This window comes from Dinoponera quadriceps, unplaced genomic scaffold (genome assembly GCF_001313825.1).
Source record: "Dinoponera quadriceps isolate SergipeBrazil2010 unplaced genomic scaffold, ASM131382v1 scaffold856, whole genome shotgun sequence".
NCBI classification, from domain to species: Eukaryota; Metazoa; Arthropoda; class Insecta; order Hymenoptera; family Formicidae; genus Dinoponera; species Dinoponera quadriceps.
Window position 1 is genome coordinate 135,497 of NW_014554964.1, and position 124,149 is coordinate 259,645.

The 124,149-nt window shown below is 44.8% G+C and overlaps 1 protein-coding gene across 1 annotated transcript; it reads right to left on the bottom strand.

Moving 5' to 3' along the window:
• Positions 1-2,052: 2,052 nt before the first annotated feature.
• Positions 2,053-56,740, bottom strand: LOC106742691 (transcription factor Sp9). Its single transcript, XM_014615886.1, has 3 exons — positions 56,353-56,740; positions 3,222-4,221; positions 2,053-3,153 (listed from the first exon to the last, which is right to left on the bottom strand). The coding sequence occupies exons 1-3, from the start codon at positions 56,437-56,439 to the stop codon at positions 2,327-2,329; spliced, it is 1,914 nt and encodes a 637-aa protein (XP_014471372.1). The 5' UTR covers positions 56,440-56,740; the 3' UTR covers positions 2,053-2,326.
• Between the last annotated feature and the right edge of the window lie 67,409 nt (positions 56,741-124,149).

Consider the following 124,149-nt stretch of genomic DNA (forward strand, 5'->3'; position numbering starts at 1 on the left):
GGGGGGGGGGGGTAAAAAAGCGACGCCGGCTAATAATCGTCATTAAAAATCGCCGCAGGCGGATGCGGAAGATCGATTGACACGGAACCGTTACACAGTAATGTATTAACGCTGCGCGTCTGAGAACACGCGCTCTCCTCCTGACGCAATCGGGACGATTGCCATTGCTGTCATTGTTTGAAGAATATCGCGCGTGTGTTATAATCAATTATGAGCGGCAGCGGCGGCGGCGGAATGCACGGGGGAATCAACTTTATAGAAGCCCGTAATGATCGCATGACGCGGCTACTCCGCTGTTTAGAGCCGAGAAGAGAGAGCGAGCCGAGTCATTCTCGCTAATAAGATCGAGAGCCGAGGCTACGTATCGGACGCATTTCCGTTGCGCTCGCGAGACGACGACGACGTCGTCGTTGTCGGGGGAGCGATGTTGGACGTCTGCTCGCCGTAATCGCGTAATCGGCGATCTCCGAACGGAGACGAAAGGTCGGGACGAAATCCTGGGGCGGGAAAATAAAGTGGCACGACGGAGAGCGAGAGAGAGAGAGAGAAAGAGAGGGAAAGCGGGGGAGGTCTGATGTTATGACGGGACATTTCACGGTTGGCAGGCTCTGGGATTTAACGGCCCGTGCGATAATATCGTCCCGGGAGCTCGTGTCCCGGCGCGCTCCGTCGCGCTCTTTTCCTCACCGCTACGAGACCTTTTTATATCGGCGCATTACGAGCGCGCTCTCCCCTCGAGTATCGCGCGCCGAGCGTCGGGGAGCGGCTCTCCGGAGCGGATTCTTATGAATACACTCCTCTCCTGCGTGCGACGGAATTAATCATTATCGAGAGAGGCTCGCGGGTGAGCCCGCACTCGGCTTGTGCGAGTCAGTGCGCGAGGAACAGTGACGTCAGTCCCTTCAAGATGATTCACTTTTTGAAGAATCGGCAACAAGTGAAGAAAAGTCGAGTTGGGTAGGGACGGTTCTACAAGTAAAGGAGTTTTTTAGGGGGAAAGTTGAGGTCGGAAAAATGAGGAGCATCGTGGGTCAAGTGAGAGAAGAATTCGATCAAGTAGAATTTCCGTTATTCACAAAAGCATTGTTTATTTTCTCTTTCTCACTTTAAAATGAATTTCTATAATTTTCATATAATAATACAGTAATAAGAAGAGTTAATAATAATAATAATTAATATATATAATTAATAATAATTGTATCTGTATGATATTATATAATATTATAGGACATATATAATATTATATAATTAATATAATTATATAGTATTATATAATATCATCATTATATAATATTATACAATTATGATGATAATAATTAATTAATTAATTAATTAATAATAATAATTCATTGATAATAGTGCGTTACTACATCCAAAGGGGGGAGGGGTGGGCTGATATGGGTTATCGTTCGTGGGTCCAAGTTCCAAACGCAATCAACAAATTGCCCGGAAAGAATTCTAAATTCGCTGAAGGGAAATCAGTAATTACTTTCTCGTTAGACAACGCTCAAGGCCCTGTGTGGTATATGAAGTCGTTTGGAACCTGTCCGTGGATGAACCGAACGCGTGTATGTGTGTGTGTACTCCACGGTAGTTTCTCCTCCGAATTCGTACCCGTCTCCCGTCTCCCGCGCTCGCACGGAAGAGAAGAGGCGGTCGAGGCGCGAAGTTTCCTCCGTTCTTGGTGTATGATACATCGCGACGAGTGCATTATGTGTATATATATATACATATATATATATATATATATTTCTATATATACGTATATAAATATATACACACATGCGCACACGCGTATATATATATATATTTATGCACATATTTCTTTATATATATAATATATATATATATATATATAAGTATATTTATATTTATATATTTATATATTTATACGGGTTACCTTTTTACAACATTACACCGCTTAATTAATATAATATCGTTTCACCTCTCTGTCTTTCACTCTTTGTTACTCTTTCTCTCACTTTCTCTCTGCCTCTCTCTCTCTCTCTCTCTCTCTCTCGCACACTATATATATTTATATATTTATATATATATATATATATATATGTATATTATGTACAAACGAGAAATCCTGAAATATCCGCATACATGCGTATTACGAGGAGCGTATTCCGTATTCGGGACGGGGAGCCAGATTCGTCATGTATATTCTCCGTGTGTCTATACGTGTGTTATGTATAATCGTGCCTGCGCGTCATACGTGAACGCCGCGGACGGACAAGTGCTGTGAATAGATTAGTGGTGGTGGTCGGTAGTAAGTCGGACACGAGAGAGTGTGCGCGCGCGCGCTCGTTCGTAAAACCGCTTAGAGACTATGTACAGGCGCGGGGGACGAGGGTGAGGGAGTCTGCGCGGTCCCCGGCGTGCCAGGATTCTGTTGCACGGAATAGGAGTTGCTCTGTCGGGAGTGTTGTTGTTGCTGCTGGTGGTGGTGATGGTGATGGTGATGATGATGGTGGTTTTGGTGTTGGTGGTGGGAGGCAGACGGATTGATGCTCGCGTGATTCTGCATGAGGTTCAGGTTGAGGGGGTAGGATAGGGGGGAGCCCAGGGCCGTTGCGGCAGCGGCATTACCGCAGGCACCGGCTCCGGGCCCCACCGGGCTCAGTGCATGCTCATCCCCGCGTGCGGGTGGTGGGCCGCCGCCGGCACGGAGGTTGCGTGATGATGAGGATGGTGCATTAGAGGCGGGAGATGCGGGTGGTGGGGATGGTGTGGGGTCAGAGGCGGTGGGGTCATCTGTATTGGAGTCATGGGTGTTGTCGGCTGATGGCCGAGTGTGGTGGTGGTGGTCTGGGGGGAGGTGGTGTTGCTGGTGTCCTGGCCCACCGCTGCTGCCGCCGCCGCCGCCGCCGCCAGCTGCTGCTGCTGCTGAGCCTGTGGTGGTTGCTGCGGCGGCTGCGGCTGCGGCACCGAGCTGGAAGTGGGACTCTGCTGACTCCCGTTGTCCTCGCTGTCTGAGCAGGACTCTGCCGACGAGCTCCCCGCTCCCCCCTTGCCCTTGCTGCCGCTGCTGCTGCTGCTGCTGCTGTGGGTCTTGACGTGCTTCGCGAGATGGTCGCTGCGCATGAACCGCTTGTTGCAGACCGGGCAGGCGAATCTCTTTTCGCCGGTGTGGGTTCGAAGGTGCCGCTGCAACTCATCCGAACGTGTGAACCGCTTGCCACAGAAAAGCCAGTTGCAAACAAACGGTCGCTCACCAGTGTGCCACCGTAAGTGGGCCTTCAGATGCGAGGTTTTCCCGTAGACCTTGCCGCAACCCGGTATGTGGCAGCTGTGGATGTTCTTCTTCCTGAGGTGCACGCCGGCGGGACCGAGTCTCTCGGCTTCTTGACAATTCGGGCAATCGCAGGTGGCGCGACCGGTGTAGCGTCTCTGTGAGCGCGGCGACGGCGCCTGGCTCACACCGGCCCCGCCGACACCGACGCCGCCGCCGCTGCCTTGGGGACTACCGGCGCCGGCGCCGGCGCCGGCCGCGCTCGCGGCCGCGTGGTGGTGCAGCCCGAAACCGGGCGGCCCACCCGGTAGCATAGACTTGTACGTGTCTTGCAGTAGATTGTGACCGGCGGTAGTCGCCGTGGTCAGCAGGTGATTGCCGGCCAGTGCGAGGCTCGTCGAATAGTCGGCCGAGTAATTGGCCATTTGCGCGGCGTGCACGCCGACGCCGACGGTGCTGCTCACGTCCAGCCAACCGCCGGCGGTCGCCGCGCCGTGCACGTCCCACCAGCCGTCGCTCGCTTTGATACCGCCGTGCGTCGCGCCCGGCATCGCGTTGAACGGCCACGACTCGTACGGGTGCCTGCCGTACACCGAGCCCAGGGTCGCGCCTTCGACCTTGCCGAGCAGGCTGCTCTGGTGGTGGTGCGGGTCGCCGGCCGGTTGGGCGCTCGCGGTCCCGGGAAAGTACAGCTCGCTACCGTATTGCGGTGCTGTCGAGGCGCAGGATGTCACCGGCGCTCGCGCGTACCCTCCGCTCGTGCTGCCGGCGCTGCTCGTCGCCGCCGGTCTCTGGCTCACTCCCGTCGTTGTGCACCCGCCGGTGTGCTGCGGCGAGCTGCCGCTGCTTTGCGGACTCTTCTTCCACGGGTGGAAACCCTTGCCCACGGCCGCGTCCGCCAGGGGCGGCGGGCTCTTGCTGCTCAGCTTGTTGCATTGCGCCGCCAACATGGCCAGCGGTGTGCCTCGTAATCCCGGATGATCCTGAAACAGCCCGAGAACAGGCCCGTGCTTAGTGCTTTCGTTGGGGAGACTTTCTTACCGAACGAAATACCCAAATTTATACCGATTGCTTATCCTATCATTGTGATATTTTCTCAATTTCCCGAAATTTCTTTCACTTAAATCAATATATAAGGCGGCGACGCTGGAATTCAAGTGACTTTTTCGCTCATACGGAGTGAATCGTCGAATCAATATTTTTACTCGAATTCGCACGGATCAAAATCACTTGCTGGAAAATTTTATGCTGTCACAGCAAAATCTGTCAGTTACTGTGTGGAAGACAAAGCGATTTGTTAAGAGTACCAATTGCCATTCGCTGAATATATTTTGTTAAATTTACGACTTATTTTGTTGTAAGAACAAATTAGTAGATATGGAAAAACACTATTTAGTTCCAGCAGCAAATTAACATGTCCTACACGGTGAACAATTTTTTTGCTAAAAACCGTTCGCTGAAATGTTATGTTACTTTAACAATAACGTGAATGTGTTAATTTAATATTATATTTGTGTACTTTTCAACATATTCCTTATGTTAAAATAACACAAAATTTCAGTGGATCGTTTTTAACATTTTCCCTACTGTAAAGACAAATTCACTCAGTAAATTTTTCTATTCTATCTCTACTCTAATTACGAATAATTCGCTAATGTGGCAATGTCAACTAAATTTTATCGCTATTGCAACGATTATGCAATAGCAACGATGATTTTGCTACAAGAGCAAAATTATTTTAATCCGTATGAAGTCTAAGGGAGATATTCATAGTCAAATCTTATATATAAGATCGACTCATCTTCAGATGCGGATCGTTTCATTGGCTATAATGCATTTGATGATGAACTCAAGATGGTCTTAAATATAAGGTATGATTATGAATACTGGCCTAAATCTAACGTACGCTAACTTCATTCATAATAGAATCTCAACATTTAGTAATTACCAAATATGGATGTAACATCGAAATATATACGACATATATTTGGATTCACGTGTTTAGAACACTTCTAACTCCGAATATGCGTAGATTTCCCAATCAAAGTTTCCCAGGATTTGACCCCAATTAGATCCCAGTGAATTTTCTACAGGAGATGCACGCGAGTTAATAAATTCTCGATGAAGCACGATCGACAAAGTCGTCAGCCGCATGATCTCTATCGTCGGTTTACAATGTGTTAACAACACGCTCGCGCGCATTACCGGTCTCCACGAAATTTTTCACGTCGGAAGCGCTCGTTACGGAGCAATCTCGTCGGCGCGATTACGCAAATCGGTAATAACGGCTCCGGAGGGGAGGGCGGCGGGGGACGAATTACATATCGTGCGTATCGACTCGCAGGACCGACCATCGGGATACTTTTTCGTGCTGGCGCGCGGTTCGTAATATCGAAATCTGGCGCGGTCGGTGGGGACGTCCATAATCGCCGCGTCTAAATCGATTTAAAAAGAAGTCCCAGCCCAACCCGGGCCCAAGCTAGCCGCGAGAGAGAAAGAGACAGAGAAGAAAGCTCTTCCCCTAAGGGCGTATAATGACACTAAATTGCCGCTCCTATCCTAGAAGAGATCGGAGATTAGTCGCTGAAAGTAATGAGAGCCGAATGGAGGTGCTCGTGGGGCCCGGGCTCTCTACCCTAGACCGGTTTCATGCAAATTGATCTCGAATCAAGCACAAGGTCGACGTACGTTTTCCACGACGCTGTATTTCAGAACGGGTCTATCAAGATGTAGGCGTCTTCGTTGTTTCGTGGGAAGACGCAACGGACGTACCGGAGATGAGAATCGGCCCGTTCGTCGTGGCGTGCGAGTGTGTCGGTCCAGTCTCGGAATGAGATGTGCGAGCGGGATGTTCCTTCCGCGAAAGCTGACTGTATTAATCGGGAGCGTGTAAGAAAAACGCGAGAAGCACGAGGAAGAGTACTATGATCGCGAATACTCAGATAACGAGATGGAAAACTTCTCAAGGAGACGCGGCGAATTATCCATGATTAATCCAAATTCATCCTGAGAGCAACATTTGCGATTTTGACGCTGAAGCCATATTATAGGTTACGAGAAAAATGGTAAAAACTGTGGTTTCTTGCATTTTTTGGCCTTTTATGAATTATCAAGTTTATTATCGATTTGAATTTATTGCCTCTGTACACTGAAAACCCCACTTAGTCGAATCAATCAAATTCTTGTGAATATGGTTAAACAAATATTTTGGTTATAAGAACTAAGATTTGGTTCTCTGAAAGCAACCTTTAATTCAGAGAATCAAATCTTCATTTTTATAACTAAAATATTTGTGTTTGTCCATATTCGGACAAGAATTTTGTCTATTCAATTAAATGGGTTTCTCAGTTTAGACTGGGGGATTGCCGCCATGAAATCAATCATTTCATTGGATCAAGCTGATAACAGCAGTGGTCATTTGAGACGATATCCATAGACGGATTTTATATTTAAAAATCGTCCTAAGTTCATCTTCAAATGCTGTATGAATCGTTTCATTGGCTACGGAACGCCCGAACTTAAGACGATAAATATAAGATCCGATTATAAGCACACGAAAAAAAATTTTGTTTAATTAACCAGGAAGGAACAGTCGGATGTATTTTGATTGAAGGAAATAGAATTTCTTATTATAAGAACCGCATTTGAATCATAAGAATCGGAAATTCTGTTTCTTTCAACCAGAACGCATCTGGGTTGTTCCTTTTCTGGTTAATGCAAATAGATTTTTCTCCGTCCATTAATCAACTCCTTTTTTCTTAATAATAGAAAATTCGGAGTGGGATACAGCGTCTTGTACAAAACGCGAAGATGGAGTGAGCGAGAGAAAACGCGAATAGTCCTCGTAGGCCTAACATTATTGTTATTGTCGGGTATGATGAAAGGAAGCAAGTTTGATGAAAGGAAACGAGTCTTACAACTGATTCCTCCACATCGCTGTCGGTCCTTAAAGCTATAAAGACAGAGGGGGAGAAAGAGAGAGAGAGAGAGAGAGAGAGAGGACACGCGAGCGCGCGATTGAGCGGTGAGAAGAATTAGAGGGAGCCCAATTTGAGTGGCTGAAAAATTAGAGCGGACGACAGAGGCCGGGCCGAAACTTCGGATAACGAACTTCATCAAAAGAGAGCAGTTCCATGCAAATCACCCTCGCGGGGGCGGCGAGAGCACAGACGGGAGGGCAAGGAGAGAGCGCGCGTTGCTCGGCGGCTACCGAAGGGCTCGGGAGAGGCTGGCGGATCTCGGGCGGATTTGGACGCGGAGAGGTAAAAGCGAGAGGGTCCGCGGAAGCGGCAGGAAATTAAGGTCTGGAGGGCCGCGCGGCCATTAGCAGCCGGCGCCATCGAGGCGACACGCCCCCACGTGGATTCAACCTTGCGCCAACAACACCGGCGAAAGACAACGAATGTGCGCGCGCGCGCTCACCCTTCCAGGATAGCAACGACGAGAGAGAAAGAGAGAGAGGAGGGAGAAAGGGCGGCTAGGAGGGAAGGGTGAGAGACGAGGAGAAAGAGCAAAGGGGAGAAAAAGGAAGAGTGGAGAACGAAGTCGCGACCGACCACGGAGAGTGTTCGCTCGATCTCTATCCTCGCTCCTTCGCAGAAGAAGATGAAGAGGAGGAGGAGGAAGAGGAAGGAGGACTCGGAGTGGTCCTGCTCGGTTGCGCCCCGATCATTCATCAGCACAGCACAACAAATATCCCGCTCATATTTCTCCGCGGTAACATGACGTATTGCTGTATACGGTCGTTATTTAGGGCGCGCGAGTGTGCGAAGCGCCATTACAGGATCTCCTGGCACTCTCTCTCTCTCTCTCTCTCAGTCTTTCGCTTAAACGCGAGTAATAAGTCAAATAATTCAAACTGTATCGCGAGCGCGATTTGTACTTTCCGAGGGGGAGCTCGCACGTGCGAAATTACTACACTCGTCCTTAAATTATAAATGACAAAATACGAGAGGGTGAGAGAGAAAGAGAGAGAGGAAGGGTAGAAGAGGGCGGAAAGAGCGAAAGTTATTATTCCGAGAAATCTGCGAGCGCAGCTACGTGATTGCTCCCCTGTTACGACGTTCTCGACGAATGAGAGCGCTCGTTGACGACGCGCCGGAGGTCGCCGGGCGAACCGCGGAGGGTGAAAGGACGACGACGACGACGAAATCGTCTCTCACTCCCGGCTCTCTCGGCGACAGCCGCGGGGATGGAGGGACGTGCGCACGGCGGAAGATCGCAACGGGGTTGAGTGTCTCTCTGCCGGTGTACGAGCCACGCCCTCTTCAAGCTCGATGAGTGCAGGTTGTAGGCAGGAGGCCACGTATCGATCCGCCGGGGACAATATGACAGTGGCCTGCGGAGACAACGACGTCCCTCCGATCTGCTCCCTCCGACCGGACGGTCTCCATCGCGGAAACCCGGCGCGCACGGATAACACGCCTTCCATGGTGCGCGTACTTGGTTACGTTGCGTTATGTTCCTCAATCGCTTCGTTATGTACGGTCTTCTCTTTCTCTCTTTCTCTGAAATTACGCTGGTTCATTCTCCGTGCAGGGAAATATCGACGGTTTCCGCGAATCGTGAACGTTGAATTTCTTCGAGCGAAGTTCCACTTAGAAAGTGGAGCAACTGCCGAGTCACCGAAGCCGAGCGAATATTTTCACTCGGAATTGAATGAATTGAATGATGTGCATATTGTGTCATTGTGCACATTGTGTATATTTAATATGTATGTATCGCTATTTCCTAGATCGAAAATTATATACGGAGAAAATATTGTAGTAAAAATTACCACCAAATTTTGCAATATTGAACCATGTCGGAATTATGATTGAAATTATGATGTGCGTTGTAATGTTAGTTTGGTGGCGTATTTCACATCACTAAAGATTACAATATACACATCATAATTTCGATATGGCCCGGCATTATGCAATTTTGTGGTAATTTTTACTACAATACTTTTTCCGTGTGCGATTTTTAGCCGTACACACATGAGATTAAAACTATTATCATTATAATCCTATCATTATAATTAGGGTTATTTATGTGATTCTCGGTTTTATGCATATATGTATAAGTTTAAAATCGTGCAATTTTCGATTTAGGAAATAGCAAGACATATATGATGCAGTGTGTACATTAAAAACTTTAATAAAGGCTTGACATTTAATTGTTTATTTAGTAAGTAAATGGAAATATAATAACATAATATAATGATATGCCAAAACAGCAAATCAGCTAATATTCGACATGTAAATATAATAATCTGCCGTCGCAAAAACACAAATTCACTTTAATCAATGTAAATATTCACTCGTACGGATTAAGAGAGAATGGTAAAAAAATTAGAGTGTAATATATCAATTTTGATTCCAAATGACGGAATTTTCATTATCATTGCAGCAAATTTCCACTCGTTTCCAGTGAGATTTCATTCCACGAAATTCAGAGAATCATCTCCAAGCTGTGTAGGCGATCTCGCGGGGGATTGTTTAGGCGGGACGTCGTCGTCGCTCCGGTCGTCGCCGTTGTCTCGCCGGAAACGGCACGTGAACGATCGCTTAGGTGAAAAATGTATAGCGTGAAGTAGACCGAGCGTAAAGACTAGTGCCGAACTATCCGGCATCGGCAGCGGCCCTCGAGTCCCTCGCGCTCTCCTGTCGGCGCGGTTAAAAGGGAGCCGACGTGAAATGGGCACCGGTAGGATCCTTTGTTTTAGCCGCGTGACGTCACGCCCCCTCGTACCCAGCTAGGACTAATAATGCCTCGAGCTACGCCGCGCATAAATTAAAACGAAGAATCCTCGCTGTCTCGTCGCGTCCCGTCTCCGCGTCGGCTCGGATATTTTTCCGAGAACTCATCCGCGCGCGCGATTGCCATCCTATTCTCTCTTTCTCTCTCCAGCTCACAGAATCTCTCTCCGCCGTACGTGCCAGGAAGTATCGAGCGCCGGCACGAGATCGTTAACTAGATCGAGCACTCGACACCCCGATCCGAGTCGAGGCCGACGCGATGCCGCCGTCGGACGGAAACGCGCCGGCCGATCGTTGCTGCACGAGCCGCGTGACAGCTGAACGCGAGGGTGGTAAGAGATCCGACAGGCGAGGGTGCGAAGCAACAAACCGTAGGGTGTCCACCGGTCGAGCTTCGTGGCGAACCGCATCCGACGGCCGTGTCAAACTTTCGTTCCCCTTTCTGCTCCCTCGTTCGCACGTTAGCCGAGTCGTCGCCGCCGCCGCTCCTCGACGATCGGCGCTTCGCGTGCGCGCTAACGAAGACATCGACGAGACCGCGCGGTGAACTCCCGATTAATCCCCTCGCCCTTTTCTCTTTTTCCCTCCGTCTCTCTTTCCTTCCCTTTAAGCGAAGTTGATATTTTCAGAAAATTCATATGTTCGAAAAGAAAATTTCTTTAACCAACGAAGAAGATCCTTTATTTGAGCCTGTAAGAGTCTAAACATCCTAGTGTGATTTTAATATTAATATAGTTAATATTAATATTATCTTGTGAGAAGATATCTGTTAGTCGTGTATTAAACGTACGTATGAATCTTTCGTTCGGTAATCACGCGCGGAAAATTTGTCTTAACAAACTGATCTTATTAACTCAGCGTAACAATTATTTCAGATGTTTCCAGTTAACCCAATTAACCCGCCCCCGTAAAGAGAGTTGTATTTGATTTCCAATTAGTACGCCCCAATAGTAAATGTTATGAAAAATCATTAATTACAATTATTTTCAATTACAATTAATTACAATTACTTCCAATAACAAATATTGCGAAATATACTTTCTCCATCAGGCCTCGAACTCGGACATCCTCATTTTCCAGGCGGACGTCTTACCAATTTAGAAAAATTTTTTAATTTCCTCCGAGAAATGGAATTGGAACTTATGTTTATTTATATATTGAAGTTTATATTTTTAATAATTGGAATATAATATTTCGAGGAAATAATAATTTATAATAATTAGCGCGACTTCTTCGGAATGGTAAATGCCTTACGTAGTACCCTGGCAACGAAGAGAGCTCGTCCGTTAACGACGTTCGAAGAAATTTTTTTCCCCACAACCGAGTCGTCGAAACTGCCGGGGCAGGGACAATTAAAAGAACGACGGAGCCGCGGAAGAAGGGTTGCGCTCCGCCGTAATGGAGCGCCGCGCGAAATTAGTCTTTTCTGCTTTCCGTGTAAAAACTGTCGGTCGTTCTCGAGAGCCATTGACCGCGCGATCTCCGCGAGCACCTGCCGAGCGGTCAGAGTTTCTGATTGGATCCACCTGCATCGTGCAGCCCCCCAACTTGCGGTGGTGGTATCGACCACCACTTCACCCGAGCGCCGTATTCGTACTTTTACGCGTTTTAATCCCCATTTTTACGCGTCCACTTTTAATCGCATGTATCTTCCCTCTTCGCGCGACCTCGTTTGTTTTTATTATACGTATGTATTTGATGTTTTTATATCGCGGCCGGGCGCTCTGTGCTCAGCGTGAAACGCTTCAATCGCGATACACGACGACGCCGTGTTGTTTTTTACTTCCTCGATGACAATACCGATCTGATATGAAACGTCGAGGACGTGGATGTTATAATATGACTGCGATGAATCGGTTATCGGATATTATCACACTTAATTATCGTGAGTCGATTATTAGATATCACGATACGAATAATTATTATATTTTTTATTTCCATTTATTAACGGGTAAACCTTTGGAACACAGTATGAAGGACATAAAAGATTATACAGAATGACGCAAACATTGAATTTAGAATACGTAATTGAGTGCAGTTAAGTTGAGAGAGCTCGAATTAAATTAATCTTAGAAGAGCACAAAGATTTATGAAACAGGTCAACAGACTTTGAGTATTGGTTGGACAACATACAAATCTGTGATTAATATTGTTGCATTTACTATAATACTAATGAAACTCTACATAAAGACGCTGGAGGAGTTCATCATTCTTGTTAAAATATGAAAGCTGAAAAATTTGAGAATTTCCGGACATACAATATAATGGTTGAGTATGTTAAAAGAAATCGTCAGCAAACATTCGTCTTTTTTCTAATGCTAAAATTTTGTGTTGCTGTAATTTCGATCGATAATCATGACATGAATTAGGTATTAGGTATTAGACCATTTATGCGGTATCTAACAAGACATATTATGGATTCATTCCAAGTAAGGGTGAACCAATGTTACATAAAACATTCTATCATCACGTATCAAGTCTACACTTAGCAACTAGCAATCACTATGTCGATAGGGTGACTAACGTGAGACTGTAATTAATACACCGTCTATGGGCAAACAAATATTTCAGTTGTGAGAACCAACATTTTTCTTTGAACCAAATCTTTTTCATTTTCGTTTCAGAAAACTAAATCTTTGGTTCAGAGAACCAAATTTTAGTTCTCACAACCAAAACATTTATTTGCCCATATCCAAACAAGAATTTTGTTTGAGTCCATTAAATAAATTTCTCAATGAAGTCATGATAAAATATACGTGTGCGTGTGTCAGTGTGTGTGTGTGATCAAATTATATGTAAGTCGATTTGGTAGTTGTATAGTCGTATAGTCATAAAGTCGATTTCTATTTTCGCTTCTACGAACCAAATAATACGACAACAATACGGTGTAAGAAAATTCTGGACGAGTTGGCTTGCATTTAACGATGCGTCCTAAGACATTAGAGGGAAACTCGAAGTAATTCTATGATGTAATCCGTTTCGCACTTATCACGCGAGACACGTTCATTCACGTGCCGCGAGAAGGAGAGCGCGAGCGAGAAAAAACCCCGAGAGAGTGAAATTCCTCGCAAAGCACGTAATACCGTAAGATAAGCAGCGCAACCATTATTACCATGCAAATTGCAACACGTTACAGATGCGGCGTAGCATTGAATTATAATTTAAAATGGCATTGATTTTGCCTGAAACAGTCCTCGTTACTGCTCCGCGTTCGCCGATCTCGATACGCCTCTGCGAACATCCCCATATACACACCGTGAAGAAACACACATTCCGGGGGGAAAACGAGGGAACTCGAGCCCGGCCGAGATCGAATTGTTCAAACGCGATTTCCATGCCGCGTTAATTACTCTCGGCTACGTGCGAGCCGGGTAAAATGTTTAGCGGGACCTCAGCACGGAATGCCGCAGCACGGTAAACCGGCGATTTCGTCCTCGGGGTCGGGTAAGCCGGTTACACGGGCGTACACGTCAACCACCGACGACGGCGATGATGACGGGCCCCACCGAAGGAACACCGTTCCCTTCGTCCGTTCGTCTGCTCGTTCGCTCGCTTGCGCGAGGAGGAGCGATGCCGGGCGATAATGCGAATGCAGGTTACTTCGAATGCTAATTATTTGTTTATCAGCCTCCGCATGCAACCGACCTGCGGTGGCGGCGGCACGCAGCGGTGTCCCGATAAGAAGCAACGCGGCGCCCCCTTGAAGCTGTTGCGCGACCCTAAGGCTCTGCATGCACGTGTTACGCGGTATCCGACTTCGACCTCGCAGATAATTGCGGCGATTATAAAAACGTTCGCTTTGCCTCGCTCGCTCGTCTTTCGCGTTATCGGCCGCCGCCGGCCCCCCGTCTCGCTCTCGATATAGTCGTTTCCTACCGCGCGTCATGCTTCCCTCCTCCTCCCTCGTCCCCCCTTTTCCTCTCACTCTGTCTCCTTCTTCCTTTATCGATATATATCGCGTTTCCTACATTTTTCTGCCAATGATCAATCTAAGGCTCTTTAGATATCCGATCATGAGAGATTAAAGACTGATGAGAGCCACTGCGGCTTGACTTTTTTCCTTCATTTACCAGCATTTTCAAGCGGCCGTTATTAGAGGTACGCGTGATCGACTTAAGTACACGTGCAGTGTATTTTCTTATTTTTTTTTTATGCAGTGGATGGCAGCGCTGAAGTAATGAGAGAAGCGCAAGGTCCAACGGCTGGGACTCGCAGGTTGCGGAAATTACAACATGCGAATGCGCGCGCGCGCTATCTGACCGACCTCGTTGCATTAATAAAGCTAATCGTACGATAGCACTATCCACTCGCAGGAGAGTTCGCCGCAGGTCACGGAATAAGTCGTATGAACTTTGGGCGCGCGAGGGACGAGTTCGGAAAGCTCTTGCGACAAGGAGTCCGACGTGTAGTCGGGAGCTCGAGACGTCTCGAAGGAATGAACTTTGACCATTGTATTTAACGAAACTGTATTAAGGTTCTCAGATACTCGATCACGAAGAATTATCTTCGGCCAATAAGAGCCGTGCGAAGATGTTGGTGTACAGAGAAAAAAATTTCTCTATAAGATTTCTTTAAATGGAATAAATTTGTCTTTTGGAACGCAGTAAACAAACGAATGTTTTCATTCAACAAACAGGATTGCCTGGTTTCTCAAAGAATAAATCAACAAACTTTACGTGAAATAACATATTCCTTTGTATTTTCACCTAAATATTACAATGATTGTGATAAGCAATAAATTATTTGAAAGAAGTAACATTATGATAGAAAAATATTAAAGAACTTCTTTGTTTTAGTGGAACAATATTTAGTATATAATGAAATAAATTTTTTTATTGAAAACTAAATATTATTTTCTCTACATAATAATTTTCTATCAAACAACATGGTTTATTCTGATGAAACGTTTTCATTCAAAATGATATAAAGAATTATGTTGTTTATATTAAACAAACCCAAGTCAAGTAAACACATATACTAATTCCTGCCACATTTACTTTTTTCCGTAAAGAAGGTAAGAAACCAAAAAATACCCGTAGAAAATTGAAAAAAATAGGTTCTTCTGAAATTTTAAAACTACTAATAGTTTGATCAGATCTGCTTGACAACGGACAACCAAATGCATTTTGGAAAGAAACAGAATTTCTGGTTAGAAGAACCAAATTTGATTCATGAGAATGAGAACTAGAAATTGTTTTTCCTCCAACCAAAATGCGTTTAGATGTCCATTGTCAAATAAGTCCAACCAAACTCAGTTTTCAGTGTAACTTGAAATGTGTTCGATGTTATGCTTAAGGAATGGCACTGCATTAATGGGGTCTACCATATGACCTCACGGAACGTGGACGTTATTCTCCTTCTACACGCCCAATTGCGAAAATCTTTACGCGCGCGCGTAGCCCGCTTTCCTTCCGCCCCGGTCGTTTCTCCGGCTTCGCGAACGAAGGAGGATGGGGTGGCCACACGATCGACCGGTAGCGATGGAACGAAATTGTACATTCGCACGCAACGCGACTGCCATTATTATTACACGCGCGGGAGAGAAGCCTAAGCCGCGAGCGAGCGAGGTCGTCGGTTCTTTCTTCCTCTCTTTCTCTTTCTCTTTCTCTCTCTCTCTCTCTTTGCTTTCGACAAAATGACGCTGTTTTTCTTGCCCGTCGGTATCTCTCTTTTAATCTCGCGCGCGACACTACGACTGCGTTTCGTCCCCGACAAATGGATTTTTAACTCGGCCCATCTAAAGCGAACTCCCCGGTCCACCCGGTGTACGTCAGTGGCGATCAACTTCGCGGCGGGCCCACGCCGAGAGCGTGGACGCGGCGTATCGCGCCTTGCATCGCCGGCTGCGATCATTAACGAAGAACGACCGTCGGCCGGCCGGCCTTCGTAAGTTTGAGGGAACCAGCGAACGAATCCTCCTTTTTTATCGCGTGCAAAAGAAAAATCTGGATCGACGGTGGCCGGCGGAATCGATTCGACGTCTGTCACCGGCGAATACCAATGTCTCTCGCGCTGTCCTCGCGTTGTCCGCGAGGTGGAAGTGTCCGTCGGAATTTTCGAAACCTAGCCGAGGATTGGATTAAAATCCCCCCTCCCATCTCTCTCTCTCTCTCTCTCTCTCTCTTTATCTTTTACTTTAATTTAATTTAATTTGTACTTTTATGTTTTACTTTGGTTTTTTTTATTTTCACATACTGAAAAACGAATTTTGTAATAAGTACTAAAGTCTGATGAATATTTGCCGACCAAATATTTGATTACTGTAATCAAATAATTTAGTTCCGTATATCGTATATGGAATTTTAGTATATGGAACTAAATTCTTACATTACTTACGTTACATTAATCAAATATTTGGTCGGCAAATATTCGCCAAATCTTAGGTCGGTATTCATAGTTGGATCTTATAAGATCCGACCAATATATATATATATGTATAATCCGAGATATATATATATATTTGAGATCGTCTTAAGTTCATCTTCAGATGTTTCGCAGTCAATAAAATGAGCCGTACAGTATCTAAAAATAAAGACGGTCTTAAACATAAGATCCGAATATGAATACCGGCCCTAATACTTATTACCAAATACTTTTCTCAGTGCACTTGTATTCATTTTTATTTCATCAATATCCTCTATTATGTAATTATCGTTTAATGGCGCTTAAGGGGAATCTTCCCGAAGCGTATAATAAATAACTCTCTCTCTCTCTCTCTCTCTCTCTCTCTCTCTCTTCGTTGAGACTCGGGCCGTTGTTAATAAATTAGCTCGTGCCAGTGTGCGCGACGAACTTTCCTGAGTATTAGGAAACCGCGCGGGGAGAGCGATCGCGCGATGCCGATGAAGGAAAAGGAACGAAAAGAAGGAGATTTTCTGTAAAGGACGGGATTAATAATCTTATTCATGAGTGACCGCAGGCCGGCGCCGAAGAGCGCCGCGCGCTGTGACGGAACCTCCGTTAGTTCCCACCGGAGCCGAGCTACCTGTTATCCTGCCTGCTAAATTATGTTTTTTAATTAAATCCATCGTAAAAGAGCGGCTCGCCTGTATACCTCTCTCTCGCCGCCCTCTCTTCCAGCCCTTTTCTCCCTCCCTTTCTCTCTCTCTTCTTCTCTCTTCTCTTCTCGCGCGTCGCGTTACGAAAGAGCCCGATCGTACGTCCGAGAGTGTCTACGTCGGGTAACTGTGGCTCCGGGCCAAAACAGGGAGCTATCCAAATTTATTCGGCTATCCCATAGCCCGAGAGGCATCTCCTACTTCGCCTCCTTTTTGCTTCTCCTCCTCCTCCTCCTTCACGACGGCGTCCGCTTTTTTCGCCACGGACCCTCGACAAATTTCAAATCGCCCGTGGACCCTAACGATTTCCGGGTAAAGTATTAGGGACGTGAGCAAGTCGGCCGCGCGAGTAGCGCTCTCAAAGCATCGCACGATGTTCCTATATTTAGCATACCTTCGGGACAAATTTGCTTTTAATCGATCGTCGATCCGCTCGCGTGACGCCGTTGCCGGTGAAGAGAACGGATTTCGGTAATGCAAGAGAGCCGAATAGTCTCCTCCGTCTGCTGCGATCGAGAGGAACGCTGAAGTATCGGCGAGAAGCAGGCAGAGGAGGAGAGACGAAAAGAGAAAGAGAGAACGGCTTCCAATTCATTAGCCCTCGTAAATCCGTCGCCCCCGCCGGCGTTGAATATTAAGCGGGCATTACGCGGACTGGTTATAAGTCGCCAGCCAGTTAACACTGCTATCATCCTCCTGACCTTCCGCACTCCGATGTATATATATGTATGGTTATTCTGATTATATATTACGCACATGCATACGCGGTTACTCTCCCTCGAGATGATCTCTTTCGAGTGTCGCGCCGCCGACGACGGGGAGCTCGGTAACGAGGACGCCGGGGTGATCGGTTTCCGGCAAAAATCGCGACTCGTTTTTCAAGCGTTACGTCTTCATTAGGATAATGAGGGCGGCGTAAATCTCGAGGAGAGCGGCGGCTGCGCGCGCGCGCGAACAGGCGAAGCGAGCGAGAGAGAGGACGAGCGAACGGTGCACTCCCAGAATGCCCTCGTCGAGGGACGGAAGCGGCCCCGCATTTGCATAGAGTAATTTAGTGCTACATAAAATTCCGCAGCCAATTAGCGCCGGAGTGTCCGATCTATCGCCCGGCTAGTCGTTTACCGCGTTCGCTCGCCGCGGAACGATCCTAATTTGGAAAGACAGCGGAGCGACCCCCTTATGAGCCCGGGACGGGGACACTCGTCTCGTTGTCGTCCCCCTACTTTAAAAAGCAGCGTCGTCGCAAGGCTCTTATCATCCTATATGAGTTTTTACTGTCAGACGATCGTACTAACGACGTTTCTCTTTTATACCTCGGATTCGTTGCGGTGATTCGCGAGTAATCTCGAATTGCGTCTAATTAAGATACCGGTGACGCGCGGCAGACGATGCGGGTAGAAAAATGCACGCGGATTATCTCGGTTACAATATCCGCCTTGCGGCGGCGGCTCCTCTCACCGGTGTCGTCCGTGATGCGCCGCGCGCGATACGCCAGTTTCTCCGTTGAAATTCGCTCCAATTAGCGAGTTTGTTGAAATTAGCAACTTTGTTGAAATTAGTAAATCCGTTGAAGCTAGTAAATTCGTTGGAATTCAAGAGAAGAGAATATATATATATATATATGTATGCGAGGGGTGCATCTCGAAATGCACAATTCTTGAATAATTGAAAGAGGTTAGTAAGAGCTGACGTTGGTGATTACTTAGTAGTTAGTAGTCTGTAGGTTTCGTTGAGAAGAATCGGAACCTACGACTGAAATGTTTAGGCATTAAATTCATCGAATTTTTCAGACAAATAATGTTTTAATTTCGCAACTGATTATTAGCGTCTGCTCTTATCCAGATGACATTAATACGTCTTTTTAGACAATAAGACGACGTCTTTTTGAGACGTCTCTTATACATACGTATTGTTTTGGTATTGGCCTCTCTTTTCCATTCTAATTAACCAGGGATGATTGAAATTAGTAAAGTTATTGAAATCGGCGAACTCGGTGAAATTAATAAATTCGTTAAAAATAGTAAAGTTGAAATTAATAAGTTTGTTGCAGTCAAAAAGAAGAAGCTCTCAAGATGCACAATCCTTGAGTAACTAAAAAAGAAACCAACAAAGATGCTAATAATTAGTTAATAATTAATAGTAGTCGGTAGTTTCCATTGAGAAGAGTCAGAACATACGACCGAAACGTCCGAACATTATATTCATCGACTTTTTAGCTTAAATAATATTTTAATCTCGCCAACCAAACTCCAGCGCGGCTGCTCTCGTCGGCCATTTCCAATTATTCAAGATCGTCAGAAATGAGTAAAGTTGTCGAAACCGGTAAATTTGTCGGAGTCATTAAACGTGTTGAAATTAGTTCTTACTGACGCGCGAAACATGCCGACGCGATTCCCATCGCGACAGCCGAAGAATTATGCAGAACTCTCCATCGACATCAGCAAACGAACTTGCAATTCCCAATCTTCCTCACCTCGCTCAATTTCGCTCTGCGCGTCGCTGGCTGCTCGTCTAATTTGTTACACGCGGTTAGTTACGCCTTACACGTAAATTAATGAGACACGTCGGCGGCGGCGTTAGTCGCGCCGGCGACCACCGCGGCGACGTCGAACGTGTTAATTACGAGCTCCCATAAATAAGTTTCTAATTCAGCGCGAGTGAATGAACGGCTGATAACGCCGCGTCCGTCCGTTCGCCGGTCGCCGTTCATTGATTTAGTTTCTAGTAACGAGACCGGAATTGACGACGACCGCTGCCACCGTGCGGCCACGGCGCCGCGGTCTTCGCTGTACGGAAGCGGATCGAGAGCGCGGAAAGTGCAAAACGTTGTGCGTCGGAAGCCGTGTGCATTAGCATATAGACGGAGTTGCCTCGTGGCGATGGCGGCGGCGGAGGCGGCGTAGGTAGCCGCCACGAGGGGCTCTTATTTATTAACGATGTATTCTTCACCGCTACGCTATATTTGCTCACTTTGTTCTCGTTAACCCTCTTTCTTCCTCTCTCTCTCCCTTTCTTTCTTTTTCCTTCCCTACGTCTCACCTTCCGCCGTCCGGCGGCGGCGGCGCGGAACTACTACTCGGTTAAATAAAAGCAATTCGACAACGACGGGGCGGAAAGGGGAGGGGGCGCGGCGTATATGCGGTAGCAGTCAAAGGATGACTAAGCCGGACAGGTTGATTAACTCCCTGACGCTCTATTCAATTTTTCGGATCCGATCGATCCGAAAGTTCTCTCTCTTTCTCTCTCCCTCCCTCCCACCCTCCCTNACTACTTTTTCTCCCGCACTGTTATTACCGCATGCAAAAAATACGTATAAAAATTCAAAACTTATATCCTTATATATAAGCAATGAATACGCTGAGAAAAATGTCCGATCATATCTGATCGAGTAATCCAATTAAAAAATAACAAACGGATATATCCGATCAAGTGCGATGTCTGATCTGAAAATTACAACAGATATACGAAAGGCGACTAATTTTCCGATTAAGTTTCATCAATAATTTCATTGGATACTTTATCGAACAAAGATATCCATTATTTGATCGGATTTTAAAAATAATAATCGGATATATCATTTAATCAGTTTTTCCGATGGAAATTTTTCCCAATGTATATAATCTTATGTGAAGATAAAATTAGCTTACATGCAAAAGTTCTATCCAGTTTCACTGAAACTACCATATTCTTATTATTCAAGAATAATTTTCATGAATTGTAAGAAAAAATGTTAAATAGAAAAAACGATATTTTTAAGCTAAGAATTCTATCAGTTTTTAAATATTGTTCTTTCTACAATGAGAAAAAAGCACTTAAAAATTTATTTGTGAGAGGTAAGATTTATTTTACAGAAATAAAGTCTAAAAAGGATTTAATAATAAGTATTAAAATTTGGGGAATATTTGTCGGCCAAATATTTTATTACTATAATCAAATAGTTCCATACACTAAATATAGAATATACGGAACTATAATATATATATATATAAAGTAAACAGAGCTAAATTATAAAATAAAATAAAGTAAAATATTCATCAAATTGTTGTATTTATTACCAAATCTTTCTTTCAGTGTATGAAATAAACTTTATATTCCACAAATAAATCTCTAAGTATTTTTTCTCAGTGCATCCAATACTTCTTTCAATTCAAAATGAAAATTATTCTGAGTAACAAGAATATGATATTTTTAGTGGAACTAGTGGAATAGAATTTCTTCACGTAAGCAAGTTTATCTTCACATACTTATATATTCTCGCTTACGTATGAGAATATGAATCTCGAATTTGGATACTAATTTATTTCCCGTACGTATTTATCTTACATGAAGATTGCTTGGGATATCGCGCCGAAGCTGTTCACTTTCTCCGATTCACGCCCTGCCGCTCATGCTAATTCAATTACTTTTCACGGGTGTCGCGCGTTCAATTGCGTCAGTCGCGTCCGTTGAAGCGAGCGAGCGGGTAGTCGTAAAGAACGCGTTTTAATTTCCAGAATTCTACGCTCTCCGGTTTCGGCGAGCGTTTTCATAAATATCCGTCTATGTTCATACGGGCCTCGTCGTCGACGTGCCGTAACTCGTGAAAGAGAGAGAGGGAAAACTCATGGCGACATTAATTTCTGAATAGCGCGACCAGCCCGGGCCACAGGTCATTATGACGCGTGAAAGGTCCATCGCGAGCGACGGCGGCAGCAGGAGCAGCGCGCCTTTATCAGCTTCTCTCCTCAGGTAGTGGGCCACTCTCTATCGAACGTGCGCCGTCGTTCTCGCCCTCCTAGACTAGCGACTCTGCCGAAAAGTCGCCCCGTCCTCGTATATTCCGAGTTTTATAGCCGGCCTGCTACACCGGTGGTCCCGGGCGGCGGCTTTCTTTCAATTACGAAAGTTCCACGTAGAATCGACGTGTAAATAGCATCGACGCGGGGTTGCTTGGCAGAATCATAGGCCGATAAATTAGGACTGTATTAGCATTTAAACGATGCAGAGCGGTCCACCGACGATCTCGATGATTCTCGATTACTGCGAGGACGCGAAACGAGACGCAGAGATAGAGAGAAGGTGGGATGGGGAGAAGGGAAAAAGAAAGAAACGGGACAACGGCCATCCCTCCAGCGTCCCGTCGCTGTCATCGATTAAACGTCGAGTCGTCCTTTCGTCGTGTAGTCTCGAGATTGAGAGAGAGAGAGAGAGAGAGAGAGACGATCATTCTCCGTCGTCGCCGTCGCTTTCTCCGCGAGAAGCGTCGGCGGTGCGCGAGTTCGGAAACGATTTTCCCACGAAGCGGGAGGACTCCCCCTCCGTGACAGATTTCCAATTATCGCGCGTTCGCAACGACGGTGGAAAATACCTCGCGATACATCGCGCGTATCCGATCGAGCGTTCGTGCGATTCCAATAACTTCTTCCGTCGCGAGATAAGCGAGGGCGCGTCGTCGTCGTTGTCTTAATATTTGACGGCATCGCGCGTCGATGAGCGCGACGAGGTAATTACGCGCACACCCACTCTCCCACGTTCACGGTTCGTGATCTGAATTTCGAAGACGAACTGCCTGCCTGGCTGCCTGCTCGGCACGACGTACACGCGCGCGGTTTTAAATAATTCATGGCGGCGTGTACGAGGCTGTCGAGATCGTTTTTCGCTCGCTGCTCCGCGTCGCGCCGTGAACACGTGTGTACGTAGGTGTGTGTGGGTGTGGATGAGACGTGTGTTCTAACTGTGGAGGTCACGTTGCCGTCGAATTCGTCGCGCGAAAATCTCCGCGATCCGCGATGAAAATTAGAGAGACAGAGAAAGGGGAACGATCGGATGAAGCAGGAAGAGAGGGCCCCGCATGGAAAAAAAGTAGTATCGATTTCAAACTCATGTTCTCATGTGTAAATATGAATATATCATTTTATGTGAAGATGAAACTTGTTTACATGAAGAAATTTTATATATAATTCCGCTAAAAATATTATATTCTTGTTATTCAAGAGTAATTTTTCATGAATTGAGGGGAAAAAATATTGGGCAGAAAGAACGATATCTTCAAATTACAATTCTTAGTTTGAAGATATCATTCATTAAATCTAATATTTTTCTCTCAATTCGTGAAAATTATTCTGGAAAAATTTTAATATGATATTTTTATTGGAACTACAAAGAATTTCTTCATGTATGGGAACTAATTTTATATAACATTTCATATAACATTATCTTCTCTTATATATTTTTCTTAAGCCAGCGATACACGATGCTTGTTTTTGTGCTGGATTGATTGCTGGATGGAAATACTGCGTTTTGATTGGTGTATTGTTATCCATCTTTGGAAAAGTAGCTAAAGTAAGCCGCTACGTCCAATCAATCAGCATCGTGGAAGAACAACAGCAATAATTTCGAGTGTCAACTTTTATGTCTTTTTGAAAGAGGGAAAATTGCAATCCCAATTGATATTATAATAATATAATATATTCTAGGACAATTTTGGGCACTTTCTGATCAGAATCTATATTATATTTGCACGGAAAGAAAAATTTGGTAACAATTATCAAGATTTGATTATATAGTTTCAACAAAATTTATTTGGATATTGCAATCGTTTGGTACTATATACTGTATTGTACTGCCATATACATAGTATTAAATGATTTATTTGCAGTAACCAAACAATTTACCTGAAACCATTTAACCAAATCTTGATAATCGTTACCGAATTCTTCTTTCAGTGCGGGGAAATCTGAGAAAATTTCTATACGGTATCCTCCCTCACGATCACACATACACGCACACACGCGCGCGCCGTCGTTCTGCCCTATAAGCCGCTATGGCAGGCATCTCACCTGCCGTCGGATATTGCGATATTACTTATTCGTCGCATCTCCGAGACGTGCCGTAATTTAGACGCGGGGACATTTTACGAGACGCTAAGTAGCGCATCGCGACTGACGATATTCCAGCCAATGCCGCGGCGCGAAATTCGCGCAGGACAGAGCGAAATGCATGCGAGCGGGCGAGCTCGCGAGCCGATAAATTTATGTTCGGGCGGCTCGCCTGTGATGATCGCCGTAAGTGGCTCTTTTATGACGAAAGGTTACATTGAAGCTGGCCGACGTCCGATACGCAGCCGCGTTTCGCGCGATTACGAGCGTGATATCTCTCGGTCGGAGAGCCGACAAGAGCAACGTCTCCCTCCTTCTTTCTCTCTCGCGGCCGGCTTGCACCTGCAAATATTTACGTTCACTTAAAAAGTCATAAAAGGACCCGCGGCGGAGTAAATCTGCGGGGCGCGCTCTCCGGAGTGATAACGAGCGGCCGAACGACACCGCCGCTCGCCGGCCTTGGAGGAAACGGTGATTCGCTGTCGCCGTGCCACGATCACGTCCACCACGCTCTCTCTTCTCTCGATCGACCAGTCGTTCGTCGCGGAGACGACGATTCTCCCGCGAACGCACGACCCCACACGTCCTGCGTCCACATCCTCACGCACACACGCGTTTATGGCGAACGGGCTTTCGCGGCTTCCTCGCAAAGCGGGTTCCGCCGCATTCTGCGCGCGCAATCTAAACGACGACCGGCGTTTTCGCATTTTCGGCGACGGAGAGATGACCCTGCGCGATAATAGCCGTGTGACGAGTTTATTGATAGTGCACGTATGTGTGTGTGTGTATTTTGGAATATGACTTTATTACTTGCAAGTCACGAGAGGGACCGGATCGGGGAGAAGAGATATGTGCGCGAAAGTTTCAGGAAGGTTCACCGGAGCCTTACACGACGGAGAGCAGCCGCCCCTCTCTCTCTCTCTCTCTCTCTTTCTCTTTCTCTCTTTCGCGAGTCCGATGATAGATACGATCGCCGGTGTTGGCACACCTGCTCGCTGCGTCGTGTTCGTCGTCATCGTCGTCGCTGATGCCGACGAGATTGGCGTCTAATCGCGGCCACCGACGTGGCGGCTCGTCGTCGCATTTAGAGACCGCGGTAGATACGTATCTAACGCGCGACTGATCCGCAGTGCGTCGCGATTTTCTGCGTTTCCCTCTTCTCTCTCTCTCTCTCTCTCTCTCTCTCATTCACTCACTCTCGGACGTTTGCGTTTTAATCACTGGCTTATCGGGGTCGTTCGGCAGGCAGAATAAACAAAAGCGGTGCCGCGCAGCACCGGATCGGTACGCGGGGTCGAGCTATGAGAGCGGGAGGGAGAAAGGGAGAAACAAAGAGAGAGAGAGAGAGAGAGAGAGCCGACGAGGTAATTTAGCGGCGGACGACCGCTCGACGGAATCCTCTCTCGCGTCTACGCCGTGTAATATAGCGAGCGGCCGCCTCTTCACCTTCGAACGGGGCGACGTGTTACGGCAACAAACCGGACACTAAATCACCTTTGGCAGACGACCACGTGAACCCGTTCATCTCGCTCGGACGCAGCTGCCGCTAAAGTAAAGCGGTTAAAGATCCAATCTCGAGGAGAAGCCGCGCTTTCCTACTCTTTCTCTCTCTCCCTCTCTCTCTTTCTCTTTTGCTCGCTCTTTCTCTACCTTCGCCGGCGCTATAATATTCCGAGCAAAAAGACACGCAGCTTGTGAGATTGTGAGCCCGCAAATAGCTCGAGAACTCGCGAAGCTTCGCGACGACAATTCGCGGAGAGTCATCCGGCTCTGCACCTGCGAGCTCGCGAATTTCACAATTTCCCCTTAATCTTTATTTCTCTTTCATCTTCTCCCACTTTCTTGATTTTTTCATCACAACGACTTTATACAGCACGATTACGCGCGACGAAAAGTAGAAATAACAACGCGACGCGGCGGCGATTTCCTGCTGCGGTCGATTTTACCTCCCTCTGCGCGCGGTGAAGTCTCGCGGCGCGAGATTTCCATAGAGCCGTCACGTTTAAGCAGGTGACTATAGCGGTGCTTAGCGCACCTGAACGCCGTGGTTGTAAATTCAACTCGTAGCAGCGCAATGGACGACTCTAGACGTTCTCTCGTCGAAATGGCGCCTTTATACACCCGGTAGCGAACTCCCGGACGGACTCCGTTCGCCGTTCGGACGGGCGAGCCGTTATTTCTGATCGGGGATCGTTGTTCCACGTAATAACATATTTTTAGCGTTTGCAGTATTGATTCATAATTCCTCAAACGAGCGTTATATCGTTATTAGCGCGGGCGTAGCACACGAAGCACCACGCAGACCGCGGCCGGCCAGCGGTATAATAGGATCTACAAGCAATGTTTAGACGTTAATGTCAAGAGGTTAACGCAAAGATCATCGGAATAGATCGCGAGACGCGCTGCGGCCGGCTTGCGTGCAATGCAGAAACGAAGGAGAACAGCGTGCGCGGGCGTTCGTTGGCTATAGCCATCATCGATCGTCTTCCCGTTCAAAGTTACGCTCTTTTCCTCTCTCTTTCTCTCTCACATTCTTCAAGCTTTCTTTGTGTAAATAATTCCATTATGTGTAAGGTTATCACATTTGGCATTGCTTTTTTACGCTTGAAGAAGCGTCTAGGGATGTTATGATATTACTGATAATATTGGTATCGATCTTTTTCTTTCAATATCGGATATTTTTTTGTATCAATATTTTCTTTTAACATTCGTACCTATATCAGTATTACTTTGTTTCGATATCTTTTTGATATTATTTTTTGTTCACTTAGTCGATCTTCAAGATATCGTGTATTTTTGCTCCATGAAAATTAGTATAACGTGTAACTTACGTTTTAATCTTCTATCTTTTCTCATGATTTCTGTTATGTTAACCATACGATTAATTGTACGGTTATTTATTGATTGCTAAAATAACAGGAAAGCATCCGGACATTTTTAGAAGTGTGCGGAGCACGAGTGTCATTTTGTGCGTATATTGTCTTATTTCCGCGTATACCGCTATAATTTTAGATAAGCGATTTCTCGCTTTTGATATCGTCGATATTATCGATCCAACAACGACAGTCATAGTGAGGACAAAGAAACCTTTAAATATCCTTTTTAAGGTTTTTAGATCATACATCGTAGAAAGTATAATGCAGAAAGTACATAGAAAGATAAAATATGGTAATAACAATTATCCCAAAATTTTGTAATGTTGGACCGTATCGAAATTATAACTGCAATTATGATGTATGTTGCAATCTTTATTGATATATTTTATTGTATGCATCACTAAAGATTACAACATATATAATGATTTCAGTCATAATTCCGGTATGGTCAAAAATTACAAAATTGTGTGATGATTTTTACTACATTTTCTCCGTGTAGAAGCATCTTTATATCATAGTAAAATTATGATGCATAAACTTATGAAATCCTTATATGAAAGTAAATTGCAAGAAACAATCGCTTCCCCGATTTTTAAATTCCCTCTAATTTTAAATTTTCTTAAGTTTCGATACCAGTATTTTTGTTTGAATACTGGTATCACTAATGATATCAGTACTCTTGATTAAATATCCGTTATCGATATGTCATGATATCACCAATATCTCTCTAGCATCTAGTAAGTACAGTTTCTCTCTCTCTCTCTCTCTCTCTCTGCTTAAAATATTCGATACCCGGTGCGACAGCAAAGAGTTCGAAATTCTTTCTCTTCTTCTCTTGGGATGAACGTCTTGTTGTATTATCGCGATGCGCAGCGCTCCAGCGAGAAACGGCCGAAGACGGCGGGATTTTGCGCGCGGCGCGCGGCGCGATCGCGAGGCAGGTTAAAGCGAGGGCAGAATTAAACGGTCCTCTCCTCTTCCTCTCCTTTGGCGGCCGGCAACGAGACGCTTTACGATCGGTACATGCGCGTAATACCTATAATCGTCGCGCGTGTAATTCGTGCTCGGGGAGAACCGGCGCTTTCTATCTCGTTAGCGCTCGCCGGCGTTTCGTCCGCGTTCTTTTTTTCACTCTTTCCTTTCGTTGCGTTAGGCACAGTTTCAATTTGTACGTTCGGAGGTGCGTCATTAAAAGGGAAGAGAGGAGAGAGAAGGCGTTACGCGGAGAATTTGCGTAATTTAATTAAAGCGCAGCGACGCGATTTTCCGAATCGTTGGGCACGATCGACCGCCGGGAGGAAAAATGCACGAAAATATATATAAGAGAATTAAAAAGGTAAAAAAATATATAGGTGCACGGGGAATGTGCACACATACTTAGGGAAAGTTTGCTGATCATGCGTGTGTATGTGTGTGTAAGTGACGTGATGTGAAAAATACTTTTAATGGCGTCGGTACTGGTCGACGAAGCGATAAAATTTACCCGACACGCACGTCACTGTGTTATTAAACCTGACTCAGTGCCGTTAAAAATATTTCTCACGTTGTCTATTAGGAAAGAGAGAGAGAAAGAGAGATCGTAATTTCAGATATCTTTCGTATTTTCTACATTGCTGTTACACACCGCAGCAACGTAGCGTCGCAATTAGCGTTCTACGCTTAATAGAGCGATATGCGCCGATGACGTTTATCTTTTAAAAGGATGAATCAACCCAGATGAATAATCATCGTTGGCTATTCATAATTCTCGCGACACATAGCGCGGGTAATCGCCGGTTCGCGAGTTAGCTGTGCGTTAAAGAACAACGAGCGATATCCGGAGCACGAATGAGATGTCGACGATATATTTTGATTTCATATTAATATCTAAATATTTATGCAACTTTGAATTTTGCGCGATACCTGCTCAAGATCATACGAAGAGTCAGGCGCAAACAGCTAAAAGAGAAATAATTGTCAGAAAAAGGAACACTATATTAAATATGAAATTAAATTAAATTCCTTCAATTATTTCCATTCCAACGTTGAATTTCCAACGAGAAAGTGGTGAAAAATTTCTCAGCCGACAGTTGCAAACTGTTGCGTTCGATGAAAAAACGCGCGAATCATAATTGGAAAGTCGTTAGAAACGCGCATCCGCCAGTCTCGAATCGGAGGTATCGAATTATCGCTGCTTCGATCGCACGCTCGTCGTTAGTATCCGCGGCCACGCAGCCAATATCGCGAAAGCGAGCGTTTACGTGCAGCAGCGGAGGGGTAAGCTGTACACGAGCCGACCGGTCGTCCGGATCTCGAACAAAATGGTTCGCGTGTCTTCCGTGCCAACTTCGTGAAATTTATTGCTTCATCATGGGCCCGCGCACGGCACAGATCCGCGATACCCCACGCTAGCCCGTCGCCGTATCTCGCGGCGGATCGCGCGTTCCGAAATTATGCAAGCGATTTTTCTCGACGACTCCATAAGTGAAACGTCCGATTCGAACGTATCTTGTCACCTCGTTACCCTGCGCCCCCTCCTCGTCCGTTCAATCACGGGAGAATTTATTCCGCCGAGATGACGAGATACTCGTCGTCGTGAAAACTCACCCTCGCGAGATCGAGGATCGCGCTTAATTCGATTCGGCCGGGGAACGCTCTCCTCGGGATCGGTTTATCAGATCGTCGCTATTGAATCGCTCCATTAGGAGCGCATCTAATCGCGAGTCGACCCCGAAAACGAGGGTGGCCCCGTCCGCTCTCGGAGCGGGACGCGTTGCAACAGACTGTGACATATTAGGCTTGCCCCGCGGGGGAGGCGACATCATCCCCGGCGTTGTGAGTGCCTCGTGAAGAGGGTGGTCCTCGATTTATTGTTTCGCGATTTGGAGCGAAGGAACCTACGAGCGAGCGAGCGAGCGAACGAGCCGTGGGAGCCGTGGGAGACCCCGAGCACCGCCGGCTGTTCCGGGGTATACGTACATCGACAAGCCGCATAAATATATATACAGGGGGCATTTGAACTTTACCGACGAACTTATAGGGCAGATTCTATGTTGGAAAATAGATAAAAAGTCTTGGTAAACATATATCCGTAAAAGCTTGATTTTTAAGATGTACGAAAAGAAAAAAAATTTGGTGGATTTTACCAGACGATGAACGAACCAAATACGGTTGGCTCGAAGGAAAGAGAACTTTTAGTTTTTATGATTCACATTTGCTTCTTATAACCAGAAATTCTGTTTCCTTCCATAAAAATGCATTTCAGCCAAACTTTTTTCCGTGTAGCTTTCAGATGACAACGAAGAAAAAAAATGTGTTGCGATAAACAGGTTAGAATGCTGATACAACACTTTCTTCTATGTTTTCATATAATAAATAATATCTATTAATTATAATTTTGATATTTCTTAATATTAACCGAAGAATCATTCATTATGATGTCGATAGAAGAAAAGATGATATGATCCTTGTAGGTGTTATGGCTCTTCATAATATCTCCATTATTAGGTGGCGAAATCTAATGATTACTTATAGAATCATTTATTTCATAGCCCGTCGTTATCTAATGGCGCTAATATACTAACACACATTAACCAACATTTGTTATAACATATTTTTACTTTGAAACATTTCGAAACGTTTTCAAGATACATTTTAGCATTTAATTGTATATATACTTCTTCATTGAAAATTCTCAGTTATATCCATTGTTATTCCTTTTAAGAATTTATCTTGATATAGATATATAATTTTGTAATAAAACACTGTTATTTTAAACAAAGCTAATTTTTTAAATCTATTTTGATTGAAGGCCACATTACCGCCTCTCTTCAACTTATTATACAGTGTTGTCACATTTTTACAAGTAACATCCTAAATAATAAATATCGTCTTTACTCCACATGTGTCATTCGTGCATTGACAAAGGAAATAGATATTTTGGACAATTTTCGCAACAATATGTGTCTGGTTATCTGTTTGTGTAAAACACGCTTTAGTGAACAAAATATATTTTCTAATCTGAGATTACGGCAGTTATATCTCAGAAGCTAAGCGTTCGAGGACATATATTTACCAAGACATTTTTACTCGTCTTCTTATATAGGATCAATCCTACGAGTTAGTCGGTGAAGTTCAGGGGGAGATACACCCTGTACATACACATACGTATATGTGTATCGCCGTCACCGTCGCGGAAAGATCGCGAACGATCGGAGACTCGGCGTTGCCGAGAAGCGCGGTAATGCTCGCGAGCACGCGAGTGGACGCTTACCTTCGCGCCTCTCGGCGATTTTATCGCGACGACGGAAGTTTGAGTAATCGCCGAGTGTCGGTGAGTTACGCCGTTCGTTCTCGAGTCGAATGAAATTAAATCGAAATTAATATCGTGAAAGAGAGAGAAACAAGGGAGAGAGAGGGCGGGACGGGAAGAGAGACGTTGTCGCTCGACGATGGTACAGCGATGCTCGGTGACAGGGAGCTTCGTAAATAAGCAACCAAACACGTAAAGCTATGAATCCCTCCGCTGCTCTCGCCGGCGTATAAAAATTCATAAACGGGCGGCTGGTTCCCCCGATTCTCGAGGACGCGCCATAAATTCTCCGGAGCGCGGGGATGCTGATAGTCTTCTTTCGCGGATGGTACTTGGTTTTCCTAGTTCAGCGGCGGTGACCGTGTGTGTCTCGTGCGAATGAGACACAAGAGAGTGAGGGGGCGAGCAGTAGGGAGAGGAAGAGAGAGAAAGAGAGAAAGGGAGGGAGAGAGAACGTTGTCCGATCCGTAAATCTAACGGTACCGGTTCCGACGACGACAACAACAACTACGACGACGACAAGCGGGTCGTTACGCAATGCGCGGAGAGGATAATTCGCCACCTCGGGCTATCTAGCGCGGTGCTGTGATAGGCGATACCAAAATGCAAATTATCCGGACGGCGAGAAACGCAAGGGAAGGGAACGGGCGGGCGGGCGGGTNCCCTCGATCACCGGTCCGGTTTCTCCGTGGCGTTTTCTCGTTACGCGACTACGCAAAATAGCCCAGATACGATCTAAATCCGCTACGCGACTTCTCGGCGCAGCGTCAGCCGTCAGCGAATCGATTCCGTGAAAATAGAGGCGAGGCGAGCCGATGCCACGTTTATTTTCCGCGAGCGCGCTTTCCTCTCGATAGCCAGCAGCGGCCTCTTGTCCTGCTTTGTCAGGATTCGTGATCTAGCCTCGTAAGCAACCGCGGACTGACGGAAGTGGCTCGATTTGTANGATCTGGGTTTTCTCTCGATTTTTAATCATTAACATAATCGTCACTTATTAACGAAATTACTCTTTTGCTATCGTCATATTACAAAGATAAATTTTTATAGAAAAAGAAGAAAAGGTAAAATCTTTATAAAAAGCGATATGAAAAAGAATGATATGTGAAACGATATGAAAGATAATGATACTTAATAATATAGCGACGGATTATTAAGAAACAACAGTGGCAATTAATAATGATAGTAATTAAAGTGAACTATAGTAATAAGATTGAATTGTTATATACAGTGTACATATGAATAGAACTGAAGGCATGAGTGAGCAAAAAGAAACCAATAATTTAAAAAAAAAACAATAAGTAAATAAATAGGGAAGAAATGGTGATCATTTAGTCAAAATAATAAAAGTAGTGAATTAAATAATCATGAAAATTATAATTAAAAAAATAAAAGAATTACATTCATGTTTCAATGATAGGATTTGTAGGAACGTGTTCGTGAAGAACGATGGCACATCACATAAAAAATTTAATATTAAATATTCCTTAGACAAGATACAAAGTCTTACAGAACTAAAATTGGTATATGAACTTCTTTTATAAACCTCAATATGAGAATGTGAAATGTGTCTAAATGTCTAAATATTTTTCATGGGATGTTAAACCCGAAACGTTCCAACGTATCATAGCATTTAACAAAACCATTTAGAATTTTATATATAAAGAGGAGATCATCATCATTTTTTTTATTTTTCCCCTTTTTTCTCTCAACAACGATGCATGAAGGTTCCGATTCGCGAGGTTTTCCGCTTGTGCCCGGGGGTGGGCTGAAAGGTGTTTTAATCGCTTGTCCTTTGCTATTACGAGATCGCATGATGGCCGTGGATGAAGACGGCGCTCGTCCCCTGAGATTCGCGAGGAAGAGAGAGAAAGAGAGGGAGGAAAAGAAACACGCAAGTTACAAATCTCACCGCGATACTCGCGCAAGCGCGGCGTCGACGGGAGACGCGCGGACGGCTGCATTAAGCGCTAAATGCGCGCCGAAGCTACGAGTCATAGTCCTTAAACCGCCGTCAGACGTTTCATTCGACTCGTCGACTTCGTAAAGCGTGATGAGTTATCGATACAACATCAACTCATTAATCACGTACGCCTCGTTACTTAAATAAGCTCCTCTTAGTTCCGTAATTTATTACGCGGTGTATCACGTAGACAGACTGTCGGGGAGAGAGAGAGAGAGAGAGGAGGAAAGGGAGAAAAAAGGAAGAGGCGAGGACGCGCGAGAAAGAAAGAGAGACGAGAAGACGAACGGAGTCATCACACACTTATTTATTTCCGACTTGACGAGTATATTCGTTTCTGTCCCTTCGAAATATTAATAGATACGCAACACAGCTGTCATCCTGCCGCTCGCCCCGTCTCGTCGAAACAATTCACAGCGTCGGCGTGACGCGAAATCATTTTCGAGCGCGCGAGAGTTGCCCGCACGAGGGCTCGCGCGGGGTCAAGTATCATTACGCGTAACGATTACGCCAGCAAGCACGCTTTTATTGGCGCTTCTAAAACGCGATATATCCTCTCGAGTTAGCGGCTCGACGCGTAAGCGAGGATAAGGATCGGTTAGGGAGAACGATTACGCGCGTCGCCGATCGTCGCGAGAGAAAGCAAGAAAGACAGCCGGACAAGCGGGCGAGCAAGCAGGCAGGCAGGCAGGGCAAACAGGCGCGGCGTGCACACTCGTTCGTCCCGCGAACGCGGCGCGCTGGCTCGATTTAATATCGAATCCGCCGCATTCCGCCGTAATAATACGCCGCGCAATTATCCCGGCCATTACTCGAAACTCGTTGGTTCCTCTTTCGCACGCGAGCCTCACGCAATATGTATGTGTGTAGCTGTGTGCGTGGCACCCGAGGCGGTCGTCCAGGAGGTGGCGGCCGCGCGAGAGGATGCGACCGCGTATCCGCTAAGAGGAAAATCGCGCGGGCCCCGGCGTCTTCACGCGCGGAATATGCCGGAAGTCATCGCGCGGATCCCGGAAGGGCCGACGTTTCAGGCGAGAGAGGGAGGGAAAGAGGGGAGGTTTAAATTGCTCGAAAGAAACGACGCTAAATACGGCCGGCCAGGGGAATAGAGCGTGCACCGCGTATAGGGACGCGTCGAATGTCCGTCACGCGAGCGTTTTTCAATTCTTCCTTCCTCCTCCTCCTTTTTCTCATTCTTCTGCTTCTTCGACTCGGACTCGGCGCGACGGCTCTCGCGATGACTCCCGCGAGCGCTGGAAATCACGGCGAGATGAGAACGAGGCTCCGGAGCGCGACGTTCGGTCCTTTTGCACCTTGTCCTGCCGCCTGTGGCTGCGGCGATGGCTCAAGGCTTAGGATGAAATTCCCGGCTTTATTGTTTATTATGAGATTTCTTGCGCGCGCGCTCCGAGGCTACCGTAGCGGGGCTATCTATATTATTTGTGAAACTCGTAAAACGCCGTGTCGGCGCCTTTCGGGCTTCTTAAGTCGGTTTTCAAACCAGCGGTAGCTAATTTGGATTTAGATTGGAGACTCGAGAGATTCGAATCCCGCAGCATCTTTCGTACGTGAAAAAGAATTAGTATGAAAATTCGAGACTTATATTCTCATGTATAAGCAAGAATGATTTTATATGAAAATAAAATATGAAGAGATTTTATATAGTTTCACCAAAAATACGTTCGTGCGTTATTCAAAAATAATTTTCATGAATTAAGGGGTAAAATATTGGATGAAAAGAACGATATCTTAAAATTAGGATATGTACCAATTTGAAAATATCATTCTTTCTATCCAATATTTTTTCCTCCCAATTTGTAAACATTATTCTTGAATAACAAGAATATAATATTTTTAGTAGAGCTATATAAAATTTCTTCATGCACAGAGAAAAAGATTTTTTTTACGTTTAATATTTTAGCTCATACATACAAATGAGCCTTGATACTAATTTTTTTCCGTGTAGAAAATTTTATATCACGGCCGTTGTAGTACCTTTGGAGAGTGCAAAAGGTTAAAAGTAGTAAATAAAATAAATATGTGAATAAAAAAATCCGCGGAAATCTAACGCGCGGTTGTTTGCTTTTGATCGATATAGGATCGCGAAGGATTGATAAAATCTTCAGAGGATCTCGCTTTGTCCCGAAGTCGAGGAAGAACTAGCCGACGCAAGTTTTATTTCCGCAGTTTCCTCGTAAAATCGCTCCTCCCTTCCAATCATCCCGCCCAAAAGATCGAAATCGCTCACGATAAGACGCGATCGGAGGGCCAATAAATCATCGCGGCCGACACCGGGCGCGTCCACCCGTCGGTGTTTTGGTTTGGTCGCTGCGGGGGTGACGGCACCCCGCGGCGGCGCCCTTTTACCCTCGAGCCGAGCGTCGAGAGACCGGCACGATCGGATAAAGGGTAGAGGCGTTCGCTTCCCGCCGTGCTTCCTAGGTGCTCGTCATTCATCGTGCTCTTTCAACGAGTAGCGGCTCGCTCCGCTCGGCTCGCTAATGATTACTCGCGCGTGCAAAAGTGCGAAAAACCGCACAACAGGTGCCGGCGCGGTTGCGTCGTCTTCCTTGTTTGTCTCTTCGCGAAGTAATTCATCGAACTGACGTGTGTCTTTTTTCCAGGGAATATCGGGAAATAACATTTTTCCCGGATAACGCTTTCTATTCTCGTTTTTTCCAACGAAATGTCTACTTAAATCCAAAAAGATATTTCTTGATTTTCTAGGCAATTTGTTAAAAATTTCAGATGAAATGAAAATATTTTTTAATGTGTCTTGCAAATCAACATGTATTTATTGTGCAAAGTTCTTAACATTTTTCATTCATAAAAGTTTATAAAATAAAATTAAGAATCATTCGAGTTTCAATAATTAAATTTGAAAAGTTTTAGGAAAAACTGTGAGGACTCTAAAAAATAAATATTTTATATTGCATAAAATTTTCATATTTTATTTTACAAAATTATAAATAAAAAGTTATGTAATGCGTAACCGGTAAAAGTTCATCTTTTATAAAATTATTAAAGTAAAAATATCTTAATTAAGCAAAATTACATCTAATATAAAATATTGAATATCGAATTAGTCATAAAATCAATATGCTCTAAACATCAGAGCAATATAATTAAACATTTAAATTATATATGTAGATATGTAAATAACACAAGAAATGATTTTATTACAAACATGAAAAAACTAATATTTAAATATTAAACAGATTCAAAATAATTCTAAATGTATATATATATATATATATATATATATAAAATATTGATAAGTTCGCGCCTATGATTTATGTAGCACTATTTATATAGCTTATTAATTAAAATTAATTAATTAGAAATCAAGTCGAAAAATTCTGAACTAGTTTTTCTATGATTTTTTAATAAAGAAGTTATTGGAACAATGCGATAATATGCAGGTAAAAGTCTACTTAAAATTTCTTGAGAATTCCAGATTTTCCAGGTTTTTCCAGATAGTAGACATCTCGATTCGGGATTTTTACGAGAAAAGAAAGAGGGAGGAAAAAAACGTGCGTACACGGAAGGAAGAAAACTGCCCTATGTTTACGGAGCCGGCGTATCGCATATGATAAGTGCCGTTACGCGGGGCCGTTTGAGAATTCATAAAGCAAGAAATATCATCGCGACCGCTTAACGGTCGCTCTGTAATTTTTCAGCGAGGAGGAGCACGACGATGCCGGCCTTTGGTCGGAGTAATCGCGCGTCGACGGCGATATTATTCACGGTTCCTCCCCTTGCCCCCCTCCTCAAACTCCTCCCGTACTTCGTACGATACCGTACGATTGAACGATTCTACCTAGGGCGATCGGCGGGAATAATGTGGGCGGTCGCTATCGTGATATCGATATCATTCGATGCACGCCGAGAGGAAGGAACGCGCGCGTGCGTGTGTGTTCCGTCGATGGTTTTGAAAATTCGCGAGAGCGACTCTCCGTTTTTGCCGCGAGCTTCATCGAAAAACGAGAAAAAGAGATGCAATGTCCATTGTGTCGAGACTCATTAAAATATAATCAGTGAGATAATAACTGAGAAGTAATCAATGGTCACTGGTGGTTATTATTATTAATATACACGAAAAAAAATTAATCATATATATATATATATATATATATATATATATAAATCAATTATAGATATTCTTATATATAAGAAGAGAGCAAGAATATTATAATCTTCTTAGAAGATTTTTAGTCTTGATTTGATTGAATTTGTATAGATGCAGATATAGCACTCAAATTAAGATAAAAAATCTTCCAAGAATATTATAATATTCTTGCTTATGTATGACAATATCTATTATTAATTTAGGATTAGGATATTACCGCGTAAATGTATAGATATTTCTATTACGGGGCGCATAACAGCGAGTCACAGTGAATCTTTCACTGGCCAAAATCAGTGAAGTACGAGACAAAAGAACCAAGCGGAAGTGTTTTCACCAAAAATTAGCGGATGTTCACTGATTATGAACAATATGGTCTGGCCGATTCGATCGGTGATATTTTCACTGGTTCGACTCGAGGGGGACGAAACGACAAAGCGAAAAGAAAGAAAAAGTCGCGAAAAGTGGCCACGGGTGATCGGCGATGCGGTCCACGCGGGATCGGCGACGGAAGGGAGTTCAAACGGAATCGCGGCGAGAGTCGTTAATAATCGTCCTCCGCTTCGTCGCTCAGAGCGGCGCACGTTAAAGCCTCGAGGTGTCGAGCGAGCGAACGCGAGCGTACGCGGAGATCGAGTATTGTTCGTCCTTTCCCATCACGCGGGATCCGCGCGCGCTCGCTCGCTCGCTCGCTGAATGACGACGCTGCCCCGGCGATGATACGTCACGATAATGGCCGGTAATTCGACGTAGCATCGAGGCTCGTGCGCGCCTAGGAGGAATATTGTTTCGCCGCTCGCGCTCGCGCGCGATGGGAGTAGAGAGAAGTCTTGGCTTTTCAATTATCGGACCTTGGAGCGATACGATGATGGCCGGCGGAAGGCACGTATAAACCCTGGTGCGAGCCGCTGCACGCGGCTGGTAAACCCACACGCACAGGCGTATCTACGCCAAATTGCAGGTTCGACCGTTGCCGGTGCGCGCGCGCGCGCGCAAGAGCGCACGTTGTACACGATACGTGCGGCAGGCGAGCATACGGTACGTACGTACCGGGTACACAACGCATCGTACGCGGATCTCTTTCTCGCTCTTTCTCTCTCTCTCCCTCTCGTGAGTACTCTTCGATATGTATCTCTCTCGCGCACGGAGCGGCTCTCCTCGTTCGGCCGAGCGTCCAGCGGGAGAGCCTCGCGCTGCTCGATAGCCTCGACAACTGGATTAGCATCCGCAAAGTTTCGTCGAAACGATTTCGCCCGCGACGCTGATGTTATTATGTATTTTTGCACCCCGGTAATTTCGTTTCCCATGGAGCGTTGTTCCCCGATTAAAGCCCGCTTCCTCGATCGCGATGAGCGTACATAAGAGAGCGTACACAATGGCGATTATTACTCACTTAGGAGCGTTGGTTTATATTCGATATTTTTGTTTTCCACTCTCCCCCTCCTTCTCCCGGGGCGGTTGTTATTTTCTTTCTTTTTGGTAAAAATCACCACCCCGAGCTCGCTCGCACGAGTCTCCCGTAAAGGCGCATTCTTTTCTCTCTCTCTCTCTCTCTCTCTCTCTCTCACTTAGAAGTATATGTGTTTCAGTCACAACCGGAGAGCCCCGGACCCTTCACGAGTGTCCTTCGCCGGCATCTGCTCGTGACCTCACGTGAGTACAAAATATTATATATATGGCTCGCGCGAGTGGATTTCTTGTCCCACGCAGTTTATCAGCAACGACGGCGGGGCTCTATTATTTTCTCCGAGTGCGAAATAGAGAGAAAACGCGCCGTCATCTTTACGAGCGTCTCGGCGGCCGACAATGATACGTGTAGTCGTGTTTGTGCGTTGACGTACGAAGAAACGCGGTAGCGAAGCCGCGCAAAGTGTGTCTCTAGTGGTGCATCAATATTGCATCGGGGATTGCTCGCGAGAAAAAGACGTAGAAAGAGAGAGAAAGAGATATAGACAGAGAGGTAAAGAGAGAGAGAGAGAGAGAGAGAGAGGCGCCATATGACGAGTGTTATTCAAACAAATAAATAAATGTCGGGCTAATAAGAGTCGCGCCTGATGGCGGGCCAGGAAAGCCACGACGGATAATATTATTCGTCGACGAACACTCGGACATGAACCGGGAATTCCTGTGGATTCACACGATTTCTAATCCTGACGACCGCCCAAACCGATCCCTCCTCGGAATCCTCAATAACAATTCGTTGAATTAACTTTCTGATTACTCCAAAAAAGAGCAATTCTGAGTCAAAATTTTGATGCCACATAGAAAAAAAATGCTAGATTTGAATAAATAATTATTTCAATACTTCTTAGCAAATTTTTACTTATAAACAAATAATATTCATTTGATTGAAGTAAAATATTTCTCAAGTAAATTATTCAAGTAAAATATTTTCTAAATAAATTATCCAAGTACAATATTTATTTGATCCAAATAAATCTATTTTGTTACGTTAGTACCCTCCTATTATATTGAGACGTAAAAAATCATAAATTAAATAAAATCAAAATTTCGATTCGGAGAATCACGGGGAGAATATTCTCTCGCTTTTCTTCGTCAAGATATGATAAAGCTGGAAGAGGAAGAGAGTCGACGATATACGCGAGGCGCGATTCAACGCAGGCGATTGCAAAGCGATTCCATGTAATTAGCAGAGAATTTAAATCAACGATCACGCGAGTTAAATTTATTAAATCTTTTATTCAACCAATCAGTACTTCTCGTTTAATATCAACAAAGAGAAAAAGAGAAAACATTAGTCTATCGTGATGGAAAACGTGAAAAATAAAACAAAATTGATCGAAGATCTGAAAAATGAATTGATAAGATTCAAAAGAATTGATAAGAGAAATTAATCTCTGCGTCTCTATATTATATATTATTAAATGAAGAAATCAGAAGGAAGTTGTTAAAGAAAAAAGGAAAGCACCTCAATCGTTCCGAATGTACAGAGAAAATGATTTCTTTGGATTTAATAAAACATTTTTAATTGAAACAAATTTGTCTTCTGGAATGGAATAAACAAATGAATGTTTGATTCAACAACAAGATTGCTTGGTTTCTCAAACAATAAATATCTTTACATCAAATAACATATTTCTTTTATATCTTCATCCAAACATTACAATGGTTGTGCAAACAATAAATTATTTGAAAAAAGTAACAATATGTTAGAAAAATATTTAAAAACATTTTTGTTTCAGTAGAACAATATTTAATGTATAATGAAAGAAATTTTTTTATTGAAAACTAAATATCATTTCTTATAAATAATACTGTTTTTTTTCCATTAAACATCATAGTTTATTTTAGTGAAACATTTTCACTCAAACAAAATAATATTTAATGTTAAATTAGGTTGTTTATATTAAATAAATCGAAGTCAAGCGAAAACATAAATCCAAAGATACCTTTCTCTCTATTTGTAACGTGAGCGCATAGGTTTCCAACGATATTCGTACGATTTCGTCGTTCTCTTGCTCGCTCGACCTCCGCGAAACAAGAAACGAAAAACGTGCGATCGCGGTCCAGATCGATAACGTAACCATCGATCGAAGATTAACTTCCGTGGCGGTTTTTTCGGGCGATTCACTTCGCAGACACGCTGCGCGTACGCTGTTAATCGAAGCTCGGGAAAGCGAAGATGAAGGGTAATGGCGAGTATCGTGTTCCGCGACCGGTTTCGAGAAAGGCTCACTTCTCTCGGGCTTCTAATACGTTGAAACGCATAAATCATCCGTCCACGGACGGACTTTGAAAAAGCAATAAATATATCGCCCGCGTAATATCTCTCCCAGCCTGCAATCTCGCGCACAATTTATGTCTCTCTGAAATATATAAGCGACGTGCCAATCCGACTCGCGAAACCTCATCTACCGCATATTTCTGCCTGTGTTTAGAATCGATTATGCTTTCGGACAACGTCCCTTTTTTCTTCTTTGAACCGGCGACTCGAAGGAAGAAGAAAGAAAAAACTACCCTCGCAACGTAGGTTCTTCATTTTGGAATAATCACGTAGCGCTATCAGAGTCGAAATTTAGGTTCTATGTTAAACTTTAAATTCTATAACGTAGTAGAAGCTAAGATAGCAAAGTAGTTTCACTTTCAATCTTAATAATACAATATAACTTTTTTGATTCTGATGTCTTAAATTTTCGTTTTCGCTATTTCAGCGTCAAAATAAGTTGTTGAAGATAGCACGAAAATCTAATCTGTAGAATTAAAGGTTCGAGAGAGAAGTTAACAAATGTCAGCATCAGAATAAGTTTTTAGTCTATAAACCGTCTAAATAGGTGCAAACTACCTTAAGAGCGTCCAAGTAGCATCAAAATCTCGATTCGGGTAATTGAACGGCGTTTTGTAACGATTTACGCAATCTCGTCGACGCGATTCCTCGCGATTCCGAGACGAGGACTTCTCTTCATCTCTTTTCGCGAGCCCTCCCCGTGCTTTCTAGTTGCACCCGAGGACTCCGACATTCGCACGCGATGCCTGCTACATGAAAGAAAAGGGAAAAAGCAGAAAAACTGCCACCCTATTTGTCGCGTCGTCGTCATCGTTTACTCCTCTCGCTCTCAACGAGGCTATTTTTCCCGACGTGTCGAAACTATGATTAATTCGTCGATACACTCGCGCTCGCCACTCGTCGTGTCTCGCGCGCACACGCAGAAAATTTTCCACGCAAACATGTGGCGCGACACACGCATACGCAAATTACAGCCGGCTGCTTTCGCGTCGCTCGTCTCTTCCGGGAGAAAAGGGATGGCGATTCGCGTGTTCATTCGAGCACACGGCACCGACGGCCGTGTCGACGCTTAAACGATACCGAAATCAATCGATCATATGTAATAACGGTTTCCTAAAGACGAGTTTTCACAGACCGACACCCGGAGCGGCCATGATGTCTCGCCCTGGCACATCTGCCAGTTCCGGACCCTGCGCGAACGTCGAGTACGAACTGTGTACGGACGAGCTTTCGAAAGGGTGTTTACACGTCGCGAGTTATACGACGTGCTCGACGAAAATAATTCATTAGGGTACCGGCGTCGTCACGTTCTAGGCGTGACAGAGGGGAGACTTCTGCAGAGGAGCGCCAAGCGTGCTTTGGTTGTCGGTCGTTGTCCGTCGCGGGCGACTTTTCACGGGACGGATTATCGCTCGGCATCGGGATGCCAAAGTGATTCGGGTGAAAGCGTGTGTTAAGAAATTGCGAGAGAATTTGCGTAAAAAGATGAAAGGTGGCTTATCGGGAAAAAAAGACCAAGGTTACGCTCAAGTTTTCTCAAGTTTTCCTCCCCCGGAAAATTCGTCGAATCTCGTGTCATAAAATTGGACCTTGGGGTGATTTTACGCCGAAAAATGAGTTTGATTGGATTTATCTGACAATGAACAACCAAACGTGTTTCGGTCAGAGGGAACAAAATTTCTAGATCTCATGAACCAAATTTGGTTTTTGTAACCAAAAATTCTGTTCGCTCCAAAACGCGTTTGGTTGCCTATTGTCAGGTAGATCCTACCAAACTCATTTTTCAGTGTAGAACACGACTTTTATCGAGAGGAAATATCTCAGAGAAAACATTGATAGAAAAATTGTTAATTCGTTATTTGTAACTATAATTATCTTAATAAAAGAATCATAGTCAGCAGAACCATTTTTCTATATAGAAAAAAGTACTAAAGATTCAAGTAAATATATTTTACTTGGATAATTTACTCGGAAAATATTTTACTTAGATAAGTAAATGTTACATTATCCAAGTAAAAATTGGTTAAGGAGTATTGGAGTAATTATTTACTTGAATCTACACTTTTTTCTGTGTAATAATATACAATGCCTCGACATGTACTTAACCGTGGAAATTCTTGTTATTGGGCTTTAAATACGAATGTTTAATCTTTAAACATAAAATATTTGTATATATTCAATATATGTATAAATATATTTTCTGTTGAAAGTTTGAATATTCGTACTTAAAAATCAAAACGACAAGAGTGTGTCCATTATTTAGTTCATATTTTTGTAGTTAAAACCGTAAGAAAGATATAATCGAGGCCGAACTGTAATTTCTTTTAATGAATAATTAAAATCGTCGCGTTTATAGATTTGATGACATTTGTAATATCAAGGAAAGAGAAGAATGAAGAATAAGAGATTCACGTCCTTTCCGTCTCATGATACGATACGGTCGGCGGGAGAAAGGCAGCTTCGTTAAATGCATGTTTAACCGCATACATATGCGGTTCTATTGGATTGATACAATAGCGAGCGGGCGACGTTAGCGCGAATCACGGCGGAATCGCGGTCTTCGTCGTCACCGCAGCAGCTACGACGGTTCTAAAACGAAAACGAAACTACGAGAGCATAACGGCGACGACGATGACGAGTATAACGCCGTTTTTTCTGGCACCACTCACCCACCACCGCGGAAGAGAGAAAGAGAGATCTCTATCCCTCGGAACGTAAAGGGAACCCGTGGTCGTCCCTCAAGGGTGTATAAAAGGACTTTCGTGGTCAACGAGGAGAACCGGCGCGCCGCATCGCGTGTTTCGCAAGAGCAGACGTTGCGGTCGTTTAAGGAAATATCGTTCCTCTTGAAATGCCCTCCCTCCCTCCTCTCTCTCCTTCGTTCGCCGGCTCTCAAATAGTACAAATTAGGACGACATCTCTCCTCCTCGTGTGCTCCGCATCCGGTGCTTCAGGTAAATCCTCTTATGTCACGTAAAAAGCCCCCGAGCGATTCCCCTTCGGAGGAGAGCCCTTCGTCTTCTCTCTCTCCGCCGGCGTGACGGGGGTTGCATTTTTCTGCGCGCACATACATATATACACACACACGTGCGTGCGCATACACAACACGTATAGACTACCGATCGCCGCGGCCGTTCGCAGTCCATTGTTGCCCTTGAAAATGTCAACGGGACGTCGCTTAAAAGGACACCTTTGGCCTCTCGACGGCGAATCGGATTATCGGATTACCGATGTGGAAGCCGAAAGAGAGAAAGAGAGAGAGAGAGAGAGAGAGAGAGTGAGAAAGAGAGAGATGGTGAGCGCGAAAGAGAGAAGAGTGTCGAGGGGCTACTCGAGATCCACGCGAGCGGCGCGTCGCGACGATGTCGTGCAAAATATTGACAGGTGTCAACCGTGCTCGCTGTTGGCATAAAGAGAGCCGCTCGGCAACATCCGTTCCGTCATGAACACGAGGTACGTGTTCTTTTCCGATTCTAAGACTATCTCGTTCTCAGATCGAACTTCTCTTCGGTTACGTCGATGCAAGTGACACGAAGTCACTTCGTGATTAATCGAAGGTATACGGAGGAAAAAGATTGGTTGAATTAACATGCATGGGAAAAAAAATTAGTCTTAAATCAATTATTAGTATTCTCATATATAAGCAAGAATATTATAATCTTCTTATAAGCTTTTCAATTTTGATTTGATCGAATTTATATTGGTGCAATTGCATTCAATTCAAAATCATAAAAATCTTCTAAAAATATTATAATATTCTTGCTCATATATGAGAATATCTATCATTGATTTATATAAAAGAGTATTTTTTCTTGTATGACAATGAACGAATCAAACGCGTTTTGGCTGAGAGAAACAGAATTTCTGATTCTTACGCACCACATTCGGTCTAAAGAACCAGAAATTCTCTTCCCTCCAATCAAAATGCGTTCATCTCGTTCTGTGAAACGTTAATTCAACCAATCTTTTTTCCGCATATAAGAGCGGGGGCACATAGAAAAACGCAAGCAGTAAGATTTAAACAGTACGGAATTTGATCAACCACTTTCGATTCTTTTAAACCATAAAGAGAATAATCGATTGTGATTGGTGAATTTGCTCACTGCTTACGTTTTCCTAGGTGCTCCAGGCCTAAGTTAATCGAATTTACGTTGATCGTGAGTCGTACGATGGTTTTCGGGATACCGAGTAGGAAATTGGTTAACAAGAATATGAGTCCCTGTTAGACGGTTAATTGCGCATGCTCAGGCGCGCGCAATGTAGTACGCATAGAGATATAAGAATAGAGGGAACAAGGGATATATGCTACCTGTAAGTGGAAGTGATAAAGGTCAAGAGAAAGATGGATGCCGAGTGTCCTATCTGTCTCTTTCTAGTCGAGCGCTGTGATTGGTTGTTACAATGAGCCACCAAGACGACCACGCGACGTCAGGAGGGGAGAAAGCAGACTAAAATTCCGTTTTGTAAATATGTGTGCACATGTGTGTAGAATTAAAATTCGTTAAATATTCGAACGTTAACAAAATAATAATTGGACGCGATTTGTTTAAAAATGATGCATTGTTTGAAATGCAAGGCGGAGTCTTATCCTGGATATAACCGCAGTTTTCACTCGTAAGAAAGTACAAATACGTAACCTCAAATAATTATGTTATTTTTTCCTACATTTAAAAAAATATGTAAATGTTGTAGGCTACCGAAGGATGTAGATATAAGGCGTAAATGGTTGAATATACTTCAACTACCTTTGTATTTTGAAGTGAAAACAGCATATATTTGCAGTGATCATTTTAGCAATGACAGTTTCTTTGAATTGGATGGAGAAAAATGTATAGCTATATCGTCGTTGGCGCGGCAGCCAATCCCAGCGCGTGACTAGAAAGAGACAGATAGGACACTCGGCATCCATCTCTCTCTTTGCCTCTATCACTTCCACTTACAGGCTTGTTCCCTCTATTCTTATATCTCTATGGTAGTACGCGTGCCGCCATATTGGTTTGTGACGCGACAAGTCAACAGTTCGGGCAACGCCGATCATCACTTCCGATTTTGTCGAATCGTCTTGAGTTACTACGAAATGTACGAGATGTCAACTTGCTCTGCAGTCGAATTTCCATTGTGATCGTCGTGTGCTCGATCGTCCGAGACATATCTCGTAAAGAAGCGATTGATGAGGATGTAACAACAAATGTTTTGTAGTTTGTAGTTACGTGTTAAGGTGAGTATACACGAAGTGAACGAACAACAAATGAGCAGCATATATATAGTATATTCACTTCTAAACGCGCATGAATTTTCTTTGATAAACTACGAGCAAATTTTGAGCAAATCGATCCGAAACGTTGTATCTGGATTCGTTGTGGCGTACACATTTTCCCAATTGTAACAACGAAAGTTAGCATTCGCTGTTCGTTCCTCAGTGTATACTCAGCTTTAGGTCCAGACAGCATCTAAAATTAGGACATAAGAAATCTATTAGATATCTTATGTCCCGATTTTAGATGTTGTGTTGTTCGGGGATCTTAAAATATCCCGTATGTTTTCTCTTTCTCTCTTAATTTACTTTATTAATTTTATTAACTATTTTATTGATATGAATTTATTAATCTGTTAATTAATCTGTCTCATCTATTATCATTTTATTATCTATTCTGTTTCAATCTTCCATAAACCAATATTGGAAACTAAAAAGTATCCCTATTCCCGTAAATAAATATTTATTATTATTGTTATTATTCAGGTTGCGCGCACTCCGGCATTAGCGATCGAGCACGATACCGCCATATTGGTTTTCGGCATGAGCTAGATGACACGTCGGATGACCAACCGGCTGTTGCTACGGATATCGCCGAGTCGCCTCGAATTAACATTTACTTGTACCTATTTATTCTCCGATCAAATTTACGTTCATAATGCGTCGTGCGATCGTTTTCGGACACTGCGCACAAAAACTGCCAGCGAGCGTAACAATGAATGTTGTTATGCGGCAGGTCGCGCGATCTTCAGCGCGTCGGTCGTACGTGATTGAGCGCACATTTGGCCATATGAATTCTTGACGCGGGCGAGGTAACATCTCGTACGACATCGGGCGTTATTTCCGATTTTCCCAGATTTGTCGATCTCGTCAGAGCTAACCTAACCTAAGCTGACAATACGCGAAACGTATACGCATGTGACACATTCGCGCTGTGGTCACTGGCGGGAATCGACGTGAATTGCGGCGACATTGCAAATCTTGCAGGGTTTATGTTTCTGTCATACTTCGTTTGTATCGAAATATCGAATAATACAACGATAGATAGAGTTTAACGATAGGTAGGGTCGCGAAAAACCCCGTGTTATTTAGCCTGTTCTTTTTAACTGAACTGGTTGTATTAGTTCAAGAAATTCACGCACACTGAAACGTGAGAATCTCGTATGTACGTTTCATACACTTCAATGTGTATATAAATTTCTTGAACAAGTGCAGCTAGTTCAGTTAAAAAAAATCGATCACAGATTCGTCTCGATCGAATAATCGCATTTTTGTTAATCGGAGAATCGTTTTTCGTTCTAGATCTGGTGGAGTTCGCGGCCATGTCGCGGATACGGCGCTAGGAGATGCTGTGCTAGAGGATGCTACTGCGGAGAGCGCGGATGCCGCACCGGAGGATCCGGTTCGAGCCGAGCGGGGTCGTCTCAAAGGTAAGGTTAAGATCTCTTACTCTTTCTCTCTCTCTCTCTCTCTCTTCTCCGCCGTTTAACTCTTTGCGGTTGAAAAGCGAGACGTAGTCGCCGGAATAAAAATCGTTGATTTACGATCGCAAGAGGTTAACGAGCTCGTAGTTCTTGGTTATGTTGAATGCTTAATTTATACTAATCAGCAAAACTACGCTTGTTTCTTACAGATCTGAGAGCAAAATGTGGCCGGCTCCGAACTGCTGACAGTTTCGGTGAGTGGAAGAAGAAAAGAAACGAAGATTCGTAAATTTTGAGTTTCAAGATTTCCGATGGTGGACGTTCAAAAAATGCTTTAATCAATGCGATTTGCTTTATAGAAGTTTGCGTTTAAGTGTATGTGTTGTCTGAATTAAGTACACTGTTTAAAACAGTCTAGGAATCACATCTTCAAGGAATTGTTGTATGTCGTAGAATCTTAAACCAGAGCAGGTATTTAAAATATCAAGAATATCTCTCAACATTTGAAATATATCTACATGCACATTCTCTTTCAATTCTAAACACATTTACGGAAGATTTATAAAAATCATAGTGTTTCTCTTATTGTTATATCTGGCTCAAGCGATAACGTTACTCAACCGAGCTATTCATTTAGTGTGATTCCATAATCGTTTTGAATAATGTACAATGCGCATCAGAATTGCGCCATCGACCGATTCATTTCGTTCATAGCTTTCACAATCCTCGCGATCATTAATTTTCGAAATTTCTTCGCCTGCATTTCCGTCGTAATTGTTTCATAAACGGAGACGAACTTTGTTATATTGAATTCATCATCGTGCAGCAATCCAATGTAACAATTTTACAGATTTCTCCCGGAATAATACTTGGACGTTTCATTTCATGATTATTATGATTCTTTCCTTTCATTTTTTCGTATACTTGCGGAGCGTCCTGAGCGACAGATATTACACGGAAAAAAAATGTTTTAAATTTATTTGTGAGACATAAAGTTTATTTCACAGAAATAAGGTTTATCTCTGTGAAATAAACTTTACATCGCCCAAATTTTTAAGTACTTCTATCTCAATGTACATTGAGAAAAGATATTTAAAAATTTATTTATAGAATAATAAGGTTTATTTTACAGAAATTAGAAGGTTTATTTCTGTAGAATAAATCTTATATCCTACAAATAAATGTTTAAGTACCAATTTCTCAATATATTGTGTAATTTCCCGTGAGGAAACACAACAGTCAATGGACGTAGAGTTAGTTTTTGTTTGCTTACGTCACGCGTTTTTCCGTTCAGGAGAGACAGGAGCATTCATTATCCTGTATTTACGATAATTTGCTCGCATACTCTTGTCGATAGATATTTCATCGCTGCGATTTCTGTCTCGTTTTCGGATCTTTTATATTCGCGCTCGCGTTCGCGGCTCCGGGGAACACCCAGAGAATCACGAATTTCGTGAACTGAAATTTCTGGAGATATTTTGAAAGAGAACTTCGCACAGAGATGCTGCGGAGCCGTAGTGCGTGAGAAACGCACGCCATTCGCGGTTATTCACTACCGCCTGGAGAGATCGTGCAATCACTGTTTTATTCGCGTTTATCTCGCGCGTAGATTTCAATTTCACGGTTCTTATTACATGTTTTTTACAACTCACGCCGCAACTGCATCGGAGTCGGTGCGATTCGTCACAGAGAAATTCGAGAAAATTAAATCCGAAAGTTAAATTCCAACTTTAAATTGTTTCCGAATTCGATACATTGTCGTTTATTGAGAAAATTGGAACGCCCGTGAGAGGACAACCCCGTTTTCCGACACCTGCAATTATTCGTGAAATTAAATATCCCCCCTTCCCCCTTCCTCGATATCATTGAAAATGACGCGTTTTTCGAATCGTGATTTTCGACATGCGATTCGCGACTCGCGAGTTATGGAGTTCACGGACTGCTGTAGTCTACCGTGCTTATGATCGAACCGTTTAAACGTCGTTGAAATTATCGCGGTCGCGAGTGAAACAATTGCAAGCAACGTAGGGCGACGGCCCGGACGCCGAGGATGCCGAAGTTGCCGGACGGATGCTATCGAGAATCGATAAGCCAAATTGGACATCGCAGAACTTCCGAGTAGTGAGCGTGAAACTCAACATTCATTTTACCATTACATTTTACGTAGTGCATGCATGCAAAATCGCATTGATTGCTACACAATAAGACATTTTGTGTTAATCGTCCATTGAGGTTTTATGTTACTTTAACACGGAGAAATGTGTTAAAAAGGCACGCAAATATAATGTTAAATTAATCAACATATGTTGATGAGGTGAATGTGTTGATTTGGCATTATATTTGCGTCCTTTTTTATACATAATTGTGTGCTTTGTAATATACATTTGTATATTTTTTGACACATTCCCTATACGGAGAAATTCTTTATATATACGTCTATTATAGTGGAAATGACTACTGGAGTTTGTAATGCTGAAATGTATCTGTGTTGTTATCTGAATTATTATGCGTGTTACATGATATACATCACTAAAGATTACAATGCACATGGTAATTTCGGTAATGATTCCGGTATATTTCGGCATTACAAACTTTTTGTGGTAATTTTCATTACAATATTTTCGCCGTATATGTTGGAGGAGCACCGGATTTCGGTGAACCATTTCTGATACAAAACTTTTTATTGCGCAAAAAAAGAATGATGGTGCAACGTTAACGACGTATATAACATCGCCGATGAACTTTGATCGTTCATAAGACGGGAGTTACCGCGAGCTGGATGTTACAATTTTCGTCTCAGATTCCTGGCTCTGATTCTGTCACGCGTTATTGAAGCATCGTGTGTGAGTAATTTTTCGAAAACTTTGGGGCATCGGAGATTGCGACGAGAACAGAAACGGAAGTAACGGAGTCCACTGAAAAGAGAGATGTGTCAACGAAGAAAGCGACGGGGCGCGGCGCAGTCGTTCTGTGAATTAGTAACCGCGGTTTCAAAGATATTCCCGGTCTTTGTCGATCGGGTTATCAATTATTGACGGCGAACTTGGATCGATCATGAAAGGCGACGACGTCTCGTAGCGTGACACGTTTACCGGTTTTCCCTCGGATTCTCGCGTCTTTTAGTGGCGCGCGACATGTAGCGTGCCGATGTGCAACTTTGTAGAAGAAAATTCTCTCAAAGTTCGCCGATAGTTTTATGTATAGCCGCGACGTGACGAGCGACGGCTCAGCGTGTGCCATTTTGCGTGCGCCCTGTTCATTATGCATGACATTGGAGCAATAGGAAGAGATAACGTATCTTTATATTCTCAAATAGATACATTATGTATGTCCTCGTCTCTTTTCCGTCTCTGTTCTTCTCGCGATTGCTACAGCCGGTGGATAAATTTTTCATCGGCGGTCTCGCACAAACAGAACTCGCGAAAAAAATCAATCATGTAACTCGACGTGGATTTAATCGTCCATTTTTCTCCTTTTCGACGTGACTCTCGCTACCTTCCTACTCTTTTCCTTCCCGCTACTTTTTTTCTTCGTCGTCGACGAGTGCCTGATTTCTGAATCACATTCGCTTCTGTTTTTTTACTTATCGCATCTCACTGGTTTATTTTTCATCGCAAAAAGCGATGAATGAGCAGATTGATATTTATTGTACGATGATATACATATTATAATATATATATATATATATGGTTAATATTGATGACGATATTTACGATGATTTATGACTACTTTTGTGATAATTTATAATTACACGCTGATATAATAATTTATTTCAAAGTAAATATAAGTATTATCTTCTGTATTATTATCAACTTTAATGATACGGATTAAACGATTACGCGATTTTACGATTCGTTATCGACTCTAAGCGCGACAATCGCGAGCACGGTAAACGTCGCTGGATAATATTGAACGCGATAGGCTCCGTGCGGTATCTGGCATATTTATGAGGGAGAGATTTGTTATTACAGGACGCGATATATTTATTATTATTATTGATACGCCTGTTATGATTATCTGCATTATTATTGACTCCGATCATACGAATCATATGATTATATGAATTATTGAATTTTAACTGGCCGCGACAATCGCGAAACGTAAAACGTCGCTTGATGACAAATTGAACGCGATGGAATCTGTGCGTCCGATTGTAATATTCGTGGAAGATGGGATGTTATATTTATGATCATTATTGACATACCTACGATGATTATCTGCATTATTATTAGCTCTGATTATATGAATTAAATGATCAGGCGATTATATGAGTTATTATTGACTCTAACCGCGACACTCGTAAAACGTCAAACGTCGTTCGGCAAATCAGACGCGACAGAATCCGTACGTCAAGATTTAACACTGCGGTGCGTTCATTATTATGGGATGGTAGATTTATTATTATTATTGACACACCTATATATATGACGATTATATAAATTATTGTCAACTCTCATCATATAAGTTAAATTATTACACGATTATATGGATTATTATCAACTTTAATTGCAAGACACCAAACGTCGCTCGGCGATCGGACGCGATGGGATCCGTCGCATAGAATATACGGCATCCGCGTTACGTGCATGTAAACTACGAGTTAACGTCGTTCACGACGAATCCGTCCGTTCCCCCTGGTCACAGCATTAAGTCGAGCGTGTTAATCGGCGCACATCGTCGCGGAGGTCCGCGTGTCCCATTGAGCGACGCGTCGTCAAAGTTTCACGAGTCTGTCCCTCGAGCGCGCGGCGCAACCCCCATTGACGAGATCCGAGACGGGGCGAAAGAAACAAAAGAAACCCGGGGACCCTTACGTAGGAGAGTATCTTATTGGCGGGATCGGGTGACGAAAGGAAGTAGGCATCGCGTTTCCATCCCACGCATCCTGTCAAGTGGATTCCCCCGGCGTACAAAGAGGATCTGACAAATAATTGGCTCCTCGGATACACACAGGTAGAGCAGTCCTTTTGAGCCCTGAGAACCTTGCGCAAGGACCATTGTGCGAGGGACACTCGATACATTCGGATCGAGTGGCCCAGCAGGACCAAGAAAGACAGAGAGAGAGAGAGAAAGAGAAGACGCACTCGAGTTTGGATAAATCGGGACGTCTCCGATTTGGAGGAAAAACTCGCGAGCTGCTTTTCATTTTGCGCTTTTCCTCGCACATAGAAGCTCTGAAAGGATTCTCTCGCGCTCGCGGTGTTCGTTACCTCCCAAAAAAAGGAGAAAAGAGATCTCCGGAGCGTTCTTACAGGGCTCGGTGTATATTCTCGTTTCGATAGAGGAAGATAGCGCGGGGGGAAGGGGGATATATAGTCGTGGAAGAAATTTGCTCGACTCCTTCGCGATACAGCTTCGATTACTAACGACACGGTTTCTCGCGAGCGCCGGTTAGAGAGAGAGAGAGAGAGAGACCCGGATCCCGGATCGGCGATGTCGTCTATGAATAATCTCACGCGATGCAAAAACGGCCGGCTTGCAAAAACGACCCGAGCGACGACACGGCGAGGCGGTCGGCCGCTCTCAGGACGAGGATCACGCAAAACAGGTTCGTCGGTTCATTCGTTCGTTCCTTCCTCCGTTCTCGTTCCTTCGTTCGTCGTCGAGCGAGGAGGAAAGAGCAAAAGCGCCGGTAGCGAGAGAACAAACAGCGAATGGACGCGCGAGAAGCGTGTACGAGGTGTAACGAGAGCTCGCAAAAAGCCGGACCGGAAGAGCCGAGGGGCACGCACTACTGCTACTCGCCTGAGGGGCGGGGAGGGGGNGGGGGGAGAAGGACGATCGGGCGCGAGCGAGATGTCGATTTGGGCGCGACGGATGCGCGACTTTTCGCAGGCATTAATATTCGGCGCGGCGCACAGGAAACTTTCTGCCTGACTTAATTAATACTCGCGTTCGCTCGCGTTCGCGCTCGCACGCCTTCCTTTTTGACGGCGGGGATTTAATTACTTTTTTACGTCGACTCGTAAATCATCTCGCGGGGCCCCGCGCGAGGCGACCGCGCGTCCTTCCTGCCGAGTCATAAAATAAAGAGCTCGGAGAGCGAGAGCAGCGAACACGTGTTGTGTTGGTCGCCCGGCTGCGGATACGCCAGAGACAGCCGGAGGATACGCGCCCGCCTCTCTCTTTCTCCCGCCGGGGTTTATCATCTCGCCAGATTATCTGCGATATTTTCGATAAAACGCCGCTCGCGCAATCGCACGCAAACCCCGGGATCCTTCCCGGCCGGATTCGAAAGCCGACGTTGTCGTCGTCGTGGAATAGCAGTGAGACGGAAGTCTCCGTCCGCTCGAAATTGAATCAAATTCCTGCCGTAATCCTGCGCTATAAATTCAGCACCTTCGTCCCTATTTGTTCGGCCGGATCTCGCAATCAATCGCGATAACGGACTGTTGCTTCGTAATCGAGCGCTCAAGCGAATCTTCGAAGTACACTGGGCGAAAAATACTTGTTAATTTTAACTGAAATCGCACAGAAAGGAAGAATTGTAGTCAGGGAAATTTTTTGTAGCAAATGTTGCCAATAATGTCAGTGGCAATAACCTTGTAAAATTGACGGTAAAAAATTTGGTGTTATATTTCATATGTTTCAAACGGTTCACATAATTTTGGATTATTGTTAATTTAATACAAGATGAATGCGTTGAAAAATAATACAAATATTATGTCAAAAATTAACACAAAATTAATATACTGATCAATACCGAAGTACAAAATGTATTATTTTATCAGTAATAAGTTAATCATTTTAACACTTATACAATGAGTTGAATATCGAGATTCAATATAAAATATTGAGACAACATAAACGGGATATATTAAATTGACGGGTATTTTACAAATTTAACACAAAAAATTGTTAATAACAAGAACCGATCATAATACAGGTATACAATGTTTTTTATTGTATATAATTATTGTTCTTCTGCTACTTTTTATTAGAACGACAAAAAATGCAGTCGAAGAAGACTATAATTTGAGTGACGTTAACCATTCGTCTGTCTCTCTTCCTTCGTATCGCCATTTCGCATTCTTCGAATATTCAGGAGATGATTTAACGATCACGATCGAGGTATTCGCGAGGTTGATCCGCGAGGCTCGCGTGACGCTTTCGTAACGCGGCGCAATGCCGCGGAGTATGAAATTCTCTTCCTCTGAGACAATGACACTCTTCACATTGATCACTCTTGCGAATCTCTGCGAATCGCGTTAAAGGTTATCGGACTCACGCCGAGCGGGCATGAATTTACAACTCGGCTGGGCAAGTTTAACATTTTCGAAACTTTCTCCCGTTTGCCTCCTCTTCCTTTTTTTTCCTCACCGTCGGACGTTCGTAACCGTCCGCTTGCGGACGGTTACGTAACGCTAGCGAATGAAGCTCGCGCGTGCAGCGTTCTTGGCCTTAGGAATGATTAATGTTATCGTTAATAGTAATTGCATAGATAAACTTGACCCGGGAGCAATTACTCGATAAGAAAATATGAGGCAGACGTATAACGGCTAATTAGCGTATTACTCCATTTCGCGGAGTTACTATCAAAGTCGGCAATTACGTGCGGAGCTCACTTATTCTGATTGTTGTGCTGACGCACATGCAACGTAATATCGTCGCTTGCGCGCTCGCGGCCCTAAACAGTCGGTGGGTATCGCCGTAATAACGATATAACACGATAAATAAATATATCTCCGCACAACGAACAAGACACAGATAACAATCGCAATCCCGCCGTTTGTCACGTCTAATGACGCCGCATGTTGAAATAGAAGATTACTACAGAATTACGTGTTAAATAAATCACCGTGTTTATCGCGTCGCACCGCCGATCGCGGGGAGATTGTCGTCGTCGGAGTCATCGACCAGCCCCAAGAGATTTATTATTATTAACCTCTCGGAGTAACAATCGCGCGAGATTCACGTCTCAATCATTCATAGGCGATCAACATCCGACCCTGTGTCTCGTTCCGAACGATTTGCGACAGGTCTCCCCTCGCAGCGGACGAATCAGCGAGCAAATCGACACTAACGCCGGCATTCATAGCCAGATCTTATACTTAAGATCGTCTTAAGTTCATCTTTAGATGCTGTATGGCTTATTTCATTACACTGAGAGAAATTTTAATTATTTCCGGTGCCAACCATAACCTTTATACGTAAAGTTTTAGCCGTAAAATTAGCGATAATAACATACATGTAAGATCATTATCATTGACACTTACTAGAATTGGTTTTCCTGACTATAATTTGTTCACTGTGATAATTATAGTTACAAATACCAAACACTTTTCTCTCAGTCTAGCTGCGAAGCATTTGAAGATGAACCTAAATATAAGACCCGACTATGAATACCGGGGTGAGAGCCGCCGTTGACGTTTGACCTGGCGCTGAGATGACCGTGCAAATCCCGCCGGTGCTCGAAACTAAAAGAGATCCCGGCGATCTTATCGGAGGTGTCGGGAATCCGACGGTAGCGGTCTTCGGCACCGGCGACTCGCGTTCTACCTGTGCCCGGTTCAAGATCTCTATCTGGGATTAAGGGGTGTCCTCCTGCACCTCGCTCTGGCCGCGGGAAAATCTCACGGGCCGGGAAATTGCCCAGTCGACGCAGGGGTCCGGTTAGGTCGGCGTCGACCCAACCGTTTTCTCATGGCGAACGAAGGTTGATCGATTCGTCACACGTAACAGCATTCTTTCGCGGCACCCGGTGACGGGGAGACGACGTTAGAGACCGCACACACAGGACGATAGTCGGTGTCACGAGTGGGAAAAATAGGCGGAGGACTCACCACGTGTCCGTGCACCGGTGATTTCGCGATAGACTGTAGCTGGGGATAGAGCTGACCAGCCGCCGCCGGCGTCATGTCGGTCAGCATCTCGAGGCCGACTCGGGGCTGCCGCGGCTGGCGCGAGTCGATGATAGTTGCCACGAGCGGGAGGAGGAGTGGAGCCTCTCGCTCTTGGAGTCGCTTTACTTGCTCGTCGTCGACGTCGTTGTCGTCCTGCCGTAGTCTCGTGGATCGCGCACTACTACTGCACTCGAGAGATCACGGACGAGCGAGCGAGATAGAGAGACGGACGCTGTATCGCACAACGACGATCGCTGGAGACGGCAGTCCCGGACGGTACCTCGCAGGGTAACACGGGTCGGCCTCTCGCGGCGTCCGCGCGCGCGCGCGACTCTCCGAGCGAAAAAAAGTCCTCTCGTTGGCAAATAGCCGGGGTGTACCGTGGTTCCCGTTCTTCGCACCGTGACAGACTGCCGACTACCCGGACGACTTGGTCTCTCGACCGGAGAGACGGGAGAGGATATGGTGGAAGGGAATCGCCCAGGACTCGGCGACCCCCGGGCAAAAAAGGGGCTGGATCCTTGATGGGCGGGCATGCATCGGAGCCCGTCCCATCGACGCCTACGTGTTGTGCCGGGTTTCCTCGACTTTATTCGTCCCCTCCGCACGACCCGGGCTTCCACCACCTCCTCTCGCTCACGGTGCGCGGGCTCTCTCCCTCTCCGCCGACGCGGTTATACCGGTTTGCCGTCTCGCTCCCACCCGGGCCCGGCTCTATCGGGTCGTATCCCCGCCGCGGGTACCCTGATAGAGAGACCCGATTCAGCGGTGAATTGCGCGCGCAGCTCGCCGACGGAGGAAGGAGGCACGCGCGACGACCACGACTTGGCGACTTGGAACCGCCGCCCGCGCGCGGCTCTCCTCTTCGCTTCTCCTCGCCGGCGTATAGAAACGAACCGGGGGGACTACTTGCCGCCTCCTCCTCCACCTCGCTCGCTCGCTCGCTTACGTGACCCGGAGTCGTATCGGCGCTCCTCCGTCGCGCTCTCCTGGTGGCTCGCTCGCACCAGCGGTCTGACATAACGGTATATACTCTACGCCGGCGTATATCCCTATTTAAATACCGATACGCGGCGACGGAGCGGCCGATGTAGCGTGAAGTCGAGGATACACGCGACGATCGGGAATCCGGGCCGATCATCGGCCGCTCTCTTTCTATTTCTCTCTCTCTCTCTCTCTCTCCGCTGCGCTCGCGCTGCCCCGTTCGTGCGTGCCGGTGCCGATGGTAAAGGGTAAAAAGGGAGGAACGAGAGAGGCATCTGGGTATATTAACCTCGTTGTCGGCGGGTAGGAGGCCCCGTGGTCTCGCACGAGAACGAGGGAGAGGAGGAGAGAGAGGGACCACGCAATAGCGATCGCGTTTGAAGACTCGCGTCCCCGTAATCACTTTTTAAATGTTTCAGGCTATTTGTTCGGGATTATCCTTAATGCGCGGCGCGTTCAGGAAATTACATGCAAATTGTTTTGTATATCGCTTCTCTCTCTTTCCCTCTCTTTACCCGCCCGATTGGCTGCCTGCCTGTTTACCTGTTTGCCTGGATGGCTGGTTGCATCGAGTCGCGATCGTGCTCTTAATGGGATTTTATTTCTGTCGCTGATGCGAATCGACGGCAGATAGGCGAGGATTGAATTCCCCGCTCGCGCGGGCGACTTTTTCCCTCCTTCCTGCCGCTTTTCTTTTCCTCCCCGGGCGCGTGTATTAACTCTGATCCGCGCGATCGAGTTAGGCGTCAGGCGTGCCCGACGATTAATTGCCCGCCGAAGAGGAGGCTCGCATCTCGCACTGGTATCTCGCCGCGGTTTAGATCGATACGAGAGACTGCATATAAATCTCAGTGTAAAATCTTTATTAAGAAGGTAATTGCGTTTATAAAAAGAGGCGATCACGTACTATTTATGGAATGATTCGCCGCTCGTTGCGGCTGGAAGTCGAAACGCGATATTTTAATATATTCGCCTTCCACCGTCGCTTTCTCTCTCTCTCTCTCTCTCTCTCTTGGACAATCACTTAATTACTGCAAAGCCATTACAGCCTATTTTATCTTCATTTGATCGCGCGCGAGAGCGTTTAACGTATTAGTATTCTAACGGCACTCACGCATACTCGTTCCGTGCGCATTCACGCGTTAACTCGCTTATTACAACACAAACGGATCTCCGCAGCTCTCTCGCGCTATTTCTCGCTGTTACAACGCGCGCTCTCAGCACCTGAGCGAGGTATTAAAGTTCCCGGCCGCGATAATGCCGCCGCGACGACACTATCTGTCGGCAATCTATCGCGGCCGGCGAAAAACGATCGCGAATCGAGTGGAGCCGCGCGAGACTCGCGTCGAAAATATATCGCTATTCGCGCTATTAATAGCGGCATTGATATCGGCCTGCGGAAAAACCGCCGTTGCAGTGGGCATTAGTCAATTTAAACCCGCGCTAATGAGCGCATTTGTGAGCGCAATGAGACTGTATCGGACATTTGATAGAATCAAATGCGAGCTCGTGTATAGTTTACGCGCCGCAAATCAAAGTTGTATCGTGAGGAACAGCAGGAAAACGACACCGACGAGCGTAATTTGCCCGCTCGCTCGGTTTTGTGAGACGAACGGCGCCGGGTGCTCACGAAGGATTGTATTAAAAACAGCGGCATCGTAACGTCGCTCTCGAGGACCGCGAGAGAGTACGCGCTCGCCGAGGAACCTAATGCGATTTTAATCGTGCGCTTTGAATTTCAAATGTTATCGGCTCTGTCTTGTAAAGTGGAACACACTCGGGGAAGCGTCTCAGTGGCGTATCCGGATTAGCGGCGCGTTCGTTCTCGTTCCGAATGCACCTTGTCTACACGCCGGCCGACCGGCCATTTTCAGCGTCAACGAACGCGTCTGTTACTTTTCACCCAACATTCCTCACATGGGCTTTTGCCATCGTTTTGTTAACTGATCGTTTTCAACGTTTTCTAACACCTCATAATGAAATAAATTTGTCGACGGTGTGAGAATATTGCAGTGGAAATTATTGCGGGATTTTGTAGTGTTGGACCATATCGGAATTATGACTAGAATTATAACATGTGTTGTAATCTTTAGTGATATATATCATGTGTGCATATTACTAAAGATTACAACACGCATAATAATTTCGATAATAATTTCGGTGTAGTCTAGCATTGTAAATTTTTGTGGTAATTTTTACTATATTACTTTCTCCGTGTACTTGTATTAAAATTGGTCTTGTCAAGATTTTTATGTTAAATTTTTAACGTAAAAATTTACCGTATAAACTTAACGTGTTTGCGTTGTCTCACTATTTTGTGAGTCGATGTTCAACGTGTGTGAGTGTTAAAGTGGCGCATTTTGTGCTTTGGTATCGATTAGCATGTTAATTCTGTGTCGATTTTTGACATAATGTTTGTGTTACATTTGGACATATTCGCCTTGTGTTGGATTAGCATGAAAATTTGTGTGGGTCGTTTGGACATGCAAAAATGTTTTGGATTTGACGTAAAACTTTTTACAATGTTGTTTCTTGCTGTTTTTGTTTTCCGAAACGTTAGAACGCAGGTTTGCTCGCGAATCGGTCGACTAGCAATGCTTGGCTAATAAAGCGCGAATTTTTTTACAATCGATTAATAATGTGTTAACATTTAGTTACCAAGGTTTATTGCGACTTTCAGCTTTTGTGCATTTATAACGGTCGAGATATGTAAGGTTTAAAAGTTGTGGAAGTAAACCTAGTTACGATGTTGAAGCATATGTAAAGCCTCGCGCCACGATGACTTCTAGTAGATAAAGAAACTCGGGAATATTTCCTGGCATCAGAGAAATTGTCCGGGAAAATGGAACTTTGTTGTATCGCAGGCCGATAATCTGGTATCTATAATTCAATGAGCGGGATGACTTTTATCGAGCTACTATATACCTCGTTTGTCATTTAACGAATGAATTCTGTCGTCTCATAGCGCCATCTTGAGAGTTTACGATCGAATCACTCTAACAGAATGGAGAGCAACTATCCTCGGCGACCGGTTGCCAACGGTCTTTTAATTAGTTCATTCATTCTTTTAACTAGCGACGCTAGTCTGCCTTCTTTATTACACGCACAAGGGGTAATTCAGACTCGCCATTGGAGCGCATCGTTTTTCAAAGTCGCGTTTTTATGCCATTTACGTTCATGAATATTCGAACGCTAAATATTGAAAGCGTCGCGCCATATTTTTCGTCGTTTAACGATGACACAGCGTTGCGCCTCGCTACGCCAATGGGCGATGGAGTCGCGAGCGACGGGTCGAGGTCGCATTAGGACCTAATTTTCCATAATGGAAGAAGTCCGTGGCGTGGTACGGCGCCACTACGGCGAGGCGACCGGCTAATCGTGGTCCATTCATAACCATTCCCGGCCGGCCGAGCGCGCAACGAGCGGACGCTCGCCTTAGTCCCCATCGTGATTCGCGCGGGCAATTTAGGCGCGATTTCTCATCGGACCCGGTGACACGTCGCCGAGAGCTTGTCCAAAGGGGTTGCCGACGTTGAATTCGATGACGAATCGCAACTCTCGACGTGATTCCGCCGTGAATATCCGCGAGGTCGACTTCATCGACCGATAAAACGTGCGTGATAAAACAATGGTATTTTTAATTTAACTGCGTCTATATTTCTTCATTGTTTATCCTTCTTTATCAGTCTCAACTGATATAATTTAAAATTTTTTAATATGAACCTCCAATGAAAGGTTAAGATAGAATATGAGACCCCATGAGGAAGCAAGCACGGAGATGTTCTAGTGTTATTTGAATATTAATAATGACATTATTAATGACATTATTAATGACAATAAAACATCCATGCTTGGCTACTCATGGCCTGATATTATTCTAATTGATATAATTATTTGAAGCGAGAAAGTAATCAGTTTTCCCTTTTATAATTTTCTTGAATCTTAATATAAAAACTTATTTTCAAGAATCAAGTGCTAATTATATGCTAAAATTAAGAAATTAAGAATAGGCGGAGTTGATCAGTTTAGCATCCGAGGAGCGTCAGAATATTCCCGGGGATTCCGTTTAGACGTCGTTACGAAATAGCATCATCCGGCCGGCGTGATTTCGTGTACCGTCGCATCTCTCGGCCGGATAATACTTACTTCGGACGGTATCTTCCGATAGACGCGTGTCCGAGTAATCGATAGACATGCGACGCGAAGAGGTGAGAAAGGAATAGGTTCGCGGAACGACGAGGGGACGTTATCGGCCACCCGCCACGAATCCTGGCGGCGATTATGCGTACATCGCGTGCCACCAGCGCACAAAAGGTGCGACCCGCCCACGCCCTTGCGTATCGCGGAGTAGAAGGGCCGACTCGTGGGCGCGCTCGTTCTCTCTCTCTCTCGCTTAGGAAAGCGCGGAGAGGAGAGGGAGGGGGTGCGAAAAGGGATGTTTTACAATGAACCGAATCAAAGACGGGCGTTAACGCTCGCGGCAAGGACAAATGGCGTTTGGGCCGGTGAGAGCGTGGAAGCAGCTCCGGTAGCTGGTTATCGAGTTTCCTCGTTTTCAGATTCTCCCGCACGAGAGAACGCGCGAGCGCCGTTCCCTCGGATTTATTGCAACCGCGAACGGTGAACCCCCTTCCGCTCCGAAGCACGCGAACGAACCCCCGGAAGATAAATCGCTCGCTCGGTATTCTGTCCCCCCTCTCTTCTCTCTCTGTTTCTCTCGGAGCGGACGGACGTTTAATTCGACGCTAATGTATGGATGTCCCCCTCCCTTCCGCGCGTGTCTCGCGCTGAAAAATTGATTAGCGCCGATATATCGACGTGCCGGGGCGACGCGTCGCGACGCGTCTTCCCGGCGGCGCGATAGATAGATCGATCGACCGACCGCCGCAGCCTATACATTGAGGATCTCCCGATGATGGATCGTTGATTGGCAGAGATGGGCCATAGGGTTGAAAGGGAAATGGGGCCTAGGGGCCTCACGGGGGCGGATAATGACAGGGCGGCCTTGCATAGCCAGGAGATGGTCTCGCGCGCTGGGACCCGGCTCGCTCTCTCTCTCTCTCTCTCTCTCTCTTTCTCTCTCATTCCCTCTATCTATCCATCTATCTCTCTCTCTTTCTCGGGACTCTCTCGCCGCTCGTTCGTTCGCTCGTTTACTCGCTCGCTCTCTCACACAGCCATGTGGCCATCGAGAGATGCTGATGGACTAATAATTACCGAGCGGCCAGGTCCGCGCACGACGGCTGGCAGCGCCGAAAATGAAGATTCACCTTACCAAGTTGGAGCGAGATCTTGTCTACTATCTACTAACGGCGAATGTAAAGCCTCCGCCGCAACCGGGCCGAAGGACGCGGTTCATTGACGCGCCGGCACCCGTAGTGAGTGTCGGGAACGCGTGCAGTACCTTTACGAAGACGACGTCGAACCTCCTCGCCCGAGTCGAAATTTCAGAACTACCCTAAGTCTTCAAAGGTCTTCTATTGTGCTTCTCTTGATACTACAGATAGGAAGTTTTCTCAATTTGAAGACTTAATATAGAACGAAAATTTCGATTTGAGAAATTTCGACACGAAATTTATCGCCCGGAGCTTTCGCTGGTCGCGTTCTCCTCTCCGTCGAAAAATGATCCCGAGCGCGGTGTCAAGCGACCATAAATTCGGCATCACGTCGTCGCCGATATTCGCGACTCGCGCGCGCGTGCGGGATATCGCGAAATCGCGCGGAAGATACGAGACTCTTAGGAGCCGGCGCGCTTCGCCGGGGAAACAGGACAAGGAGAAGAAACTCGTCCCGGGGAGAGCTGATTTACGAACTCGCCGCCGTGGCCGCGATGTAAGTCGGGGAGTAACTCGAGATTCTGTCTACATCGTGCTGCGGGGATAGAGAGAGGACTTCTCTGCCGAGCCCGTCCGCCTCCCTCCTTCCATCTCGCCCGTTGGCCAGATTTATGGGGTGTTCCACGGGGAGCAAGAGGAGCAGCAGGAGGAGGAGGAGGAGATGGAGGAGAGACGACCCCCGTCCGTAATTCACGCGTCGCTCTTTTCCGCCGACCGACCGACCGCGGCGACGTCAGGAGGCGACGCAAATAAGGCGCACCCTATTTCAGGAAGGGCTCGATCGGAATAAATATCTCCCCTCGATTTATATTACCCCCTCCCCGTGCCCTGGCTGCGCGCTAGTGGCCTCCTCCTCTTTCTCTTCTTCCTGCGCGGAATGTCTTCTATCACGTTGGAGATACAGATAAGATAAATTAATATTATATTGTATTTTTTGGTGCGCCCACATCTTGAACATTGTTCCATTATCTAGTCACCGTACAAGAGTAGATAATGCGTCCTCTTTGAAAGGGCTCAGCACAGATTTTTCTCAGAAAGGTTAGTTTCTTCTTATCATTAGGAAAACATATAATGGAGACTTATCATGAACCGGTACTATCAGGACTCGTTTATTAACCTTAAGTGATAGGATTTTAATGGATCTTGTTTTTTTAAGATTCTGATAGGTCTCGTTGAGTGTCTCGTTCTGAGTTATTCACATTTAGGGCCAGTTTCACTACCTTCGATTAACTCAATCGGCTGATTATTCCATTGGAATTGGCCAATCGCATTTATCGTTAAACGAAATTGGCCGGAAATAACTAATCGCGGTTGATACTTAATCGGTCAATATAAGTTAATCGGAGATTGTGAAATTCCCTTTAGAGCTCTGAAATATTTTCCATATTTTCATGCGCATTTGCACCTTACTCTTTACGTTAAATTTAAATCAAATTTAAATAAATTATCTTTTTAGCAAGTACTTATCACAAATCAGTAGGTATTTATCCCATGCCTTTGAAATCTTTAAAATTTGATGGATTCTTTGAGTTCCGGTCGCCGCGTAAATTCAACTCGCGGACTGCACTTCGCGAGTGCTGCCTCCTACGGAGAATCGCGTTGCGCGCGTCAACCGCGAGCGGTTGAAACGGTTCCTCTCGTTCGCGCTCAGCCGTGACTCGTGCGCGGGAATGTGCGGGTGTAATTAAAGCAATCTCGGCATTAGACGCGATGGACTTTTTATTCGTCAGTAGCAGCCGGCCGCGCGCGTTATCGCATGCATAATCCCGAGGTAAATTAGGTGTGACATTTAAACGCGCGAGCGCGCGCAAACACGAAAGAGACCGTGATTCCTTAATAACCTGCGGACAGAGAAAGTAATACGGATCAGTTATCGCCAGCTGGGGAGGAAGAGTGCCACTTTGCAGAGAAAGATTTCTGCGTTGGCACATATGTGTGACGTAAGGAACGCCGGTTTTCGAGCGAATGCTCATAAACACGAGAGAAACGAAGGAGAAGGAAGGAGAGAGCCCGATGCACGCGCCGCTGTAATTAACGATAATCGTGATAATAACTGAGCGAAAGAAGCAAGGGAGAGAGAGAGGGGGAGGTCCTGTCGACGATTCCGCGAAGCACATCGGAATCGTCGATTGACGCGCGACGTCTGAAAAGCCGACTTTGACGCGAGCGTGCAACATTGAGGATCCCACGATCATCATAATTGGCGGGCAACTCGGCAATTTCTTCCCGATCGAAGGAATTACCGTCGCTATTTTTTTAGCGCCATGCGAGTGGCGAAGAGGAGAGGGGACGGTCGTCGCGTCACGGCTGCTGCGAGTCATCACGCGACCGGCGGATACGATTTGATTTCCGCTCTCGGCGAATCAGTGACGTCGATTCGACTCATGCGTCTCGCCAGAAACCGCGATTTCGAGCGATCTTAGCTTGGATGAGGTGACTTCCGAGACCTCGCGTTTTCCAAAGGCGTCCTCGGACACAAATGTCCGGCGGATATTGCCGTCCTTTTTTCCCCTCCCTCGTGGGCGCACGCGTGCGGAATACGAAGACAGTCTCGTCTCCAGCGGCGGCGCGCCGCGAAAGTCGGGCGCAAAAGGGGGAAACAATTAACCCGGCCGAGGACCGCCGACAAATTCGCGCGCATGTTCGCTGGAAGTTGAGATCGCGAAATGACGTGCAAACTGAGGGACGCCCTCGTCCGCCCCCCGGCAATACGGTAATCACTATAATTACGTATCGAGCCCTTATATTAATATCCCCCAGCTACGTCTCTCTTTCCATCTTCCTTCACCTTCCCGCTCAATTCCACGCCCGGCGTTGATTCGCGCTCGTTCGTCGCCTCCCTGGCCGCGTGAAAGCCCGCTTTTTTCGCGAGGCCTCTCGCGCGCAATCGGCCACGATTTATTATTGGCACGTCGGCGTTTCCCCGATCGTTAACGAGCGCTTTCAGTCAACGAGCTCTCCCTTTCTCTCTCTTCTTTCGACAGTCGTCGACTCGTAATCGAGAAATTCACTCGCGATTCGTGCATCGCCCATCAGGGATGCGCTAATTGAATCAAGAACGCGCGCCGATCATCCGAGCGGCAGTTCGAGACCGCCGATAAAGACGAGTATCCATCGACGAGAAATTCAATTCGAGCGATCATTCGATTGGCAATCGGCCGAATCGAGTTTTGCTATCCGCGAGTTCCGACGAATTGCCCCGGGTGCGTTGATCGAAAATGGCTGGTTTCGGCTGGCGCTTCGCGCGCGGACCCTCGACTGCGCGACTCGGGAGATGAACAATTAACAAGGGGACGCTTTGGGACCGCCCAGGATCCGCGGAGGACGTCGCGAAGGGTGTCGTCAACGCGCGGCTTTAATCAGCCGCTCTCACCCCTTCCTCCCTTACCCGTTGCCGAAATCGTCTTTCGTTGCTGCTCTGCGTCGACGGTGAGAGGTGGAGAGACAGAGAGATAGATGTAGATGAGTACACTGAGAAAAATATCTGATCGAATAATCAGCAATTAAAAAGTAACAAACGGATATATCCGATCGAGTGCAATGTTCGATCATTTCGTCATTAGGTTCCACCGGTAACTGCATAGGATATTTCATTAGATTGCATCGGTAACTTCATCGAATATTTCATCGGATAAAGGTATTCAGTTTTATTTTATTTGTAGCATGAGCGGGAAAAGTTCTTCTTTTTGCATAAAATAAAAGGGAATAATAGAAACAAAAAATGCATAAAATGACGATGAGGACGAGAAGAAATGAAAGATCTGCATTTCTATCAGCAGCGAACTTAATTTATTTCTGAGTATACTTAAAGGGATGAATACAATTAGAAAATTCATTAGCTAACATGCTCAGACGATCAATGGTTTCATCATCTGATCGGACAATAACAATCGAATACGAATGCATTTAATCGGTTTACTTGATGGGAATTTTTCTCACTGTGTAGAGCAGGATGAAGCGGAGGAACACGATCTATAGCGCGTACATGGGATCCCCTCGGCGTCTTACCTCGAGATACTCCGTGTCCTGCGCAGGATGCAGAGTCTGCTGCGGCGCCGTCGGCGCGATCGTCATGACGTTCTGCGGGTGGCCGTTGTGCGAATACTGGTACGCGCAATTCATCTCCGGTGCTTGCGCTCGCGCTGTTCCTGCGAGGTTCCTTCCTAACGCTCCCGAATGATAACGAGATCACATCCACTAGGATCCTGCCCGGCCGTCCGCTGGCCCCAACAATCACCCGATCCCGCGGCGTGTCCGGACGAAGAGGTGCGGCGTGGAGGCGCTTCGGCGGTGCGAAGAAGCGCTCTCTTCCGTGAGCCCTCGTATATCCCGGTGTTGTAATCACAGTAATTTCTGCGCCCGCCGCCGCCGCTAGTCGACCGCCCGTGAACGGTGGCGGAGGTCGGTCAGTCGATAACGAGGTCGCTCGAGGACGCGCGACGCGGATTCTCACTCGTCGCCGACGACGAGTCGCCAACCTCGTCGTCGTCAGGTACACGTTTCACGCGGCGTCGCGCGTCCGCTGCCACGCGGAAGGAGGTAACAATTATCGGAGGGAGCTGAGATGCACCTCGCGGCGTGCAACAATTATAACTGAGCTTTTTCGTCCCCCACGTAGAAAAGGAGCGCCCTGCTACGGAGGCGAGCCGGATCGGTCTCTCTCTCTCTCTCCTTCCTTCGGTCTCTCCCTTTCTTTCTCTCTTCTCCGTCTATCTCGTCCTCTTTCTCTCTCGCTTTCTCTCTTTCTCTCTCTCTCTCTCTCCCGCCATGTCTCCCTCTTCCCGCCGGCCTCCTATCGCGGGCGCGCTCCTATCGGCGCGGATACGCGGCCGTGTGTATGCGTGGGCCGTGCGTGCGTGCGCGTGCCCCAGGAGAGTGCGTCGAGTGGTCGTTCCTAAGGAACCTCGCGAGTACGTTTCCATCCTGGAAGGTGTTGCTGCTGGTGGGGCAGAAACAGCGCCCGCCCTCGCAATGGTCCTCCTCGTCGACCTCGCGATAGTCTAATCCAAGTTGCAACCCTAACGAACGCCGTGTTCTCGCCCTTCCCTACCCCGCCGCCCGGCAGGTCACCCCCTCGGTCCCTCCGCTTCGGCGCTCTCCCTCTGTATCCCTCCTCCCTCGTGCCTGGTTATCTCTCGTGCTCCCTCCATCGCGGCGAGGATCGCGCTCCCGACCAATTAAAACGCTCTACGATCACGTGGTTCCAGCGCAGCGTCCGCCGCCGCCGCTTCGTCTTCCTCGTCTTCTGCTCTTCTTGTTCCTCCACATCCTCTTCCTCCTTATCGGTCCTCCTCTGTCGCCCCCTCCCGGTATCGCGACTCTTCTTCTTCTTCTTCTGTACCTGCACATCCTACTCACGATCTCATTGTCCATTGCCCTTGTCTCTGTTCTTCGTCTACTTCTTCATCATCATCTTCTTTCCTTTTCTTCCTCATACTCTCTCCTCCTCGTCGCGCTCTCTTCCGCTCGCTTGCGCGAGAGGTCACGCGAGAGACTTTCGGGGTCTGTCACGGAGCCCAAGGGGGGAGGGGGAGGGGGATTACAATGACTAGGTTGAAGATATTAGTGTGTCGTTACGCCGAACAGGTTTTACATTAGTTAATAGCGATCCTTCGCTACGAAAAATGATATCGTATCCGCGGCGCCGAGCGACGTTTTCGACACGTCAACGAAGTTCTCCTCCCTTCCCTCCCTTTCTCTGTCTTTCTATCTCTTCGGGTGTTCATTGATATGATATTACGCCGAGGTATATATTTTAAGGGCGACTATCGGCCGTTTTCTATGCCGACGGGACGCACGCTTCTTCCTCACCCTCCATTTATCGCCGATGTACCAATTCGATAATCGCGTAATTCGATAGTCGCCTTTTCGCCGGGAATCGGTGATTCTGCCGGGAGATGTTACGGTTTCCGGGCGGAAACGCGAGCGACGGTTCTCGTGCTGATGGGAACGTCAATCTCTAGAAATATGTGTTCTTAACGCACGGGTCCGTAACGGCAGGCGTGTGTATCCAGCTTAATGATCTACTAATGAATAGGGGAACGGGCTGCTGCGCAGAGACAACGCGAAGGACGAGATATCGCATATCGGTTTTAATAATAATAAGTCGAGCCTTCTCGCGCGCTCCGTCTACGCGCGCTGCTCTCTGCGGTCCTTGCTTCGTCTTGGGGCGCTAAATTGATATCATAAATAACGAGATAGCGCATCGTCGGTTCATAAATTTTAACGATATAATTATCGTTAATACAAAATTACAGCGCTGCGGGACGGTTATCCGATGCATTATTGCCGAGTCAATAATAACGGTGCGCCGGTGGCTCGCTCTCTCGCGTAAACGAGCGCGAACGCACATACGTACGTTCGCATAAAACGCACGCGCGAATGCGCGGTTATCTCATCGCGACTTCGTCGGCCGAGATAAATTGAAATCACTCGTGCGCCGTTCATCAGGCAGAAACGTTAACGCGTTCCTCGAAAAAATTCCCACGAAAACATACGAGTCGGTTACACTCCGATTTTCCTTCCGTTCGGTGACAGATGCACGAATATGCGGCAAATGGGTGATTCTTTTCAATTTTTTCCTTGCTGCGAGGACAATGTATGTCTCAGATAAATTTCGAATCTATTGTTTTTATGTCAAGATTAATTGTTAGTAATGTTATTATTTTAACAATAGAGCAAGTTATAATTTTTATTTATCAAATTTATTGTTTTTAATAAAATAAATTTCTATTAAAAACTGAAGTACATTCATTAAGAAATATTTAGAGGTGAAGGGGCTAATATCGCACATATCTCGGCGTTAGTAAATCAACTTTTTTGGATATATAACTTACTCCAATATTCCTTAGCAAATTTTTATTTGGATCAAGCAAAATATTTTCAAATTAAATTATCCAAGTGAAATATACTTACTTACTGATCCAAGTAAAATTTACTTAATTGAAATAAAAATGTGCTAAGGAGTATTGCAGTAATTATTTACTTGAATCTAACACTTTTTCCTGTGTAAGTTAACTTTAAAGGGTTTCTACGCCTCGAGATTATGTTGTGCTGGATACGTTGAGTTATAATTATTCACAGATGTCGCATCAGCGTCACACGCGAAACGTATCGAAACCGATGCTTCAACCCTCTGAACGGGAACGTCTCGAGAAGAAACACAAACGATCACAAAAACGAATTTCACCATCAAAGTAAAAAAATCGAATGTTCCATCAAATCCTGAATCATGGGTCAATTTTCCACGCACATTGGAAAAGATGAGATAGGTATTCGTGGATTCGCGCGTATCAGTCCTTCTTAGTTTTCGAGAGACGCGATTAAACTTCCAGCGCGTCGAGGAGGCATCGCTGAGATATCGCTAGTTTGAGTGATATGAGCAATATTCGTCGCTAAGTTACAACGTATTAAGATTGTCGGCACAGGCGAGGGTCGAAGGGCGAAATCCCTCGGGAGGATCATATGAATGGAACCGTTCTTAGGACGCATAATACTGATGGTACTTTATTCTTCCTTCTCCTCTGTCTATCTCTCGCGTCTGTAACTCGATACAGTGGGAACCGCGTGTGATCTCTATTGAGCCGCTCGGGCGGCCGAGAAAGGATCCAAAGGATTATTTCGTTGACGCCGAGGGTGCTCCGCGCGCTCCACTTCCACCCTCTCACGCGTCCTCCGTGTACACGCGCAATATACCATATTTCTTTGCGTTGGAAAGATCAACCTGATATATTTGTGGTATTTTTTTTGTTTTGTTCGCTGTCGGAAGTGTTGTTTTTATTGAGAAATCGATCACGAGTGCCATTTTGTGCGTATATTATTTTATTTCCACGTATATCACAATCATTTTTGGCATGCGATTTCTCGCTTCTGACGTTATGAATCAAGGACAAGCATAGCGAGGACATAGGAACCTTAACACAATCTTTTTAAGGTTTATAGATCACAAAGAGCAGAAAGTCTAGAAGGTAGAAATACCTTTATATCGTAGTAAGATTATTATGTCTAGACGTACGAAACCCTTAAAAATAGCTTGCAAGACAAACACTTCCCTGATTTTTATATTTTCTCTCTTAAGTTTTTTTTTTAAGTTTCAATACCAATATCGGTATCGATCGGTATTTGTATTCTAATACTCTAGTTCTGGTATCTATTCTAGTATCTCTAATGATATTGATACTCTTGGTTACCTGTTTCAAGTTATTAGTATCCATTCAATACTTTCTATATTTTGACAGTATTACAATATCTCTTCACATATGTGTCAGTATCTCCGAGAAGTTTGAACTTCCTCCGACCTTCTCCCTCATTATGCTCTAAAAGCGGTATCGATCGAGGAACGACAGTTGGATCGCGCTCGAGTAAGGAAGGAGAGCGAAAAGCGTTCGTTAGGGTTGATCGGCGCACGTGACGCGCGAGGCCAGGTGGCGCCAACGAGCTTTCCCGAAAAGGGAATAAACGTCGATCGCGTTTAAGGGATGATAAACGACGTCGAGAGGGCGGGCGGGCTGAAAGATAGAGCGAGAGGGCGGACGAAGAAGCGAGGTAACAAGCTTGCGAAGGAGAACCGCGCTCTCCGCGGCGATAGTGCAGAGGAACCGGCGGGGGGAGGCAGCGCGAGACGGCGGGCGGTGAGTGCGCGAGGGGGTGAACGATGAAAAATTGTGTCGGCCGAGACTCTCCGGTGCGTTCTCTCTGGTGGATATGAAACTGCCAGACGGATAGACGGACAGACGGACGAAAACAACGAATGGCCGTTTCTTCCGAGCGGAGACGGGCCGACGGTCTGTTATTACATTTTCCTCTCTCTCCATCTCTCGCCCTCTCTCGTGCGCGCTCTCCTTCTTCCTCCCTCGTTCCTGTTCTCCGCGTCTTAGGAGAGAAGCGGATCGCCGCCGCGCGTTACCGACGAGAGAAAGAATAATAGCCTCCCCCCGTGGACCGTGGTCTACAATTAAAACTCTCTCGCGTATTCCCAAGGGCGGGAGGAGCTGTGTACCGACTAATCGACCGTTCGCTCGCGTTCGTTCGTTCGTTGGCGCAGGACGTTTCGCAGAAAGCCGCGTCGAGAGGGTCGAAAGGGTCGAAAGGGATAGATAGGTCGCCGCGACGGCGGAACCAGCGCTGGTCGTTTGCGTGGCTGAGCGGTTCCTCGAATCTGTTCTTTCTCGTCGACAAGAGAAGCTCGCGACATGTCGCGCGACGTCCCGACCTTAAGAGCTCTCCGATACCGGAAAGTGAGTCGCGAAATTTGCGTACGGGAAATCGCGCCCTCTCAATCGATCGCTCTTGTCGGCGCGTCGGTTGCGCTTTAAGAGTCGGGACGAAAGCTCCGAGAGATAGATAGTTAGTTCCTGTCGGCCTAATAATAGAAATCTGCGCTGAAACGGCCGGTAGCGTGGAGCGCGCGGCGGGTGACGGAGGGAAAATAAGAGGATACAGCAGAGAGAGAGAGAGAGGCGCGCAACAGTGGCAGTTGCTCGGGTGGTTTCGTCCGCATTACGAGTTACGCGGGCGGGGTAATCATGATGATTCTCCGACTTCGGGTGGGTCATCATCTCGTCACCGCGTCACCCGCGGCCAAAAAGCACGGCACGCACACGGCACACACACTGCGTATTCGCCATAACCGCAACTCTCGACCACCATCACCACCACCATCGCAAGCATCCCACAGCCAACCATCACGACCACCACCAGCACCAGCACCGCCACCGCCGGTGTTGATCGACACCAGCGGACCAAACGAAGATTACGAGAGGAGCGAAGGATGCTTTATGGACTTATCAATCACTCGATAGGGCCCCGCGCCGGAGATGTGCGCGGCGCTTCGCGTTTCTTACCGGGCGCGCTCACCCTGTTATTAGCGACGATTAAAAGATTCCGCGCGGCGGACGGAATCGAGTGCCGTTTCCTCGATTCGTTTCATCGACAGGGATTTATGGTTTCCACCTCGCCCGAGGTAGGTCGTCGAACGCATCTCCCTTTTCGCGGCGTAGATACGTCGTCGTCATGATCGTTGTCGTCGTCGACGCGATGAAAACATCCACCGTGTCTCCTGGCGAATGCGAGTAGAACTTTCGATGACATGGTGTGCGCATGATCGTCGCCGCATGATCGCCACATAACGTCGTCATCGATTCTTACTTCTGCCCTCGTGTTACTTTTCTTCGTATTATTGAATTTGTACAAAGGTTCGTTCTATTTTTTAAAGCAGCTGGTCCGTAAGGTGCCTCTAGTGGCGATATTAAAGGACTTCTATATAAGTTTATTATTTATTGAAATCATTTCCTGTTTTGCTCAACTATCCACGTAATAAATGTTAATTTTAAATGCGTACAAAATTAAGACAAATATATAGACAAATATATACACACAATATTATAAATCAAGAATATACAGATAAATTAAGAATATACGAATATACAGATAAATATATACACACAATATTATAAATACGGAGATATTATTTATTTTTGTTATTAAAGCTTATACTTCAGTTGAAATAGAGGTGTACACATAGAAAGTGAAGTATAAATATTTAAATATATGTAAATATATATATATATATATTGCGGATATTATTATAAATTGTACACTTATAGCCATATTCTCAAAATAAAATGGTCAGTAATTCTGAAATTTGTATATAATTTCTGTATTAGTCCTTAAAATATTACAATAATTTTTCATTAAAATCTTAAATGTGGTTTAGAAGAAATTAAAAATAGAAGTTAATAATAAGGCATTGATCTCAAGGTATTCGTATGAAAAGTGTCATATTTAGTTGTGAATGTCTCAGTTTCTGAATGGTCAATCGATTTTTTAATTTTACTGACGTGTTAAATAGTGTTTCCATCAGCATGTTATCAGTATAGCTAAAATTTAAAAGGATACCTAGGAAAGTAGTTTGACGGACCAACTACCTTAATCAATTCTCGGTTCAGAAATTTCGAAATTTCTACGGACGCGTGAAGCTATCGAAGAGATGGCAGGTCATCGAACAAAATGGACCATAAAAATTGACTGATTATATTTTCAAATAAATAAATGTTATATGTACGTTTGATTATAAGAAATGGAACGTACTTTTGCATCATCTAATATATGATTAAGAGATTCTTTTTGCCATTAAGGTCACCGATAACTAACAATTATATTGATATTTTCATATCTCATGAATTTACAATGCACAAGACATGACTAATTGCAAATAAAAAATTAAATATATGATCAATATCGAGCTGACAACTAATAATATGAACAGAAATACATGCTTCATGGGTTGCATTTATTTGCCGTATCTCTGATTCAAACTTTAGCTTTCAAGCTTGAGCTTTGAAGTAGCAAATGCACGATAAAAAAATGTCATACAAATAACATTGAAATTTTTGCTTTAACAAGGTGAACATACTAAAAAGTAATATGTTAACATGGTGGATATGTTAATTTAACATATATTTGTGTACTTTTCAACATATTCCCATGTTAAAGTAACGCAAAAATTTCAGTAGATCGTTATTTACGAAAAATGTTTACTATGTGGAAACCAGGCCGGCGGTCGACACCCAACGTCTTAACAAATGGCTGCTAAACAATAACTGTCTCCGTACCCGACATTTGAGCGTTACTACCAGCGCGGTCTGTGATTATTTCGGCCAAGACGCAGCGCGTAGGCAACCTCGAGCCGTCGGATCGCTCCTAGACGCTCGGGGTAGACTCGTCGGACGATTAGCCGCGGCGCACGATCATACACGCACACGAAATCTCGGTATCTCGAATCGAAATCTCGGTGCCGATCGAAATTGAGCAAGCCGGGCCCGCGAGCGAGCGGGGCTCGTCCCGGCGCGATTTAAGCTCGGCGCGGATCGGTGCAAGCGAGCGAACAGCGCCTATCGGCAAATCCTCGCGTCCTCCGCGCCGCGGACCGTCTCTCTCGCCGCTTTGTGGGTGGACTTGCGGCCGTATCTACGTGTTCTCGCCGTACGAATGTACTCGCATTTTGGCCCGGGCGTGTAGGGGCCCGGAGACGGGGCCGCAGCGGGGCCCCGAACCCGGTAATTAAATAGCTGTACCCTGCAATTAGGGCCACTAAATCGTGGCGGAGCCCGGACCCGGCCAGCGAAGGGCCCGCCAGACACAAAAAACAACGTCGAAACGTTGCTTATGCCAAGCGAGAGAGAGCCAAGCTCGCGCGCGCGCGCGCGCATACGTAGAGCTCGCTACGTGCGACGGGTTCCCCGTCAATGCTCTGTCCCACGTGTCTGTGTGTGCGCGTGTGCATGTCGCGGGGGTGGCTTCGTAGCATGTGGGAACCTAATCGGGTGGAAGAAAACGGCGAGGAGGCTGCCCTCGTACCCTAAAACACACTCGACTGTCGTTTTGCTGCCTCTCTCTTTTCGCCGTCCCTCCGCTCTCGGTTATATGCGGCGCGAAACGCGCCGGTCGCGCTTACGTTACGTGCGTCTCGACATTTTGTCGGCCAGCCGCGTCGATTCGAGCCGAACGAGCACGTCGAGAATCGCGCAATCGTGTTGGAATGACCAATCGTCTAGATTTTCGCAGGGCATCTCGAGTTTCGGTTCTCATTAGAGGCGTCCCGATGGTATCCTAAGTGGGACGCCATTTGTCCCGATTTTTCACTTAACGGAAAATAAATAATGTAAAATATAACAATAAATTTTACTAAAATTCATTAACACCTTCAAACTGCGAACGCCGCCAATAGGCGTCTGATGAAAGGTCCTTGCCGTATATAAACAGCATTTAAAGACGTCTGATGTTGATATTTCCTGGATACGAATACCACTTTTCGGTTTTTGGATTATAGAAAATGTTAGAACTACAAGTTAAAGTTAATTATTTACTTACTCGTAAAGAATTCCATATGTCCTGAAGAACAAAGATATGCTTAAATGTGCGAAGTAAAAAAAATTATAACTTCAAACTTTAAAGTATTTCACATACTTGTATAGATAGGAGTTGATTAGAGAAATAATTAATTTAGTTTCTATTTAATTAAACAAATCTTAATTTTTTATTGAAATTATTTAATTTTCTAAACACATAATTACATATCTTATGCTCTGTTGTTTTTTTAATTTTATTTCAACAATATTTAGCCTAGCTTTAGATATAACGATTATTTATATTAAAACATAATATAGAAAGTTATGTTCCCTTGATTATTCTTTGATTTTATTTCATGAATTTTACTGATTGTTTTATATTGACATAATAATGGATAAATATTTACTATAATATTTTATTATTATTGACATAATAATGGATAAATATTTTATTTACTAACCTACGTTTATCTAATTTATTTATCTTTTATTAAAAGTCCCGATTTTTTAAGATCGATATCCCGTAATTAATTGATCAATAGTTGACCATCCTAGATCGTGCGGAGACAAGGTTTATCGGCGCTACGAACGTCGAGCATGACAAAATGCGCGCGTGATTAAAGTGTCTAGAGACATCGGATTGAGGAGACACGCGGAGAAAAGAGGAGTCTCACACAGCGGACACTTTGGTATATTAAAAATTAGATCGTCGCAAAAAGCTGGTATCGAGGAAAATCTGCGGCTGGCATGCATCGCGAAATTAATTATCCCGCTTGTGCCGTCACGTCGGGGCGACTCACTTTTAATCGGCGAAACGAGTTTGACGATCTTATCGCGCGATCGGGAGAAAGAGAGAGGAAGAGAATGTTGAATTATGTCGCGTCCGCCGGAGATAAAGAGAGAGAGAGAGAGAGAGAGAGAGAGAGAGAGGTGGAAGGAGGGAGACGCGTGAGTCGGCATCAGCGTAGAGAGATAGTTATGCGCGATATACCGGCCTTTTTTTGCGAATTTCTATTTACGATCTGCGATCTGTGCACAAGCTCGCGGGTTTCCGATTTTTTGACGCGAGCCATTATGGAACGGACGATATTTTATTCCACATGTGTATTGCAACCGCGCGCCGCAGATTATAGTAATAAAACCGATATGGTTCATTATGAGATTATCTGCATAATCAGAGACGTTTTTACGAGAAGAAGAGCGAGAGGAAGGCGGAAGCCCACATTGCTGCGTTACACGCATCGCATTCGTAACGTGCGCAAACGACGAGACGTGAAATTTCTGCCGGCGGTCTAATGAAACTTAATCGAGCGTAATGCGCGCCAATTAATTCCGCAGCTAAAAAAGTCAGAAAAACTGGGAGACAAAAAACCGTCAACGTCGGCGGCTTCGTATAAAACAGAGAGAGAGAGAGAGAGGGGGGGGGGGGGNGTGTTTATCCGATCTCCACGGACGCCTCTAAATCTCGAGCGAAATCTCGCTTCCTTCGACACGCGTTCGTGTCGACCGCGAAATATTCACCATCGCCGAAGTACTTCCCGTCAAGAGGAAGAGGATGAGGAGGATGGGGAGCGACGGGGTGCGGCCAGAAAGGAAGATAATGGTAACAAACAGTCTTCCTTCCTGTAACAGAACGACAGTGCCGCTTCTCTCTCTCTCTCTCTCTCTCTCTCTCTCCCTCCTCGTTCTCGTCCTGCACGGCACGTGAAGTTGGCGGCGGCGATGCGCCGGCGATATCCGCGTATGCAAAATCGGCCTGTGCACACGCACCGAGGAGCAGAGTAAGAGAGAGAAGAGAGAAAGGAGGGGACGAATGCCGTGCGTCTAGATGGATGACCGAGCATCACGCTCCCCGTCGTATTAAAATATCAGAGAGCCACCCCCGCGACCGCCGCCGCCGAGCGTGGCCAACCCTCCGGAGGTTTCGCCGCCGCCGTCGTAGCCGTTGTTGCCGGTCCTCACCCCGTCGGCCTTTCGGCCGCGTTGGCATTAAATCAGCCACCCACCAGCCCTCGGGTTATCTAAAGAGCCTATCTGTGGACCGGCTAAGATATCGTCGCTGTGCTTTGTGCGAGAGAACTCGTTGCGTTCGTTCGTTGCGCGCCTACACGATCCCTCTCTCGACGTGCGCTCTCGCGGCGAGAGTACCTTGGAGCCGCTCCGAGGAAAGAGGGAGAAAAATGGAGAGAAGTATGCGCGCGCGGCCGGAGCGACCGACCGACCGGCTGTTCCCCGGCTGGCATTAGTCACGAGCGATGTTCCCCCGGATTTTTCGACGACCGGCGAGATTTGCGACGCGCGAGATCCACCGCTCGATGGCGAAGCGTCGATTTTTCGCGATCCTGCACCTTAAATCGAAATGTCGATACTACTCTGACACTTTTAAGGATGGTTTGCGCCTATTAAGACGGTCTATGGACTAATAGAAACCTGCTTTGACGATAATGACACTTGAACTTTTCTCCTGAACTTCCCCAAGTCGAAATTCTAGTCTACTTTAAGTCTAATTTGCTTCTACATTCAGTTTTCAAAGACCTTTTATTATGCTCCTTTGATGCTACAAATGGGGAAGTTATCGCTGTTTTCTCCACTTGGAAACTTAACATAGGATTAAAATTTAGACTCTGGAGGATAAGTGCTCCTTTAATGCTTTAAATAGGAATTTATTTCTATTTTTTCTCTTTAAAGATTTAATGTAGAATTTAAAATTTCGATTCGAGTCTCGTTTACTCTAAACGTCCTTAAGCATAGATTGCACTTACTTGGACGGCCTATAGGCTAATAAAAGTGTACTTTGACGATACTGACACTTTTTAACTTCACCCTTGAACCTTTAATTCTACAAATTGAATTGTAATGTCTGCAACAATCTATTTTGACAGCGAAAACGGAAATTTCCGACATTATCAGAGCCAAAAAGTAAAGGTTATATTATATTATTATAATTAAAATTGAACTTACTTTGTTATCTTAGCTCCTATTATGTTGTGGAATTAAAGATATAACATAGAGCCGAAATTTGTCAACTCAGGTCTCGATTTTTCCGGGACAAGCATATTTCGCGAAGACGAAAAGATGGAATCGATATGTGGTCGCGATCGCAAGCCACTCGGGTCGTGTGCGTGTCCATCGTCTGCGGACAATTTAATTTTCTAATTATCGCGACGCTATACCTCTCCCTCTCTCCCTCTTTCTTCCTCTCTTTCTTTCTCTCCCTGCTTCGCCGGCGATCGAGAGAAGGGACGCCGTGCCGTCGTTATCTCGGCGTGGCATCTGCGTGCGTAGCCGGGGCACTCTCTCTCTATACGCGTATAAAAGCTAATGGATCCACGCGAGGCTCGCTTCTCCGGACTCAATCTCGACTAATATCCTCGTAACGCTCGCGTACGTGTGCGTGAGAGAGAGAGTGTATACGCCCACGAGGTGAGCGCGGATCGTCGTCGTGGACGATGAGGAGGAGACGGAAGAGGAGGAGAAAGAGAAGGAGGATGAGGACGAGCGCGCGAGTATAAGGACGAGGGGAGGCGGCGGTGGTTGTTCACGTACCCGCGGCGCGGTGAATTAATTGATTACCGCGTGCGTACCCACGTACAATCGTTCTTGCAGCGGAGAGAACGATTGCGGCGGAGAGGCTCGCGGTGAGGCGAAGAAGGCTCCGAGTTGCGGCGTAATGGACGCTGAATAGCGTTGACTAGCCGGTCGCGTGGCGCTTTTCGCGAATAAATTTCACAGTCCTTTGCGAGAGATTCTGCGTATTATTTCGCCGCGGGCATCTCTTGAAAATTATTCCCAACGTTCCCGCAAAGCTTAATAGAGCCTTAATATTCAAAATTCTATAATTTACCTAATCATATCTTATTATATACGTGTGTCATATTTTTTATGTACGTTATATATCGAATATTATTAGGTTGGTGCGTATGAAATGTCGCATTCTCTTTACATGCGGACGTTTTCCTCCCTGTTTTCGTTATACTTTTGTATTTGGCATAACCTCATTCATACTCGTATTGTCCATTGCCAGAGACTCATTTCAACAAAATAGGTTTTCTCGAAGGTCTTCCCTTTTTTATTTCTTTTGAGTTTATTACCGATATGAATTCTGCCGACATTCGCGTCATTTTCTTATATGAGTACAAACTTGGTAATAGTGCTGCAAAAGCTGCACGCAACATAAACCAAGCGTTTGGGGAGAATACGGTTAACAATCGGAAAGTGCAGCGTTGGTTCGAAAAATTTCGGACTGGCGATTTTTCACTGCAAAATGAGCCGCGCGGAAGACCCAAAACGTCTGTGAATAATGATGACCTGAAGGCTCTAGTGGAAGCGGATCCAGCCGTATCCACGAGGGAACTTGCTATCAGGATGAAAGTTGACCATACAACGATATTGAGACACCAAATTGTACTCCCATCGCTTGTGAATCGGCATGGCCCGCTACTGCTCCATGACAACGCTCGGCCGCACACATCGCACAAAACAATTGCGAAACTGAACGAACTGGAATATGAAGTTTTGCAGCATCCACCATATTCACCGGATCTCTCGCCGACCGATTTTCATTTTTTCAAGCATTTAGAGCTGTTTTTAAGAGGCAAACACCATGAAAATGAAGACAGTCTAAAAAACTCGATATCAGAGTTTATTAATTCTAAAGACCAAAATTTTTTTAAGACAGGCATCTACGCTTTAAAATCTCGTTGGGAGAAGTGTATTGAAGCGAATGGAGCATACTTTGATTGAATAAACAGCTTTTGAAGAAAGATATACAGTTTTATACAATCACTTAAGAATCCGACATTTCATATGCACCAACCTAATATATATTGGTATAAAAGCTAGTCTCGTTTTTTTAATCAAAATACAGAATAGAATACAATCTGTTTTATTATACTTTAGGATAAATCCTGCAAGAGCAACAAATGGTACAAACGGTACAATATGAATGTATAGACAATCGTTGTAAGAAAAAAAAAAAGAAAAATAAAAAGCTGATAATAATGGGGATAAAATGAAAGTAAAGAAATTAAGAATAAAAAGTATAGATTACAAAAATAATTATGATAATGAGACGAAAGTGACAATTAATTACCAATGTCTTGTAAGTAAAGGTGATGATTGGAAACGGTTAGTTCGAATGATGATAGTGAAAGATTTTTAATGACCGAACATATAATATTTAATTATAACATATAATATTTATTTTAAAATATAATCGAGTCGTTTTGTTCGACTTCTCCGGTTGAAATTTTGGCCTTATGTTAAATCTTTAATTTTGCAACATAGTAGAAGCTAAGATAACAAAATAGATTCAATTTCAATTCTAATAATATAACTCCTACTTTTTTACCTTAATGATGTTTTAAATTTCCGTCTTCGCCGTTTTAGCGTCAAAATAGGTTGTTGAAGGTAGCATTAAAATTCAACATGTAAAATTAAATATACAGAATATATACAGAAACGATGAGAACTAGAACAGAAACTAGTGAATTTCGGGCTACCAAGGGTGCGTTCCACTTAACGTTTGCAATGATCGCGAGCATTATTCTATCCTTGTTTCTTTTGGGTGTTAAACAAAAACAGAACGACGCTCGCGATCGTTGCGAGCGTTAAGTGGAACCTGCTCCAAGTGTTAAGGCTTCATCGAAATTTGGTGTACGTTTGTCCGCTGAAGTTTCCGTAGGGAGCATCTAGAGTACCGGCGCGTATGAAATATACGAGGGCAGTACGATAAGTACTTAGCCTACAAAAGAAAAACGAAAATTTAGGAAAAGTGGCGATTTATTTCTCAACATAGTCTCCTTTTAGCTCGATACACTTGACCCAGCGATGCTCCAACTTCTTTAACCCATCTGAAAAATACGTTTTCTCGAAGTCTGCAAAGGCCTCCGTGGCGGCGATGACCTCCTCATTCGGCCAAATTGGTCGAATTGGACTACGAACTGCTGCCCCATCCACCGTATTCCCCAGATTTGGCCCCGTGCGACATTTTTTTGTTTCCAAACTTGAAAAAGTCACTCGCCGGGCAGAAATTTGAGTCGAATGAGGAGGTCATCGCCGCCACTGAGGCCTACTTTGCAGACTTCGAGAAAACGTATTTTTCAGATGGGTTAAAGAAGTTGGAGCATCGCTGGGTCAAGTGTATCGAGCTAAAAGGAGACTATGTTGAGAAATAAATCGCCACTTTTCCTAAATTTTCGTTTTTCTTTTGTAGGCTAAGTACTTATCGGACCGCCCTCATAAATATGAGTGCGCCGAAACGACGGTAGACACGATCGCGGAGAGCCGGTAATCAGTATGAGCTTCTCCGACGACGATGAGGATGAGGAGAGGACGGTTCGTTACGCGGCGTTCGCAGTTTCGCGCACGCGGCCGTAAACGCCTCGACGCGTCTATCAGATCGAACGCACGAGCGTGACCCAGAATTACCGACAAATTTGCGGGACTCGCGGCGAGAAGAAGAAGAAGAGGAAAGTACCTACGCGTCTCTCGACCGCAATATCGCGATTACGTCTAAGTAGCGTAAGGAGAAGAGACGCGATCGCTCGCTCGCTCACTCGTTCGCGCACGCCGCTTGTACGATGGGGGTTCTTACGGTAGTTGGCGGTACGTGTCGGCGCGCAACTTGCGGCCGGACACGCTACGTACAACATACAACGCACACGAAGGTCTCTCTCTCTCTCTCTCTCCGCGAGCTACATCGCGCGTTCCCGCCGGAGGATGCGCCGGCGGTTAGGTTCGCGGTTACCGCGTGGTTATCAAGTTAACCTTTTACCTCGCAGAAAGAGAGAGGGCCGCGACTCTCGACGAGGTTTGCGGCCGCGGAGAGACGCGGCTGAGGGCACGGGGCCGAACGACGGGGGCGAGAAAGGACGACGAAGGTGTGAAACCGCTCCAAAGCAAAGAGGCAAGAAATTGCGCGCGATTACATATCCTCCTCCCCTCCCCCCGTCCCTGGTAAACGCGGTCAGCCAGAATGCCGAGCGGCCGCAGAATACCGGATGGTCGCTCTCTCTCTCTCTCTCTCTCTCTCTCTCTCTCTTTCTGTTACTCACGATAACGATTCGATGAAACTTTTCTCGCGTGTTCGCGTGCACCTTACTTTCGGTCTCCTCCTTCGTCTTCTTCTTCGTGTTCCCGTACCTTTTCTTTTTCCTCTTCTCCTTTCTTCCCTTCCTGCTGCCGCTCGCTCGACGGATCTGTCCGTGTCGCGACGGTAACGGCAACAGGTACGCGTTTAAACATGCCCGAACGCGATACGGTAAAAAGGTAGGTCAGGACGCGAGCGGAACGGCGCGTACGTATACTTTATCCGGTTTGTAATTCATAACGCGCCATTAGTCGTATTATTACGGTATTTACTCGCGTCCCAATAGCGGCCGTTCGGGGCGAAGCTCGTCATTATGTCGTAGCGCGCGCGAGAGCTCGCGCGGTAATTGCCGAGTTACATGTGGAAAGGGAAACTCGTGCGGAGAGCGACGCGAATGTGGGCGAGCGTCGTGAACGCGCAAAGAGCTGCGCTCGCGCTCATTAGGAGTTTCATTGAACGTGCGTCGAAGGGAACTGGAGCGATCGATCGTTTTCGTTACGCGCGCGTCGACGATAAATTCGTCTGATCCTCCGGATAATGGTTCTCGCTATTCGCCCAGATGGTGACAAACAAGCAAATCCGTCAATCTTGCGTGGAAACATTCCTTAGTGATTTTATGTCGACATTGATTCTCATTATCCACCCACATGGCGACAGATAAGCATCCCTCGTTCCTTTATTAAAACATTCTTCAGTGGTTTCGCATCGAGGTGACGATGACGGATTCTGTGGATGTTCCCAATATTAAAGCATCGAAGAATCTTTAAACGGAGAATTGACGGACTCTCGTCTGCCGTCCTCTACACTGAGAAATAAGTACTTAAAAGTTTACTTATGCAATACAAGGTTTATTTCCACAGAAAAGAACTTGTTAACCTACGAATAAATTTTTGAAGCACTTTTTCTTCAGTTCATGACGGATAACGAGAAAGCGGCGATTAATTCGATGAGCGATTTCACCGAAGTTTCCCGACTCGTTGACTCAATTGAATCAAGCGCGATTTGCGCAATCCTCTCGTGACACGCGGATCTTCCGGCCGTTAGCGTATTCCGCGACGCCGGCGGTGCGTTATTGTTTGCGTAAACGCGATCCGTAAATCTCACCGCTCGTTTGTAATCCCCCGCTCGCGTGTCCGGCCATTACGTAAGTGGACGCACGACACACGCGCATATTTCACACCGTTTTCTGAGAAACTGCTACCTGCCGGCGATCCAAGGGCTGGAATGGGAGATGATGGCAACGAAGGAGGAGGAGGAAGAGGAGGAAGGATTGCCTATCGCGGGGCGATTCGCGAGTACCGTAAAAGTCGATTCTGTTTGATCGAGCGAGCATTATCGCGGCTCTCCCCGGCTGTCCCCTCGTGCCATGGGGAAACGATAACGCTCCGCCGATGAACGTTCGACGGCCGTTCGACGAACTCCATAATCACGCTCGTTATAACGCAGTCTCGTCCCCCCGTCCGTCGTCTCATCTTTTCCTCTCTTCTCACCCTCGCGCGGAGGCCGCGCGTGCGTTGTCGGCCGATCGCTCGCCATCGCCGATGAATTATCGCGCGCGCCCCCTCCGCCGAATCCTTTATTTGTCATCTCGATAATCGCGGCGGAATATCCGCTAAGCGTGTAACGTGATCGGGGATCACGCTACACCTGCCGCGCCGGGCGAGCTTGGTGGGCGAGCGCGACGCCTGAGCGCGAAGAGTACCGTTTACGGGATACGTGGCGGTTCAACGGCGAGAGGAGGCCTCCGCGCGTTGCGTCGAGCCGCTCGAAATTATCGCGGCCGATCGGCGACCGTCTAATAACGTCAAATTGATAATTACACACCGCCGGAGTCGAGAGGCGGAGGAGAGAATGCGTTTTCCCGCGACTGACGCGCGACCGACGGTTCGGGGAAGAGGCGATCGATTACTTGGCGATAGAGGCATGTCCGTCATGCATTTCGTTCGGTGTGAGAGAAACTTGCCAAAGGAATCGCGGGAGATTCTGTAACGTACTGAGAGAAGAAACGGTTGATCTTATAGTTAATTTCAACGATTGGTCGAAATATTTCTTCTTCTCACAATGCACGTTCTAAAGAAGCATTTCGTAAATCCGTAAAAATAATAACAGGGTTGCCGCGGAACCGAGAAAACTCATGGAAATTTAAATTGTTCAGGGAAAACCTTGAAAAGTCAGGAAAAGATATGAAAGAGCCTGGAATTTTGAACTTGCTCACAACTCTTTCAAATGTTCTTATTCTAAAGATTTATAATTTTTTAAATATTATATCTAACATTTATAGTTAAAAATGCGTTTAAAACTTGTGCACTTTGCAAATCATTTCTTTCTTGTCAAGGCCGTGGCATGTAAAAAACTCAAGAAGTAAGACGTAATCAGTAAGAAAAGTGATCAACCACAGTCGATTATTCCTCGACCGTAAGGAGAATAATTTAATGTGATTGGCCAATTTCATTCAGCGGTTTGATTCAATTCGTCATAACTGTATTTCTGTCATTTTTCTAATTAATTTGCTATTTTGCTGGCCTGAATTTGCATTCGGGATTGTATTATGTTACCAAACTTCTAAGTTTGTGTTGCTTCTAATAATATAAACTAAATTTCCTGTATTCCCTGCTTCTAAATGTTAAAATTTGAGATTGCATATTGGTCATGGGAAATTCTCCATTGTCGTCTGGAAAATATGGAAAAGTCAAAGAATTTCAAAATTCACTTTCCGTGGTAACCCTGTAATATTTTATTTTCCTAACAAAAAAGTAGTTGAAATATGCATATAATATTATTGTCTCTATGGAATAACACTTGTTACAGAAATGATTTTCTTTACTATAATTATTTCAAGATACAAATGGTCAATTGTAACGATTTCATTGCATATGCAATTATAGTTTCGAATATTAAATTTTTTTTTCTCAGTGCGTATCGCAACAATCGGTTGTTATTTGAGAGCTCCCGAAATTGTCCCGAAATTGTGAGAAATGCACCAACTCTCCCCGGCTTCCCTTAAACGCGCGGAATCGCCGCAATGTTTCCGTAATCGTACGTATCCCCGGAGAAACGCGCGTTTCCCTCTTCCCCCTGTCGGCCTATTCCACGGGTGACGGAGCGCCTACTTCCTCGACTGTGATCCCATCCAAGTCCCATCTCGGGCGAAACGGCCGCCTGTTAATCTCAATAACGTTGGACGCCCGGCGGAAACGCGGCCTCGTAAAACGCGTTTTTCCCTCGCCGGTTGCCGCGTTTCGCCCTTTCTTCCCGGATTCCATCCGTTTCCCCCTGATCGGTTGCTCGCACACGTCGTCGTCGTCTTCCCCGCGAACGGGACGGCTTCCTCCCGAAGCGACGAGTGACGGTTTATGCGGAGAAGAAACGGGCATCGACATCGTGCGCGCTGTGCCGCACCGCGCCGCGTCGTCGATCCTCCCGGCGCGTGTTGGCAAGAGTCTCTCGAAGACGCATACATAATTCATACAATTAGCGGGCGTGTCCGCCGGCTCGGGTAGAGCTTACGTCGCGCTTACACGCTCGACGCCAGATTGGGAAGTAACCCCAGCGGGACTCCGGGGTCCAGTAGACGACCCGGCGAACTCGTGTCGTCTACGACACTAAGAGAACGAGAGATACGTCGACCTGCGGTCTTCTTAATATTGTTCTCGGAGAGATACCGATAGCTCTTTAATCGGATTAAATAATAGTTCAATATACGAATTTCGATAGATCAAGAGGAATAATATCAGGTAAAATTATATTAATTGTGCACACAATAAAAGTGCTAAAAAAGTAAGCGTATTTACTTGTATTTCAGCCTCTTCAATCAAGTAATATTTTTATCAATTTGAATATATTTTAATAGCTTGTATAGAAAATATTTACTTGGACGAGGTAATACTTTAATCTGTAAATGAATTATTGAAGCGAAAATGTGAAGCGTAAGTGAAAATGGTTCTAAATTAAACAGATTATTTATTAGAATTATGTAATATTTCTTTTTTTCGTTGGAAAAACCTAGGTGGTTTTAAATTTAGATTTTCCCATCTGAAATAAATATTTTCTAAAAACAAATTCTGATGTTTCCAATATTATGAATTTAATATTTACCACAATGGTTTCAACACATACAAGTAAATAGCTACTTATACGAGAAGAAAATATTGTACGTAATCAATTATATTTCTCTTGTAGTAAATATTTGCAAAAAAATATTGGAACAAACCATTTTATTTGGGTCAAATAAATATTACTTGAACGGTAGCACTGTTTTCAGCGTGTCATATAGAGGTGGATGCGAGAAACGTGTTGCGCTTGTTGGATAAAATTAAAAAGGAAATTATTCGATGTTTCGAGGTCTTAATTATCTTTCAATCGTTAGAAAAATATTTAATTTTATATCGGAATTAATTAACAATAATATCGGCTCGGTATTTTCTCAGAAATATCCAACGAGGTTTTCCTATTTCCTTTTCAACATTCAAATCAGTAACTTTTTGCGAATTAGAGTTTAACAGAAAAACGACAAACCTTTCGCATCTGATATCAAGACTGAATTAGAAGGAGATGCTGAAGAGAGCGAGATTTATTATTCTCGTCTTGTCATTGGAAAGTTACGTGTCTTCTAATGATATATTCCTACGTCAGATAAACTCGAGTCGGCAAATGGAACAAAAAACGTCCGTTGATAGCGCTATGGAGTGCACTCGCGAGTTCCGACGAAGCGCTCGTTGCCGCTGGGAGAGAGGAGGTCGCAGCAACGAAAACGCGATTTTGCACGTGCGCGACCCGCATGCAGAGCGAAAATTAGAGCACAGCGTTAGTTAGCGAGTATCAGCTCGTCGACATCGTGTAGACGGAATTTTATGCTCGACGGGTATCACTTTAATTATAACGCAATAAAGTAGACGTGCGAGTACGCGCAGCTCGGTTATCAGACAGCTCATCTCGCCGGCGCTCATTATAAAATTGCGGCAAATTGGCCACTGCGCACACACACGACACGTATTGACGTATAATTGCCTCTCTCCCGCACTTTTGTAACAGACTCGTTAACTGTCAAAACGAATCAACCAAACACGTGCATACGTACGCCGCGCCCGACGTGATCATCGATCCGTGACGTCGCTCCAAGAACGTTGTGGTCTCGCAACGTTCGATGACGATGGTACTGCCGATACGACGGCATGACGACAGAGAGAGAGAGAGAGAAAGAGAGAGATGTCCATTAACGGCTATCTGCCGGCGAATTTCCCATTATTAGTTCGCGAAAACATAATTTTCCTCAATGCATTGTGACGAATATGCGGAAAATTTTACATTAAACGAAATATTCTCCAGAGTTTCGCGCAAGAGAGTTATGACGGATACACATGCGACGAGCGATGCAAGAAAAAACAGTGTGGCGGATTAGAAAGGTCGAATAACGTAAATTAAAGGAAATTAGGAGCTCTTGGATTTGTGATGAAAATTAAGCTCAATTGGAAGGCCTGTGAGAACCGACTGTTAGTTGATATTTGCGCTAGTGAATTATCTATTATTATTATTATTATTATTGATAACTTGATCATTGATAAATGATCTATCAATTTGCCGATAATTTAAATTACTTAACGTATTAATAAATTATATGTATCTAGTATATTATTCAAAAGTTATATTGATAAAATCATTTATACTGTACATACATTTTTGATCGTTTATCAGCCCCTCTTAAATACTAACTAGTGTTCGGCTCCTACATACTTTTATAAGCATTCAATTAAGCGGATGTGAATAATATAAAGTACGAGCTGACGCGAATCTACCATTCAATCACACACAATCGCAAAAAATTACTGATTTGGATGTTGAGAAGGAAATATGAAAATCTCGTTGGATATTTCTGAAGAAATACCGAGCCGATATCGTTTTTAATTAATTCCGACATAAAATTAAATATTTTTGTAACGATTGAAATACAAACGATACTCGAATTCACGTTACGGTACATGAATACGGGGACAACGCGCTACTCGCGCTTTTCCGGAGAGTTTTGGATTTCACGCTCATTTCACGGGGGTCCACGGTTTACGAACGAATGTTTCGCGAAACGACAGAAAAAGAGAGAGAGAGAGAGAGAGAGAGAACTGTACATACAACACACATCAAAATTTCACAATTCCATGGTTCAACATTACAAAATTTTGCGGCAATTTTCACTATAATATAGCGCGATACAGCGCGTCAGAAACGTCGGGACATAAACGCGCCGTTTTGGCATTGCATGTACGTGTGCAGATGTTGCGCGTTTCATTCGCGACATTCGTCAAATGCATCGACGCTCCGCGACGCCGTGCATCGAATACCGCGACGACGACGACGACAAGTCCTCATACTCGCCGACCGGCGCCTACCCTGTAATTGCGATTCGCGCACTGTAATAATTATTACCTTCGGCCTGTCATCAGCGGCGACATCGACGCGCGGGCACGTTCGTCGTCGACGTCCGCATCGTGGCTGGTCCGAAGCTACGCTCTCGAAAGGAGACTAACAGAAATAACTCGCCGATTCGTTATACGCACACTGAAGGGCAGAAACTCGCGCGATGCGAGAGATAGGAGAAGAGCTCATTAGGATGTTATTGTGCCGCCGTTTTATAATCAGGACTTAGAGAGAGAACGACGCTTAGGGGGAGAGCTCTCCTGGACACGCGCTTGTGCGAATTCAGATTATCATTAGGAGACACGCGATCGGAACATCAAAGGAGTCGAAATCGAAATCGGATTTGCGTCCGAGGTCTTGTTCACGGATAGTTTCAAGTATTTTCAGACCAACGAGTTGCCAGAGACGTGTCTGTTATTTGAAGTCTATGATCCCCGTTGAAGTATCGCGTCGGAAAGAGGAAGAAAAGGGGGGAGAGAGGATCGCGGAAAGAGCGATCCGGGTGTAAAAATCGGTGAATCCGCGTGGCGTCGAGGCCGCACCGGGATCTATCCGCGGGAGAATAGGAGAAGAGGAGGAAGGGAAGGAGAAGCGAGCCGACGAGGCACGGGGACCGGTGGAATGAATGGACGCGGTAACGTTATACGTGGACCGGTAATTATGACTCCTCTAATCACCGGCAATTACTGCGGTTACCGGGCTCGCGGCGTTATCTCGACCGGTCCATCTCGCGCCGCGGTAGAAGAAACGCGCAGGGAGCAACGAGGAAGCGAGGAGAGAAAGAGAGAACGAGAGAAAGAACGTAGCGAGACGTCCGGGATTCAGCGGGAGACGCGTTGCACCAGCGGCAGGAATCGATTACGAAAGGGGAAACTGTCGACATTTTTGTCCACGAACACCGGCTTTTCCTCCGTTACGCGTAACTGTCGTTCGAAGCATCGACAAACGCGTAACGCGAAATTTCTTTAGTATTGATACAATTCCAATCAACCCTTCTCTCGATGATCGTTCATCGACTGGTCAACCCGAATTTTGGATAATTCTGAAGAAAAAATATTGTTACTTTTAGATTTTGTTATAACTCTTATGTTGTAAGAATTGTAAAAATTCTGGTCAATCGTACTTTATATTATTCAAATCTCGTACTTTATATTATTCAATCTCTTTATGTTATTCAAATCCGCTTAGTTGAATGCTTGTAAGAGCATGTAAGAGCCGAACACTAGTTAGTATTTAAGAGGGGCTGATAAACGATCAAAAATCTATGTACAGTATAAATGATTTTATCATTATAACTTTTGAATAATATACTAAATATATATAATTTATACGCGTATTGCTGTGTACTGTTTACGAAATGTACACAAAGAAATAAAAATTTGGTGTTGCTTTAAGGTGAATATGTTAAAAAGTAATATGTTAACAAAGTGAATATGTTAATTTAATATTATATTTCTTACTGTTTTTATTAAATTTTTTACTATGTATAATTTCCGAAGCCTGCACAAAAAAAAATGAGTATCAGTTCAAGACTCGTATTTTCATATATAAGCAAAAATATATAATCTTATACTATAAAGATAAAACTGTACTTGAAGAAATTCTATATAAAGATAAAATTTGTACTTGAAGAAATTCTATATAATTACACTAAAATATCATTCCTGTTTTTAAATAATAACTGTTATGAATTGAGAGACAAAATATTGAATGGAAAGAAGATATCTTCAAACTGATACAATTCTTGGTTTGAAGATATCGTTCTTTCTTTCTAATATTTTTTCCTCTCATGAAAATTATTCTAGAATAACAAAAATGTGATATTTTTATTGAAACTATAAAGAATTTTTTTTTCACATAAACAAATTTTATCATCATACAACATTATATATTTTGTTTATATATGAAAATATGAACCTCGAATTTTAATACTATTAGTACTAATACTAGTTCTTTTTCGTAAGGTGCACCTTGTCAATGTGTTAACACGTCCCGCGCAGGTCACTGTGTACGTCCACGTTAAACTTTCCGTTCAGGCAGTTTGATATTTTGGCTCTAAAATGGAACACACACACACAATCACGAAATAATTTAAAAATTATTATGAGACACACGTGTTACTTGACAAGTAAAATTTAATTCACGACAACGTGGGTCAACATATTCGACTATTAAAATTTGACTCATGACATCCACGTAGCATGGACAAATCACGTAAAATTGATGCGGCACTAAACGTGTTAAAACGATAATTATCGGTCGGTCGATCGATCGTTTTGCTTTTCATTTCGAGGAAACTCCACTCGCGGAGATCACTGCGACGTTCGTAACGTCGCGCAATTGCGACGGATAGACACGGACGGAAGAACCGATCATTCCGTCGCGGAGGATTTTAATACGTTTTCGCCAGTCATCACCCCCCCTCCCTCCCCCCTCGCACCTTCGCCCCGTTACGTCGGTCGAGGTCGATATCAGATCGCCACGCTTCGACGTCGGCTATGTAATTCGCCGGAGCGAATACGCGCTGTCTGGTTCCGAAGGAAGAGAGCGAGAGAGAGAGAGACGGCCGCGGGATGTCGTGCGGGGCTGGAGCGGGAGGCGAGGGCGGCGGGGGGATATTCAAATGGCCCCACTCTTGTATGGAAATGCGCGAGATGTAAAGATGACGGTGTGGGATACGCGAGTCCCGGAGTCGCGGGGATATTACCAGTCGTTAGTGCGACAAGCCAGCCACGATAACGTTCTCCCGAGCGAGGCCCGTCCTCCTTGAACTCGTGGCTTTTAAGGTCCTCTCGCGAGAACGCTAACGCGATGATTGATAATGTGGGGAGCACGCGAAAGAGAAAGAGAGAGAGAGAGAGAGCGAACGGAAGAAATGAGGTATGTAAATAAGCGCGGAGAAAGGGAGGGCACCGTGTATTGTCCATTAATCTCGTTTACGATTTTCGATCGGTCCGATCCTTCGTCGTCGGAGAGAGAGAGAGAGAGAGAGAGAACGGTGCGCGAGACAAGCGTGGAAAAAGAGCGAACGCGCGAGATACGCGGTGTGTCGCGCGACGATGAAGTATGTCGACCGTTGATGAATTATATTCAGGCGACGGGTGCACACGGAAGAAAGAAATTAGCTGTCCGTATAATACAATTTACTTACCACAAGGAAAAAAGATTAGTCTTAAATCAATGATAAGTAATCTCATATACAAGCAGGAATATTATAATGTTCTTAGAAGATGTCTTAGTCTTGATTGAATGTATATTGATGCAAACATTACTTACGCTCAATATAAAATTATAAATCTTCCAAGAATGTTATAGTTTTTTTGCTTATATATGAAATTATCTATCATTGCTTTAAGACTACTTTTTTCTTTGCAGAGAGTTTTTTCCAGTGGGTTTTTAACTGTGGGAGCTAAATTAACTAAATTTTAGTTGTATTATGTGGACAGCTAATTTTTACCTGCGAAAGCAACACAGAAAAAAGATTAGTCTTAAATCCAGAGTAGATATTCTCATATATAAGCAAGAATATTATAAACTTCTTAGAAGATTTTTAGTCTTGATTTGATTGAATTTGTATTGATGCAAATATTACTTGCATTCAAGTATAAAAATCTTGTAAAAATATTATATTCTTGCTTATATATAAAAATATCTATCATTGACTTATATAAGACTATTTTTTCTATGTAGTTTCTTTTAGCTGTGCGAGCTAATTCTTTTTTCCGTGTATGTGCGTCCTTGACTGAAGTCTCGACGCCGTCATCGTCGTTGATCGAAACGCGGTCGAAACGCCGGCATGTCGGAGCGCGCGGATTCGTAATGACGAAAAGCATCACCGCGCCCTGAGCTTCTCTCGCGCAACGTGTAATTTCGTGGGCCGTGCAAACGTCGAAACTTTCGCGGACCTACGAGGGAGATATATGACCGAGTACCCTCGTCACTTGAAGAATCGAGCGAGGCCTCAGTCGGCTACGAAGAAAGATTTGGCCCCTTCGGGCCGAAACGAGGTAGTCTTGCATTCGTCGTAATAGGCGACTCGCCGAGGTGTTATTAAAAGCGGCACAGGAAAGCCGCGCAACAATTAAAAAATTACTCTCGCGTCCCACACGTGGGAATGCTCGGTCGACCTCGGCAAGAGTCGCGGAAGGAGTGGGCACTGATTTTATATTTATATAGTTTTCGCGATGTTCAATAGATTTCACGCGTTTTTCAACGAATGATTCAATATTTTGTGCAGTCGGCACGTCAAATATCACGAAAAATATATAGAAGAGAGAAATATCTTCTAATAAATTCATATAAATCCTTTTAACGCGTGATTCAATATTTGATGTAACTGACGCGTGTATAAATATTACGAGAAGAATGAAGAAATATTTTCAAATAAATTTTCATAAATTTCCCTGACGAATGATTCAATATCGCATATAATTAATGCTGGAAAATATCGCGAGCGAAATGGAAAAATATTTTTCAATTAATTCCGTAAATTCTCTTAATAAACGTTTTGATATACACAGAGAAAAAGATTTCTTTGAATTTAATAAAATTTCTTGAATTGCAATAAATTTGTCTTCTGCGATAGAAGAAAGAAACCAATGTTTGATTCAGCAAACAGAATTGTTTGGTTTCTCAAACAATAAATATCTGTATATCAAATTACATATTTCTCTTGTATTTTCACTCAAATATTACGAGGGTTATCACAATAAGTTATTTGAAAAAGTAATACTATGTCAGAAAAGTATTTAAAAAACTTCTTTGTTTCAGTAGAACAATATTTAATATATGATGTTATAAATTTTTTCATTCATCAAAACGAAATATTATTTCCTCTAAATAATATTGTTTTTTCCATTCAAACAACGTGGTTTATTTTAGCGAAACAACATTTCCGTTGAAACAAAATGGTATCTCATATTAAATTATTTCATCATGATATTCCCCGGTCCGAGCAGATAACGTTCTCTCAACGACTAGCTCGGTGGCGAAGGCGCGCTTCCTCGAGCAGCCCTCGCGGGATCGGACGGCGGATCTTCGTACGTGTCAATATAGCCGGTCAATTTCTGCGATAATTAGGCGCGATACGTGGGGATACATGGTTGCCGTTGTATTCTCGCGAGGGTCGACCTAATTAGGTATCGATCTTCCGGACAGATAGCCTCGCTCATAAAGTAGCATGCCTTCTATAATTGTACAAGATACCCTTTGGATAAAAGAGAGCGAGAGAGGGGGAAAGTGGAGTCGGTCTAGCGTCTCAATTATCGATCGCGGCGATACGTCTATCATCGACAACGGCGATCCCGGCTCGCGTCGTTCGACGCGAAATTCCGCGGTGTATGATCGCGTTAACGTCTAAATCGCGTAATCGTAAATCGTTAACCGAGACATATGAAGAGGAGGGTGAACGCGATCATCTCACGCGCCGTGCCGTTGAGTCTCGGTAGTTCCGACGAGCTCGCCGCGGGTACCTGCTCTCTAAGTGGCGCGGCTGGCCCTCACATTAGAAAAAAGAAGAAAGCATCAAAAAATAGACGAGGAAGAACTTTATCCTCCCACGCGGAGGGAACCCCCCCGAAACCCCGGAGATAAAATCGTCCTTCACGCCGAGAGAACCGCCAGAGAACCGCCCAGCTTCCAAAAGCCCGGCCGGCAGACGCATCTCGCGCGAGAGACGTCGATTATCGTAGATGTAAACGAAGCCTCACGTAAAAAATAGAAACGTAAAAAGAAAAAAAATAATAAAAAAAAACTGAATTTAATTCTGCACTGAAGGAAAAGTTTGGTTAAATGTACACAAAGAAAAAGGTCTTGTTGGATTTAGTATATGTGTTTGTTTCACTTTGGTTTGTTTAATTTAAACGACATAATTTAACTTAAGTATTATTTTGTTTGAATAAAAATATTATTGTTTCATTGGAATAAATCTTGTTGTTTGAAAAAAATTGTATGTAAAGAATAAATCTACATGGGAAAGAAAGTTTGGTTGAATTTGTGTGGCGATGAACAACGTCAAACGTGTTTTGATTGAAAGAAACAGAATGATTTTTATAAATCAAATTCGGTTCTTATTACTGAAAAATGCTGATCTTCGACAAGAATTGCACTGATTTGTCCAGATATACAGAAAAAAAGATTTCTATGGATTTAATAAAATTTCACATAAATTGCACTGATTTGTCCAGATATACAGAAAAAAAGATTTCTATGGATTTAATAAAATTTCATTAATTGAAACAAATTTGTCTTTTGGAATAGAGCAAACAAACAAATGTTTGATTCAACAAACAGGATTGCTTAGTTTCTTAAATATCTTGACGTTAAATAATATCTTTCATTTGTATTTTTATCCAAATATTACAATGATTGTCCCACAAGCAATAAATTATTTGAAAGCAGTACAACATTGTATTAGAAAAATATTAAAGAACTTCTTTGTTTAGTGGAACAATATCTAATATATAATTAAAATAAACTTTTTTAAATTGAAAACGGAATATTATTTCCTTTAAATAATTCTGCTTTTTAATCAGATAACATGGTTTACTCTAGTGAAACAAAATTTCCATTGAAGCAAAATGATATATTAAATTATTTATAAATTGTTTATATTAAAAAAAATACAAGTTAAATAAACATATATACTAAATCCAAAAAAATCTTTTCCTCTGTATAGAATCGTCCCCTTTCGGGTTATATCGTCTGCCCCTCTGACCTTTTTATCTTTCGAATTGAAAGATTGGATTTTTTACTTGAGTGATTCGGGAATTCTATAGGGTGAGATGCAATGTGGAATTGGTGCGCTAGGCCAAACGTTCAATGTGTGTGGCGCGTTTAAAGAACGCGCACGGTGGGAGAAGTTAATAAATAAACGGAGGTGGCGGGCCAGACGGACAGAAACGATAATCAAAAATTCACACGGATGAGTTTCCGCATCGTCGCCGCGGCCGTAGACGTGAGCTCGCGCGGATGCCTCTCTCTCTCTCTCTCTCTCTCGCGGCATCTGAAAGGAGTACGGCATCAGATAGACTCGCGGCCGTTTAGCATGCAACGATGCATTCATATCGATCGACGCATGCATATGCAACACCTCGCCTCGCGCGATACTGGTATGCATTTCGCGCGCGTGTGCAACGAACAGACGGAGGGAGGGAGAGACAGTGAGAGAGAGAGAGAGAGAGGGAAAGAGGGAGAGTGAGTGAAGAAGACACCGACGTGTACGTTTTGCGTGTGTAGGCATGCGTTACCGCACACCCGTTAATTATCGCCACCCACTTACCAAAAATTAAGGGACTGAGATAGCGTCGACTATTCATTCTTCCATTCGGACTCTCGTCGATCGCGAGCTCCGCAGAAGGAAATGTGTTTGTGAGCGTGTTACGTACAGAAACTGCCGCGATTAACGTGCACTTTTTTTAATTAGACAGCATCGGATAGGCTCTCTAGTATTCACTAGTAGTCGCTAAAGGAAGAGAGGCTAACCAGAATAAAAGGGGAAGATATTAAGAAATATTTATAAAATAACAAATACTAATTGATATTAATTGAATTTGGTAGAATAAATCGAGAAGAAGATGGCTTTTACACGATGTATAAGAGCGACATTCTAATATCCCGAATAAAAGATCATTATATGTATAGGGTGGACAATAACTTTGTCCACCTGGAATATTTCCGCTATTTTTTAGAGATGTAAAAATGTTTTAATTGTAAGTTGTATGGTATCAAGGAGGCTATAATATACACTGAAAAATATTGCTTCAATTACAATACGTTCAAGTAAATTATGTTGAAATAAATATTTGCTAAGGAGCGTTAGAGTAGTTTATTTTATTTGGACTAAATAAATATTATTTAAATGTAGTACGCTGAAAGAAAAAAAGTGCTACATTCAAGTAATATTTACTTAATCCAAATAAAATAAATTACTCCAATACTCCTTAGCAAATATTTACTTAAATGTAGCAATTTTTTTCAGTGTACTAGTAATAATAATATTTATTTAGTCCAAATAAAATAAACTACTCTAACGCTCCTTAGCAAATATTTATTTCAACATAATTTACTTGAACATATTGTAGTTGAAGCAATATTTTTCAGTGTATTTCAGTGTATTTTTTTTCAGTGTACTAGTAATAATTTTTCTGTAGACGGAGGCGATTCGGAGATTTCAAAAGTCATCCCTATTTTTTTAAGTGACATTTTTTAAATGACTGTACATTTTTTCCTTAATGCACTTCTTATCACTTCCGGACTCATTGCCGCACATGCTGCAATAACCCGCTACGATTATAGTACAACGACATTATAACGAACTGAGATCGAAACTAGTCGGTTTGTAGAATTCTAATCTTCAATCGGCAATCGTCTATTTCCGATACGCAGTCTGATACGGGTTGGTCGATTGCTAGAGATCGGGTTAGCGCGGACGCCAAACTGCAATTACCGTGCCGGATTTCCGCGCCACCGGTCCATCAGCGCGATATCGGTCCACGGAGAGCCTCTCAGCGAAAGGGCGATTTTTCCCTCGAATTTCTTAAGGTACGTGTGTACCCACGTAAAATAGTGTAGCTCTTACTTGCTGGAAATTGCCGTACGCGTCAGCCATCCCCGCGATCAATGCTTGTCTATGATCGTCCGTTTCGGCGGAGGAGCTGCTCATCGATGGTGCACACTTACCGGCTGCAACAGAATAATAAAGGAAATTAGTCTCGAGGGAAATCGGAGACAATTAATTCATCGTATGCGCGATGAGGTATCCGAGTTATAGTAATCCGATTATTCGTCCGTCATTTGTGAGATATTCTTTACGAATTTCTTCAAAGAGAAACCTGCTCGAAAAATAGAGTGACAACCAAGTCGCTCAGAGGTATAATTAATTTTATTTAAAAAAAGAGAAATTAGAGGGAAACTGGTAACTAAGAGCCAGCATATTTTAACGTCCGAAGAGTTAAATAGATGTTATTAATAGTTTTAATCTTTTGGCCATTTCGTTAAAAAATTAGTGTCGACTTTTACTTGACTGTTTTCCTCTAACTTTTTCATTTTAATTATATGTCTTCAGAGTCTTTCTAATCTATTATTTATGGTAATTTCATTTTTTAATTATATGCATAAGGTGTGATGATATCTCGTATATCGTCGGTCACCTGTTACGGTCACTTACGATCAATTAAATACAGAAGTTTATGTAAAGAAGTTTAATGTCTCACACGTAAAAAATATTTTGTACTTGTGTTAAAATTGGCGGTTGTTAAAATGTTTGCATTAAATTTTTAAGATAATCGTATGTTAATTTAACTTATATTTATATTATCTTAATATATATATATTTTTTTGTGTTGAATCGATATTCAATACTTGTAAGTGTTAAAATAAAACATTTTATATCTTAGTGTCAATTAACATATTATGAATATTAATTTTCCATTTATTCTTGATAATATTTGTATTACTTTTCAACGTATCCATCTTGTGTCAATTAACTCAAAAATTGGCGTGGACCGTTTGCGAAATATATTAAGTTTAATACAAAATTGTTGACCGCGCACGCGAACGAAGTCATCGAGCAATGGTGTTTTTCCGCGATCAACGGACTCACTATATTACTTTATTACGAGAGAATCTCTCTCGGATTCTCCTCGCGAACGCTCGTTTGCTCGCTCGTTCGTTGCGCGAATCACGACGACGTAAAGGAATCGTTTAATGGCTCGTCGTTCCGCTCGATCGTGAGATCTCGAGATCGAGCGGAACGGCGCGCCGTTGAATTTTTTAATCGCGTCGCGCAAACCCTCGTGACTTTCTCTACACGAGTTCGGTGAGTGAGAGGGGAGACAAGGCGCGCGTATTATTACGGGAATAACTTTATTACGTCTAAGGAAATTGGATTTTTGTCTGACAGCAAGAAAAAGGGAGAAAGAGAGAGAGAGAGAGATCGGCGAGGAGAACCCGGGGAAAGCTTGCGCGCGCACGCTCGGTTCCGCCGCGAGTAGAACAAAGCGACGTTAAGCGGCCCGGTGGGTGGAGTTGCGCGAGTATCTAACGCGGAGATGGCTCTCGAACTAATGCCCACTCGTAAGCGAGGGCCACGTCCGTCCGGAACTGGGCGATTCCGCTTTTTCCGACAAATGGCTTATTTAACGATCCCGATGAATAAAGACTCGGCGATCAATGGCATTCATATCGTTCCGCGTTTATCTACGTCGTTCGCCTCGTCATTCAGTCATCGGATCTTGAAAAATGACCTGACTCTCGAACTAATATCTACTCGTAACCGGGGCTCATATATCTGGCCAAGAGCTGACGAATCTATCCTTTTCCGACGAATATTTATTATTTAGCAATTTTGATGAATGGGAACTCAATGGTTAATAATTCTCTTATCAGTTTATTCCGTGTCATTAACGCTATTTATCAATATCTACTCGTGACCGAAACTTGTGTCTACCTGGCAGCAGACGGATCTACTTTTCCGACATTAGTCTTATTTATCGTGTAAAATCGCTTTCGATGATTGGAGAATCAATGATTAGCATTCTTATCGATTTATTCTACGTCATTGACGCTGTTTAATTTAATCATTAAATCATGAAGACTGAATTAGTTCTCGAATTAATATTTGCTTGTGACCGAAACTTGTGTTTACCCGGGAGCAAACAGATCTACTTGTTTCTACGATCGTTTTATCGTCTAGCGATCTCGATGAATGGAGACTGAATGATCAATAACGTTCTTATCGGTTTATCCCGCGTCGTCGAGGCCGTCGGCTAGTCACTAAACGTTGGAAAAAAGAAACATTGAAGCGATTTAGCGACAGCAGTCAGAACACGGGCCAACACATGCCTCGCAGTCCGCCCGATCGGCGTACACGGAGCGGCGGCTCGACGCGCGCTAAAGTTAGCGACTCCGCGCGGAGTCCCGCCGCGATGGAAGAGGAGGAGGAGGGCTCTCGGCATTGTCGCGAGGCTGGGACATGAACAGGTGTTTTTTTTCCCTGCGCTTATACGTAGCGTCGCGCCCGTCTCCCCTGAAATATTATAATATCTCGTTGACGTCGCGGCGGGATTCCATTTCGAAAAGTTGGCAACGCCGGCCGTCGGAATCCGACATCCCCGACGACGACGACGACGAGGAAGGGTGGCTGGCCGGCTGGGGTATGCGTGTAGGCGAGCGTGTGCGCGTAAAGTGTACAGAGAGAGAGAGAGAGAGAGGCGCGGCGTGGTGCAGCGCGATGCGCCCGGTAAGAGGAAGACGTGATCGATGCCCGTGGGATGCGAGGGCGTTCCTGGTGCGGGAGGCGCCCGAGACAAATGGACGTCGCGCGTCTACCAACCACGCCTTGCCGCGGGAGAAGAAACTCAGTTGCGTGTGCAAGTACTCTCTCTTTCTCTCTCCCTCTCTCCATCTCCCTCTCTCTCTCTGCTTCTGTCTCTCTCGCTTTTCGCCCTCGGATCCTCCGAGTCTTCGGCGAGGTCTCGCGATCGGTCGACTACTCCGACTCTCGCGTTGGTGGTGGTTGATCGCCCAGAGAGGGATTTTCCTTTGAGCGTCTTTCTCTCTCTTTTTTCTCCCTCTCGTTGTCCGGCCGTCGCTGTCTCGCTTCTTTATGCGAATCCCCGGCGAACTTGGCATCGTATCTCGCCATCGGGAAAGAGATAGACTGGAGTCGCGATCAGATAAGGCGCCGATTGTGTTCCGGTAATTAATGTCAATCACGGGCTGAATGAAAGGAACGGCGTGGAACGGCCGCGAGCACCTTCGACCGCGGTAACGACGGTCCGCGGTCTCGCGGGTTCTTACGTTCCCGTGAGGAAGCCGACGCGATAACTGTAACTAGCCGACTTCAGATAGCGCGACGGATATCTCTCGCAGGTGGATTACGCGTGTGTGCTCGATAGTGAAAAAAAAAGAAACGAAACGACCTGTCGTTAGTATGTTATATGTAATAAGCGACCCGGGAGGAAGGGGCTCACTTCGAAAGGTGCATCGCGTGCAGCCGAACGCTCGACTTCTATACATAGTAGAAGCAGTCGAAAGAGAGAGAAAGAAAGAGATAGAGAAAGAGAAAGATCGTCGAGCGCGATGACTCTGCGAATACGCGGCTGCTCGCGCAAAGGCTCATCTCTCGCGCGGCTTTTCTTTTTTACGGGGAGGCAACGAGGCCGCGCCGCGTGGCCCCGTCACCTCTCTATAAATAATATCGCGAGGCGAGAAAGAAGAATCGCCGCTTGTTCGCGAGCGAACGAACGAACGTACGAACGCTGGCGCGAAGAAGGAAACGCACGCGCGAGCGAGCGGTGCGAAGGGCACGGTATTTAAATTTCGAGCGAGGCAGAACGGCGTACAAACAAGCGGGCGAACGGGCGATAAATATTCAACGAGCCCGACGGGAAGCTACATCAACCCTCCTCGACTCCATGAGCCCTTCTTCTTCTCCAGGTCGACTCTCGCCGGACATCGCGACCGCGACTCCGTTGGAAGAGACGTCTCATCGGGAAGAAGGTCTTATCTTCTGCACAAAATTTTCTCCGATTTTCTTATATATAATCCAAGGTTGTCCCCAATTAGGTCATCCCACCTGCGATATCAATTGGGAATTTCAAACATGGAATGAAGCTTCTTTTCTGCGATGCTGATTAGTTATGCTCTGTGGCTTGTTTCGTTCCCAAGTCGAAATTTCAATTCTACGTTAAATCTATTTAGTTTTACGTTAAGTCTTCAAAAGTTTTCCATTCTGCTCTCTTTGATGCTGACAAATGGGAAGTTATTTCCGTTTTCTCCGGTTGAAGACTTAATGTAGAACTAAGTGGACTTAATAGAACTGAACCTTCGATTCGGGTGCCGCGTGTGATCGTCAGAGTCGAGCGATAGTTTGAGGAGAATGTCAGATTACAATTGAAAAATGAGTTTGGGTGAATCTACTTGACAGCCTACTGGTTCTATATATCTAATCTAATGGACAACCAAACAGATTTTGGTTGAAGGAAACCAAATTTCTAGTTCTCATGAATCAAATTTCGTTCTTACTGCCAGAAATTCTGTTTCCCCCGATCATTTGTTTGTCCATTGTCAGATAGATCCAATCAAATTTATTTTGTGTAAGAGATTAATAAACGGAGTTATATTTTTAACGTTGCTATGTTTAGTAACGCGCACGTAGAGTGTGTGTGTGTATTTGTAAAGTGTAAATACTTAAAGTGTTTCATATATATTTTGTTTAATCGTAATTTAAAAGTAATATATGTAAAGCGGAAAAGATCTTTGAAAAAACGTTTCGGGAGTGACCAGATAGAATCTGTTTATATTCTCATTTGGTTATGATTCTCACTTGGAATCATATATTTAAAACATTATACTTTCAATCATGACGTATTTACATTTCCCTACTAGAATCCACAATTATTTTGTCAAATAGAAACTCGTAATTCCAATCAGATTTCAAAAAACGTCCTATGCGGACTGGTCGTTGCGCGATGAAAATTAATTTGAAATTCGCGACGCCATTTCGTCGGCCATCGTCAGCCACGAAGGTCGAGCTCGACTTCTGGCTGGCGATCGTGCGGCTTTTCACTGTGAAAAACTGGAAATGCCACGTAAAGATGAAAAGTTCCACATTTCGTAACTTCGAAAAGAGCTACACGACCGCTGAAATCGACGTGAAACTTTCCACTTCTCGCGTTTCCGCTGGCAGGAAAAAGTTACACGATCGGGTAGTTGAAGAACGACGCGCGGAACACAGCGACGGGAAAGTCCGGCGAGATGACACGCGAAACGGGCACAGCCCGTCGGATCGTCGTCCTCGTCGTCGTCGTCGGCGCAATGCACACGTCCGCGCGCGGTCAAAGGCGCAGTCATGATCGGGTCATTGATGGTGATGGAAAAGGACGCGGCGCGAGAGGCGTCAAGAGTCGCGTCCCGTTGTCGATCCGCCGATGTGCGGGACCACCCAAAGCGGTCGGGAAACGCGCGGACTATCGGTGTAAGGGGATAACGATAGCGCAAACCTGTCCTAACAGCGGGACCCGCGAGATAAGGCGGGGTGAATGCAGGTGTTTAGCGGCCGGGCCAGTCATCGTATTGTCATTACTTACAACTGACACCGCGACCGCGGCCGGTGAAGCGATCGACGTCGTGGGGCGCCGCGGGGGTCGGACACTCTCTTAAATTTCGAGAACACGCGCCCGCGCTCGGCTCGCGCGCGGTTCTGTCACGTCATCGGCCGCGTCCAAGTCTCTCTCTCTTTCTATCATTTTCTCTCTCCTTGGTGGCGGCGTGTCCGGTGATCGGCTATCGCGGACAGCTGGGTAGACATTGTCGGTGAGCTCGAATGAATTATCTCCCGAGGAGATAACGCGGAGGAGAATGGGCGCTCGCGTCGGAAATTTTTATTGTCGTGCAAACTGGCGTCTTCTCTCTTTCTCTCTCGTTACTTTCATCTTTTCCTCTTCAATCGTGTCGAAACGTCTCTTCGCGTTTTGCTATTGAATATTCTCGTCGCCGCGTTAGACGAAATGAAACGCTCTTCATGTCATACTCTTTTTAATGATTTAATTTAATTTTTATTATTATTACATTTATTATTATTGATTATTATATTACTTTTATCTAACTTAATTCTTATTATTTTATTCTTATCTAATTTGATTTAATTTCACTGTAATAATCCTGTCGTTGCGGTTAGACGAAATACCGTTCACACTTTTTTTATTAATTTAACTTAATTAAAAATTCTTATTATTATTTTATTTATTGTTATTTATTGTTTTATTTTCATCGAATTTAATTTAATTTCATTGCCATAATTTTAAACAATTATTCGCCATCATGTCAGTTTAAAGATTATCGACATAAGAAGTTTCTTTCCGATTGAATATTCTCTTTTATTTTCGCGTCGATTCGCCGACAGCGACGAAACTCCGCGACATTGGAGCGCTCGTCGAATGTCATTGTAAGTTATTACGATAACGCATCCGACGCGGCGAAATTCGTAAAGACACTAGGCGTGTCGCTCGCGAGCCCGCGACACCTGTACGCATCGTCGGTGCACCGTCGATGATCGATGTCCCAACGCGTATACAATGCGTACGGCCGACCACGCGGATCGCGCGTCCATCCCAGCTGGAGGTGGGCCCACGGTGTGATACAATGTGGGCCTTTACGACCCGTCAAGACGTTTGTCCGACAACGATTCTCGATGCCGGCGCGGCGGCGTGCGTTTACGTAAGGGGTTTTCGGTTAACCCGACTTGTCCGTCGTTAATCGGACTCGTCAGTTCCGAACTGTGTGAAATATCGCTTGCTGCTCAGAGATCGGGACTTGTATATGCTTCGTTGAAATTAGCGTTATTCGAATTTTTCGCAATGGTTCACTGCTTAGTGAATGTATGTTAATGTACTTTTATCGCTCATTTAGTGATAATAAAACTTTTATTGTCGCAAATATACGACGACAAAATTATAATTTGATATGATCGGGGTACGTCATAGACCTGGAAAACCGGAAAAACCGGGAAAACCGGAAAACTCAACCGAGACATTTAAATTGGCTCGGAAAAACCTGTAAAAGAGAAAAATATAAAAGAGTTTGGAATTTGAAACTTTACGTATAATTCCTTTGAATGCCCTTATTTTAAAGAATATTTATAATTTTTTAATATTACATCTAACATTTATAATCAAACGTGTTAAAAAATCGCGCACTTTACAAATCATTTCCTACGTGTTAGGGACATAGTACATAGAAAAACTTAAATAGTAAGAAAAGTGACCAATCATAATCGATTATTCCTCGAGAATAATGCGCTACTTCATAAGTTTATTTTTTTGCGATCCCTGCTTCTAAACAATAAATTCAAGATTACATGTTGATAATGGGAAATTTTCCACTATTGTCTAGAAATAGTGGAAAAATTAGGAATTTCAAAATTCATTTTCTGTGGCGATTCTGATAATAACGATGACGATGAATAAGATGATGATAAATATGCTTATTTATTATGAATATTAGTTTTATTTTATTTAGTAGAAAGATAGTAACTTCGATTTTTACAATAAATTGTAGAGAGTTTGGGTGATATACTCAAATATTACAGAGCGACAGCTAAGCACTGTTATTACGCTTAAGTAAAACGCGTATAAAAATAATAATAATGATAAATACGATGACGATGATAAAAATGATAATGATAATAAAATATCCTATAATATAATTAATCGGGATGTATCATTTTATAGATAGTTATCTTTCCGGTATTTGTCTGATCGTGGGTCACGGGTCACTGTGTTGAAGTATCGGCGTGAGCGTACGATTAGAGATCAATTCGCGAATCGAGCCCCGTCGTCGGCGGAGCGCGTAATCCCGCGTCGTATTACACTCGCGACCCCGGGCTGCGCGCGTGCGTAAATAAACGCGCGCTCGATGCGTCGCGACCCTCCGATGCCGAGCCACCACGCCCATCGCGACCGAGCGCGTTCGTCCGTCCATGACGCGTGGCGAGAACGGAGCGGCAAGAGAGAATGAAAGAGAAGGTCGTGTTTTCTTCCTCTTTTTCCCATGCGTCGCCAGAAATACGCGAGGTCGCCGCGAAAAATAAGTTGGCACTTTCGGCTTGAGGGTGGAGCGAGAGAAAAGCGGCGCGTGCGGGAGACGAAAGCGCGGCCTGTGAAATAAGAGCGCGACAAGCCCGTGTGTGTGTATTTCGCTAAAGTAATGGAACGAGTTCATTCTTTACGATCCCGTGTCACGACATTCCGGCGCGACATTGCGTACGATCGCCGCGTGCGCCGCGGTTATACATCATATCCAGCGCGCGGTGAAGATCCAACACGCGCTTGTCAGCGAGTCTCACACATACGCACACATACAAGCTCTCTCCCGTACTCGCTACAACCGGATATTCGACAAAGTCCGCGGGGAATCTTAATTAACTATAAAGCGATCGCGCACGATAAGTTTCTGTAGAGGCGTCAGCTTCCTTCTTAAATCACTTTGGTTCCCTCTTAGGCTTATATTAATAATCGTTGCTTGAAACTTGCCCCACGTGAGATGTTCAGATCTGAGTTCGTCTACTCAAATTTGAATTTAGAGTTAGATCTGAGTTTCTCAGTTAATTTTTACAATACAATATACATGACATTCTATTTGTAATTGCGATTGCAACTGAAAAATTTAGATCTAACTCCGAATTCAAATCTGAGTAAATATCCGAGTCGAAATTTCCTACATTAAGTCCTCAAAGATCTTCTATTGTGTTCCTATTGATGCTACAAAAAAATGGGAAGTTATTTCCATTTTCACCAGTTTTGAAGACTTCATATAAAACTAAGTAGATTTAATATAAGATTGAAATTTTGACCAAAGTGAATTAGGATCAAGACAGGGTCGCGGAGTAAGACGGAAAAACGCTACATAGAAATAACTACGCAACTACAAACTTTGATTTGTACGTAGAAGAGAGAGAGAGAGAGAGAGAGAGAGATAACAGTAAGACAGGTGAGTCAATGTGTACTGATTCGTAACGAATAATAGCAGGGGCTATACATATCGCAAGTCCGAACGAGTTTACGAAAACCAATAAATCTGATATAATTCTTGAATCGTTTGATGCCGTGTCAGATAACTTGTGTTTGTGGTATAATGTTAAAAGAGATAAGTAAAGTACACAACAATATGTTACATTTTATAAAAGATTAATCTTTGGTGTCAATTCAATTCAGTTATTCTATAGCTCAATTCCATATCTATTACTTAGATCAAGATGGAATCAACTGAATGGGATAAGATGAGAATATTCCCATATTACCTTAATAATTCTTATTACTGCTAAATGTTACTGTCATATTTTTAAATAACTTTATGTCGTTTTACTGATGTTATTTAGTGTATGTATTGCTCGTACTTTATGGAAGACTGAGTGACTCATCAAATTCGTTAACAATAGATACGCGAATCTTGTGCAAGATATCACATAAAGAAGAAAAAGTAATAAGAGTTATTTGTGATTTATATGACAGAAATTATCTTGTCTTCAACTATTTCATCTTGTCCTCAACGTTACATTCCATCTTACCTCGAGGAAGATGCAGTCAGAGTTTTTCGAAAAAGAGAATTTTTCTATTTTTTAAATTTTATTTGGTCTCAATGGTTGGTTACACAATGTCAAAGTTTAATTAATCTCGATTATAAAAAAATCTCATTAAATATCTCAATTGAGATTTTTTTATTTTTATTAAGCCTTCTTCTTAGCGCGTTCTCGTCTTTCCCGAGTTTCCTTATCTCACTTAAGACGAGTCTCAAATAACGACTATTATTAATACAAGGAGGATCTCCCGCTTTCCATTTGGGAAGAAATAGACCATCAAACGCAGAAATACGGTCGTCTTTAAGGTAAATGGAACAACTTCCACGGTGGAAGACCATTTTCCCCATTGCACGCGCGCGCCACGACGCTCGCTCGGTTTTTCACGCGCCGGCACGCGCGGGAAATCCTCCGCCGTGGCCGAGCGAGGGAGATAATATCGGGGGCGCGCATAACGATCGAACACCGGGAGCACATCCTCTCCTCGTACTGCTCCTGTCTGTGTGTATGTATGTGTATGCGTGCGCTCACGGGGTCTGTACTCCACGTAAGCCGCCGTATCAGCGCGGGGCAGGGCACGCGGAATCGGAGATCCTGGCGTCGGATGGCGATGGGGAATAATTGCGCGTTTGCGCTCGTTGCGGGAGGAGGATTCCGCGGGCCGCCTCCACGACTCCCGGTAGTAATTATCGAATCCCTCCTCCTCCGCCCCGCCGAGGGCCCACTCTCTACGCCCCGCATCGCCCACCTCGTCCGTATTACTTAGGTGTCTTACGGGCCGCGTTCTTCTCTTCCCCCTCTCTCTTTCTCTCTCTTCCTCTCTCTCTCTCTCTCTCTCTCTCTCCCTCTCTCTATTTCTATCTCTCTCGATCTCGTGTGTGTTATTATTCGGTGCGCTCGCCTACCGAGCTAGAGATCTCTGTCGAACCCTTTCCGTCCATCGTACCCCGGCAGCAGCATCATCCCCGGCGCAGCAGGATCGCGCCACCGTCCAGCCGATCGGAAGCGGCCCTGACGCGAAGATTACTGGAATTAAGGCCGCGTAACCTCCGCAATTCCTCGCGCGAACGAATCTCCGTTCCGAGCGAACGACATCCGACGTGTTGCGTCCACCGTGCCCTCTCCCGCGACATCTCGATCTTCTTGGGTCTCGGGCAGGGTTCAGTGGACGTTTCGAAACGTTCTAGCAGCGTAATGAGGATGTTAAGATTCTTACGATGGGGGAGTTGGTCGCCATTACGTTGTTGCCGTTGTACGGAAGAACGGACCGAGCGTTATAGGTCAGACAAAGTCTCGACAGATTTTTAGCAGAAGTTTTGTGACATCGCAAGTTTTGTGATTTTCAACAATCATTCGTAAACTTACTACCCACGTTTGGTTGTCCATTGTCAGGTAGACCTAACCAAACTCATTTTTCGGTGACTAATAAACGGGGTTATATTTTTAATGCTACTATGTTTAACAGCGCACACGTAACGTGTGTGTATTTGCACAGTAACAAATTTTGTGTTAAATTTAATACATTTTATATGACCCACAAATAGTCCAGAAAAATTGTTGTGTTAATTTAACATAAGGTGAATGTATTGAAAAGTAACAAATATTACGTCAGAAATTAACACAAAATTAACATCCATAATATGTTAATCGACATTGAAGTGTAAAATGTATTATTTTAACACTTTTTAGCACAGAATGTTATTATTTTTACACTTACATATGTTAACCTAACACAAAATATTGTAGATAACATATATACAATATATTAAATTAACACACGGATATGCTAAAAATTTAACACAACAATTTTAACAAGAACCGTTTTAATACAAGTACAAAATATTTTTTACTGTATGTAAAATGTAAGTACTTGAAGAATGCCATATATTTGTCCGATCGTAGTGTAAAACAGAAAGCAGAGAATCTTTGGGAAAATGTTGGGGGTGACCAAATAGAGTTTGTTTATGTTTCCTACGTACGACTGAAGCATTATGTTTCAAACGTATGACTGAAGCATTAAACTTTTAACTAGAACCTAGTAAAAAATTTTGTGCTTAAAACGATTCACTGAAATTTTATGTTACTTTAACGGAATGTATTAAAAAAGTACGCAAGTACAATGTTAAATTTACACATTCACCTTATTAACTTTTATATTTGTGTATTTTTCAATACATATTTGTATACTTTGCAACACATTCCACGTGTTGGAGCGACACGGAGTTTCAGTGAACGTTTTTCATATAAAACTTTTTACCATGTGCGTAGATTTCCCAACTAGAATTCATCATTATTTCGGGAAGTCGTACTGAATTCCAATTAGATTCCAAGAAATTTCCCGTGCGGTGTTTAGTTTCGCCAGCAGCCGCTGTAGTGGCCATTTGTTGCGAAGAGGTTAACCCTTTATAAAAAAAAGTCTCGAAGTCTGCGAGGCAAACTGCCCCCATGTTTGCCCCCTTCGTGATGTATCGTCGCGCACACTAGCTGCTCCATCATTCGGAACCGAGATCAAGATGTCCCCGCCATGAAACCGGAGCACACCGGAGACGCAAAAGTGTATCGCGAGTGGCCGGCGAATTACTTTAGACGAGATATATTAGACCGCTACGGGGTACACACGCGGCGATGTTACAGATAGTCGAGCTGCGAGCAGCGCGCAAACGGCGAGCAACTCGCTGGAATCATTCTTAATTTTCCTGAATCGCGCGTCGAGATAGTAGCTCTGCTCCATCGGAGAGCTGCCGACGGACAGGACGCGCGACGTTTTAATTGCTTAATTGTCGGGTTCGGCCGCGGCCGTCGGCTACGCCGCGATTCCGCCGGTCCGAGAGCGACAAAGGAACCGTGTCCCCTTCGCCGGGAGGCTTCGTAGCGGTGCGCCGGAGAGAGATCGTGATCACCGATGAATACGACTCAATCGAGAGGAGCGCTCCTCGTATCGCCGATAGCATCGCCTTTCCGGCCGGTGTATTAAAGTCGCGCGCGGCTACAACTCTCTTTTTCCGAGGCGGGCGCGCGATCGCGGTTCCTCGATTAAAACGCGAACGAGCGACGCAGCTGCGCCGGTCGAACGCCGTAAGATCGATCGTCGAGCGAGCGAACGTGAAAAACGCGTTCGCTCGCTCGACGACTTCTTTCACGAAAGCGGAGAGCGCGGCGCGGGTATCGCGCGGTATCGCTTCCGAATCACATTAAAAGCCAGATCCAACCCCCGAGGCGCATTAAGGGAGCGCGTAACCACCCCGAGTATGAGAGAGAGAGAGAGAGAGAACTCTATCCCCTAATCGTGAGCGCAGTCAATATCGTCGCCACGATCGACCTCGTTGGCCGACGCTCACTACCCGCAAATGGAGTGCCTGTAAATAACGACGCCACCCCGATGTTGTGATTATATTACTTACTCGGGTCGGGGGGTGTGGGAGAAAGAGGGAAAACGGGACGTACGACGGGAGAAACGCGGGTCGCGAGAGAGATGGAGGGAATGAGAAAGACACCGTGCGAGGGGGTGAGAGACAAAGAGGCACGAATAGAGAGAGAGAGAGAGGGAAAGGGTGGTATTTCTCTCTCTCTCTCTCTCTCTCTCTCTTGAGGGAGTCTGCGGTAGATTAAATCTTCGCCGGTTAGCGTTTGATTAAACTCGGGATCGGGCTGGATGTTAATGTTCGTGGTAAGGCCGATTGCGCACCAACGAGATTGTCGGGCCGAGTCACAACATCGTTGCGGCGAACCACGCACACGATTTATTCTCCCTCCGCAGATGAGACCCGAGCACGCGGGATTTATAATCCGCGACGGCGAAACTCGGCGAGACTTTCCCGGATCGTAATTTCAAATAATCGAATATTGATCAATGACATGTTTCCCTTTCCCGCAGGATGAAATCCGCAGCGCAGCGCGCGTTCGTAATGTGCGATGACGGGACTGCGCGCGACTTTTCCGGATTGTAATTTCGAATAATCGAATATCGATCATGCTAACATGTACACCCGTACACGCGATATCGCGTATTCGGTGGGAGAGGAGAGGGACGACGGTGATATGTTGCTTCATTACGTTTTACAACCGTATTGCACGATTCGAGCACAAGCCGGGGTCCGTTCGTAAAGCAAGACGGCATTTCGGCCGGCCCTTGCGTCAATTATTAATCATCCCGGTCGCTTTAATAATTACGTATGAGTGTCCAACGGGATTCCCGAGTAATACGATCGTACGTCTCTGGCGACGACTTTACTCCCTAGGCCGACGGGGCACGACGACGAGTAATCGCCAGGCGTGTACGGACTCATCCGTAACACCTTCGACAGATTTGTTTAATTACTTAATTGCCGCGCCGCGGGCAGTCGATGCATCGCGCGAACGCGAACGAGCGCGTATCACACCGACGTTGCACGTCCGACGTCGCAGATGTCGGGAGCCTCCGGGCGGCGGACGGATACGAAACGAGCGTCTTGCGGCCGTCTGCGGACCTCTGCGGAATCGAGTTGAAAAAAGGAGGAAAACGCTACGGAGTCGGCCGGTGTGTCGCGGAAGTCACCTTCGTCGCGGCACACTACCCTAAGAACGTCCACCCCAAGCCATGAACAGGGGACGCAAAGATGCGATTGAATTTTCCCGATTTAAGCGATCCCTCGGAATTTCGCGCCTCGAGGGCATCGACATTGAGGCGAAATGGATCGGATAAGATCGCGTCGATCATCCCTCAATTCGCTCTTAACCCTCTGTGGCCTTTAATTATCTTCAAAATGTCTTCTGACGGGTTCCCGAATTAAATTTATTTATCTATTTATTCCATTTTTACGAAGAATTACGAGAAGAAACAATTTTCTCTAATACAATATCTACACATAAATCTAGGAATAAATTACACTGAAAGAAAAAAATTAAATGAAATAAAATAAAAGTCAACGAAGAATCTGATTAATTTAGAAATATAACAGCTCAAATGAAAGTAGGAAAGTAAAAAGAAAAATAGACTAAGAATGTATAAATAATTGCTTAATAACGATCGTTTTAAAAGTAGACAGTGTGGAATATACAGTAAAAAATTTATGTTGAAGTTAACACATTTCACATGTCCCAAATGGTCCACATCAATTTTTGTCAAATTTTGAAAATGTTGAAAAGCAACACAAATATTATGTCGAATTAATATAAAATTAATGTCAATCGATATTGAGATATAAAAAGTGCTATTTTACCACTTACACATGTTGAATATCGACTCAACACAAAATATATTGAAATAATGTAAATACAACATGTTAAATTAACACACGTGTTAAAAATTTAACACAATAATTTTAATAAAAATAAGACCGACCTTAGCATGAGTACAAAATATTATTTACTGTGTATTCTGTAACTTTTAACGACAATATCGTTATCGTCAAGTTGCCGACGTGCAGCAAAATTTGAATTTTTACCGGACTAAGCATAAATGCAAGCACAATATTCTCTAGAGACGTGTTCTCTAGAGACGTGTTCTCTAAAGAGTTCGCTCAAATAAAATTGACGTCTAACCATGCAGGACCGCAGAGTTAATTCTTTGCGTTCAACTTTTGCGCGGTAAGCAACCTCCCTTGGCTCGCGAGTCCGTCCATTATTATCGCGTAATAATAGCTTGAATTCAGCGCGCCACGTCGCGCCACGGCCGACGTGCGATCTCGCGAATCGCTCGTCCGAGAAGAGAAACTCGAAATATCAAATAAAACGGCCGGTCCGCGGCGAAAACCGAAAGCCGAATACGTGAAGCGGCCGATCCCGTAGACGAGGCGCGTACACGAGGGGAGGAAGGAAGAAAGAAGCGAGGCAAGGAGAAGAAGAAGAAGAAGGAGAGAAAAAGACGGCGTCGTCGGCTGTGCCGCGAAGCGAGTGTGCGGCCGGCAGGGGGAGGGAGCGGAGGAGACCGGGTCTCGAAGCGAGGGGCCTCACAATTAGCGCATACATCACCGCTTGAGAGGCCGCGAGAGGGTAAGAGAGGGCCCGGTACTGGCAACCTGTTATTATATACGCGGCCCGAAATACGCATGTATCACTCACGTACACACGTGGGCGCTCGCTCGCTCGCTCGATCGCGCGAGCGCACGAACGGCCTGTCGCTGGATTAATTCACACGGCGGGCCCGATCGCGAAACGAAACGAAACGACGAAGAGAACGACGACGGAAGGCGCGCACGACGAAAGTCGATTTATGAAGAACGCGCTCTGAAGCGTCTTGTCGGCGCACGAATTCACCGAACGACAATATCGGCGAGAAGGTAAAAAAAAGGAGACGGAGATAGCGATATTGTGATATTATTGGTGTAATGCTGATATCGACATTCTCTTTCTCAGTATCGTATTTTGAATCGATATTTTCTTCCGACATTCGCATCCATATCAGTATTACACTGAATAGAGGATTTGATAATAAGTATTAAAATTTGATGAATATTTTCTGATTAAATATTTCATTACTGCAACCAAATAATTTAGTTCTATGTACTAAATATACGACATACGTAGATTACAGCACTATATATTTAATACATGGAACTAAATTATTTGGTTGCAATAATCAAATATTCTACAAAAAGTATTTAGGCCTCCTGGAGAGGGGAGGAGGGGAAATTTTAAATTTCCGAGTCAATTAAATCTTCAAGTGGGGAAAACTTTTCGGCTACCAATATCGATATCGATATTTTTGTTCTGATGCTGATATCGCTAATGATATCGATATCACAACATCATAGGGAGGGAAAAGATCGCCTCACCAGAGGAGAATCGATCTCGGGATTGGTCGGAATCGAGTCGTCGAATCGAATCGAGTGGAATCGAGTCGCGAAGCGAGACGACGCTAAGCCTAATGTGTCCCGGACGCGGACCGATTACGCGATGACTTACGGTCGAATAACCGGCCGCCTAATGGCGGGACGTTTCCCCGAGGATCCGCGTAATTGATAGCTTGGTATAAACGAGCGGGCGCATGTGCGATAAGTGCGAAAGATACCGCGAAATAGTTATTAACGCTCGCTCGCTCGCGCGCGCGCGCGCGCGCGCGCGCGATGTAAATAATCGGTGATGCAATCGCTGCGCGCGTCCGATAGTTCGCCGCTCGCTCGCTTGCTCGCTCGCCCGTTCGCCTCGTCGGGCCTCATCGATCGTTAACCTCGCGTTAAGCCACCTCGCGACGTTCCGAATTAACGCGACTTGGTCGCATCGCGCGGGGCGATCGCCGCGATAGATAACAGCGGCCTCAGCGATGATGGACGCCCGATGCGGAAACAGATTAAACCCCCTTTCGGCGGAAACGACCAAGCGGAGCGCGAAGTGCTCTCGAAATTTCGCGGAGTGAAATCTCGCTGGGGGCGAGTGAAAATGCACTCGAGCTGCTGGCGAAAATGCCCCCACTCGGAATCGCGAGATTCCCTTCCGTTTATTTCATTCAAAGTTAGAGTCGATTTTTGAATTCTACACTGAAAAAAAATTAATCTCAGATCAAGATTCACATCTTAATATATAAGCAAGAATATATAATCTTATATGAAGGTATAACTTGCTTTTGTATGAAAAAATTCTATATAGTTCTATCAAAAATATCATTTTTTTGTTATTCAAGAATAATCTTTATGAATTAAGAAGAAAAAAACATTGAACAGAAAGCACGATATCTTCAAACCGATACAATTTTTAATTTGAAGATATCGTTCTTCTTACGTAATATTTTTTTCCTCTCATTTCATGAAAATTATTCTTGAATAACGCAAGAATATTATATTTTCAGTGGAATTATACATCTATTATCTTCATGTAAGATTATATATTTTCTTGCTTATATATGAGAATATGAATATTGAATTGATATTAATTCTTTCCCATGTACAAATGAATGTTTCAATAGAAAGAAAAAATCTGAATGAATTTGTTTCCCTGACGGTGGAGTGTTAAAACGAGTAAGAAATTTTTTGTCTTCTTTCCTTATAACCTATATTTAAAATTACTATCAATCAAGTATTACCAGCTTTATTTTATTAACATAAACATAACACATAATTATTAGTGTTTTGGTTTTTATTGGATGATAAACTGTGCAAGTAAAAGTAGCTGCTGATGATTCTGCCAATTAATCGTCGATTAATTCAATCGAAATTCGGTGGAAGTTATATTTATAGATAAGTAAATTTGTTCGTGTGAGATGATGGAGTATATAAGGTTCATTCCTTAATTTCGAATAAAAATATTCATTCGATTATTTAGAATGAAGAATTCACTTTATATCACTCTATATCAACGAAAAAGCACTCACTTGGGTGATTTTGTTGTCATTTTACATTCTCGGGCAGAACTTCATTCAAAGAAATTTAAAGGATGTTCTCTCTCTCTCTCTCTCTCTCTCTCTCTCTCTCTCTCTTTCTTCCTTTCTCCTTCCTTTTTCTTTTTTTTTGCGGCGAACGAAATCGCGATTCTTCACCGCGATCGACCGAGGCGACGTCGTCATCGTCGCCACGTGTCCGACGGGAGAAAAAAATGTCGCGCCGCGAGGAGACACAGCGGAATAATCGATTCGCGGTTCCCATATTAATAACAGCAACAGCATCGAAGCAGCCGGGCTCGTGTCAAGGACCACCCGCCGCGAGTCGTCCCGACACTGCAGGGGACAGACGACACGACACAATCAGGAGCTCTCCCCTTCCGGCTAGGCGAGCTCGCTAATAAATTATTAAAGGACAGCTTCTGGAACTGACTGCTCCGGCGAGAACGAGCGACCAGTTCCTCGCATTGTCACGCGATTCGTTTCTTCGATCCACTTGGCGCGCGCGCACACGAGAGAGAGCACACAGCACAAAGAGCCCGTTAAAGAGTTAACGGGTGCGAAGGGAGCGGAGGTGGGGGAGCTAACGAGCAGAACAAATCACGGAGTGAAACACTTTTCCTTTTATTATTGCTACATATCGTCCGACTTTCTCATATACAGTGAGAGAAAAAATGGTTAACACGTCGAATACCACGGTAGCATCATGAATATTACCTTTTATTAAGTCGCTTATGAAGTATAATTAATAGCGTTTGCAATTTGCGTAAAATTGGCTGGTACGGCCAATCGAGAACCAATGAAACGAGATAGCAGATACACGCGTCTCGAATCACATTTATTCACTGTATCTTTAAAACATCAATTATCAATTAACCTTTTGTCAATAGAAATCAGCGCGGCAGTCCACGTGTTAATTTAACTTCAAATTACAGTCAGCGCTAACCGTATTTTTTCGTTGTTCCGACAAAAAAGTGATAGTAGCAATGTGTGTATAAAGTTATTATCGGCGGCACTACAGTAGCGCTTACTCTACGAAAATAGGTCTGCTGGCTATAATTACTCCACCGCGTAAATTACAGTCACAAATGCCAGACGCTTTTTTTTTGCAGTGCAGAGAAAAAGATGGACGGATAGATATGTAGTTGCTTTTATCATCGTAGGACAATTCCTAGGACAATTCCTCTGAGGACGTAATAGATATGAATTTGCAGAATAACAGAGAAAAAGAAAAAAAATAGAAAAGACATAGAATCGAGCGTGTTTTCGCACCTGCACGCATGTGTGATCGTGGAAGCACAGAAAGCATTGTAATGTTTGAAAAGTAGGATAGAAAGTAAAGGTGAAAAGAAAGTGGAAAAGGATCAAGGAAAGACACACATACGTGCGGACACACCCAAAAACATAATATAATCAAACCGAGTATATATGAAAGAGGGAGAGAAAAAGAGAGCGCGACGTTGTTCGTCGCGGCGAACTAGTTTAACGTGCGATGGGAAAATTGTCGAGAGCGTCGATGTGTGTATCGAAGTTTCGGGACTGGAATTGGCGGCCGAGTCGTCGTCACCGCCGCTGCTGCGTATCCAGCACTCGAGCTCGATTCGGACGACGTACGGCTCCGAATCCAAACTCGGTACTCTCGCAATTGTGGGGCCGACGCGGGGACGGAGACAGGCACCCCGAGTGAGAGAGCGGGTGCAGTCCCCCTCTCATGAACTATAAACTCCGTCACTATTTTGATTCCCAGCATTTGGCATGATCGTACGCGCGTTCGCCGGTCCCCTCATGCAATATTGATGACCCGCCGCGGATCAAATGCCCTATGATAGCCCCCACCCACCGTCACCCTAACCGGTATCCTGATTGCGAAGCGGGTCAGAGCCACTGATTTTCAATGGTTGGGATCCGAATTTAAACTATGATTATACCCCCGCGTCGCCTAAGTACCGGGCACGACGTCGGCTTAATGAAGCTTTGCCCGAATTAGTGCTGCGAAAATTACCGTCGGCCCGGCTTTCCGCGCGCGCTCCGCATTCGAGCGACGGACGGGTACGTCATTGTTGCAGGGACACGTGGTGTTATCCGTCTCGCGATCCGCGGACGGACCACGATCGGAGATATTTCGGCCAGGGAGGCGCAAATGGGATCTGCTCAAGTTTTTCACTGAAATTCGCATGTTTGAAACATTATGGGCGCCTCCCAACAAGAGACACAGCCAGAATCGACATTTTGATCCTATATTGATTCTGTCTACTTGATTCTGTGTTAAATCTTCGAGTGGAGTTGGAGAACACGGAAATAACTTTCCATCGGCAGCATCAAAGGGAGCACAATAGAAGACATTTGAAGACTTAATATGAAACTAAATAGATTTAATACAGAACTGAAGTTTCGACTCGGGAGACGACGTGTGATATAATGTCGATGCAAGCGCCTTTTTATTATGACGGTGAAATATATATTTTTGTAGAATATATCCAAGTTTTTTAATTAATTAGTTTATTTGTTAGGAATACAATTTTCGTCGTACTTAAATAAACGTTTATTTCTGTGAAATGAACCTTATATTTCATAAATAAATTTTCAGGTTTTTTCTGAATATGTTAAACCTTTAATTGTACAGCATAATAAAAGCTAAGATAACAAAATAGGTTCAATTTCAATTCTAATAATATAATATAACTCTTATTTTTTGATCCTGTTGTAATAACAAAATAATAGTTGACACTCTCAGCATTCATGTCTTGTCAAACGGCAAATATTTTTTGGGGGAGCGGCCAAGAAGGTAAGCCGGAAAAACGCGGAATGAGACGTCGATGGCGATAAAGATCGCTCAACGAGGATAACGGTGCGTTAATTCCGCACGCTCGTGTCCGGACGTTCTAATGAAGCGCGCGATAAGGTCGCCGTGCACGGTGGAGGCGCAGGTTCCTGAAGGTACCGAGCTCTCGAAGGTCGTAACTCGTCGCGCACGCGGCTCGCCGCGAGGGTGAAGATGCCGCGGATATAACGCGTTAAGGCCGAGAAAACCTCCGAGGATGTCGGACGGGGAGATGGTGATCTCGCTGCGGCGGGACGGAGGCGAGGTGGAGGAAGAGATGAATGACGGCCCTCGAGAGCACGTTCCACTTGCGCGTCATAGCAGCGCGCGATAGCTCCGTCCGTGTAACTGGCCGGCCACCAGAGTGGAAGACCGGCGAAATGGACGGACGGAGGAGGAGGAAACAGGCTAGAGAGAGAGAGAGAGACCGAGAAGAGGAAGATGAGGAAGAAGAGTCGCGGAAAAGAAAAAGAAGAAGACCGGCTTAGGGAAGGGGAAGGCGGGGAGGAAGGCCGCGAAGGAGAGAAGGCAGGAAGAAAGTTAACGAGCCACAAGGAAACGAAGCAGGGGAGGGTTATTCGAAGCCAAGTGGGTGAAAGGAGGGATCTGTAGAGAGAGAGAGAGAGAGAGAGAACATGCAATGAGGCTCTCTGGAATCGTACGAAATGGCGGCTCCGGCGCGTCCGGAAGGCCCGATTTTCCCGCCGCGATTTTTTATCCCCGAAATACGCTCCCTCCGTTCACGGTATCGGCGTACCTTCGACTCGCCCTTCTCTCTCTTTCGCGTCCTCTTCTTTATTCTCCTCCTCCTCGTCCAGCCATCCTTCGTACCTGCGACCCGTACCATCGATGGACGCAATGGCGCGGCGGTGGTACCCTCTGCGTGGTACCCGTTCCCTTCTTAATGGCAAATAAAGCAGGTGGAGCGCAGTGGAGAACCGCTCGTGATTGCCGGATTAATTGGCTGTAGCGTGGCCGCGCGCGGCGGTAACGGAGGATGTACACGGCACGGATTATTATCCGGCCGTTCGACGGAGAGAGCTATCCTAAACGTTCCTCTTCGTGCCCCCTAACGGCCCTCTGCGCCGCCTCGCCCCGGCGACCCCTTTTCGTTGCGCTCCATCCAGCGATGCGCGCCGCATCGATCCTCACCGTAGATTCTCTCTCGCTCTCGCTCACTCTCCCTCTCTCTCTCTCTCCCTCCCGGGCCGGGAGAGGAGAGAAGACGCAGCAGCGCGAAGGATGGCTCGATCGATTATCCCGCGAGAGCGTGTGTCGCTCTCCTTCGTCCTTCGTCCGTCGCGACTCCGCCTCGTCGTGGCGAATTTTCGGTGTCGAGCCACGATCGCGGCTCGATGGAGGAAAAATTCGGGCCATTAAAAGTTCCGTAAATTAAATTCTTGCGTGAGGAGTTAACTCGACGAAGGATCTCACGCGTCGGGAGGCAGGGGACGGCGGGAGATAATGTTGCAGCCGTCGATCCCCTTCGTCCTTCGATCGTAATGGCAAATTTTCGGCCCCGTGTCAAGTCGCGAACGCGATCGAGGAAAATTCCGGCAAAAAGGAGAAATTCAGCTCGTAAATTACATTCTTGAGCGAGAGATTTTTTAACTCGAGGAAAGATGCGTTGAGAACTAGAGGAGGCGGGGGATAATGTTACAGCCGTCGACCTCCTTCGTCCTTCGTTCGTGTAGCAAATTTTCGGCGTCGCGCTCAAGTCTTGTTAACGAGGGAAAAATCCGTACAGAAAGGAGGAATTTAGTTCGTAAATGAAATTCTCGAGTGACAGTTTAAGGCCCGTATTAATAGTTGTTACTTGAAGCTTGCTTCAAATGAGATACTCAGATTTGAATTCAGAGTTAGATGCGAGTTTTTCAGTTGAATAGCGTTTACAGGTGTAATATCAAATATATCACACGATTCAACTGAAGAGTTTAAAACTAACTTGGAATTAATTTGGGATCTGAGTATCTCACACGAGACGAGTTTCAAGTGACAGCTATTGATACGAATTTAACTCGAGGAAGGATCTTATGCGTTGAGAACTAGAGGAGGCGGATAATGTTGCTGCTATCGAGCTCCTTCGTCCTTCGTTTGTTGTAGCAAATTTTCGGCGTCGCGCCCATTCTTGTTAACGAAAAACCCGTACGAAACGTTACACGTTGAGAACAAGAGACAACGGATATTAATATTGTAGCCGTTGATCATCGTCTTCCTCTCGTCGCTGCGGATTTTCAGCGTCGCGTCAGGTCTGACGAACGCGATCGAAGAAAAATTCGAGGCGAGAACAAAAAATTCAACTTCTTAAATTAAATTCTCGAGCGGGGGATTAATACTCGAGGGAGGATCTTGCGCATTGAGAACAAGAGGCGACGGGCGATAATGTTGCAGCGGTCGATCTTCGCCTTTCGTCCGTCACGGTGTAAGTTTCGGCGTCGCGAATACGAACGCGGCCGGAGAAAAATCCGGACGGGCTCGTAAATGAAATTCCTGCACGAGGAATTAACTCGAGGAAGGATCTCACGCGTCGAGAGCCGGAGACTGCGGGCGATAATGTCGGAGCCGTTGATCGCTCCTTTATTACTAACCGGGGTGGTCGTGCGATCGGAGAGAGTGAGCGAGCAAGCGAGAGTCAGAGAGAGAGAGAGAATGAGAAAGAGAGAGGGGGGGAGAAGTTACTCGATGTCCGTGAAGAGAATTTCGCGTCTTCCCCGGGCAGATCGAAGAGGTCTGCAGGGGGAGAGAAAGAGAGAGAGATTGAGGGTACGCGAAATAAAAATTCCGCCGTGCGTATATACGTCGAGATCTCGTTTGCTCGATAGAATCCCTCTCTCTCTCTCTCTTTCTTTTTCTCCCTGTCTTCTTTCTTTTTCCTTCTTCCTCTTTTTTCGGTGATGGAGTCGCGAGCACGCGCGCAGCGAAATTGCGAGCGCCGGCGAATAAGGTTACCGCGATCGCTCGGCGTATATTACCGCAGGCGGATACGGGACTATCCTTGAAGACTCCGAGTGCTGACGCGGTAACCATCATGGTTTCCCTGAGTGGCACTGAGTCGGCGAATGCCGTCGGGTGTCACGGGGATGGTGATAGCGGTGGCGACGGCGGCGACGGTGGAAGGCTCGATCTCGTTGCGGATAGGGGTCGAGAAAGGGGCGAGATAGAGAAACCGAGAGAGGAGAGGAGAAATTGAAGGGGGGAGAGAGAGAAAGAAGAGAAGAGAGAGATCGCTACGTGCGACGTGACCGCGGGAATCGATGCGGACATTTCGGTAAATTGTGCGCGCACCGCTGCTGACGCGGTACTTTCGCGATTCGCGCGCGCGAGACTCCCAGCCGTCGTATCGCTGTATCGGCCGTCCGCAGACGGTTTATACCGCAGGCTCGCCCCGTCGAACGTTTACGAGGCGTAAAGGGAATTACGAGACGAGCACGAGCGCGAAAAAGCGCACGAACTTCCGTCTCGTCTCTTTTCTCGAAATTTCTCGGCTACCCGCTAAGTTCTTCAACTTTCTTACTTCTTTTGTTTTCACGAAAAAGTAAGAAAGTATTAAAAATAGTTTATTTTTCACTTGTAAAACGGTAACACGCACATTAAAAAAAATAATATATTAATTAGGATCACGCTTTGCACGATGCGCACGCGTAAGTTACGTAGGTCGCGTAGGTTAAGTAATATAATTATTTACTATTAAAAAAAATATATGTAATTACCATGCTTATTTGCGTTCACACACAAATTTTCACCAAAGAAATCAATTCACTTGTGACGTAAAATTATACACCGACCGCACGCAAGGGTTTAACTGACCCTGTGTCAAATTCGGATGGCTCCCAAATACATAAATTACGCACTTCTCTTCGCTAAAGCTCTCCAAACACAATTCACCGTGTGACTTATGAAACGGTCGAAGGGTTAATTTAACTAATTTCTTATCTCTGTACCTAGTTTTTGGGAGCTATGGGAGCTAAAAACTAGATACGGAGACAAAAAATTAACTAAATTATCTCGAGCGAATTTGGACCACGTGATAAAAGAACACGAGAAAAAGGAAGCTGTTCTATGTAACACAACTGAAATTTAATTGCCAGACCTAGTTTCCAGCAGTGGTAGTTAAAAAGTAACGTCCGGTAACTAAATTTCAGTTGTATTATATAGACAGCTTCCCTTTTCCCGTGTTCTTTTATTGCGTAGTCCAAATTCGTTCGCGACCTCGACACTCCGATTTTCGTAAGTTGTCCCTCTTTCTCTCTCTATCCGCGAAACGTTAAGCGCGACTCTCCTCGCCTCATTCATGCTGATCGCGGCAGAGAGTGCTTTCAGGGAAAGATCGAGTCGATGAGAATTCATGAGGGCGGGACGGACGCGTGCGCGGAAATCGAGAACACCGTATATCACTCCCGGGACTCGAGTGGACTTTTATTTTTCGCCGCCGGCGGTATCTTTCCCCCTTCTCGCGCGCGCTCGCTCGCTCGCTCGCTCGCCCGTGCTGCCTCGCCGTAACGCAAAGTAGGACTTTTATTATCGTGTTTGCGCTCTCTTCCTCCTCCTCCTTTTCCACCTCCTCTTCTTTTTCCCTCCGTGCTTCCCTCCCTCGTGTTCCTTTCGTAAGAAAAATTTTAACGAAGCTCGCGCGAACGAGATTTTCACGGATATCTATTTGAAGGATCGTTCCGTGTTCTATCGCGGAAATCTACCAGTCATTCTCCTTTCGTATCGAACCGGCGTCGCCTCGGTCGATCGGCGATCGCGAACCTTGTCACCTCGTTCGGCCACATTCCTGTGAACGCGCGATTAGAAGCGTGTCGAGGAAATGATGCCGAAACTCGCAATGGTCTGCCAATAATCAAACGTAATTATCCGCGATCGTTTTGTAATCGCGACCGGACAGCCAGCCGGCCGGCCGGTAGCAACCGTATTGAATTATAACAACAATTATGCTAATCATTCTGTCTCTAGGCAATCGCATATGATTGGCCCATTACGTATGAAGAACAGAAACGCGTTATCGGCTGCAACACGCACCGGTAACGACGCGATTGGTCGCGCGTTACGCGACTTCTCGCTGAACACCGCCGGAAAATCTCCTTGTTGCCCGTTCCGCGTGTTCAATTTCTTAGTTCTCGTGTGAAACGGAGGAAACCAGGGGAAATCTTTGAGAAGAAATCAGAACGAACAAATAAAAATGAGACAAATCTTCGGGGAGGAACGTTGGGGAGGGCAAATAGGAGTTGCTTAAGTTTTTTCGTTTAGATTCGCGTATTTGAGATATTACAGGCGCCTTCCAACAAGAAACGCAGGCTACACGATGTGACACAGTGTCGAGCGCCTTCCCAAACTACACATAGCGCGAGTCTATACAGATGCAGAGCAGAGTCGAACATTCGTGTCTACTACTATCGTGGCCGCCGACTTTTTAGTAATTTTTATATAATTATATATTTGTGTGTAGCATTAACTATATTGAAGAATTGCTATCTCTTTTTATGGCGATTCTCCTTGTTTTGACAATCTTCCTGTGTATGATATTTATTATAATAAAATACACAAACTCAGAATGAGCATCAGCATTGTGATAATAAAATGCTAATGGGTACTATAATAATCATGTTTTGCCAAATAGTAAATATTCTCGAGTGACAACAATAAATACAAGTTATAATTGACGATAAAACTATTAGGTTTTTTTTTTGAAATAAATGTGAATATATGTGAATCATTCCGGGAACGATTAATGAATGACGCTTCAAGTTCTATAATTGATTGATATTGGCCGGAAGCTTATACTGCTATTAATCTCTCCTAAAACGATTGAAACTTGCTTCATTCGAAAACATTATATGTAATATTTGTTAGCATCTGATATATATATATATATATATATATA

Bases quoted from the DNA above. Each gene is read 5' to 3' on its own strand.
- LOC106742691 (XM_014615886.1), bottom strand. From the start codon at position 56,439: ATGCTGACCGACATGACGCCGGCGGCGGCTGGTCAGCTCTATCCCCAG. The intron at 4,222-56,352 runs GTGAGTCCTCCG...GGGCTGTTTCAG, and splicing joins CACCGGTGCACGGACACGTG to GATCATCCGGGATTACGAGG. The intron at 3,154-3,221 runs GTGAGCGACCGT...GATGAGTTGCAG, and splicing joins CCACTTACGGTGGCACACTG to CGGCACCTTCGAACCCACAC.